Here is a 109379-nt window from a genome sequence, read left to right on the forward strand (position 1 = left end):
CTGCTTTCCAACAGACACTGGGAGATGAAGTCACCTTTCAGCAGGACAATAACCTGGTTCAGTCTGCTTTCCAACAGACACAGGGAAATGAATTCACCTTTCAGCAGGACAATAACCTGGTTCAGTCTGCTTTCCAACAGACACAGGGAAATGAATTCACCTTTCAGCAAGACAATAACCTGGTTCAGTCTGCTTTCCAACAGACACAGGGAGATGAATTCACCTTTCAGCAAGACAATAACCTGGTTCAGTCTGCTTTCCAACAGACACAGGGAAATGAATTCACCTTTCAGCAGGACAATAACCTGGTTCAGTCTGCTTTCCAACAGACACAGGGAGATGAATTCACCTTTCAGCAAGACAATAACCTGGTTCAGTCTGCTTTCCAACAGACACAGGGAAATGAATTCACCTTTCAGCAGGACAATAACCTGGTTCAGTCTGCTTTCCAACAGACACAGGGAAATGAATTCACCTTTCAGCAGGACAATAACCTGGTTCAGTCTGCTTTCCAACAGACACAGGGAGATGAATTCACCTTTCAGCAGGACAATAACCTGGTTCAGTCTGCTTTCCTTCAGACACTGGGAGATGAATTCACCTTTCAGCAGGACAATAACCTGGTTCAGTCTGCTTTCCAACAGACACTGGGAGATGAATTCACCTTTCAGCAGGACAATAACCTGGTTCAGTCTGCTTTCCAACAGACACTGGGAGATGAATTCACCTTTCAGCAGGACAATAACCTGGTTCAGTCTGCTTTCCAACAGACACTGGGAGATGAATTCACCTTTCAGCAGGACAATAACCTGGTTCAGTCTGCTTTCCAACAGACACTGGGAGATGAATTCACCTTTCAGCAGGACAATAACCTGGTTCAGTCTGCTTTCCAACAGACACAGGGAGATGAATTCACCTTTCAGCAGGACAATAACCTGGTTCAGTCTGCTTTCCAACAGACACAGGGAGATGAATTCACCTTTCAGCAGGACAATAACCTGGTTCAGTCTGCTTTCCAACAGACACAGGGAAATGAATTCACCTTTCAGCAGGACAATAACCTGGTTCAGTCTGCTTTCCAACAGACACAGGGAGATGAATTCACCTTTCAGCAGGACAATAACCTGGTTCAGTCTGCTTTCCAACAGACACAGGGAAATGAATTCACCTTTCAGCAGGACAATAACCTGGTTCAGTCTGCTTTCCAACAGACACAGGGAAATGAATTCACCTTTCAGCAAGACAATAACCTGGTTCAGTCTGCTTTCCAACAGACACAGGGAAATGAATTCACCTTTCAGCAGGACAATAACCTGGTTCAGTCTGCTTTCCAACAGACACAGGGAGATGAATTCACCTTTCAGCAGGACAATAACCTGGTTCAGTCTGCTTTCCAACAGACACTGGGAGATGAATTCACCTTTCAGCAGGACAATAACCTAAAACATCAAATCTACACTGGAGTTGCTCAGCAAGAAGACATGCAACGTTCCTGAGTGGCAGAGTTAATATGTATTCATGTTTTTATTTGATTTTTAAAAAACAAATTTGATGTTTCATCCACTTTGACAGAGTATTTTGTGTAGATCGTTGGCCAAAAAAAAATACAATTAAATCCATTTCAATCCCACTTTGTCACACAACAGACTGTGGAACAAGTCAAGGGGTGTGAATACTTTCTGAAGGCCCAGTATATATACACAGACCCAGATGTGTGTTCTGAAGGCCCAGTATATATACACAGACCCAGATGTGTGTTCTGAAGGCTCAGTATATATACACAGACCCAGATGTGTGTTCTGAAGGCCCAGTATATATACACAGACCCAGATGTGTGTTCTGAAGGCCCAGTATATATACACAGACCCAGATGTGTGTTCTGAAGGCTCAGTATATATACACAGACCCAGATGTGTGTTCTGAAGGCCCAGTATATATACACAGACCCAGATGTGTGTTCTGAAGGCCCAGTATATACACAGATCCAGATGTGTGTTCTGAAGGACCAGTATATATACACAGACCCAGATGTGTGTTCTGAAGGCCCAGTATATATACACAGACCCAGATGTGTGTTCTGAAGGCCCAGTATATACACAGACCCAGATGTGTGTTCTGAAGGCCCAGTATATATACACAGACCCAGATGTGTGTTCTGAAGGCCCAGTATATACACAGACCCAGATGTGTGTTCTGAAGGACCAGTATATATACACAGACCCAGATGTGTGTTCTGAAGGCCCAGTATATATACACAGACCCAGATGTGTGTTCTGAAGGCCCAGTATATACACAGACCCAGATGTGTGTTCTGAAGGCCCAGTATATATACACAGACCCAGATGTGTGTTCTGAAGGCCCAGTATATATACACAGACCCAGATGTGTGTTCTGAAGGCCCAGTATATATACACAGACCCAGATGTTTTAATCAAATTCAGCTAAAAAATACATTTAATTCAGGAAATCTATTCTCAAGTATTCCCACAAATAAAAAATGAAAGCTACTGTATGTGATCGTGTTTCAATGTAATCAAGGTATAAAATTATTGTTATTTTCTGGCCCCCCAATGGTGGAACAAACTCCCTCACGACGCCAGGACAGCGGAGTCAATCACCACCTTCCGGAGACACCTGAAACCCCACCTCTTTCAGGAATACCTAGGATAGGATAAAGTAATCCTTCTCACCCCCCCCTTAAAAGATTTAGATGCACTATTGTAAAGTGGCTGTTCCACTGGATGTCTTAAGGTGAACGCACCAATTTGTAAGTCGCTCTGGATAAGAGCGTCTGCTAAATGACTTAAATGTAAATGTAAAATTTTCCAAATACAATGTATTTTTGGGGTCAATTTGCAGTGTACAAATGATTATAATGATGTTCCCGGCCCCATGACTATCTGCTCATCCCACTGCTGAATATCAACAAAAAAATATAAATGCAACAATTTCAAAGATTTTACTGAGTTAGTTCATATGAGGAAATCAGTCCAATTTAAATAAATAATTAGGCCCTAATCTATGGATTTCACATGACTGGGCAGTGGTGCAGCCATAGGTGGGCATAGGGCCCACCCAATTGGGAGCCAGGCCCAGTCAATCAGAATGAGTTTTTCCCCACAAAAGGGCTTTATTACAGACAGAAATAGTCCTCAGTTTCATCAGCTGTCCAGGTGGCTGGTCTCTGACGATCCCACAGTTTCATCAGCTGTCCAGGTGGCTGGTCTCAGACGATCCCACAGTTTCATCAGCTGTCCTGGTGGTTGGTCTCAGACGATCCCACAGTTTCATCAGCTGTCCTGGTGGCTGGTCTCAGACGATCCCGCAGGTGAAGAAGCCGGATATGGAGGTCCTGGGCTGGTGTGGTTACACATGAGGTCGGTTGGACGGACGTACCGCTAAATTCTCTAAAACGACGTTGGAGGTGGCTTATGGTAGAGAAATGAATATTCAATTCTCTGGCAACAGCTCTGGTGTACATTCCTGTAGTCAGCAAGCCAGTTGCACACTCCCTCAAAACTTGAGACATCTGTGGCATTGTGGCATTGTGTTGTGTGACAAAACTGCACATTTTAGAGTGGCCTTTTATTGTCCCCAGCACAAGGTGCACCTGTGTAATGATTGTGCTGTTTAATCAGCTTTGCCATCACCTGTCAGGTGGATGGATCATCTTGGCACAGGATAAATGGGTGCCTCTGGTCAACAGCAACAACAAAATGCTCACTAACTGGGATGTAAACAAATTTGTGCACAAACATTTGAGAGAAAAAAGCTTCTTGTGAGTGGGAAAATTCTGGGATATTTTATTTTAGCTCATGAAACATGGGACCAATACATGTTGCGTTTATATATATTTTTCAGTGTAATGCAATCCTCTTTTGTATGGTAACTATACTGCCATCGTGTGGCAATAAGCAGTGTTGCATTCTGAGTTTAGGCGTTTCCATTGCGTTATCTTGGTGGAAGAGAGGAACAACTCGGCGAAAAACCTCTCTCTCTCCAGCAGGTGGCGTTTTTTCCCCGTTGTTTCAACCATCAAAGCAAGGAGTGTTTGTATGAAGGTCAATGAGTGTCGAATTTAATAAACCAGAAAACATTATGGTTTATTTGCTACGTGACGATAATTTGATCAACTAGAAGTTTTGTAATGCATAAATTGTTACGAGTGTACTGATATACACTCAAAACCGGCAACTTTGAGACGAAAAACACTTTATATTGGAGTTGTCTTGCTGAGAGCATAACATCTCTCTCCATTGAATATAGTTGTTTGACTTCAAGAACCCAAAGATATAAAACGGGGGAGCTAGCCCCGCCGTGCCGCTTTGTGGACAACGACTCCCATTGTCAGGGCGGAGAGACATGTAAATCTTGTCAGTGTATCTATAATATTTGCTGCCCCTCTGACAGCAGGAAGACAGAAATCCGGTCACAGGACTCTTCACGCCACGTCGCCCGGTGCTTTACGTCACTATGAGCGTGGGTTTCAAAGTGCACGGAATAATCCGATGCGCGTCCACGTTCAACCGAGAACCCTCAACCTGGGACCTCATCCATTTTATTTTTATTTAACCTTTATTTAACTAGGCAAGTCAGTTAAGAACAAATGTATATTTCCAATGACGGACTACCTCTGGCCAAAACCCTAATCAATTATGTATATATATATATATATACAATAATCATATTTAATTTACAGCTAAGACCTGAAGCTAGTTCAATTGGACACCTTCTACAGCCGTCAAATTCAACTCTGAACCCCGGAGTTGTTGTTCCACTCTAAATCAGGGACTGATATATATATATATATATATATATTCACGTCATTGTACCTCATTCATAGCTTCTTACCGATATTACTATGGGTTTCTATTTTATAGTTTACAATTGCCCTTTAATATCAATACATAATGTTGCTTTATTTGAACTAAAGACAGCTAGCTACCAAGTGGCTGGGCCAGTTTGAACCCAAAAGTGAACGATGTGTGAGGCGTCAAGTTTCGCTTGCTAACCAACCAACAACGTCAAAGCCAATCTACTATTTAGTCATTTTACCTGAAATATGAAATGGATCATGACTCGATTTAATCTACTTTAAATGCGATTGGTTAGTCAACATGCAACATATCTTGTATACTGTCAATCACTTAGATAAATCATTTGTGTTTAGATTAACAAAATCAGATGAGCTGAGCCTTGCCTGCCCTTTCCCTCTCCATTTTCAGTGACTGTGGTGTGAACTACAAAAGAAATGCTAACCAATACTTCCGGGTCAGTATGATCATCAATGATCGTGCCTAAAGGCTTTGATATGCATGCTATGTGTGAGACTTGTACAGTAGTAGACCTCTGCGAGCTGTACGTGTGAGAGTTGTACAGTAGTAGACCTCTACATGCTGTGTGTGAGAGTTGTACAGTAGTAGACCTCTACATGCTGTGTGTGAGAGTTGTACAGTAGTAGACCTCTGCGAGCTGTACGTGTGAGAGTTGTACAGTAGTAGACCTCTACATGCTGTGTGTGAGAGTTGTACAGTAGTAGACCTCTACATGCTGTGTGTGAGAGTTGTACAGTAGTAGACCTCTGCGAGCTGTACGTGTGAGAGTTGTACAGTAGTAGACCTCTACATGCTGTGTGTGAGAGTTGTACAGTAGTAGACCTCTGCTAGCTGTACGTGTGAGAGTTGTACAGTAGTAGACCTCTACATGCTGTGTGTGAGAGTTGTACAGTAGTAGACCTCTGCGAGCTGTATGTGAGAGTTGTACAGTAGTAGACCTCTGCTAGCTGTATGTGAGAGTTGTACAGTAGTAGACCTCTGCGAGCTGTATGTGAGAGTTGTACAGTAGTAGACCTCTACATGCTGTGTGTGTGAGAGTTGTACAGTAGTAGACCTCTACATGCTGTACGTGTGAGAGTTGTACAGTAGTAGACCTCTGCTAGCTGTACGTGTGAGAGTTGTACAGTAGTAGACCTCTGCATGCTGTGTGTGAGAGTTGTACAGTAGTAGACCTCTACATGCTGTGTGTGAGAGTTGTACAGTAGTAGACCTCTTCAAGCTGTGTGTGAGAGTTGTACAGTAGTAGACCTCTGCTAGCTGTACGTGTGAGAGTTGTACAGTAGTAGACCTCTGCTAGCTGTACGTGTGAGAGTTGTACAGTAGTAGACCTCTGCTAGCTGTACGTGTGAGAGTTGTACAGTAGTAGACCTCTGCTAGCTGTACGTGTGAGAGTTGTACAGTAGTAGACCTCTGCTAGCTGTACGTGTGTGAGTTGTACAGTAGTAGACCTCTACATGCTGTGTGTGAGAGTTGTACAGTAGTAGACCTCTGCGAGCTGTACGTGTGAGAGTTGTACAGTAGTAGACCTCTACATGCTGTGTGTGAGAGTTGTACAGTAGTAGACCTCTGCTAGCTGTACGTGTGAGAGTTGTACAGTAGTAGACCTCTACATGCTGTGTGTGAGAGTTGTACAGTAGTAGACCTCTACATGCTGTGTGTGAGAGTTGTACAGTAGTAGACCTCTACTAGCTGTATGTGTGTGAGCATTTCTGTCTCTCCCAATACTTCACAATATGTAGACTTCTTCAACTACCGCAAACGTACCCATCTGAAGCCAATATGTGTATGACATGGTGTGAGTTTTACAGTATACCTTGCTACCATAAACTGTAAGTGTGTGATCCTCTCTCTCTCTCTCTCCCAATGTGATTCAAAAGAAAATCTGTTTTTTTTTTTAAATGACTTTGGTATCAGAGTTGCTGACTTCATTAAAAACTGTTGAGTTGATGGATTTTGGTTTGAATCAAATGAACGAAATGAGTCGGAAGATTCACTTTTTTGACTGAATTAGCCGACTGAACGACTGAATGAGTCGACTGGACGACTGAACGACTGAATGAGTCGACTGGACGAGTCGACTGAACAACTGAACGAGTCGACTGGACGACTGAACGAGCTGACTGAACGAGCCGACTTGGACGAGCCAAACTTCCCATCACTAGTACTCTGCTTGTTCTCAACGCAGTTTTTTATTTATTTATTTATTTATATAATATAAGAAAATATAAAAAACATGATATTTATTTAGAAAACAGTACAAGGAGGATGGTGTTCAAATATAGACCTGAACATATTTGGTTTATTCTGTATTCTATTGAAATGCAACAAGACACACAGGAGAACACTTAGAAGGTGGTTTGACATAAATTGTCATTGTTCTCAAGTCTGTCGTTTCACTGTGTGGGCCAACGTCACCTCTCTGCTGGGTGTGAGCTGAGATATACCCCCCACCGTGTCATGTACCACCGCCCACCGGTGAGCTGGACCGCCCCCTATCGTGTCATGTACCACCGCCCACCGGTGAGCTGTACCGCCCCCCACCGTGTCATGTACCACCGCCCACCGGTGAGCTGTACCGCCCCCCACCGTGTCATGTACCACCGCCCACCGGTGAGCTATACCACCGCCCACCGGGAGAAACGCTGTCTACAGAGTGTCCCGACTAGTGGTTTTCAGTGTTGAAAACACAACACCAAGTGGACATCTATCCGGTCAGCTGTTTTGAGAGTCAAACTCGGAATCGTTTAAAAAAAAAGATCACAAGGATATCATCATCAACAAGAGTAGGATTCAACGTAAAACCATAGATAGACACGTTACACAAATTGCTACCTTCTCGTAGCCAGCTTTTATTTAGCACGATTCAGCAAGCTCGTTACAATGGGATCCAGAGCGTCAACGTTACTGAGAGAGGAGGAGATTGAAGAAATTAAAAAAGAGACCGGCTGTAAGTTAAATGGTCCACTTTTACCAATGCCTGTTAACTAGCTGGTCAACGTAGTGCTAACTAACTCGCTAGATAACATTATTGTCTCTACTGTAGTCTGTAGTCAACTAGCAGTTAGATGACAAACTCGCACTTTTTTAGCTAGTTGGATTACTGTTTGTACATTACACCAGTACGTACTAGTTAGCGTGTTGTGGTGAGATGTTATGTGTTTCTCTTGTCCCTTGAAATGAGCTGATCTGTGGACTGAACAGAGACATGTCATTATTATAGTGTGACTTAACACGGTTCTCTATCTGGTGCCTGGGCTGTACTAAACCCCATACATAGGCGTTATTCCAGGAGATCACAGCAAAGAAACAAGCTAACGTTAGCTGCTTTAAATTATGAACACATTTGGTTGATTTAAAAAAAGAGACAAACTATACATTTCCTTCTCAGTTACATTATTTTTGTTGTTGTTGTACTTTAAGCAGGCGCTTTTATCCAGTGTGACTTAGTTCGTGCACCCATCTAGGTGAGACAACCACACGTAGTAAGGACGTTTTTTCCCCTCAAAAGTAGCGCTTAGTAAAGTCAGTGCTATAGTATGCTACATTTATTGTACTCCTTTGTGTTTAAAAGGTTGTAGTATGTTGAGACGTGAGGCATTTAGAAACATAGTCCCAACAATCTTGTCACTTTGTGTTTCTTTGCAGTTTCCCACAGCCAGATCACCCGGCTCTACAGTCGCTTTACCAGCTTGGACAAAGGAGAGAACGGCACGCTCAGGTACAGTACCATCCAACCGCAGCACTGGCATATATACATACGTGTGTGTGTGAAATGCTTTGTGAAACACTCAGTAACTACTGAAATAACCAGGAGGTGGGTATGAGATGTCTGCAAGACATTGGTTCATGATTACCCTTCCTCCCAACATTTGCTTCCCCTGTAACATCATCAGAGCCAACTGGGTAATATGCAGGGAAACTGTCTGCCAACCAGTGAATATCGCTGAGTGACCATTTCCCCTACTTGAAAATGGCAATGCAAGAATATTCTGAGCCCGTGTGGTTTTGAAAATTGGGTGCACATTTTTGAAGTTTGTAGACTCCGTTCTGTGCGCACACAATTCCGTTGGACAAAAGGCTTTCCTCTCGGCTCATATCCTGACGACACCGCCCGTATCACGTGCGCGAGCGTTCCAAAATAAATGTATGCGCAGCTGGTTTGGGTTCCGTGTCGGGCATAACCTACAGTGGTGTATTTTACCACTGGGTAAGAAGTCTAGAACCATATTGTTTTTGTCCTGGGTGTCGGTCTAGTCTGACAACACTGTTTGTAATATCAACAGCAGCAGTTGCTTGAGTCTGTGTGACTGGCCCTCACTACATAGACATCTCCTCCCGTCAGATCTAGTGCACGCGTGACAGCAAACGTTAAACGAGATTAAACGGTATTGACTGTTCTCAATGTTCCCTCCCTCTCGGACCTTCAGAGGAAAAATGGTCCCCTTTTAATCACAGCACTTCTATCTCTCCCAGCCACACATTTTACTCCCATTTTAACCAGTGTCTTTGAAATGTTACTGACTATTAAGCTGGGGGTGTGGGTCAGTTTCAGGTCACTACATGACTGTAAACACTTGAATGTAGGCACACTACTGCCTGTTTACACATAGCCAGTTCTGTGTCCTCTCTCACCGAAGCATCCAGTCTGCATTATGGTATACAGTGGGCCTGGCTAAAGCCAGTGTGGTGAATCCAAGGTCACTTGGGTCCTAATCATTCATCAGTTGACACAACACTACAGCCACGTCCGCTCCCCTGAGTTGAATATCTCACCCGCACACACCACCTTGGCCACGTCCGCTCACCTGAGCTGAATACCTCACCCGCAGACACACACACACCACCTTGGCCACGTCCGCTCACCTGAGCTGAATACCTCACCCGCAGACACACACACACCACCTTGGCCACGTCCGCTCACCTGAGCTGAATACCTCACCCGCAGACACACACACACCACCTTGGCCACGTCCGCTCACCTGAGCTGAATACCTCACCCGCAGACACACACACACCACCTGGCCACGTCCGCTCACCTGAGCTGAATACCTCACCCGCAGACACACACACACCACCTTGGCCACGTCCGCTCACCTGAGCTGAATACCTCACCCGCAGACACACACACACCACCTTGGCCACGTCCGCTCACCTGAGCTGAATACCTCACCCGCAGACACACACACACCACCTTGGCCACGTCCGCTCAACTGAGCTGAATACCTCACCCGCAGACACACACACACCACCTTGGCCACGTCCGCTCACCTGAGCTGAATACCTCACCCGCAGACACACACACACCACCTTGGCCACGTCCGCTCACCTGAGCTGAATACCTCACCCGCAGACACACACACACCACCTTGGCCACGTCCGCTCACCTGAGCTGAATACCTCACCCGCAGACACACACACACCACCTTGGCCACGTCCGCTCACCTGAGCTGAATACCTCACCAGCAGACACACACACACCACCTTGGCCACGTCCGCTCACCTGAGCTGAATACCTCACCCGCAGACACACACACACCACCTTGGCCACGTCCGCTCACCTGAGCTGAATACCTCACCCGCAGACACACACACACCACCTTGGCCACGTCCGCTCACCTGAGCTGAATACCTCACCCGCAGACACACACACACCACCTTGGCCACGTCCGCTCACCCAAGCAGACTCTCAATGTCGATTTGACTGTTCAAGACGCAGCGAGTCAACATTTGGATCATTGTCATATCATCACACTATTCCGTGTCCTGTCAGTGATATCTGCCGATTTATCAGGTAGTGTGATGTGGGGACTAATTTCGCCTCCGAGACCTTTTATAGATCAACATTCCCTTTTGTTGTCACGGTGTTCATCTTAACTGTCCTCACACTGTCTGTCTGGTTTGTGTAGTCGGGAGGATTTCCAACGGATCCCAGAGTTGGCCATCAATCCTCTGGGAGACAGAATCATCAATGCCTTCTTTCCTGAGGGGTGAGTCGTCTCTGTGCCCTTCACTGTTTTCCTCAAGGTTGCACATTGCCGGGAGTCACTCTTACAACAACAACCATTTTTAGTAATACATTAAACATATGTTAAACATTTATTTTGTTGGAACAGGGTTACAAATGAATGGTTTGTGTGTATTTGACAACTATTTAAAAAGTTTAAGAGAAAACGGGCACATTTTAAAGCTAGTTTCTGTACACATGGTGGTTTTGGATCTTTGAAATGGACATGAAAGTTCCGTGTTTTATTGACAACATGACTTAGATCTGCTTCTATCATTACATTCCCAACACGACCAGTGTGTAGGCGACTTACATTTAGCTGTGGCTTACAGTGGTTACTGATCCTCTGGAGTCTAGAGCTAGTCTGGTCCATTATAGCCTGGTCCTAGATCTATTTTGTGCTGTCTTGACCACTGGCCTTTCTAGGGAGTTTTTCCTAGCCACCGTGCTTCTACACCTGCATTGCTTGCTGTTTGGGGTTTTAGGCTGGGTTTCTGAACAGCACTTTGAGATATCAGCTGATGTACGAAGGGCTTTATAAATACATTAGATTTGATTTGTATGGTTATTTTCACCATAGAATTTAGTAAGAAGGCACAAACGGATCTTGAACCAGGCTAGAGCATGACTGGAGAACAGCTGTCCAATCGGGACAGGGGTCTGTTGTCTGCAGTGTGGGCGTATACCATTACACTGTAATTGACTTAGCTGTCAGTGGCATCACACCGACCATGGTTTCGTGTGTTTGTTCAAGGCACTTCTCAACGAATGACCCACGTCTGTCTGTCAGGTTAGACTGAGACGTGCGTGCCAGAATGAACGGCCTGGTAGAAGAGGGTCGCATTGGTCTGAGGTGTAGTGACCTCGAGTCTTAACTTAGTGAAGGACTGTTTTACTGTATGGCTAGGAAGCAAATTATACAGTTTAAGCTTTCACTACCGTACCCTAGAAATGATGCTCAGTCTTATATGTAGGCCTCGGTTATAGCCTACAGATTTGAGTGGTGCTTGACTGGAGTAATTGTTATTTGACTGTGATGCAGGATTATTTGTTGATGGGCGTAAATAACTGTTACTTTCACCCCACTTGGTCGGACAGGGAGGACCAGGTCAACTTCAGGGGCTTCATGAGGACGCTGGCTCACTTCCGTCCCATAGAAGACAACGAGAAGAACAAGGACCCCATTGCCTCCGAGCCGCTCAACAGCAGGAGCAATAAACTGCTCTGTGAGTCAGAGGCTAGGCCCTAGCCTGGTCACACGTGTGTTTGTACTGTCTTGTCAACAAGCCGGCACAAACAGTCCGGGCACATCTAGCTTGGATCCCAGAACACTTGACTATTTCTCTATCACCTTCTTCCACTAGTCTTTATTTAAAAAGAGCTTGACTTTATTTTGATGATGGACGTTAAAATGCTTTTTAAAATGATGACTTAACATTTCAATTCTTCCATCTCTTCTCCAGTTGCTTTCAGGCTGTACGACCTGGACAGAGATGATAAGATCTCCCGTGAGGAGCTGCTACAGGTCAGGATGGGGTCAGGGTTCAAATTACACACTCTTGGTGGCTGCCCAACATTTTTATTTATATGTTTTAAAGTCTGATGTTTTTAGGCGGTAAGTCTCAAGACCTCAACAGCATATTGCAATGGGAGAATCGGGGCGTTACTGTTGTGGAGTATGTATCAGGAGAATAAATACATAGATCTACACTAGCGCTGAAGAACAAGCTCCAAGGGAGAGACTCCCTTTTTCTGCCTTTGCTGAAAACAGAGAGACCTTTGTCTTAGATTTGTTACGCAAGTCATGTTGTAATCTGAGCCTACTGGAGTAAATATAGACACTGCCAAGGAAGAAAGGGCTCTTTTAGTGATCAGAATATTTTATTACTGAACTTCTAGAACATTTCACTTCAAAGGAAGGGGAAGTTGCCATGTACTGAGACAATTGTGTAACTTTCCAACCCCAACTAAATATTTTGGGCTACTTTTTGTGCAACCCTCCTCTTCTGCAATCTCTCCTTGTATTGGCTGGGCAGGTAGTACCCAATGATGTACGACCTGTGTGTCTAGGTAGGTTGTACCCAATGATGTACGACCTGTGTGTCTAGGTAGGTAGTACCCAATGATGTATGACCTGTGTGTCTAGGTAGGTAGTGCCCAATGATGTACGACCTGTGTGTCTAGGTAGGTAGTACCCAATGATGTATGACCTGTGTGTCTAGGTAGGTAGTGCCCAATGATGTATGACCTGTGTGTCTAGGTAGGTAGTGCCCAGTGATGTATGACCTGTGTGTCTAGGTGGGTAGTGCCCAGTGATGTACGACCTGTGTGTCTAGGTGGGTAGTGCCCAGTGATGTATGACCTGTGTGTCTAGGTAGGTAGTGCCCAGTGATGTATGACCTGTGTGTCTAGGTGGGTAGTGCCCAGTGATGTACGACCTGTGTGTCTAGGTGGGTAGTGCCCAGTGATGTATGACCTGTGTGTCTAGGTAGGTAGTGCCCAGTGATGTACGACCTGTGTGTCTAGGTGGGTAGTGCCCAATAATGTACGACCTGTGTGTCTAGGTGGGCAGTGCCCAGTGATGTATGACCTGTGTGTCTAGGTGGGCAGTGCCCAATGAAACCTGTTTGTCGGACTGCTTACCCCCCCCGAAAATTAAATGTTTTTGTTTGTATTGTTTTTACACTTATATTCAGTGTTTATATATACTACATTTAGGTCATCTTGTACTTAACATCTCTGGTGTTAAGACTTAGAAAACTGTACATTTTAGACCCCAAGGAACTTTGTCAACATATTTCAGGTTATATAGAAGTCATCTTGTCTTAACATATGGTTGCTGTGAACATGTACATTTTAGACCCCAAGGAACTTTGTCAACATATTTCAGGTTCGTAGAATGATGGTTGCTGTGAACATGTTTATTCCAGGTTCTTAGAATGATGGTTGCTGTGAACATGTTTATTCCAGGTTCTTAGAATGATGGTTGCTGTGAACATGTTTATTCCAGGTTCTTAGAATGATGGTTGCTGTGAACATGTTTATTCCAGGTTCTTAGAATGATGGTTGCTGTGAACAATGTTTATTCCAGGTTCTTAGAATGATGGTTGGTGTGAACATTTCTGACGAGCAGCTGGGCAGCATCGCTGATAGGACCATCCAGGAGGCCGACCAGAATGGAGACAACTCCATTTCCTTTAATGAGTTCATCAAGGTTGGAAACTTTTATATTTTGTATATTTGGAAACATGAACTATTACCTAACCTAGAATCAGTGTGAATTATACCGTGGCGTTCAGGGCCGTTATCAGCACAGGACCTCCTGTGTAACAAATAGTGAAGATACAATTAGTAACAACAAAAATAATATATATATATATACGTGTATAATTGATTTGACATGAACACACCTAGTCAGGATGTCTTCATCTTTTTTTTGTCAAACAAATCAAAATCAAATATTTTTATTTATTTTTTAAAGTAGGCTGCCTGCACACGTTTGTCCACCTCAAAAGACATCCAGCCACCGAACGAACACGTCACTTGATGAATGGAAAGGGACATCTGTTACAAAACAAGCGAGTGTAATGACATTCAGAGATTGCCATGGGGTCTTTACCTATACTCTTAGAATTACACTGAACAAAAGGGTACACAGTGTTGGTGCCATGTTTCATGAGCTGGGGGGGGGGCTGACTTTTTCCAGACGCACAAAAAAGCTTATCGCAAATGTTGTTCACCAGTGTGTTTACATCCCTGTTCGTGAGTATTTCTCCTTTGCCAAGAAAATCCATCCACCCTGACAGGTGTGGCATATCAAGAAGCTGATTAAACAGCATGATCATTACACAGGTGCACCTTGTGCTGGGGACAATAAAAGGCCCCTTTTGTGCAAATTTGTCACAACACAAATGCCACCGACATCTCACGTTTTGAGGGAGTGTGCAAGTTGCATGCTGACTGCAGGAATGTTCACCAAGAGCTGTTGCCAGACAATGTAATGTTAATTTCTCTACCAAAAGCCGCCAGGGAAACCTGAAAAGGGGCTTCGATATGAGACTCTCCAGGGATGACTAGTGGAGCCACACAGATGATTATTATTTATCCATGATCGAGGGCTGGGGATGTTTGTTTAATTAGGAATATGTTTTTATATTTACCACTAGCAGTACAAATTTGCGTTTTAATCAAAGTTTGACTTTGTTGCATTTAGTGGGACCCATGTCTCATTCAGGGGAGACCCCGGGCCCCCTCTAATTCGCAGTTTGCCTGAAATGTACATTATGTTGTCAATTCTACAGTACTGACTGTGTTGCGTTGAGTCCCCTGTTGGTTTTTAGAGAAGGTGTGTTTGTGAGTTAAACTGAGGTAACGTAGTATAATGTTAATCACTGCAGGTTTTGATGGTCTTGTTAGACCGAGGTAAGGTCTCATGTTGTGCTTAATGGCCCGTGTTGTTGTCGTCCTCAGGTACTGGAGAAGGTGGACGTGGAACAGAAGATGAGCATCCGCTTCCTGCACTGAGACACTAATGGGCTTCCTGACAGGACTGTCTCTGATTGGGCCCCATTCTGACAGGACTGTCTCCGATTGGCTGGACCCTCCACCTTCACAATGCCCGTTGGACCAAGACCCAAGCTATGTCCCAAATGGCACCCTATTCCCTATGTAGTGCACTACTTTTGACCAGTGCCCATAGGGCTCTGTTATGTAGCACTCATTTTGTTTAGGTCAAAAGTAGTGCACTACATAGCAAATAGGATGCCGTTTTGGACGCAGGCTCACACCCATCTCAACACTATGCACTCGCTCTCTCTGACCCCTCCTCCAGTACTATGCTCTCTCTCTCTGACTCCTCCTCCAGTACTATGCTCTCTCTCTCTGACTCTTCCTCCAGTACTATGCTCTCTCTCTCTAACTCTTCCTCCAGTACTATGCTCTCTTTCTCTGACTCTTCCTCCAGTACTATGCTCTCTCTCTGACTCCTCCTCCAGTACTATGCTCTCTCTCTCTCTGACCCCTCCTCCAGTACTATGCTCTTTCTCTGACTCCTCCTCCAGTACTATGCTCTCTCTCTGACCCCTCCTCCAGTACTATGCTCTCTCTCTGACTCCTCCTCCAGTACTATGCTCTCTCTCTGACCCCTCCTCCAGTACTATGCTCTCTCTCTGACCCCTCCTCCAGTACTATGCTCTCTCTCTGACCCCTCCTCCAGTACTATGCTCTCTCTCTCTGACCCCTCCTCCAGTACTATGCTCTCTCTCTCTGACCCCTCCTCCAGTACTATGCTCTCTCTCTGACCCCTCCTCCAGTACTATGCTCTCTCTCTGACTCCTCCTCCAGTACTATTGTCTCTCTCTCTGTCTCTCTGCCTCTGTCTCTGTGTGTCCCCTCCTCCAGTACTATTATCTCTCTCTCTGTCTCTCTGCCTCTGTCTCTCTGACCCCTCCTCCAGTACTATGCTCTCTCTCTGACTCCTCCTCCAGTACTATGCTCTCTCTGACCCCTCCTCCAGTACTATGCTCTCTCTCTCTGACCCCTCCTCCAGTACTATGCTCTTTCTCTGACTCCTCCTCCAGTACTATGCTCTCTCTCTGACCCCTCCTCCAGTACTATGCTCTCTCTCTGACCCCTCCTCCAGTACTATGCTCTCTCTCTGACCCCTCCTCCAGTACTATTGTCTCTCTCTCTGTCTCTCTGTCTCTGCCTCTGTCTCTGTGTGTCCCCTCCTCCAGTACTATGCTCTCTCTCTGACTCCTCCTCCAGTACTATTGTCTCTCTCTCTGTCTCTCTGTCTCTGTGTGTCCCCTCCAGTACTATTGTCTCTCTGACCAAGGATTTGGTAGAACTGATAACGTTGTAGTTGTTATTATTATTTCCGCTCTGTAAACTAAAGGGAATACATGCGTGCCTTGGGATGTTTTATGTTGACTCTACCACGTCTCTCAGAGATGGAGCCTTATTTATTGTTTAGACCGGTCAAGGTTGAACTAGATCTCAATGTTTATTACCAAGGCTCTCACCTTCATGACATAAGACATATAAAACATGTTTAAAACTTGTTTAAAGACGTGTAAAAGACATGTTTGGTGTCGTTCCATGTAAAGTGTAGCTTTATTGTGATGTTAGCCAGGGCAGAAAAGGCCAAATCTATCCTCTTCATTTAAGATAACGTTTTATATTTAAAAGTGTTTCTGCTTGCTTTGTTAGTATGAACATGCAGAGGTAAAAGATATGTCCATTTCTCTTTAAGGTGCGATGTGTTATTGCTAACGAGGAATGATGTGCCTTCATTTCTCCCTGGGCAACGACTTGTTTCCCAAACTCAGCCCCCCCTCCCCCCTCCCCTCTTGGGTGCATGTTTGGGGTTTTTGCCCTAGCTGCACTAGACCAGAGTCCTATTCCCTTCATAGTGCACTACTTTAGACCAGAGCCCTATTCCCTTCATAGTGCACTACTTTAGACCAGAGCCCTATTCCCTTCATAGTGCACTACTATAGACCAGAGCCCTATTCCCTTCATAGTGCACTACTATAGACCAGAGCCCTATTCCCTTCATAGTGCACTACTATAGACCAGAGCCCTATTCCCTTCATAGTGCACTACTATAGACCAGAGCCCTATTCCCTTCATAGTGCACTACTATAGACCAGAGCCCTATTCCCTTCATAGTGCACTACTATAGACCAGAGCCCTATTCCCTTCATAGTGCCCTACTATAGACCAGAGCCCTATTCCCTTCATAGTGCCCTACTATAGACCAGAGCCCTATTGAGTGAATCTTGGCCATTTGGGACTCAGTCTAAGCTTCCTCAGTGTTTGTTAAAGAGGCCACGCTAGTATTGTCGGACACTATTTTGCAACAACCCTTTTTGTTTTTGAGAATTCATCATTTAAAAACACATATATATATATATATTTACCCACTTTAGTGCCGTGGTGTTGGTCTCCCATCCTTCAATATCATCAGGGTCAAATGGGAACTAAGTTATCATGTTATTTTGTTTTTCTTACGGGTCCACCTGCCTAGCTACAGCCAGTCAACCGTTAATGGCCATTTCTCGTATGAGTCCCAACTGACGCACTGTGTCCTATATAGTGCACTACTTTGAACCAGAGCTCTATGGCCCTTGATTAAAAGTAGTGCTCTGTGTAGGCCATTTATAATGAAAAAAAGCCTTATGTATTGGCCCTGGTCAAAAGTATTGCGCTACAGAGAATCGAGTGCCATTTGAGAGGCAGCCCTTGTGACAGTCCTGACCCTAGCTGGGTCTCAGGACCTGCCTCAGACAGTCCTGATCCTAGCTGGTCTCAGGACCTGCCTCAGACAGTCCTGACCCTGGCTGGGTCTCAGGACCTGCCTCAGACAGTCCTGACCCTAGCTGGTCTCATGACCTGCCTCAGACAGTCCTGACCCTAGCCGGTCTCATGACCTGCCTCAGACAGTCCTGACCCTAGCCGGTCTCATGACCTGCCTCAGACAGTCCTGACCCTAATGACCTGCCTCAGACAGTCCTGACCCTAGCTGGGTCTCAGGACCTGCCTCAGACAGTCCTGACCCTAATGACCTGCCTCAGACAGTCCTGACCCTAGCTGGGTCTCAGGACCTGCCTCAGACAGTCCTGACCCTAATGACCTGCCTCAGACAGTCCTGACCCTAGCCGGTCTAATGACTCTAGTCTAGTGTAACACAACCCTCCATGATCAAAATAAGATTTCAGTCATTGTGAATCAACCAAGAGAGACATTGTAACCTAATATATTCAAGATCCATACCACTGTTCCATGTTTTTATTGTTGATTTATCATCAGGTTAGACAGGTACTTTTTGATGGAGAAGTGAAAAAGCATTCTAATTTATGTATTTGAACCAGAAATGCCAAATGTATGACAGTACCAGCGTTCATTTAGCAATATGTGATTGTGTACACAGGATGTTTGGTCAAATTTGAGCATGTTTATAATATACCTGGCGTAATAGTGGAATGACAGTGTTGAGCCTTTAAAAAAAAAAGGTTTTGGTACACCAGCTTCAAACAGCTGTAAAAAAATAAATATTGTTTTGTTATTGAAGAGATATTTCACAGCGATTTCTAGACGGTATAACGATTCCCTACGCTATTCAGTGCTTGTTTTTGCACAAAACTAAAGTTGAGCGAACAGTATAGAATATTAGCAACGTGGATAAGAGAAGGATTTCTATTAGATGACAGCCGGAGACAGAACAACGGATGCCGCTCCGGCGGGAGAAATCAATAGGCCAATATCCACCATCGTTGTGATTGGCTGTGATAAGTAACACTGGTGAAACGCCCCTATTAGCGCCAGCTATATTATGGACATTTTCTGAAAATACTACATTCCTGTGTAGCACTTTTTAGGTTCACCAGATCCTTGATGCTGGACGTAGAGATTATTTATCATCAATTAGTTATATTAATCAATGTGACCAATCAAGCATAACTCAAATGTACGATATATTTATAAAATAATTTATCCTGTGAAATGTTAGAATTGTAAAAAATTATTTGATTGAAATAAAACAGGTGCCATGCTTGCTCAAAGTTTTTTGTCTTGTTACAAATCCAATTGTATTTTAATGGACACATACACTTAGACGGCCTAATAATATTAATCCATGTACGCTATTCGTCTTTTTAGTTTTCGTTGCTCCGAGCAAGGTCTGGGATGTCCAAAACTAGCTATATAGATTTGTTTGTAGTCCTAAAACCCAGAATTAAGTTACCTCAGGTTTGTTCAGCCATCCCTATAGGGAAAATGAATGGGGAAAATAATACGGTTTTGGAATTAATGCCCGGAAATAAGGTCAGAGGTTAACACGGGCTTAGGCGATCTTGTACGTTTTGTTCTGAGATGGCAGCAGTCAGTTAACATGACATTTATGAATTATGAAGCCTTTATATGTGCTTTGTTTTATTACGTTCTTCAAAATTCACAAAGTGACGTTAGCTGATAAAGATTCTCATAGGCTTAAGACATCTGATGCGTTCTGATCTGTGTTTACCACAAATATTATTGTCGGTGTTTATAAAAATAAAAAAAACACGCCATTCATTTTCCTCATGGGCTTTGTCCAGCAAACCATGACGGAGTTAATGCCTACCAAAAGACGGCATTAACGTCACAAAAACATCCCATGTTTCATGAACTAAAAAAAAAAAAAAGATCCCAGAAATGTTCGTTACGCACAAAAAAATATATTTTTTCTCTCATTCTGTGTACGAATCTGTAGACATCCCTGTTAGTATTTCTCCTTCGCCAAGATAATCCATCCACCTGACAGGTGTTGCATAGCAAACAGCTGATTCAATAGCATGATCCTTACACAGGTGCATGCAATTAGCTTGCTGACTGCAGGAATGTCCACCAGATAATTGAATGTTTATTTCTCTACCATTTTAGAGAATTTGGCCTCACAACCGCAGACTACGTGTAACCACGCCAGCCCAGGACCTCCACATCCGGGCTTCTTCACTTGCGGGCTCGTCTGAGACCAGCAACCCAGACAGGTGGTGGGTCTGTATAAACTCAGAGAAGCTCATCTGTGTGCTCGTCGTCCTCACCTCACCGCAGTTCAGTGTCGTAACTGACGACAGTGGGCAAATGCTCACCTTCAATGGCCACTGGCATGCTGAAGAAGTGTGTTCTTCACGGATGAATCCCGGTTTCAACTGTACTGGGCAGATGGCAGACAGCGAGCGGTTTGCTAATGATGTTGTGAAGAGAGTGCCCCATGGTGGTGGTGGGGTTACGGTATGGGGCAGGAATAAGTCACGGACAACGAACACAATTGCATTTTATCGATGTCAATTTGAATGCACAGAGATACCATGACGGGATCCTGAGGCCCATTGCGTGCCATTCCACCACCTCATGTTTCAGCATGATAATGCACATAACCATATTGCAAGGATCTGTACACAATTCCTGGAAGCTGAAAATGGCCCAGTTCTTCCCTGGCCTGCATACTAACCAGACACGTCACCCATTGAGCATGTTTGGGATGCTCTGGATTGACGTGTATGACTGAGTGTTCCAGTTCCTGCTAATATCCAGCAACTTCACACAGCCATTGAAGAGGAGTGGGACAACATTCCACAGGCCACAATCAACAGCCTGATCAACTCTGAGAAGGAGATGTCCGCTGTATGAGGAAAATGGTGGTCACTTCTGATCCACTCCCCTACCTTTTTGTTTTAAGGCACATATGTCAGAGTCAAGGCCCGCGGGCCACATCCGGCCCGCAAGAAGGTTTTTTACGGCCCCTGGGATGATCTTGATTTATTATTAGAACCGGCCCGCAGCAAGCCGGCAGCCCGCAGATCTTTTACACGCACCAATACTACATTTCCCACAATGCAAAGGTGACGCACCGAGCAGTAGGCTGCTTCATTTCAATATTTATTGGCACAGCAGTCGTCAGCATCACAGTAAAATTAACTTTCAGATACCCATCAAAAATGGCAAAACGGAAGGTGGATACTGAGAACCGGGGGTTTCAAACAAGGTGGGAGTCGGAGTATATGTTCACGAAGGTAGCTGGAAAACCTGTGTGTCTTCTGTGTGGAGAAAGTGTGGCGGTACTGAAAGAGTATAATCTGAGACGACATTATGAAACGAAACACGCGGACAAAAACAAGAATATGGACATGGAACAAAGGCTACAAAAGGCAGAGGAATTAAAACGAGGCCTCAAATCTCGACAGGCTCTGTTCAAAAGCCAAATCACAAGGCCAGGCTGCTGTCAAGGCCAGTTTTATTTTGGCAGAAGAGATCGCTAAATCAGCCCGGCCATTTACGGAGGGGATTTCATCAAAAACTGCATGATTAAAGTTTGTGACGAAGTTTGCCCAGAAAAAGGCAACTCTTTTTAAATGTGAGTCTGAGCAGAAACACCATTGCCGAGAGAGTAGACCAGTTGTCCATCAATCTAAAAGAGCAGCTTGTGAAAAAGGGAAAAGATTTTATTGCATATTCCTTGGCTGTGGATGAGAGCACCGACATTTCTGACATTGCCCAGTTGTCAATTTTCCGGAGTGGACTCCAACCTAAGCGTGACAGAGGAGTTTTTGGCTTTACGTCCTATGCATGGCACAACTACGGGGCATGATTTGTATGAAGAGGTGTCAAGATGTGTAAATGAGATGGAGCTGCCTTGGGAAAAACTCGTGGGTTTGACAACCGACGGAGCACCTGCGATGTGTGGACACAGGAGCGGACTGGTGGCGAAGATACGGGAAAAGATGCAAGAGGAAAACGCGACAGGTGAGCTGACAGCTTATCATTGTATCATACACCAGGAAGCGTTGTGCGGTAAAGCCTTGAAAATGGAGCATGTAATGAGCATCAATCACGCGCACAGTTAACTTTATCAGAGCCAAAGGTTTGAATCACCGCCAGTTCAAGGCATTTCTGACGGAGTTAGAAACGGAGCATGGTGATTTGCCTTATCACACAGAGGTGCGATGGCTAAGCCAGGGAAAGGTGCTTCAAAGGAGCTTCGTGAGGAGATTTGTCTGTTCTTGGACAGCAAAGGGAAAGACACAACACAACTCCATGAAATGGCTTTTCTGTGTGACATTACGAGTCATCTGAATGCAATAAACTTGCAGCTGCAGGGTCGGGATCGTGTCATCTCTGATATGTACAGTACAGTGAAGGCATTTAAAACCAAACTGACTCTGTGGGAGACGCAGATGCGGAAAGAAAATTTGAGCCACTTTCCCAGCTGCCAGACCATGAAAGAGAAGCTCTCTACCAGTGGCCGAGCACACAGTTGGCTGATAAAATAGGTATGCTTGCCGCTGACTTTCGACGCCGATTTGCTGACTTTGAAGCACAAAAAAGCAGGTTGGAACTGCTCGGTAACCCATTTGCTGTTGACGTGGAAAGCTCACCACCAAACCTCCAAATGGAGTTGATTGACCTCCAATGCAATGATGCACTGAGGGCAAAATATGCGGCAGTGGGTGCTGCGGAGTTCGCCCGTTTCCTCCCGGCACAATTGCGCATCCAGGCTGCTCAAACGTTGTCTATGTTTGGCAGCACATACCTGTGTGAACAACTGTTTTCTTTGATGAACCTGAACAAAACATCACACAGAAGTCGACTTACTGCTGAACACCTCCACTCAATTCTGAGGATTTCTTCAGCTCAGAGCCCCCGAACATTGATGAACTTGTGGAAAAGATGGGACACCACCAAGTATCACCCTCAACCTCAAACAAGTGAACATTACTGTGCAATCACATATTTAGAGTTTTTACTCAGTTCAAGTTTAAAAGTTAAAATTTAATATTTGTTTTCACTGCATGTTACTTCTCCTTAAACAAAGTGTTGTTTTTGATTAATAGATTTTTGCACTTTATTTTTTTGTATTTCAATCCAATTATATTTTAAAAATATTTCAGTTGAGTGGATGATAGAAAATTGCTATTATTGTTTTTTCTTTGAAGTAAATTTAGCCCACTTTTGCTAAAATAGAAAATATAGTCTACTGATGGTGCCTTGAATACCGGTTTCTTTCATTTAATGTTCATGTTATGGGGATATTTATATAAAGGAAATTTGTCTTTTGTGTCTGTTGAAAATTAAAGATTACTGACAGAGCCATAAGAAAATATTGCTTTATTTATCTGATCATATTGTAATATATTTGTTAGGTTTTCAGTAGGTTCAATTAGGTTCACTAGACTATATGCGTCATTTAAAAAATTTTCAATGAACATTCGAACAGTCCGGCCCTCGTCTTGTAGCTGATTTTTTTATTTGGCCCTCCGTCCATTTGACTTTGACACCCCTGTTTTAAGGTATCTGTGACCAATAGATGCATATCTGTATTCCCAGTCATGTGAAATCCACAGATTAGGGGCCTAATTAATTAATTTCAAATGGACTAATTTCCTTATATGAACTGTGACTTAGTAACATCTTAAATGGTTGCATTTAGATTTTTATTCCGTGTATTTCTCCTTTATACAGTATTTGTAATGCGAGGAAAACGGAGGGGCGGGGTTTAGGATTTGAGTGTCAGTTTTTCCCGGCATCTTCGTAGAAAGCTATGCCAGAGATATTAGAGCAAGGATGAGATTGGAGGAGATTGTTAACGATCTATTTCACTTGCGTTGTGCAATGTAGACATGTTTTCCACGCCAATAAAAGCCTTTGAATTGAATTTATAGGAAGTCCATTAGGCAATGAATGATTGAAATATAACGGGCTACCCAGCAGACTGTCGACCAATCGCGTTCACGTTATCCCGCTGCCCCGCGGTTGTTAAAATACTCGTCACGCAAATCCCTTCCCAAAGTCAAGGTATTAGTCGAAAAACGTGCCTATTTTCCTCGAAAGTACGTAATGTCACCATTCCAGAGCTATACAATATTACAAACACCAAGACTAATTATCTCACATCTTGGAAAATATTTTGTAATGTTGTACTTCTTGTTGACGAAATTTCTGTTAATGTTATGTTTTTGAGCTTTGAAGAAGAGTCCTTGAAGGAGCCAGCTCCTCTGTCCCAGAATGCACCAAGCAGCTCAGTGTCGATTCCCATCTCCTCAAAATTATCTCTGACGATGGGAGAGTTTTTAAAAAATGGCGTCGGACGGTGGAGACCGTGGTGCTTGCAAAAGAATCCACGGGACAACGACCGACGGACAACACCCGGGACATTAGCGTTTACTGATGATTTATGGCGGCTTGGTTGTCTTTCAGTGAGTACTTTTAATGAGTAATGTGGTATTTTAAACGTAGCTATAGGTGGTTGGATGATCGGTGTTTGCGAGATGGGCACTCAGCCCTTTGTTTAACCGTGAACTGTATAGACGCGGCATATCTAGCAGCGAACTAAACTCTATTCAATTGAAGTGAAGGAAGTTTCTGATTAACTTCACCAGACGGCTTTGTGCAATTCAGCTCCGACTACATCGATTCGTCCAAGGTCAATACTTTATTTATTTATTTTTTAAATATAACTTACCGTATGAACTTGTACCTGTTTGACCTCTGTAGTTGCGTGCCTTACTTTGTTGGCTGAAATCCACCCCCCAATAAACGGTAATGAAATACCATATCACGACCACCGACTGACCTACGTGCATAAAGATGGCACAATTCATATGACGTCATTGTTTTAGGGCCCTCCACTGACTCGAAACTATGGTGCGTTACATTTTTTAAAGTGCAAATAAATCAGCACAATTTACACTTACCAAACAATCCAAACACAACAATTTAAAATATTTTTTTACTAAGTTTCAGTTCATATATTTGGAAATCAGGCAATTTAAATGGATTAATTAGGCCCTAATCTATGGATTTCATATGACTGGGAATACAGATATGCATCTTGTTGGTCACAGATACCTTAAAAAAAGGTAGGGCTGTGGATCAGAACCAGTCAGTATCTGGTGTGACCACCATTTGCCTCATGCAGCGCAACACATCTCCTTCGCATAGAGTTGATCAGGCTGTTGATTGTGGCCTGTGGAATGTTGTCCCACTCCTCTTCAATGGCTGTGGGAAGTTGCTGGAAATTGGCAGGAACTGGAACACACTGTTATACATGTCGCTCCAGAGCATCCCAAACATGCTCATTGGGTGACATGTCTGGTGAGTATGCAGGCCATGGAAGAACCGGGACATTTTCAGCTTCTAGGAATTGTGTACAGATCCTTGTGACATGGGGCCGTGCATTATCATGCTGAAACATGAGGTGATGGTGGTGGATGAATGGCACGACAATGGGCCTCAGAATCCCGTCACGGTATCTCTGTGCAATCAAATTGACATTGATAAAATGCAATTGTGTTTGTTGTCCGTGACATAGGCCTGCCCCATACCATAACCCCACCGCCACCATGGGGCACTCTGTTCACAACATTGACATCAGCAAACCTCTCGCCCACATGACTCCATACACGCTGTCTGCCATCTGTCTGGTACAGTTGAAGCCAGGATTCATCCGTGAAGAGCACACTTCTCCAGCATGCCAGTGGCCATCGAAGGTGAGCATTTGCCCACTGAAGTCGGTTACGACGCCGAACTGCAGTCAGGTCAAGACCCTGGTGAGGAACGACGAACACGCAGACTGTTTCTGTAGACATTCTTCGGTTGTGCAAATCCACAGTTTCATTAGCTGTCTGGGTGGCTGGTCTCAGACGATCCCCCAGGTGAAGAAGCCGGATGTTGAGGTCCTGGGTTGGCGTGGTTACACGTGCGGTTGTAAGGACGGTTGGACGTACTGCCAAATTGTCTAAAACGTTTGTTGAGCGGCTTATGGTCGAGAAATGAACATTAAATTTTCTGGCAACAGCTCTGGTGGACATTCCTGTATTCAGCATGACAATTGCACGCTATCTCAAAATGATCATGTCTCAGGTTTAAACAGGTGCACCTTATGCTGAGGACAATAAAAGGCCACTAAAATGTGCAGTTTTGTGACAAAACTGCACATTTTAGTGGCCTTTTTTGTCCCCCCAGCACAAGGTGCACCTGTGTAATTGATCATGCTTTTTCATCAGCTTCTTGATATGCCACACCTGTCAGGTGGATGGATTATCTTGGCGAAGGAGAAATGCTCACTAACAGGGATGTAGACAAATCTGTGTCTATGTACAATTTCTGTGATCTGTTATTTCAGTTCATGAAACACTTTACATGTTGCGTTTTTATATTTTTCTTCAGTATACTTTTTGTTTTTCAAATTGCCAGCGTCCTTGACGCTATAATTGGGATCACGTATGCTCTGCTAATGACCGTACAAAAAAAAAACCGTAAAGGAGAGTCATGTACAGAATGAGGAATTTGTGGCAAGTGCCTGACGGCCGCCATCTTTGACCTCCCACATTTTAGAGCAACTGCATTGAGCAAACAGTCAGTGATTGTATTTGATTAACATGTATTGAAAAGGTATGGATATCTGCAAACAAAGGCATGCGACTACAGAGGACAAACCAAGGTACACGGTGGGCGTTTTTCATAATTATTGACCTTGGGCGAAACGATTTAGTCAGAGCTAAATTCCTCACAAGACTCGTCTCGGTGCCACTCCGTTGGTGAAGTCCATCAAACTACCTTCACTGTGGAGTTTAGTTCGCTACTAGCTAGCAACTCAACATCTGTAGCAATAATTATTGGTTTCCGTTGTATCCCTGCATTACTATGGTCATGTCACGGGTTTCTATATTTGTTTTTCATAATAGATCATTTGGATGACATTTGTGAAAGGTTGTTTATGCAATTATATAGCTAGCTAATTTCCTAGCTATATTTAAAAAAATTGGGTATTGTTTGTTCATCCAGTCTTTCTCTCCAGCTTCTAGACAAGATCTTCTCTGACAGTGCAACATCTGAACATGTACATCGTTTGACAAAGGTCAGTCCTTTTAGCCATCATAATGATATGTAGTTAGCCATCATAATGATATGTAGTTAGCCATCATAATGGTATGTAGCTAGCCATCATAATGGTGTGTAGCTAGCCATCATAATGGTATGTAGCTAGCCATCATAATGGTATGTAGCTAGCCATCATAATGGTATGTAGCTAGCCATCATAATGGTATGTAGCTAGCCATCATACTGTTATGTAGCTAGCATCATAATGGTATGTAGCTAGCATCATAATGGTATGTAGCTAGCCATCATAATGGTATGTAGCTAGCCATCATAATGGTATGTAGCTAGCCATCATAATGTTATGTAGCTAGCCATCATAATGTTATGTAGCTAGCCATCATACTGTTATGTAGCTAGCCATCATAATGGTATGTAGCTAGCCATCATAATGGTATGTAGCTAGTTAATGGTATGTAGCTAGCCATCATAATGTTATGTAGCTAGCCATCATAATGGTATGTAGCTAGCCATCATAATGGTATGTAGCTAGCCATCATAATGGTATGTAGCTAGCCATCATACTGTTATGTAGCTAGCCATCATACTGTTATGTAGCTAGCCATCATAATGTTATGTAGCTAGCCATCATAATGTTATGTAGCTAGCCATCATACTGTTATGTAGCTAGCCATCATACTGTTATGTAGCTAGCATCATAATGTTATGTAGCTAGCCATCATAATGTTATGTAGCTAGCCATCATAATGGTATGTAGCTAGCCATCATAATGGTATGTAGCTAGCCATCATAATGGTATGTAGCTAGCCATCATAATGGTATGTAGCTAGCCATCATAATCATATGTAGCTAGCCATCATAATGGTATGTAGCTAGCCATCATAATGGTATGTAGCTAGCCATCATCATGATGTGTAGCTAGCCATCATAATGGTATGTAGCTAGCCATCATAATGGTATGTAGCTAGCCATCATAATGGTATGTAGCTAGCCATCATAATGGTATGTAGCTAGCCATCATCATGATGTGTAGCTAGCCATCATAATGGTATGTAGCTAGCCATCATAATGGTATGTAGCTAGCCATCATCATGATGTGTAGCTAGCCATCATAATGGTATGTAGCTAGCCATCATAATGGTGTGTAGCTAGCCATCATCATGTTGTGTAGCTAGCCATCATCATGTTGTGTAGCTAGCCATCATGTTGTGTAGCTAGCCATCATAATGGTGTGTAGCTAGCCATCATAATGGTGTGTAGCTAGCCATCATAATGGTGTGTAGCTAGCCATCATCATGATGTGTAGCTAGCCATCATAATGGTATGTAGCTAGCCATCATAATGGTATGTAGCTAGCCATCATCATGATGTGTAGCTAGCCATCATAATGGTATGTAGCTAGCCATCATCATGGTATGTAGCTAGCCATCATCATGGTATGTAGCTAGCCATCATCATGGTATGTAGCTAGCCATCATCATGGTATGTAGCTAGCCATCATCATGGTATGTAGCTAGCCATCATCATGTTGTGTAGCTAGCCATCATCCTGTTGTGTAGCTAGCTTTGTGCTTTTTCATTGCACTATTCTCACATTTCTCAAATCCCAAAACAGATGCAAACTAAATGAGTGCCAGACTGCCAGGTGTGGGGGAACTGTCCTGCGGACAACAGGTCTCCCATGCCAGAGTGCCAGGTGTGGGGGAACTGTCCTGCGGACAACAGGTCTCCCGTGTGAGACAAGTCTGGATTTAGGCCACCATCACCCAACTGTCAAGCTCCACAGCTGTTGAAACCAGAGATGGATCAAAGTCTGTGTCATCAATGGATCAAGATATCAACCTCTGCCACTCTTCACTAAAGAGGACCGCTTCGGGGATGTGTGGGTTACAGGAGAGACTGGCTACCACATATACAGCCCCAGGCCGGGTCTGTCTCTCTCTCCTCACCTAGCTGTCTGTCTCCTCTCTCCTCACCTAGCTGTCTCTCTCCTCACCTAGCTGTCAGTCTCCTCTCTCCTCACCTAGCTGTCAGTCTCCTCTCTCCTCACCTAGCTGTCTCTCTCCTCTCTCCTCATAGCTAATAATGATAACTGTAGATCAGGGCCCGTATCTACAAAGCGTCTCAAAGTAGGAGGGCTGATCTAGCATCAGTTTGATCATGATTCATAATGTATAGACAGATCCTGGATCAGATTGTATAGACAGATCCTAGATCAGAATGAATCAGATTGTATAGACCGGTCCTAGATCAGAATGAATCAGATTGTATAGACAGGTCCTAGATCAGAATGAATCAGATTGTATAGACAGGTCCTAGATCAGAATGAATCAGATTGTATAGACAGGTCCTAGATCAGCATTCTTACTCTCCACCACTCCTTGTAGTTTGAGCCTATTTCTTTCATAACTAGGGGTCAAACGGGAATTGTGTCGTCTTACCGCCCAATTTGACCTCTACTCTTCTGTTGTCTGAACCAAGGCAATTCACCATTTTTTATAATCAATTTATCTAGGTATAGATCTAGATGTACTGGGATCAGTGGTTTGTTGTTTTTCCTGAATGCCCTTATCCCCAACCTTTTACAAATATAGTAAAACTTTCAGTAGACATTGTAGCAAGGATCTGGTGTAGACCCCTGTAATCTCGCACGCCAGACATTACAGCCTCACAGTAAAGTTTTGTCTTTGAAGTATTATGCAATATTCTGAGACACTCATCTGGCTCTGTGAGATTAGATTAGCAGCCACGTGATTGGTTGAAAGCTGGAAATATCTCTCTACCTCATTGACATGTTTGGCACCATGACAGTTGGTGCTTTTCGACATGATGAAAACGCCGTAGAGGCCAACAGAACACTAGTCCCGGTCCTACAGAGGTTAATGAATTACATGCCTTCCTTTAAACTTCACGTCATATAAAATACGTACCATTAAAACCTACTGTACCAAAATTCACAGGACACAATTCATACTTCGCCCTGCTCCTCCCCTTTTTCCCAGAATGATTTCGATAACCTTGTCAACAGGGTGTATGACTGGTATGAACCAAATCAGGGTAGATGTAGTTAGTTAGGGCCAGTCACTGTGTGCTGTGCCCCAGATATCCTTTTGTTGTTTTTCTGACCTGTTTTGGTTGTAACATTTGATCCACCTTCCTTCCGGGATCTGTGCAATATGCTATCTCATAACCTGTCTTGTCTATCTAATATGTAATATTGTATGAACAAGTGACAAGTTGTTTTGAAAACAACAAAATCACCAACGTCTTCCATTTTTAAGAAATATTGTACTCTTCATATGCATTAGCTTTATATAGAGGGATTGTGGTGCCCAATATTATAACTAGACACACATGAAAAGTAGCTAGTGATGCTTGCTTACTAAAAGAGAATTGTAGAGAAATCGATTTCTAAAAACAGACGGAACAAGTTCGGCTACTAAGTGGGAGATTTGAATTGAAAATATCTATTCAGATTGAGAAAATGTATAACATCCTATTCTAAACCGTTTTCTATAGAATGAACACTTAAAGAATCAGACATGAAGCATGTTAGTCATTGACCAATAAAATAAATCGGTAATATCAGTATACTGTAATATACCCGTAGAATGATACCTCAGTCTGGAATGCAAACTGTTTTTGTTCAGAATATATTTAGTAAAAAAAAATAAAGCAAGCCATAACATGTATTTGATTAGACATTTTCTAGAAGCAATAACAATTATGCATGATTTGTATTTTTATCTATTATAATCGGTTTTTTAAAGGAATTTTTAGGATATTATTAGCTATAATCAACCTTTTGTTTAGAGGGAAGAGTATTGAATATACTCCTGCTTTAGAATCTAGTATGTTCTAAGGAAGAACCACTCAGCTGGACATAAAATACCACACAGAAACAAAGGGCGGCAGGGTAGCCTAGTGGTTAGAGTGTAGAGGCGGCAGGGCAGCCTAGTGGTTAGAGTGTAGAGGCATAGGGGCGCCTAGTGGTTAGAGTGTAGAGGTGACAGGGTAGCCTAGTGGTTAGAGTGTAGTGGCGCCTAGTGGTTAGTGTAGAGGCGGCAGGGTAGCCTAGTGGTTAGAGTGTAGTGGCATAGGGGCGCCTAGTGGTTAGTGTAGAGGCGGCAGGGTAGCCTAGTGGTTAGAGCGTTGGACTAGTAACCAAAAGGTTGCAAGATCAAATCCCTGAGCTGACAAGGTAAAAAAAAATCTGTCGTTCTGCCCCTGAACAAGGCAGTTAACCCACTGTTCCTAGACCAGTTAACCCACTGTTCCTATGCCAGTTAACCCACTGCTCCTAGACCAGTTAACCCACTGTTCCTAGACCAGTTAACCCACTGTTCCTAGACCAGTTAACCCACTGTTCCCCGGCTAGGCCGTCATTGAAAATAATCTTAACTGACTTGCCTAGTTAAATAAAAAAAACTGAAAGGCTGCATTTTGGATTGGCAAAAACAAGTGTGTATTCTTGGGGAAACTCTATTCAGGCTTGTCCTAAACTACATTTTTTTTTGGGGGGGGGGTGTTCTGGTCAAAAGTATACAGAATCGGGTCCCGTTTGGGACAGAGCATCAGATTAATGCGTTCTGTAAGAACCATTGATTTTTAGGTTGCCTATTTTAATGCCTCTTGTTTTTTCCCCTCTGTTACTTTGTTCCACCATTGTTGTCCAGATCAAACTATCATGTATTACATGTCTATTATGCATCTTTCCTAATAACTGAAAGCAAATAGATGCCTCAAGGAGAACACTGGAAAGCATGTTATTGCTACCATCCCTCCTGTCTCGAATACTGTGTTTCAAAACTATTTGTAATGTGGCAAATGGTCCAGATCACAGAAAGATTATGCATGATTTAAGTAAAAGTCATTTGTATTGCATGCAATAATAAACGTTTCATTTGTGTTGCTCAATAGAACCATGATACTGATAATGTTTGCTATTAGTACATTGACGTATCTTTGCATCAACAGGGATCGTTGTTGACATTTACAGGGAACCCATTGTAATGTTCTGATCAAAATGACTTTTGATGTACAATGTTGACCATAGCCTGAACACCCAGTCAGGTTGTACTATCATTTCACACCATGGAGTGGAATGATGGCACAAAGACTGTATTGATCAACTCGTAAACCAACAGAATGAGCGTACTGTGGTTTAACTATGCAGTCCAGAGGCCCTGGACATGCTGAAACCAGTCTCTTGTCTTGTATCAACTGAATTAATCTACAATAAATAGCAACATGGTGCCAATAAACTTAGTTGTTGCCTCCTCTTCATATCTTTTAATAGACTCATCATTCCGGAGTCCAATCTTCTACCAATGTCTGAACTCTTCTATGGACAGATTAAGGTCAGAACTCATTGAATAGACAGTGACCTCAAATCATTTCTGAATGGTTTTGCCTGCTACATAAGTTCTGTTATACTCACAGACATGATTCAAACAGTAAGAAACTTCAGAGTGTTTTCTATCCAAATCTACTAATAATATGTATATCTTATATTCTTGGCGTGAGTAGCAGGAAGTTGAAATTGGGCACGCTATTTATCCAAAAGTGAAAATGTTGCCCCTCATCCCAAAGGTACAAAAAGAATGATATGCCCATCAATCCCTGGGCAAGAGATGTGTACAGACACTGAGAAAACTAATTACAGTGCAAGGTTTTACAAAGATGCAACATGGTCAATAGAAGTATGCAAATTTAAAGATGTTTTAATACCTGAACACACAGTGCCATGTCTCATCTATGTGGAGCTTCACATTATCAATGTTAACTAAAAGTATTTCCATTTAGCATAAACTGAGGCCAACACATTGAACAGTATAATACGAGGTAGCTACTTTTCAACATCTCAAGGAGGGAACTCCCATTTTCACTCTACATTTTCCAATTTTGGTGGAACACCACACAGGAATGTCCTCTATTTAGTCCAAATTATTCTGAACTTTTTTTTTTTTTTTTTTGCGTAACAAAAGGAGTGGCATGATGGCACAAACAGACTGGTACCCAGGCTACAAAAAGGCCCTTTAAAAACATGGAACTAGAGAATAAAGTGCAGTTGACGGAGGATTGTCAAACAGAACAGGCTCTTCCGTGTTCATTAGGCACAGAAACGGAAGAAAATAATTGAAAAACGCCAATTTTCTGTTTTTAAAACGTTTTGCTATAACGTGCCCTTATGAACACGACCCAGGTAGGATCAGCTTGACTACTGGACAGAGGAGGTCCCTTCATTCATGCGGGTGTCATCCATCACTGCTGACACATTGCTAAGGTGACTTTCCGTTTCCTGGATCAGTTGTCTCAGCTGACAGGAAGAACAGACGAGACAGGGTTGGGTTGGGGGGGGGTTCAGCAGGAAGAACAGACGAGACAGGGTTGGGGGTCAGCAGGAAGAACAGACGAGACAGGGTTGGGGGGGGGGGGGGGGGGTCAGCAGGAAGAACAGACGAGACAGGGTTGGGGGTCAGCAGGAAGAACAGACGAGACAGGGTTGGGGGGTCAGCAGGAAGAACAGACGAGACAGGGTTGGGGGGGGTCAGCAGGAAGAACAGACGAGACAGGGTTGGGGGGGGTCAGCAGGAAGAACAGACGAGACAGGGTTGGGGGGGGGGGGGTCAATTTAAATAGCAGGCAGTCAATTCAGGAAGTGATTTGAATTTTCAGTTTATTTCCTGAAATTGACTCGTCTTCAATTCAAATGAACCTTCCAAACCCTGAAGAACACCATTCACTGGAACAGTATCAGTTCAATGTAACATTCATGGCTAGAGACTAAACATGGTTTGACTACTATGGTGGAAATAGATGACGGGTGTCAACATGCAGGGTAAAAATAAAAAAGTAAAAATTCTTCTTACCTCACTTAAACGTTCTCCTAATGGTGCTACACTAAAGTCGAGTGTCGAGGCTTTCACCATTTGGCCAGTGCTGAAAATATAACTAGGGGGAAGGAAGAAATAGATTTCTCTCATGAATGGATATGATTATGTACGGAAGGTAAAAACAACAATGACAAAAAAGAAAAGGCAACTGTTTACTACTTACCAATACATCTGGTCTTTCTTGAGGAGAAAGAGGTTGCGCAGAGCAGACAGGTGCTCTGGTGTGGAGTAGAGAATTACACCTACGAGGCAGAGACAGCCGGCGCATTGGAGAGTGTTGTACACACTACACAAGGGGGAAAAAAGGGCTGACACACCGAATATACGAAACATTAAGAACACTACTCTTTCCATTACATAAGACTGACCAGGTGAATCCAGGTGAAAGCTATGATTCCTTACTGATGTCACCTGTTAAATCCACTTCAATCAGTGTAGATGAAGGGGAGGAGACATGTAGATGAAGGGGAGGAGACATGTAGATGAAGGGGAGGAGACATGTAGATGAAGGGGAGGAGACATGTAGATGAAGGGGAGGAGACATGTAGATGAAGGGGAGGAGACATGTAGATGAAGGGGAGGAGACATGTAGATGAAGGGGAGGAGACAGGTGGTTATAGAATGATTTTTAAGCCTTGAGAGAATTGAGACGTGTGTCTGTGTGTCATCCAGAAAGTCAACGGGATATATATAGTAGGTGCCAGGGCGCACCGGTTTGTGTCAAGAACTGCAATGCTGCTGTGTTTTTTTTTTAACCCTCAACAGTTTCCTGTGTGTATCAAGAATGGTCCGCCACCCAAAGGACATCCAGCCAACTTGACACAACTGTGGGAAGCAATGGAGTCAACAAGGACCAGCGTCCCTGTGGAACGCTTTCGACACCTTGAAGAGTCCATGCCCCGACGAACTGAGGCTGTTCTGAGGGGGCGCAAATCAATATTAGGAAGGTGTTCCTAATGTTTGGTATTCTCAGTTGTATAACTAGTAAAAAAAAAAAGAAGGCACATTGATCATACCATGCACTGAACAGACCATCCAGGCTCCACTCACGTTCACTATTGATGATCACATCTTGGGTTACCTCTGAAAAGAGATGACATCATTACAAAGCTGTATTCCATGTGCATCCCATCCCTTTATGCGTACTGCCTATGCCAAGAGGTCAGGTCCTTAACGGTGTAACAGTATTCCTTCTGTCCCTCTCCTTGTCCCTACCTGGGCTCGAACCAGGGACCCTCTGCACACATCAACAACTGACCCCACTACGAAGCATCCATTACCTATCGCTCCACAAAAAAATGCGTTCCTTGCTGAGCAAGGAAAACAACTACTTCAAGGTCTCAGAGCAAGTGACATCACCGATTTAATTGGCCATTGAGAGGCTTTGAGGCCACCAGTCGGACATACTGGCTCTGCCCAGTAGGAGCAATCCTCCATAGAAATGAATGGAATTCTACAGTATTTCAATTAAGTGTTTGAATGACAAAATGACATGTATTTAAGTATTTTTGCTGAGATTTTTTTTTGTCCCAGCGGATACAGGACTAGTAAAGGACCATTAAATTACTTTAATTTAAAAAATAAATCACTAATCAGATTTTTCTGGGGGTGCTGCAGTACTACCCTCATCACCTCAACTTCCTGCAGCTATGTTTCTATACACCGAATGTTCTAACGTTGCTATGGGAACAGCCAAACAATGGAAGTGATGATTCCAATTCCTCTTTATTTCCTATGGAAAACTTGCCACAGTACATTATTTGTACAATCCTCGACTTTGGCGATGTCATTTACAAAATAGCCTCCAATACCCTACTCAACTAATTGGATGCAGTCTATCACAGTGCAAACCGTTTTGTCACCAAAGCCCCATCTACTACCCACCATTGCGAACGGGAAAGCTCTCGTTGGCTGGCCCTCGCTTCATACTCGTCGCCAAACCCACTGGCTCCATGTCATCTACAAGACCCTGCTAGGTAAAGTCCCCCCTTATCTCAGCTCGCTGGTCACCATAGCATCTCCCACCTGTAGCACACGGTCCAGCAGGTATATCTCTCTAGTCACCCCCAAAACCAATTCTTTCTTTGGCCGCCTCTCCTTCCAGTTCTCTGCTGCCAATGACTGGAACGAACTACAAAAATCTCTGAAACACTTATCTCCCTCACTAGCTTTAAGCACCAACTGTCAGAGCATCCTACAGATTACTGCACCTGTACATAGCCCACCTATAATTTAGCCCAAACAACTTCCTCTTTCCCAACTGTATTTAATTAATTAATTTATTTTGCTCCTTTGCACCCCATTATTTTTATTTCTACTTTGCACATTCTTCCATTGCAAAACTACCATTCCAGTGTTTTACTTGCTATATTGTATTTACTTTGCCACCATGGCCTTTTTTGCCTTTACCTCCCTTATCTCACCTCATTTGCTCACATCGTATATAGACTTGTTTATACTGTATTATTGACTGTATGTTTGTTTTACTCCATGTGTAACTCTGTGTCGTTGTATCTGTCGAACTGCTTTGCTTTATCTTGGCCAGGGTCGCAATTGTAAATGAGAACTTGTTCTCAACTGGCCACCTGGTTAAATAAAGGTGAAATAATAAAATATATTTTTTAAAAAAGGAGTCCATTTCTAAGCAAACCAGAATAATGTATTAATATCATTCAAGTTAGCTAACGTCACCATCCCAGAGGTGTTCGATGGGGTTGAGGTCAGGCCTCTGTGCAGGCCTGTCGAGTTCTTCTACACCGATCTCAACAAACCAATTCTGTATGGACATCGCTTTGTGCACGGGGGCATTGTCATGCTGAAACAGGAAAAGGCCTTCCCCTGTTGTCACAAAGTTGGAAGCACAGAATGGTCTAGAATGTCATTGTATGCTGTAGCATTAAGATTTCCCTTCACTGGAACTAAGGGGCCTGAACAAGACCATTATTACATTGGGACAGGTAAAGTTCTCCTGGCATCCGCCAAACCCAGATTAATACGTCGGACTGCCAGATGGTGAACCGTGATTCATCACTCCAGAGAGAGAGTTTCCACTGCTCCAGAGTCCAATGGTGGTGAGCTTTACACCACTCCAGCCGACACTTGGTGATCTTAGGCTTGTGTGCGGCTGCTCGGCCATGGAAACCCATTTTATGAAGCTCCCGACGAAACAGTTCTTGTGCTGACTTTACTTCCAGAGGCAGTTTGGAACTTGGTAGTGAGTGTTGCAACCCGAGGACAGACGATGGAGATTGTATGGCTGTGTGCTCAATGTTATACACCTGTCAGCAACGGGTGTGGCTGAAATAACCTAATCCACTCAATTGAAGGAGTGTCCACATACTGCTGTATATATAGTGTAGGTTGTGATATGGCTTTATTTATTTTTGGCTTCCCCCACACACTGACTACTGGTTGTGTCCGAGTTAATAGGCCTAGGTTTGTAGACAGGAAAATCATTATACTGTTCTGCCTGTGGCTATGGAACCCTGACCTGTTCACCGGACATGCTACCTGGGGGGGGGGGGGGGGGGGCATGGTCAGGGAGGTGACCAAGAACGCGATGGTCACGCCGACAGAGCTCCAGAGGTCCTCTGTGGAGATGGGAGAACCTTCCAGAAGGACAACCATCTCTGCAGCACTCCATCAAATCAGGCCTTTATGGTAGATTGGCCAGATGGCCACTTGGAGTTTGCCAAAAGGCACCTAAAGGACTCTCAGACCATGAGAAACAAGATTCTCTGGTCTGATGAAACCAAGATTGAACTCTTTGGCCTGAATGCCAAGCGTCACGTCTGGAGGAAACCTGGCACCAACCCTACAGTGAAACATGGTGGTTTCAGCATTATGTTGTGGAGATGTTTTTCAGTGGCAGGGACTGGGAGACTAGTCAGGATCGAGGCAAAGATGAAGAGAACAAAGTACAGAGAGATCCTTGATAAAAACCTGCTCCACAGTGCTCAGGACCTAAGACTTGACAAAGGTTCACCTTACAACAGGACAATGACCCTAAGCACACAGCCAAGACAACACAGGAGTGGCTTCAGGCTTCAAGTTTCTGAATGTCCTTGAGTGGCCCAGCCAGAGCCCTGACTTGAACATGATCAAACATCTCTGGAGAGACCTGAAAATAGCTGTGCAGCGACGTTCCCCATACAACCTGACAGAACTTGAAAGGATCTGCAGAGAAGAATGGGAGAAACTCCCCAAATACAGGTGTGCCAAGCTTGTAGCGTCATACCCAAGAAGACTCAAGGCTGTAATCACTGCCAAAGGTGCTTCAACAAAGTACTGAGTAAAGGCTCTGAATAGTTATGCAAATGGAATATTAGTTTTGTCATTAGCTTTATCTTGGCCAGGGTCGCAATTGTAAATGAGAACTTGTTCTCAACTTGCCTACCTGGTTAAATAAAGGTGAAATAAATCAAATAAAAATATGGGATATTGTGATGTCATTATGGGGTATTGTGATGTCATCATGGGGTATTGTGGTGTCATTATGGGGTATTGTGATGTCATCATGGGGTATTGTGATGTCATTATGGGGTATTGTGATGTCATTATGGGATATTGATGAGGAGAAAAAAATGTAAAGAAAAAGTGGAAAGGGTCTGAATACTTTCCAAATGCATCGTATTCTCGACAGTTTAGAAGGTCCAGAAAGGTACATTAGCAGGCCACTCATGATTTATTTAGTCAGGATGCAGCCCAGTGTTATGATAGGCCTATTGGAAAATATGGGCTTCTCCTTTCGAACTCTCCCGCCTGAAGTAAGTGTCCAACAAGCTCTTGTAGTCTTGCTTTTCCTGGGCCTCTACATTTAAAAAGGAATAATCGTTGCAGCGTGTAGGTTCAGGTGCGTAATTTCACAACAGATCGAAGACTGACAGGCTGGAGATGTTGCCTGTAGCCTATGTGAGAAGCGTATGCATTATAGCCCATAATTCACAGTCCCTGGGTAGCAGCTCGGAAATATACCCTAGTTTCAGTTTTTTTTTTTTAGGGACAACAAATGTATCCTACCCTAGGCTACAACAACACAATGTAATGATGAATGTGATTGTTGTCAAGTGAGTACAAAACGCTTGTCTAGGCTGTAGCTCGCAGTGAATAGCCGAAGTGATTTGAATAATCTCTCAAAAGCATGGCGTTTTTGAATGCATATTCATTTCGAAATAAAGACATGTAGCCCGCCTGATTGAGCAACCATTTGCATCAGTTTTATGGGCCTTTCCACTGCAGTTTAGCCTACAGGGTTCTGGCACATTAGCAGGCCAGTAATCATAGTGGATTTTTTTTCAGGATGTATCCGTTAACAGACATGTTAATGTAGGGTTTTCTAGTGGCTCCATATGAATTATGATCCATAGTTTCCGCGTTTGGCTTCCGTGTTTTCAAAGCCTTCGAGGAAAAATAATGTATATATATTTTATAAATATATATTTTCCACCGGTGAAGAAGTGCCAAGATGGAGGACGTGGCTTCAACACAGCGCCCTCTATTCGTCATCTAGTGTATATATATAAATTCATTGGTCACGATTTCTTGTTAGAAAAAAAAAACATTGAACACCTAATTAGCTAGTTAGATCCAATGAAGTAACTTACCAAGACAAATGAGAGAGTTGACCGATGTTGCTTCTCCACAGATCCCTCGGGAATCAGCCCATACGGTGTTGCATCGTCCACAATGAAAAGTCACTGGATTCTCGACGATGGCTTGGTTCACTGACTCATTCTCCAGTTTTTGGTCATCTGTGTCGCAGGACTGAAATGACTCAAAGTCATACATTTTTACAAATATTATATTTTTTCAAAATGCCACGTTGTTCAACTTCAGTGATAACCCCTTGTGTTACTTTCAAGTGTCTTTCTGTGATAGTTTCCCCCCACGTGGTTTTATCGCCATCTAGCGGAGAACCATGGCGCCAAATAGTATCATTTTTAATTGGTCGAAAGGTACTTCCGTATACACCTGCCAGCCAATCAAATGGCCTATACTCCAGTTTTTTGAAACTTGCATATGTTGACCATAAGGCGCGACAAAATACATAGTTGATTGTGTTTGTGTGTAACGTTACTCGTTCAATTTAACTGGAGCTGATTCATTGAACGTGTTTCAGTGACACGTGTTTCAGTGTTTTGTTTTTCGCTAAAACGAGAATAAAAATGGACTTGGATTCCATGAAGTATTCCGAATTGCGCAGTCTTGCAAAGGAGGTTGGTCTCAAATCCTCCAAACTGAAGGTAAATCGCAAACATTTATAGTATTATTTCATTGGGTTGTTTGTTTGTGTTGTGAGTGGTTAGTTACAATAGCTAGTTAACGTTAACCAACTAGCTATTATCCATCTCGTTTGTTACGCAGTGTACCTTGCTAACTGTTCAATCTGTGTCTACTGCACAGGCTGATAAGCTTCTGAAGGCGCTCAGGGAGTATTTCCAACAACAACCGCAGGAAGATGTTGCAGTGGACGTAAGTTCTGGCTTTTAATTTCCCTCCCACTTCTGCTCAAATGATAACGCTTCCCAGATACTACAATGATCTTCTATATATATATATATATTTGGATTTATATATATATATTTAAACTCTCTTTGTTTCTTTAATGTCTGCAGATCTGTTTTGCATTGTACATCTAATTATAGCTAGTAATAACAGACTCCTGATGGTCGCGTTTTTAGCAGGGAGGTGAGACTGGTGTTGATGCACAGGATAACGCGGTTAACAGCAACTCAACTCAGGATGAAAACAATTCAGCACTGGTTGATGAGCTGTCACCAAAACCTCCAGCTCAGGAGTTTGTGACCAAACGTCGTGGTAGAGGGCAACCGAAAATGAGGAAGGAGCCTGAAGATGAGGAGGCAGAATGTGAACCTGCCAAAGCGCCGCTCACCCCGGCTGAGGTATGGGACCACTATGTAAAAATGTATCTCTCTTGTAAGTCGCTTTGGATAAATACTTCTGTTCAATGACTAAAATGTAAGAGGTGTGAGAAGTGTTTCTCACACTGAAATACTGCTGTGCATGTATATCTCTGACAACCCAAAAAAATGGATTTTTGCTTTATATTTTTATTGAGGAATAGCAAGCTAAATGTTTTCAATATAGGTGACTGAATCCATCATCGCCAAAGGGAGTTCCAAGAGAAGGAGAGTGTCTGCTGCTAAGGATTCTGGGGTGGCTGTGCCTGAACCTGAACACAAAGTTGCAGCAGTGATGTCCGGTTAGTCTGGAGGACTCTAAAGGCCATGATGATTTGTGTAAAAGTCGTAGGGTGTGTCGCTGGCCTATTGTTCATGAAATAGGTGACTACGACGTGAGCATCATCTCTGGTTATAACATTCTATGATTGGTCATGTTCTCATATGGCTTTACACACAGGAGTGGGACAGAAGGTGGTGAAGCCAGTAGGAAAGATCCCTCGCCACGAGGGGCTCCTGAAGAGGACTAAGTCTATGTTGAAGCCTACTACACCAAGTTAGTGTCGTCCCAATCATATTAGCTGTAGCTACACGATCTTAATAACATGCTCAAACTCTCTGCTCTGTTATAGAGAGAGAAGAAGAAGAAGAAGAAATATATACTGATAACCACTTTCTATTGTAGACTTCAGAAAGCTCCACGAGGCCCATTTCAAGAAGATGGAGTCCATTGACTCGTACGTGGACAGGAAGACCAAGAAAATGGATTCGTTCAGGAATTCAGTGAATGAATTGAAGGTAATGAATTGTATATAATGTTATAACAGAGATCGTTGGGATCTGGCCACTGTGTGGTTTTCCTTAAATAATAAGTCCAGGCAACATTGTTTTATTGTAGTCATCAATTTATAAATTTTTGCAAGTAGTTAACTATATACACATTTTATTCTTCAGGTTCTTTAAGACTCTTTTGACACCAACTGAAGGAAAAACTCAAACTGAAAGTAGACTGTTTGGTTTCCATAGTTGTTAAGTGAAATTACTACCACCAATTAAACCTGTTTCCAACTGTAAAACCAGATGGCTATTTTGAGCGGGATGATTCCCAAATCCAATGTGTTGCTTGGTGTGGTCAATGTACTGTTGTTTTTTGCAGAGCTCAACCTCGAGCCGTGTCTCCCTGTTCAGCCCTGCATCCCAGAAACCAGCTACCGATAGACGTAGACTTACCCAGGTTTCAGCCAGCAAACCAGCTCCTGACAAACGTAGAATCTCGGCCAGAAAACCCCCCCAGAAGGACACTGTTGTCCCATTCAGACCCACAGTCTTGTCCACACGCCGAATCAACGTTCGGTGAGACACTCAAAACGTTATTTTGTCTGAGTAAGCTGAAGCTTCTAGGTGTCTGTTGATTTACCACTTCTGATATAACATTCACATTAAACAAGATGTGCAGTCATGAGTTGCTAACTGGCTTCGTTCAGGTGACCACTACGTATTGGCATTTCTTGGGACGGATTTAGCCAGTTTGTGGAATGAAACTTGTAAATGGGTGACAGGTCGCCTAGTGGTTAGAATATTGGGCCAGTAACCAAAAGGTTACTAGATCGAATCCCTGACCTGACAAGGTAAAAATCTGTCGTTCTACTCCTGAACAAGGCAGTTAACCCACTGTTCCGAGGCCAGTTAACCCACTGTTCCTAGACCAGTTAACCCACTGTTCCTAGGCCAGTTAACCCACTGTTCCTAGACCAGTTAACCCACTGTTCCTAGACCAGTTAACCCACTGTTCCGAGGCCAGTTAACCCACTGTTCCGAGGCCAGTTAACCCACTGTTCCGAGGCCAGTTAACCCACTGTTCCGAGGCCAGTTAACCCACTGTTCCTAGACCAGTTAACCCACTGTTCCGAGGCCAGTTAACCCACTGTTCCTAGACCAGTTAACCCACTGTTCCTAGACCAGTTAACCCACTGTTCCTAGACCAGTTAACCCACTGTTCCTAGACCAGTTAACCCACTGTTCCGAGGCCATCATTGTAAATAAGATTGTTTTTTCTTAAACTGACTTGCCTGGTTAAATAAATAGTCAGTCCAACGGGTTGATTTGTGTACAGGTTCTCTCAAGCTACTCAGGATAATGAGCACAAGAAGACGATGGTGAAGACGCCAGCACGCGTGGCACCCCGCGTGGACCTCCTCACTCCTGGGAAAGAGACTACGTTTAGAGGGAAATCTGAAGTCAACAAGACCTTTGTTCTCTCCAGCGCTAAGACACCAGGTAACCTATACTGAACAAAAATATAAACACAACATGGAAAGTGTTGGTCCCGTGTTTCAAAAGCTCATCTCTCTCACGTTTGTTCACATCCCTGTTAATGAGCATTTCTCCTTTGCCAAGAGGATCCATCCACCTGACAGGTGTGGCATATCAAGAAGCTGATTAAACAGCATGACAATTACACAGGTGCACCTTGTGCTGGCGGACATTAAAAGGCCATTCTAAAATTAGCAGTTTTGTCACACAACACAATGCCACAGATGTCTCAAGTTGACGGAGCGTACAATTGGCTTGCTGTCTGCAGGAATGTCCACCAGAGCTGTTGCCAGAGAATTGAATGTTCATTTCTCTACCATAAGCCACCCCCATTGTTTTAGAGAATTTGGCAGTATGTCTAAAACATTTTTTTTTAAACGCAGACCATGTGTAACCATGCTAGCCTATGACCTTCACATCCGGTTTCTTCACCTGCTGGATCGTCTGAGACCAGCCATCTAGACAGCTTTATTACTGCATTTCTGTCTGTAATAAAGCCCTTTAGTGGGGGAAAAACTAATTCTCATTGGCTGGGCCTGGCTTCCCAGGAACTCATTCTCATTGGCTGGGCCTGGCTTCCCAGGAACTCATTCTCATTGGCTGGGCCTGGCTTCCCAGGCCCACCCATGGCTGTGCTTCTGCCAAGTCATGTGAAATCTATAGATTGGTGCCTTATTTATTTAAATTGACTGATTTCCTTATAAGAACTGTATCTCAGTAAAATCTTGAAATTGTTGTATGTTGCATTTTATAGTTTTGTTCAATATACATCCTGCTAAATCTAATTGAAGTAGTCTTGTTATTTTCTGTGCATGAATGGATCCCTTACTGGCTTCTGTTTTGGTTTATTTTATTCAGCGTTTGTGTTTAATGCAAACACCAGTGTTCTTTCTAACTGTCCCGAAACCAACAAGAAGGCCAACTTTGATCTGAAGGCCAGTCTCTCTAAGAATCTCACCTATAAGCCTCATAAGGGTAAGAGATGTATGTCAGCATTCAGATTCTGACTGTATACCAGTGCATTTCAGCACGAACCTGGTTGTAGGCTAACAAAAACATTTATTTTACTGGTCATCGTTTCTGGTCTGCCTGTATATAGGAAAGCTGAAGCCATTCATGGTGGCCCAAGAGAACACGGTGGACCAGTCCGTTCCCTCCCACCAGAAGAACTACAAACAGCATTCAGTTCAGACAAGGTCAGTATCCGGAAACAACTGGTTAAAAGTAGAGGGGGAATTGTATTGAATTCCTGGCTCTTTCTCAATTCACCTTTCCTTGATTCCTCTAAACATATTGGAGAGTAATGTCAGAGAAGGGACTTTTTCCATCCACAAGATGGTGCTGACAGACATAGAGGCTCTGCTGCTAGCTCCTAAGCAACTTTACAGTATTTATTTATTTTTTTCTGTGTTATTTCTTACATTATTATCCTAGAACCTTTTTGTTATTGCATACAACCGGAAATAACTTTTGGATATCAGAGCGGCAGTAACTCACCAACATTATGACCAGAAATACGACTTTCACGAATTGGATCCTTTGTCCGTACCCCCCTTGGCGATTTTACTTATCTCAGAGGCTGCTCCATGACACCTCCGACGGAGAAGAGGTATTCGCAGTGGACTTCTAGTCCGACTCAGGAGGCGTGCACATCATCTACCACTTCCGAGTATATTACTCGCTGATGTTCAGTCCCTGTTCAATAAAATAGACAAGCTCAGGGCGAGGATCTCCTTCCAGAGAGCCATCAGGGACTGTAACATACTCTGTTTCGCGGAATTATGGCTAACCGGATATACTGTCCCCCGGTGCATACAGCCAGCTGGGTTCTCAGTACATCGGGCAGACAGGAATAAAGAACTCTCCGGGAAGACGGGCGGGGTTGTATGTTTCATGATTAACTGCTCATGGTGTGATTGTGATAACGCACAGAAACTCAAGTCCTTTTGTTCACCCAACCTAGAATACCTCACAATCAAATGTTTACCTTGTTACCTCCCAAGAGAATTCCTCTTTGGTTATAGTCACAGCCGTGTATATTCCCCCTCAAGGAACTACACTGGGCTTTGTGTGCAAACTGGACACCACACATCCTGAGGCCACATTTATTGTATCTGAGGATTTTTAACAAGGCAAATCTGAGGAAAATGCTACCCGAAGTTATATCAACACATTGCCTGTAGTACTCGCGCTTCAAAAAAAAAACTGCTTTGAGAGACCAGTCAAGGATCATATCACCTCCACCTTACCGGCCACCCTAGACCCACTTCAATTTGAATACCGCCCCAATAGATCCACAGACGATGCAATTGCCTTCGCACTGCACATTGCCCTATCCCATCTGGACAAGAGGAATACCTCTGCTGTTCATTGACTATAACTCAACCTACAACACCATACTATCCTCCTAGCTCATCATTAAGCTTGGGGCCCTGGGTCTGAACCCCGCCCTGTGCAACTGGGTCCTGTACTTCCTGGCGGGCCACCCCCAGGTAGGAGACACCACCTCCACTACGTTGATCCTCAACACAGGGGCCCCAAAAGGATGTGTGCTCAGCCCTCTCCTGTGCTCCTTGTTCACCCATGACTGCGTGGCCATGCACGCCTCCAACTCAACAATCAAGTTTGCAGACGACACTACAGTGGTAGGCCTGATTACCAAAAATGATGAGACAGCAGACGGAGGTGGTGAGGGCCCTGGCAGAGTGGTGCTTGGAAAATAACCTGTCCCTCAAAACATCAACAAAATTAAGGAGCTGATCGTGGCCTTCAGGAAAAGGCAGAGGGCGCACGCCCCCATCCACATTGATGGGACCGCAGTGGAGAAGGTGAAAAGCTTCAAGTTCCTCGGAGTACACATGACTAACAATCTGAAATGGTTCCCCCACACAGACAGTGGTGAAAAAGGGGCAACAGAGCCTTTTCAACCTTGGGAGGCTGAAGCAATTTGGCTTGGCACCTAAAACCCTCGCAAACTTTTAGATGCACAATTGAACGCGTCCTGTCGGCCTGTATCAACACGGCAACTGCACTGCCGGCAACAGCAGGGGCTCTCCAGCAGGTGGTGCGGTCTGCACAAAGCATCACCGGGGGCAAACTACCTGCCCTCCAGGACACCTACAGCACCCGATGTCACAGGAAGGCCAAAGAAATCATCAGGGACAACAGCCACTGCCTGTTCACCCCGCTATCATCCAGAAGGTGAGGTCAGTACAGGTGCATCAAAGCTGGGACCGAGAGACTGAAACATCTATCTCAAGGCTGTTAGCCATCACTAATAATGTTTACATACTGCTTTACTCATCTCATATGTATATACTGTATTCTATTCTACTGTATTTTAGTCAATGCCACTCCGACATTGCTCATCGTGATATTTATATATTTATTCCCTTCGTTCACTTTTAGATGTGTGTGTGTGTGTGTGTGTATTGTTGTGAATTTGTAGATATTACTGCGCTGTTGGAGCTAGAAACACAAGCATTTCGCTACATCACAATAACATCTGCGGGGGTGGAAATTACACCATAATTTTTTTTTTTTTACCTTTTATTTAACTAGGCAAGTCAGTTAAAATCTACAGGATTGGTGGGCCCCCCTTGCGACGGTTGAGCTAAAAGTAGGCTAATGCGATTAGCATGAGGTCGTAAGTAACAACAACAACAAAAAATCCCTGGACATAGGTCTATCTGATATTGGCAGAAAAGCTTAAATTCTTGCTATTAATTCTTGCTATTCTTGCTATTGTTTGAGGAGATTGCACAGTTGTGAACTTGAAGTTATTAATAAACCAATTAGGCAGTCTTGGCATACAATTTTGAACAGAAATGCAATGGTTCTAAATAGCGCCTGGGTTGGAATAATACGTGATGGCCTTTGTCTTGCATTTAAAAAGACGATGGTACAAAAACACTTTTTTTGTATTGTCTTTTACCATATCTAATGTTATATTCTCCTACATTAATTTCACGTTTCCACAAACTTCAAAGTGTATCCTTTCAAATGGTTTCAAGAACATGCATATCCTTGCTTCAGGTCCTGAGCTCCAGGCAGTTAGATTTGGGGGTTGTCATTTTAGGAGGGGGAAGAAAAAAAAAAGGGTACTTTATTCCTTAAGTTATTGTACAGAACAAAACGTAGTTCAGAACAAATTCTTATTTACATTGACTGCCTTGGAACAGTGGGTTAACTGCCTACCCGTCATTGTAAATAGTTGTATGTGACCAATAAAATTTGATTTGAAAAGGAGATGAGGAATCAAGGGAAAAACTAATTGAGAGAGCCTCCTGTTTTGAAACTTGTTTTCTCTCAGAACGATTGGCTGTATAACCTGTTGTTGATTTCCGTGTTGCTTTTATTCTAGGGAGGAAAGGAGGACAAAACAGACTGAAGACAGGAAGCAGAAGAAAGAGAAGGTGCTTGGAGCCAGACGAGGCCTCGTCTTGACCTGATTACTCTACACGTACTTTTGCTCTTGTGAAGTTTAAACTCTTGTCATTTCAGACCTGCTGATTGATTCCTATTTCACTTGACCATTTTCCTCTACTTTGACTTTCAGTTCCAACCTGTTTTTGATTGTTCGATTTTTAGATTCACTTATAACAACGTTTAATAAATGTTTTTATTAACTTTAGTATGGTACAAATAATGTTTCATATTTTGTATACCTGTGTCGTTTTGTAGACATTTACATTACATTTTGAGTCCTTCACGCTTCGAACACGCCGACAGTGTCCTTGGTTACTAGCCCCCTTGCGCAAAATGGTACGCAGCATCTGATTATGTATGCGACAAAAGGTCAACAGTCTCCTTCTGCTACCATTTCTGTCGAGCCGTCTACAGCATACAGTTTGACAAATCCAACGTACGCACCACACCCAACGCAATGCTGCAAGACAAACTCCGCCTTTTCAATGGAAAGGAAATCAATGTAATTGTGGTGTACCAAAATGCAATGCCACTGTTGGTGTGATCGAAGCGTATGCAGATGGTCTTATCCGGAGCAACTTATTCCCCTCTTCTCTGTGCTGGCTCCTCCCCCTATGGGAATCCTTAACCCACAACCCTGACGTTGTAAGCGCCATGCTATACAACTGAGCTACACGGGACATTAGTCCTAAATATTTTGTACAGTTTGGTCATATTTGTTATTCATGTGAATTGTATTTTTTTTATACCATTTTGAACTTAGCTGATGTAAAGGCAATGTAAAATACCAGTAGTAAAAAATGTTTTTTCTCAAAGTAACATTTCTTGTTTTTATTGAGGACTTGGATGGGATGATGCTTGTATACCTCGTATGCAGACTCCTGTGTGTGCACAGTCGTTAGATGGCTGTGAAATCAATCTCCAGTTGAAAGGGACCCATCGGCCGTTATCACTCAGGGTGATTCCAATGGTGTTGACTTAAGAACAGAAAATAAGGCATTAGAATCGAGGTAGCATTAGAATCGAGTTAGCATTAGAATCGAGTTAGCATTAGAATCGAGGTAGCATTAGAATCGAGTTAGCATTAGAATCGAGGTAGCATTAGAATCGAGTTAGCATTAGAATCGAGTTAGCATTAGAATCGAGGTAGCATTAGAATCGAGGTAGCATTAGAATCGAGTTAGCATTAGAATCGAGGTAGCATTAGAATCGAGGTAGCATTAGAATCGAGTTAGCATTAGAATCGAGGTAGCATTAGAATCGAGGTAACATTAGAGTCGAGTTAGCATTAGAATCGTTTGGTCTGTTTACTTGTATGCTTATCAATAAGCATATTTGAAACAGAATTTTAGTTAGCATAACATACAATGTAGTATCGTAAGAAAATCCGTCGAACCAGAGGGGATTTTGATCATCTTGTATCCTACCGTGACTAGAGGAAGCATTTTTTTTTAGAATGGAATTTGTAAAAGAGTAATCAGATGTTCGTCTTGGACCCAAACAGTTCTGGAGCATATTAACTTTCACAAGATCACACAGTGATATTGGAAATGAGTCGAGCAAGTAGTTTGCGTTGTCCCAGATCTGTTTTGTGCTGTCGTGGAAACCTATTTGGCGTTGGCATGACAGCACAAACAGACTGGTAGCCAGGTTAATATGTAGCTTTGTGCTGTCGTGGAAACCTATTTGGCGTTGGCATGACAGCACAAACAGACTGGTAGCCAGGTTAATATGTAGCTTTGTGCTGTCGTGGAAACCTATTTGGCGTTGGCATGACAGCACAAACAGACTGGTAGCCAGGTTAATATGTAGCTTTGTGCTGTCGTGGAAACCTATTTGGCGTTGGCAGACTGGTATTGTATATCTAATAAAGTGAAAGAAGTATCATACAAACTCATTCATAGAATCTACCTTGTAAACACTTTTTATTATTTTTTTATACACAGATTCTAAATAAATAAATAAAAATGTGCATTTTGTGGTTGTGACCCAGAGACTCTTGACCATTTATTTTGGGACTGTTCTTATGTCATAAAATATTGGAGTGAGTTAGAATATTTTATTTTAAAATAAACTACAATTAATTGTTTGATATGTTTAATTTAGATCCAAATGATATATACCCTGATTTAACTTGAATGTTTAATTTGTTTTTATTTTTTATGGATTATTTATCCATAAAATAAGTGGGCGGAGAACAAGCCCCACTTCATATTGTTTAAGAGAATTTAAATATTATTTTGAAATTATCAATAAATGTAAAAACAAAAAAGCAATACCATAAAACTTTTTGACAGATTGAAAATCTCAATATTTGTTAGGTTTATGTACTATTGTTTGTATATTTCTGCTTTTGCATTTGTTTTAAAGTTCATAATAATAATAAACAATATACTAGATGGATTTATGTTTCTAGAACCGTACCGCAATTAAGAATCGATTCACGTTTAGATGGAGTATTTGGCTGTTTTGGCCTCCAGAGCCAATTCACCTTTAAACAGAACATGTAAGGTCCTTGGACTATAAAGGCTCCTTTTAGTCCATTATTGGGCTAAGCCAATAATAATAATAATAATAGCAGGGCATTCTGATTCATAGCCACAACGACAAGCTATTTGATGAAGTGAATCACAGAATGTACACTATCAATAAATAAACTAGTTTTGACATAGCAGGAAATCTCAATGTAGTTACTTAACGTTAATCAATGACCAACGTTACACGGTGAATGATGACTTTAGCTAAACCAGCTAAAAAAAAAATCTATTTGTATCTGTCTCTTGAATTGATTTAAAACTGGCCTTTGGTAGATAGCATTGTGTTCATCACTCACGGAGTAGAATACATATGATAACATTTGTATATATATATTTTTCACCTTCATTTAACTAGGTTGGCTAGTTGAGAACAAGTTCTCATTTGCAACTGTGACCTGGCCAAGATAAAGCAAAGCAATTTGACACATACAACAAACACAGAGTTACACATGGAATAAACAAAACATACAATCAATTATACAGTACAACAAAAGAAAACAAAAAGTCTATATACAGTGAGTGCAAATGAGGTGAGATAAGGGAGTTAAGGCAATAAATAGGCCATGGTGGCGAATTAATTACAATATAGCAATTAAACACTGGAATGGTAGATGTGCAGAAGATGAATGTGCAAGTAGAGATACTGGGGTGTAAAGGAGCAAGATAAATAAATACATAAATACAGTATGGGGATGAGGTAGTTGGATGGACTATTTACAGATGAGCCAAGCACAGGTGCAGTGATCAGTGAGCTCTAACAGACTTATACATGTATAATCATTAAATAAATAACATCTAGTTCCCATATCCAAGGTTTTGTGGTCCGTGTAGATTTTAACGTTGTCCCTGAAAACACACCGCTGCTATTTTCAGTTCCACTTGGTTTTTGTTTGTTTGTTTGTTTGTTGTTTGCGCATGCTCAGTGGTACTGGAGCGCCTTTGTGTGTGTATGTGTGTGCGCGCGCGTGTGTGTGTCTCAGGACCAGTTCAGGGTCTGTCGGTGCTAAATTTACTTAGCTATACCCGCCGTTTCTCTCGTCTTCAACAACACACGGAGGTAGCCGAGCTCCTCCACTAGCTAAATCATGGTGAATGTAAAGAAACGGAAAGGTCGAGTCGTTATCGACTCTGACTCTGAAGACAGCGCTAGTGATGATAATTTAGATCAGGTGAGTTTTGCACCTTGTCTGGATTGTTAATTTGTTTTCCTGCTACTTAGCATGCAGTGATGTGTTTTGACAACTGGATAAGGACAGTGTGAGGGTTAGCATGTTAGCATGCTGTGTCTTGAGTTTGGAGGAAAACACCGCGCCGTAAAGGCCTGAAGTTTTTACAGGCGTTATTTCAATCCCAGTATAATATCACGTGGAAACATTCATCTAAACGCATTTTTAATCATTTAGTCATGAAATAAATACACTGACCTGCGGATTTATAACATTTCTATATCATGCAAGACGTAATGGGCGCTGCTAAAGTTATATATTTTGGTGTTGATCAAAACAGTTAGCTAGTTAGCTAGTTAGCTTAACCATAAGCTAAAGTTAGCTTCGGAGGAATGTGTTCAAAGATAACATGTTACTTACTTTTACACACCATGTTGTGCTATTAAAAACATGCTAGTCGTAGATTTAACATCACGTAACTTGCCGCAGTGAAGTTGCTAACTAGCTAGTTACCTTTGCTAGCTTGGCGTTAAGTCGTAATACTAGTTAGTTAGCAGCTAATTAATATCATAATGCTGCTGTAGGTAGTTAACATGTCGGGCCTGTTGGTTAACATCAACAAACATAGCTACTATTAAATAAAATTGACACACACTGCAACAGAGAGATGTATTAGTCAGTGATGTCTCATTTAGTTATTTACACAGCACCATATCGAAATAGAATAAGTTAAGTTGCACAACTATAAAATGAAAGACGACAACAATAGTGAGTGAGTGACAAACTATGACTCACTGACTACTACAGTACCTTAATGTTTTCTAACATGCTGAAACCACTGTAAATATGCTGTAAAGGTGATTGTCAGTCAACTGAAATGTTACTTTTACACATCCGCTGTCCCCTTTTATTTTTTGAACCTTTATTTAACCAGGCAAGTCAGTTAAGAACAAATTCTTATTTTCAATGACGGCCTAGGAACAGTGGGTTAACTGCCTGTTCAGGGGCAGAACGACAGATTTGTACCTTGTCAGCTCGGGGATTCGAACTTGCAACCTTTCGGTTACTAGTCCAATGCTCTAACCACTAGGCTACCTGCTGGTTACTAGTCCAACGCTCTAACCACTAGTCTACCTGCTGGTTACTAGTCCAACGCTCTAACCACTAGTCTCCCTGCTGGTTACTAGTCCAACGCTCTAACCACTAGTCTACCTGCTGGTTACTAGTCCAACGCTCTAACCACTAGTCTACCTGCTGGTTACTAATCCAACGCTCTAACCACTAGTCTACCTGCTGGTTACTAGTCCAACGCTCTAACCACTAGTCTACCTGCTGGTTACTAGTCCAACGCTCTAACCACTAGTCTACCTGCTGGTTACTAGTCCAACGCTCTAACCACTAGTCTCCCTGCTGGTTACTAGTCCAACGCTCTAACCACTAGTCTCCCTGCTGGTTACTAGTCCAACGCTCTAACCACTAGTCTACCTGCTGGTTACTAGTCCAACGCTCTAACCACTAGTCTACCTGCTGGTTACTAGTCCAACGCTCTAACCACTAGTCTCCCTGCTGGTTACTAGTCCAACGCTCTAACCACTAGTCTCCCTGCTGGTTACTAGTCCAACGCTCTAACCACTAGTCTACCTGCCGGTTACTAGTCCAACGCTCTAACCACTAGGCTACCTGCCGGTTACTAGTCCAACGCTCTAACCACTAGTCTCCCTGCTGGTTACTAGTCCAACTCTCTAACCACTAGGCTACCTGCTGGTTACTAGTCCAACGCTCTAACCACTAGTCTACCTGCTGGTTACTAGTCCAACGCTCTAACCACTAGTCTACCTGCTGGTTACTAGTCCAACGCTCTAACCACTAGGCTACCTGCTGGTTACTAGTCCAACGCTCTAACCACTAGTCTACCTGCTGGTTACTAGTCCAACGCTCTAACCACTAGTCTACCTGCTGGTTACTAGTCCAACGCTCTAACCACTAGGCTACCTGCTGGTTACTAGTCCAACGCTCTAACCACTAGTCTACCTGCTGGTTACTAGTCCAACGCTCTAACCACTAGTCTACCTGCTGGTTACTAGTCCAACGCTCTAACCACTAGGCTACCTGCTGGTTACTAGTCCAACGCTCTAACCACTAGGCTACCTGCTGGTTACTAGTCCAACGCTCTAACCACTAGGCTACCTGCTGGTTACTAGTCCAACGCTCTAACCACTAGTCTACCTGCTGGTTACTAGTCCAACGCTCTAACCACTAGTCTACCTGCTGGTTACTAGTCCAACGCTCTAACCACTAGTCTACCTGCTGGTTACTAGTCCAACGCTCTAACCACTAGTCTACCTGCTGGTTACTAGTCCAACGCTCTAACCACTAGGCTACCTGCTGGTTACTAGTCCAACGCTCTAACCACTAGTCTACCTGCTGGTTACTAGTCCAACGCTCTAACCACTAGTCTACCTGCTGGTTACTAGTCCAACGCTCTAACCACTAGTCTACCTGCTGGTTACTAGTCCAACGCTCTAACCACTAGGCTACCTGCTGGTTACTAGTCCAACGCTCTAACCACTAGTCTACCTGCTGGTTACTAGTCCAACGCTCTAACCACTAGTCTACCTGCTGGTTACTAGTCCAACGCTCTAACCACTAGTCTACCTGCCGGTTACTAGTCCAACGCTCTAACCACTAGTCTACCTGCCGGTTACTAGTCCAACGCTCTAACCACTAGTCTCCCTGCTGGTTACTAGTCCAACTCTCTAACCACTAGGCTACCTGCTGGTTACTAGTCCAACGCTCTAACCACTAGTCTACCTGCTGGTTACTAGTCCAACGCTCTAACCACTAGTCTACCTGCTGGTTACTAGTCCAACGCTCTAACCACTAGGCTACCTGCTGGTTACTAGTCCAACGCTCTAACCACTAGTCTACCTGCTGGTTACTAGTCCAACGCTCTAACCACTAGTCTACCTGCTGGTTACTAGTCCAACGCTCTAACCACTAGGCTACCTGCTGGTTACTAGTCCAACGCTCTAACCACTAGTCTCCCTGCTGGTTACTAGTCCAACTCTCTAACCACTAGGCTACCTGCTGGTTACTAGTCCAACGCTCTAACCACTAGTCTACCTGCTGGTTACTAGTCCAACGCTCTAACCACTAGTCTACCTGCTGGTTACTAGTCCAACGCTCTAACCACTAGGCTACCTGCTGGTTACTAGTCCAACGCTCTAACCACTAGTCTACCTGCTGGTTACTAGTCCAACGCTCTAACCACTAGTCTACCTGCTGGTTACTAGTCCAACGCTCTAACCACTAGGCTACCTGCTGGTTACTAGTCCAACGCTCTAACCACTAGTCTACCTGCTGGTTACTAGTCCAACGCTCTAACCACTAGTCTACCTGCTGGTTACTAGTCCAACGCTCTAACCACTAGGCTACCTGCTGGTTACTAGTCCAACGCTCTAACCACTAGGCTACCTGCTGGTTACTAGTCCAACGCTCTAACCACTAGGCTACCTGCTGGTTACTAGTCCAACGCTCTAACCACTAGTCTACCTGCTGGTTACTAGTCCAACGCTCTAACCACTAGTCTACCTGCTGGTTACTAGTCCAACGCTCTAACCACTAGTCTACCTGCTGGTTACTAGTCCAACGCTCTAACCACTAGTCTACCTGCTGGTTACTAGTCCAACGCTCTAACCACTAGGCTACCTGCTGGTTACTAGTCCAACGCTCTAACCACTAGTCTACCTGCTGGTTACTAGTCCAACGCTCTAACCACTAGTCTACCTGCTGGTTACTAATCCAACGCTCTAACCACTAGTCTCCCTGCTGGTTACTAGTCCAACGCTCTAACCCCTGAGCAAACCATGCAGCATTCATCCTGTAAAAATCTGTTCATATTAACTATAGATCTATGTTGTTACAAGATGTCAGTTCCTCCACCATTGTGCCTTTTTTTTGGTATTCAGAATATCGAATAATATCTATTATCGTTACATAATATGTGCTCCTCAACTTTGACCTCTGTTTCCCCATCACTGTAAGTTCACTCACACGTGCTTTAAACTCACCTTGGTTTTCTCTCTCTCACTCTGTGGCCCCCAGGAGCTCCTGTCTCTGGCCACCAAGAGGAAGAGGGTGGACTCCGATGACCAGCAGGACGACCAGCAGGATGACCAGCCAGTCAGCAAGCCTGCAGCCTCATCAGACTCCGAGACATCAGACAGTGATGATGAAGTATGTCACAGTAACGTCCTCACTCCGTATTGTTTGATCTTCTTAGGGCTGTTTTCCCAGACTAAGAAGCATGCCCAATGTAGGGTCACCTTTGAAATAACTTCTTAATCCCAGACTAGGCTTAATCTGTGTACAGGACATCAGCCCTTACGGTAGTGGCATGAAAGAGACACTGTATTTGTTAACACACTTTCATACCGTCCTTTTGATGCTTCACATGATAATGTTCTGTTTTCAGTTTTTTTTTTGTGTGTGTTGTTTTCACGTAGTGGACCGCCGGTGGTCCTAAAGTCAAGAAGAAGGTCAAGCCAGGGAAACCGACGGCAACCGAGAAGAAGAAAGAGGCAGCGAAGAAGAAGGCACATAAAGTTGCGTCGTCCGGGAGTTCTGGGGGAGACAGTTCAGCTGACAGCTCCGCCCCCGAGGAGGGTACGTTTTGCAGCCCGATTCTACACCCTTTCTTACGACGTGTGAACTTGCATAAGCCCTCTCGTGGATTTAATAGTGGAAACTCCCTCCAGCAGGGCGGCAGGGTAGCCTAGTGGTTGGAGCGTTGGGCCAAAAGGTTGCTAGTTCGAATCACCGAGCTGACGACAAGGTAAAAATCTGTCGTTTTGCCCCTGAACAAGGCACTTAACCCACTGTTCCTAGGCCGTCATTGTAAATAAGAATTTGTTCGTAACGGACTTGCCTGGTTAAATAACGGTTAATAAATAAATAAACATGCTTACAACAATCACATTTTTTTTTACGTCCATGGTGTGGAGTGTGCAAGTCCACACTTCAGGAAGTAACCCAAGAGAGTGGCAGCTGTCAGTGGTTCCACTAACAACAGTAAGTTCTCTGAAGGTCCGGGCTCATTCTGGAATCCTCTGTCCTTGGCTCCTTCTCAAAACATATTGGAGAGGATGATCCGAGGGGAGGGATCTTCCATCTTCTCCTACAATATGGTTGAGAAGGAGGTGAGGAGATAGGATGCAAGGAATCATATAAAGATGAATTGAGACAGACCCCACGAGAGTGGTTAATTGCTGCTTTTGGTTAATGTGACCAACAATTGTTTTGACTCTTGTATCGAAAGGTGCCTTAACACAGACAAAATATGTTGCTATAGAGACGGCCCTGTATCGGCGTGGCCGTAGAGACGGCCCTGTATCGGCGTGGCCGTAGAGACGGCCCTGTATCGGCGTGGCCGTAGAGACGGCCCTGTATCGGCGTGGCCGTAGAGACGGCCCTGTATCGGCGTGGCCGTAGAGACGGCCCTGTATCGGCGTGGCCGTAGAGACGGCCCTGTATCGGCGTGGCCGTAGAGACGGCCCTGTATCGGCGTGGCCGTAGAGACGGCCCTGTATCGGCGTGGCCGTAGAGACGGCCCTGTATCGGCGTGGCCGTAGAGACGGCCCTGTATCGGCGTGGCCGTAGAGACGGCCCTGTATCGGCGTGGCCGTAGAGACGGCCCTGTATCGGCGTGGAGACGGCTCTGTATCGTGGAGGCGGCCCCGTATCGGCGTGGAGGCGGCCCCGTATCGTCATATAGATGCAGTCTAAAACACGATCTCCTTTATGCCGTCTCTCTCCACAACAATGCTAACGCCATATATTGTTCTCCTCCACCAGGGGAGGTGTCTGACTCAGAGAGCAACAGCTCTGCCTCCAGCTCAGACTCCTCGTCGGAGGACGATGTCTTCAGGGACGGCTACGGAGAGGACCTGATGGGAGACGAGGAGGACAGGGCTCGGCTGGAGCAGATGACCGAGAAGGAGAGGGAGCAGGAGCTCTTCAACAGGATAGAGAAGAGAGAGGTGCTCAAGAGGAGGTAAGAATAGGATCAGCAGGAGGGTCGTTACTGTCTGGAGCCATCAGAGTACAGAGCCAGGGGGTGTGTTCACCAGGAGAGTTGTTACTGTCTCTCTGGAGCCATCAGAGTACAGAGCCAGGGGGTGTGTTCACCAGGAGAGTTGTTACTGTCTCTCTGGAGCCATCAGAGTACAGAGCCAGGGGGTGTGTTCACCAGGAGAGTTGTTACTGTCTCTCTGTAGCCATCAGAGTACAGAGCCAGGGGGTGTGTTCACCAGGAGAGTTGTTACTGTCTCTCTGTAGCCATCAGAGTACAGAGCCAGGGGGTGTGTTCACCAGGAGAGTTGTTACTGTCTGTCTGGAGCCATCAGAGTACAGAGCCAGGGGGTGTGTTCACCAGGAGAGTTGTTACTGTCTCTCTGGAGCCATCAGAGTACAGAGACTTGTTGGCTTGTGAATATTATTCTAGTTATTTTGTTCATATAAAGAATCTCCAAGAAAAGGTAATGAATAGCACACCCAAGATATAGAGTTGTACATCCCTGTGGCTGTTATACTTGATCAGTAGACCAGTTGATTTTGTTCAACTGTTTTTAGGTGATTGAAATGAATATCCTGGGATTATTACTATGTAACTCATCATGGAACACCTTTCGCCTGACCCTGTCAATCTTTCTGTACAGATTTGAAATTAAAAAGAAGCTGAAAACAGCGAAGAAGAAGGAGAAAGAGGAAAAGAAAAAGAACCACGAGGAAGAACAGAAGAAGAAGAGGGAGAGATCGTCCAGCGGTCATCATGAAGACAGAACCCATCAGGATCAGCAAGTGGTGAGTTCATCCTCTGATCCCAAACCTCGTCTTAGAAACAACGCGCCACTTTGTGTTTTCCGTTGTCCTAAACCGGTACGTTGTGCCTGCGTTCTCCTGTAGGTTATGTCCCACAACAAGGAGAGGAGAACTAAACGGGATGAGAAGCTGGATAAAAAGTCTCAGGCCATGGAGGAACTGAAAGCGGAGAGAGAGAAAAAGAAAACGAGGACAGGTCTGTTGGCTGTGTAGTGTTTGTCCTCGTATTTCCATTGTCGTGAAGCGATACATGTAGTCAATAGATTGCATTTATGCACTGGGTCAACGGGAGGAAGTGAAACAGGGAGGTGTTATCTATATTTCTCCAATAAGAAACATTACTGACCTTTGATCTCTGTTGGGAGAACAGAATACGTGTTTGTGAAATGTACTTGAAATCAAGTTTGATTTGTCAACAAAACACCAATGGATTTGGACAGCGGAGCTCCTGGCGAAACGGGAGCCCCTGAAAACCAGCGAGGTTTACTCGGACGACGAAGAGGAGGAAGAGGAGGAGGACGACGACAAATCATCCGCGAAGAGCGATCGCAGTTCACACTCTTCATCTTATTCCGAAGACGAAGAGTGAGTATCTTTCTATCTATCCTCTGCAGATAATGATAGACATGAGGGTTTAATTGATAGTACTACTGTGTGTCAGCTGTAGATCGATAGATAATGGTTTAATTGATAGTGCTACTGTGTGTCAGCTGTAGAGCGATAGATAATGGTTTAATTGATAGTGCTACCGCGTGTCAGCTGTAGATGGACAGATAATGGTTGAATTGATAGACAGATAATGGTTGAATTGATAGTACTACTGTGTGTCAGCTGTATATCGACAGATAATGGTTTAATTGATAGTGCTACTGTGTGTCAGCTGTAGAGCGATAGATAATGGTTTAATTGATAGTGCTACTGTGTCAGCTGTAGATTGACAGATAATGGTTGAATTGATAGTACTACTGTGTGTCAGCTGTAGATTGACAGATAATGGTTTAATTGATAGCACTACTGTGTGTCAGCTGTAGATAGACAGATAATGGTTGAATTGATAGCACTACTGTGTGTCAGCTGTAGATCGACAGATAATGGTTTAATTGATAGTGCTACTGTGTGTCAGCTGTAGATTGACAGATAATGGTTTAATTGATAGCACTACCGCGTGTCAGCTGTAGATGGACAGATAATGGTTGAATTGATAGACAGATAATGGTTGAATTGATAGTACTACTGTGTGTCAGCTGTATATCGACAGATAATGGTTTAATTGATAGTACTACTGTGTGTCAGCTGTAGATCGATAGATAATGGTTGAATTGATAGTGCTACTGTGTGTCAGCTGTAGATGGACAGATAATGGTTGAATTGATAGACAGATAATGGTTGAATTGATAGTACTACTGTGTGTCAGCTGTATATCGACAGATAATGGTTTAATTGATAGTACTACTGTGTGTCAGCTGTAGATCGATAGATAATGGTTTAATTGATAGTGCTACTGTGTGTCAGCTGTAGATCGACAGATAATGGTTGAATTGATAGCACTACTGTGTGTCAGCTGTAGATCGACAGATAATGGTTTAATTGATAGTGCTACTGTGTGTCAGCTGTAGATTGACAGATAATGGTTTAATTGATAGCACTACCGCGTGTCAGCTGTAGATGGACAGATAATGGTTGAATTGATAGACAGATAATGGTTGAATTGATAGTACTACTGTGTGTCAGCTGTATATCGACAGATAATGGTTTAATTGATAGTACTACTGTGTGCCAGCTGTAGATCGATAGATAATGGTTTAATTGATAGACAGATAATGGTTGAATTGATAGTACTACGGTGTGTCAGCTGTAGATCGACAGATAATGGTTGAATTGATAGTACTACTGTGTGTCAGCTGTAGATTGACAGATAATGGTTTAATTGATAGACAGATAATGATTTAATTGACAGTACTACTGTGTCTCAGCTGTAGATAGACAGGTAATGGTTTAATTGATAGACAGATAATGGTTTAATTGATAGTACTACTGTGTCTCAGCTGTAGATAGACAGGTAATGGTTTAATTGATAGACAATGATTTAATTGACAGTACTACTGTGTCTCAGCTGTAGATAGACAGGTAATGGTTTAATTGATAGACAGATAATGGTTTAATTGATAGTACTACTGTGTCTCAGCTGTAGATAGTAGTTCAGTGTCAGGTAACGTTTTGATCATAGCTCTATATGACAGTTGGTTCCATTCGGTCTTGTAAGTTGTTTTTCTTGAGTTAAGAAAACACTTTTTAAATTATAATTTTTTTACCAACAATTGAACACCTCTCTGCATGACCAACGTTTCCGTTTCCTGTCTTGTGGCGTTCCAGGAAAGAGGAGACGCCACCAAAGTCGCAACCCGTGTCGCTACCAGACGAACTGAACCGCGTCCGTCTGTCCCGCCACAAACTGGAGCGCTGGTGTCACATGCCGTTCTTCCAGAAGACCGTCAGCGGCTGCTTCGTACGGATCGGCATCGGGAACAGTAGTAGCAAACCAGTTTACAGGGTAACCAGATGCGTTTTATTGGGGCAGTTTCCTGGACCCAGATTAAGATTTTATTTTATTTGATAAAAAATGGTGAATCTCCATTGAAAGTGACTAGGCTTTACTCCGTCTGAGGGAAACCAGCCTGAATCCGTATTCCTATTTAACTTTGGAGATTGTTCCTTGGCAATGTTGCAAGATTGTTCCTTGGCAATGTTGCAAGATTGTTCCTTGGCAATGTTGCAAGATTGTTCCTTGGCAATGTTGCAAGATTGTTCCTTGGCAATGTTGCAAGATTGTTCCTTGGCAATGTTGCAAGATTGTTCCTTGGCAATGTTGCAAGATTGTTCCTTGGCAATGTTGCAAGATTGTTCCTTGGCAATGTTGCAAGATTGTTCCTTGGCAATGTTGCAAGATTGTTCCTTGGCAATGTTGCAAGATTGTTCCTTGGCAATGTTGCAAGATTGTTCCTTGGCAAAATCTTTTTCTATATGTTTCATTAGAAGGTTCAGTTAGCTCTGTTGAATAATGAGTATTTGTTGTAATTCCCTGTGATCAGGTGGCTGAAATAGTTGATGTGGTAGAGACTGCTAAAGTGTACCAGTTGGGAACGACCCGGACCAACAAAGGACTACAGTTACGGTAAAACTACTCAGCTCTTACCTGCTACTACTCCGTGTCTCTCCTCCTCTCTCTGTTTCTCTCCTCCTCTCTCTTTCTCTCCTCCTCTCTCTGTTTCTCTCCTCCTCTCTCTTTCTCTCCTCCTCTCTCTGTTTTCTCCTCCTCTCTCTGTTTCTCTCCTCCTCTCTCTCTTTCTCTCCTCTCTCTCTTTCTCTCCTCCTCTCTCTTTCTCTCCTCTCTCTCTCTTTCTCTCCTCCTCTCTCTTTCTCTCCTCCTCTCTCTTTCTCTCTCTCCTTTTCTCTTTCTCCTCCTCCTCTCTCTTTCTCCTCTCTCTGTTTCTCTCCTCCTCTCTCTGTTTCTCTCCTCCTCTCTCTGTTTCTCTCCTCCTCTCTCTGTTTCTCTCCTCCTCTTTCTCTCCTCCTCCTCTTTCTCTCCTCCTCTTTCTCTCCTCCTCTCTCTCTCCTCCTCTGTCCGTTTCTCTCCTCCTCTGTCCGTTTCTCTCCTCCTCTGTCCGTTTCTCTCCTCTGTCCGTTTCTCTCCTCCTCTGTCCGTTTCTCTCCTCCTCTCTCTTTCTCTCCTCCTCTCTCTTTCTCTCCTCCTCTCTCTTTCTCTCCTCCTCTCTCTGTTTCTCTCCTCCTCTCTCTGTTTCTCTCCTCCTCTCTCTGTTTCTCTCCTCCTCTCTCTGTTTCTCTCCTCCTCTGTCCGTGTCTCTCCTCCTCTGTTTCTCTCCTCCTCTGTCCGTGTCTCTCCTCCTCTGTCCGTTCTCTCCTCCTCTGTTTCTCTCCTCCTCTGTCCGTGTCTCTCCTCCTCTGTCCGTTCTCTCCTCCTCTGTCCGTGTCTCTCCTCCTCTGTCCGTGTCTCTCCTCCTCTGTCCGTGTCTCTCCTCCTCTGTCCGTGTCTCTCCTCCTCTGTCCTCCTCCTCTCTGTCCGTTCTCTCCTCCTCTGTCCGTGTCTCTCCTCCTCTGTCCGTGTCTCTCCTCCTCTGTCCGTGTCTCTCCTCCTCTGTCCGTGTCTCTCCTCCTCTGTCCGTGTCTCTCCTCCTCTGTCCGTGTCTCTCCTCCTCTGTCCGTGTCTCTCCTCCTCTGTCCGTGTCTCTCCTCTCTCTTGTCTGTTTCTCTCCTCCTGTTTCTGTCTGTTTCTCTCCTCTCTCTTGTCTGTTTCTCTCCTCCTGTTTCTGTCTGTTTCTCTCCTCTGTCTGTTTCTCTGTACCGACTAAATGTTTCTCTGTGCTCTGTCCCATATTTCTCCTTTAGGCATGGTGGTGACACCCGAGTCTTCAGACTGGAGTTTGTGTCCAATCAGGAGTTCACAGAAAACGAGTTCATGAAGTGGAAAGAGGCGGTGAGTTGACTGGAGGAGCATGCTGATTGGATGGTTGACTTGAGGAAGTGGCAGGAGGAGAATGCTGATTGGATGTAGACTTGAGGAAGTGCCAGTGGGAGCGTGCTGATTGGATGAGCCATAGTTGCTTTAACCTCTTGCTTCTACCTGAGACGCTTGCGTCCCAACTAGAGCTCTGGAAATGCAAATGCGCTACGCTAAATGCTAATAGTATTAGTTAAAACTCAAACGTTCATTAAAATACACACGCAGGGTATCGAATTAAAGCTACACTCGTTGTGAATCCAGGCAACAAGTCAGATTTTTAAAATGCTTTTCGGCGAAAGCATGAGAAGCTATTATCTGATAGCATGCACCAATACACTACAACACAAAAGCCACGCAGGGGACGTAAACAAAATAATTAGCATTTCGGCGTTACACAAACCGCACAATAAAATAGAAAACAGTCATTACCTTTCACCATCTTCTTTGTTGGCACTCCTAGATGTCCCATAAACACTATTGGGTCTTTATTTAGATTAAATCGGTCCATATAAAGCCAAGATATCGTTATATGTAGACTGTGTGATAAACGAAAAAAACAGCGTTTTCAAAACGTAACGTCATTTTTTTAAATTCAAAAAGTCGACGATAAACTTTCACAAAACACTTCGAAATATGTTTGTAATGCAACTTTAGGTATTAGTAAACGTTAATAAGCGATAAAATTCATCAGGAGGCGATGTAAAGATCATTAGCTGTCCGTCTGGAAAAATGTCCGGCTAGAAACTCAACGAAAATATCCGGTCCTAGACCTGAAGAAATACGGTGCCCTGCATGTGTTTGACCAAGAAAAAACTCGAAGGGAAATGACAAGACTCTAGACACCGTGTGGAAGCTGTAGGTACTGCAACCTCAGTCAATTAATTGTGGTTCACCTTTATCAATGGGTTCAAGTAGCGCATGGATATATTTTCCCATTTTCAGTGATCAGTTTTTCCTGTGCTTTTCGATGTAAATGCCGTTCTGGTAAAGCCACAGCAGTGATTTAACCAGTTTTATAAACGTCTGAGTGTTTTCTATCCACACAGACTAAGCAAATGCATATACTATATTCCTGGCATGAGTAGCAGGGCGCTGAAATGTTGCGCGATTTTTAACAGAATGTTCAAAAAAGTAGAGGGTAGAAGCAACAGGTTAACTCTACCACCTGGTAGATGGCAAGACTTCAAACGACAGACCAGTTGAATAACGAGAGTGAATGTTGTTGATAGTTAGATGGCTGGTTAGATGCCTGGTTAGATGGCTGGTTAGGTGGCTGGTTAGGTGGCTGGTTAGGTGGCTGGTTAGGTGGCTGGTTAGGTGGCTGGTTAGGTGGCTGGTTAGGTGGCTGGTTAGATGCCTAATTAGATGGCTATTTAGTTGGCTGGTTAGTTGGCTGGTTAGGTGGCTGGTTAGATGCCTAATTAGGTGGCTGGTTAGGTGGCTGGTTAGGTGGCTGGTTAGATGGCTAGTTATGCCTAATTAGATGGCTGGTTAGATGGCTGGTTATGTGGCTGCTTAGATGCCTAATTAGTTGGCTAGTTAGTTGGTTGGTTAGGTGGCTGGTTAGATGGCTAATTAGGTGGCTGGTTAGGTGGCTGGCTAGTTAGATGGCTGGATAGATGGCTAGTTAGATGGCTAGTTAGATGGCTGGATGGCTAGTTAGATGGCTGGATGGCTAGTTAGATGGCTGGATGGCTAGTTAGATGGCTGGATGGCTAGTTAGATGGCTGGATGGCTAGTTAGATGGCTGGATGGCTAGTTAGATGGCTGGATGGCTAGTTGGATGGCTGGATGGCTAGTTAGATGGCTGGATGGCTAGTTAGATGGCTGGATGGCTAGTTGGATGGCTGGATGGCTAGTTAGATGGCTGGATGGCTAGGTAGCCTCACGGGTTATGTCAGGATTCCGTCAGCCTGTCGTAGAGCAGGTGGAGTATTGAAGGTGTTTGATATGTCTCCTCTCTGTCTACAGATGATCGTAGCCAGTATGCAGGTTCCTACTCTAGATGAGGTCAATAAGAAGGAGCAGGCCATCAAAGAGGCTTGTAACTACAAATTCAACGACAAAGACATCGAGGACGTAAGTAGTACTACATGACCAAAAGTATGTGGACACCTGCTCGTTCAACGTCTCATTCCAAAAATCATGGGCATTAATATGGAGTTGGGCCCCCCTTTACTGCTATAACAGCCTCCATTCTTCTGGGAAGGCTTTCCACTAGGGGGGCTTGCCTCCATTCAGCCACAGGCATTAGTGAGGTCGGGCACTGATGTTGGGGCAATGAGGCAAATTCATCCCAAAAGTTGTTCGATAGGGTTGAGGTCAGGGCTCTGTGCAAGCCAACTTGCAAGCAAGTTCTTCCACACCGATGTCCACAAACCATTTCTGTATGGACCTCGCTTTTGAAAACGGGGGCATTGCCATGCTGAAACAGGAAAAGGCTTTCCCCAAACTGTTGCCACAAAGTTGGAAGCACAGAATGGTCTAGAATGTCATTGTATGCTGTAGTGTTAAGATTTCCCTTCACTGGAACTAAGGGGCCCGAACCATGAAAAACAGCCCCAGACCATTATTCCTCCTCCACCAAACTTTACAGTTGGCACTGTGCATTGGGGTAGGTAGCGTTCTCCTAGCCAAACCCAGATTTGTCCATCAGACTGCCAGAATTTGAAGTGTGATTCATCACTCCAGAGAACGCGTTTCCACTGCTCCAGAGTCCAATGGTGGCGAGCTTTACACCCCTCCAGCTGACGCTTGGCATTGCGCATGGTGATCTTAGGCTTGTGTGCGGCAGTGTTCCATTATCAAAGGGACCAGTGATTCTATGTATATAGGGCAGCAGCCTCTAAGGTGCAGGGTTGAGTAACCGGGTGGTAGCTGGCTAGTGATGCCTATTTAACAATCTGATAGCCTTGAGATAGATGTTTTTTTTCCCCCCATTCTCTCGGTCCCTGCTTTGATGCACCTGTACTGACCTCGTCTTCTGGGTGATAGCGGTCTGAACAGGCAGTGGCTCGGGTGGTTGATGCCCTTTGATCTTTTTGGCCTTCCTGTGACATCGGGTGCTGTAGGTGTCCTGGAGGGCAGGCAGTGTTCCCCCGGTGATTGCGTTGTGCAGATCACACCACCCTCTGGAGAGCCCTGCAGTTGCGGGCGGTGCAGTTGCCGTACCAGCATGTGATACAGCCCGACAGGACGCTCTCAATTGAGCATCTGTAAAAGTTTGTGAGGGTCTTAGGTGACAAGTCAAATTTCTTCAGCCTCCTGAGGTTGAAGAGGCGCAACACCACACTGTCTGTGTGGGTGGTCTGTGATGTTTATGCCGAGGAACTTAAAACGTTTCACCTTCTCTACTGCGATCCCATTGGTGTGGTTAGGGAGGTGCTTCCTCTGCTGTCTCCCGAAGTCCACGATCAGCTCCTTTGTTTTGTTGACGTTGAGGGAGAGGTTGTTTTCCTGGCACCTCTCTGCCAGGGCGTCACCTCCTCTCCGCCAGGCCCTCACCTCCTCTCCGCCAGGGCCTCACCTCCTCTCCGCCAGGGGCCTCACCTCCTCTCCGCCAGGGGCCTCACCTCCTCTCCGCCAGGGGCCTCACTTCCTCCCTGTAGGCTCCTCCCCTCACCACACTTAGAAATCCTCACTTAGAAGTCTAAGATGTGTCAAATAATATTCTATCCAGCTCAGGGCTCCAGCTATGATCAAACTCGTTGGTTACAGCAGAGACGTTCTGTCCCCTCCTGGACCGAGATCCATGCTGCCTAAATTGTTTTGTGAAAACTTTTTTTTTTTTTTTTAAATATCATAATTTAATTTACAAATGTTATTTTTTGGGTAATCCGGTAATTTTTTAAATGTTTTATTTTTACCTTTATTTAACTAGGCAAGTCAGTTAAGAACAAATTCTTATTTTCAATGACGGCCTACTGGGGAATAGTGGGTTAACTGCCTGTTCAGGGGGCAGAACGACAGATTTGTACCTCGTCAGCTCGGTCATTCGAACTTGCAACCTTTCGGTTACTAGTCCAACGCTCTAACCACTAGGCTACCCTGCCGCCCCATAATACCATATGCCCCGGTATGGTACAGAAACTACATGATGGAATAACGATCTGGAGACTGCCCAACCCTTAGTGTATAATGTTGAATTTCAACCCAGATGTGATTTAGTTGTTGATTTTGTCTATTCACAGATTGTAAAAGAGAAAGACAGGTTCCGAAAGGCCCCTTCCAACTACGCCATGAAGAAAACATCACTACTCAAAGATAAGGTAGAATAACACACGTTTCTTAACCCAGGAAGTTTGTTTTTCATTAGCTGTGTACTACTGTGTACTTTTTATAGTTGTGTGTACTACTGATGTGTGTACTACTTTGATGTGTGTACTACTGTGTACTTGTTTATAGTTGTGTATGCTACTGCTGTGTACTACTACTGCTGTGTGTACTACTTTGATGTGTGTACTACTGTGTACTTGTTTATACTTGTGTATGCTACTGTGTGTACTACTACTGCGTGTACTGCTGTGTACTACTATGTGCTGTGTGTACTGCTGTGTGTACTGCTGTGTGCTGCTGTGTGTGCTGCTGTGTGTGCTGCTATGTGTGTGTGCACTGCTGTGTGTACTACTGTGTGTACTGCTGTGTGTACTGCTGTGTGTACTGCTGTGTGTACTACTACTGCTGTGTACTACTGCGTGTACTGCTGTGTACTACTATGTGCTGTGTACTACTATGTGCTGTATGTACTGCTGTGTGTACTGCTGTGTACTACTGTGTACTGCTATTTACTGTGTGTGGTCCTCCCCTTCCTCCTCTGAGGAGCCCCCACTGGTATATACACACGTTATAATGTGTGTTCTCACCTCCAGGCCATGGCAGAGGAGAGTGGAGAAGGAGACCGAGCCAAAGAGATCCAGGACCAGCTGAATGAGTTGGAGGAGAGGGCCGAGCATCTGGACAGACAGAGGACCAAAAACATCTCTGCCATCAGGTGAGACCATCGCCTGTCTCCCCCCTTCGCCCGTCTCCCCCCTTCGCCCGTCTCCCCCCCTTCGCCCGTCTCCCCCCTTCGCCCGTCTCCCCCTTTCGCCCGTCTCCCCCTTTCGCCCGTCTCCCCCTTTCGCCCGTCTCCCCCTTCGCCCGTCTCCCCCTTCGCCCGTCTCCCCCTTCGCCCGTCTCCCCCCTTCGCCCGTCTCCCCCCTTCGCCCGTCTCCCCCCTTCGCCTGTCTCCCCTGGCAGTAGTGAGTCATTTAGCAGACTCTTATCCAGAGACTTACAGTAGTGAGTCATTTAGCAGACTCTCTTATCCAGAGAGACTTACAGTAGTGAGTCATTTAGCAGACTCTCTTATCCAGAGCGACTGGCAGTAGTGAGTCATTTAGCAGACTCTTATCCAGAGCGACTGGCAGTAGTGAGTCATTTAGCAGACTCTCTTATCCAGAGAGACTTACAGTAGTGAGTCATTTAGCAGACTCTCTTATCCAGAGCGACTGGCAGTAGTGAGTCATTTAGCAGACTCTCTTATCCAGAGAGACTTACAGTAGTGAGTCATTTAGCAGACTCTCTTATCCAGAGAGACTTACAGTAGTGAGTCATTTAGCAGACTCTCTTATCCAGAGAGACTTACAGTAGTGAGTCATTTAGCAGACTCTCTTATCCAGAGAGACTTACAGTAGTGAGTCATTTAGCAGACTCTCTTATCCAGAGACTTACAGTAGTGAGTCATTTAGCAGACTCTCTTATCCAGAGAGACTTACAGTAGTGAGTCATTCAGCAGACTCTCTTATCCAGAGAAACTGACAGTAGTGAGTCATTTAGCAGACTCTTATCCAGAGCGGCTGGCAGTAGTGAGTCATTTAGCCGACTCTTATCCAGAATAGGTGCACCGTGGGAAACAAACCCACAACCCTGCCGTCCTTAGAATCAATTTCAAAAGACAAAAAAAAAATACAGATGTAGTTTTTTTGGGGGGGTGGGGTGTCGGTTTTTTGGGGGGTGGGGTGTCGGTTTTTTGGGGGGTGGGGTGTCGGTAACTGTTGCCAGTCACTGACAGGCACTCAAGTAGCCCGTGTCAGCAAACATGTTGTACATAGTCGAGTGGGCCAGCAATCTAAAGATATTGCTCAAATGACCGACCGTGGGCCCCAATTAATTTTGTTAGTCGCTCTCACTCAGATAACATATGGAAAACCATTTCTCTCCGCCCATGGCAAAATGTGTAGAATTGCATGAAATTAAATTAATTATAACATTTTAAAATATTCTCTCCATCCCATGACAAAATGTGGATGATTGCAGGATATTGAAAATTGAGCTTTGGGCCCCCAAAAGGCTAGTGTGTGGGTATGGATGTGGGTACGTAGACCAGCGAACCTTGCAGCCCCCCCCCCCCCCCCCAATTGATAAGTTCAGATCAAAGTTGCCCATATCTGCGCTGCCAACTGTTGCTGTCTCTCTCTTTCTTGCGCTCACCCTCTCTATATCTCTTTTTGCATCCCTCGGTCTATCTCTCTGTTTATATAACCCTCTCTGCCTGTCCGTCTGTTTTCTCCAGCTACATCAACCAGAGGAATCGGAGCTGGAACATCGTGGAGTCTGAGAAAGCCCTAGTGGTAAGTATCCGTACTACAGCTGTAGTGTCTTAATTTGATCACTGTTACGCAGCAGGAAATTCAAAATGAGCCTTGTGATTCACTGAACTTGCAGTTCTCTTTCTTGTCATTAGATCTGAACTACTGTAGCCTATCATAACTCATTTCTCGTAAAAAAAAAAAAAAAAGTGATTTATTTTTTATATATATTTTTTTTAATCCTATTTCTGTCAGGCTGAGGGCCAGAATGCCAAGCTGCAGATGGACCCGTTTACTAGACGGCAGTGCAAACCAACCATGGTGTCTAACGTAAGTCTCAGATCCTCTCTCTCAATTCAACTCAAAGGGCTTTATTGGCATGGGAAACATGTTTACATTGCCAGAGCAAGTCAAATAGATAACGAACAGTAAGCATTACACTCAACAAAAGTTACAAAAGAATAGAGACATTTTCAAATGTTATATAATTGTCTCTGTACCGTTTTGTAACTATGTGCAAATAGTTAAAGTACAAAAGGGAATATAAATAAACATAAATATGAGTTGTATTTACAATGGTGTTTGTTCTTCACTGGTTGCCCTTTTCTTGTGGCAACAGGTCACACATCTTGCTGCTGTGATGCACACTGTGGTATTTCACCCAGTAGATATGGGAGTTTATCAAAATTGGATTTGTTATCGAATTCTTTGTGGATCTGTGTAATCTGAGGGAAATATGTGTCTCTAATATGGTCATACATTGGGCAGGAGGTTAGGAAGTGCAGCTCAGTTTCCACCTCATTTTGTGGGCAGTGAGCACATAGCTTGTCTTCTCTTGAGAGCCATGTCTGTCTACGGCGGCCTTTCTCAATAGCAAGGCTATGCTCACTGAGTCTGTACATAGTCAAAGCTTTCCTTCAGTTTGGGTGAGTCACAGTGGTCAGGTATTCTGCCACTATCTACTCTCTGTTTAGGGCCAAATAGCATTCCAGTTTGCTCTGTTTTTGGTAAATTCTTTCCAAAATGTCAAGTAATTATCTTTTTGTTTTCTCATGATTTGGTTGGGTCTAATTGTGCTGCTGTCCTGGGGCTCTGTGGGGTGTGTTTGTGTTTGTGAACAGAGCCCCAGGACCAGCTTGCTTAGGGGACTCTTCTCCAGGTTCATCTCTCTGTAGGTGATGGCTTTGTTAATGCAACGTTTGGGAATCGCTTCATTTTAGGTGGTTGTAGAATTTAGCGGGTATCGGCCTAGTTTTGCGCTGCATGCATTATTTGGTGTTTTACGTTGTACGCAGAGGATATTTTTGAAGAATTCTGCGTGCGGAGTCTCAACTTCCTGTTTGTCCCTTTTTGCGATTTCTTGGTTGGTGAGCCCAGACATCACAACCATGAAGGGCAATGGGCTCTAAATTCAGCAACAAAAAAAGAAACGTCCCTTTTTCAGGACCCTGTCTTTTCGAAGATAATCTGTAAAAATCCAAATAACTTCACAGATCTTCATTGTAAAGGGTTTAAACACTGTTTCCCTGCTTGTTCAATGAACCATAAACAATTAATGAACATGCACCTGTGGAACGGTCGTTAAGACACTAACAGCTTACAGACGGAAGGCAATTAAGGTCACAGTTATTGAAACTAAAGAGGCCTTTCTACTGACTCAAAACACCAAAATAAAGATGCCCAGGGTCCCTGCTCATCTGCGTGAACGTGCCTTAGGCATGCTGCAAAGAGGCATGAGGGCTGCAGATGTGGCCAGGGCAATAAATTGCAATGTCCGTACTGTGAGACGCCTACAACAGCGCTACAGGGAGACAGGGCGGACAGCTGATCATCCTCCCAGTGCCAGACCACATGTAACAACACCTGCACAGGATCGATACATCTGAACATCATACCTGCAGGACAGGTAGAGGATGGCAACAACAACTGCCCGGGTTACACCAGGAACACACAACACCTCCATCAATGCTCAGACTGTCTGCAATAGGCTGAGATAGGCTGGACTTAGGGCTTGTAGGCCTGTTGTAAGGCAGGTCCTCACCAGACATCACCGGCAACAACGTCGCCTATGGGCACAATCCCACCGTCGCTGGACCAGACAGGACTGGCAAAAAGTGCTCTTCACTGACGAGTCACAGTTTTGTCTCACCAGGGGTGATGGTCGGATTCGCGTTTATCGTCAAAGGAATGAGCATTACACCGAGGCCTGTTCTCTGGAGCGGGATCGATTTGGAGGTGGAGGGTCCGTCATGGTCTGGGGCGGTGTGTCACAGCATCATCGGACTGAGCTTGTTGTCATCGCAGGCAATCTCAACAGCATGATCATTACACAGGTGCACCTTGTGCTGTGGACAATAAAAGGACACTCCTAAAATGTGCAGTTCTGTCACACAACTCAATCACACAGATGTCTCAAATTTTGAGGTAGCGTGCAATTGGCTTGCTGACTGCAGGAATGTCCACCAGAGCTGTTGCCAGAGAATTGCATGTTCATTTCTCTACCATAAGCCGCTCAACCAACGTCATTTTAGAGAATTTGGCAGTTGCCAGAGAATTTAACGTTAAAAATAAAAACATTGCAGCTTGCAGGTAGAAAATATCCTGATTCTTTTAATTTAATTTTTTAAATCCTATAAATCACATTGGCCTATTAACTTGTGTTCCACCCAAAGCTTTTAATTTTTAAAAATGGAATTAGGGAAGTCGGTTAAGAACAAATTCTTACTTACATTGACGGCCAAACCTGGACGACTCTGGGCCAATTGTGTGTAGCCCTATGGGCCGGTTGTGATACAGCCTGGAATCGAACCAGGGCCTGTAGTGACGCCTCTAGCACTGAGATGCAGTGCCTTAGACCGCTGCGCCACTCGTGAGCTTAAAGCATCAGCCTAGCTCCATTTATATAGTTATACATTTAAAAGGGGAGGGGAGGGGGGGGGGGGGGGGTAGCCGACCTCAGCAGTAAGGGCTACAAAGTCAGTCCCAGAGCCAGGGTGAGGGTTTGAATGCTGAGATGATCAAGTATCCTGGAGCAACTTTAAGCGTTTTCTACACGTATTAAAATTCTGAATAACTTGCCTGTCTGCGGTATTGACGTTTTGTGTTTGTGTTCTCACAGGCCAGAGACCCTTCAGTCCATGCAGCTATCCTCCAACACCTCAATGAGAAGTACGGAGAAGGGTCAGGCAAAGAGATGGACTTGGAGTTTGAGATGGGCAGGGGAGCAGGACAGGCTGCTCTGAAAGTCATCGACCCTACAAAGAACACCAGCGACCTATCAGAGGACCTTTTTAAAGTCCACGACTTTGACGTCAAGATTGACCTACAGGTTCCCAACGCAGGTGAGACGGACAGTTTCAAATGTCTACGTAACATGCACAAAGTGGTGAGTTCGATCCCTGCCTCCGGGAGGGTAGTTCAATGTGCACTAACAATACTGTTAGACATGTCTTATGTATGTTTCCCCTGGGTACAGATCAGGGTTCCCTCCCTAGGTACAGATCAGGGTTTCCCCCCCCCCCCCCTAGGTACAGATCAGGGTTTTCTCCCTAGGTACAGATCAGGTTTTTCCCCCTAGGTACAGATCAGGGTTCCCCCCTAGGTACAGATCAGGGTTTCTCCCCCCCAGGTACAGATCAGGGTTTCCCCCTAGGTACAGATCAGGGTTTTCCCCCTAGGTACAGATCAGGTTTTCCCCCTAGGTACAGATCAGGTTTCCCCCTAGGTACAGATCAGGGTTTTAACCCCTAGGTACAGATCAGGGTTTTAACCCCTAGGTACAGATCAGGGTTTTAACCCCTAGGTACAGATCAGGGTTTTAACCCCTAGGTACAGATCAGGGTTTTAACCCCTAGGTACAGATCAGGGTTTTAACCCCTAGGTACAGATCAGGGTTTTAACCCCTAGGTACAGATCAGGGTTTTTAACCCCTAGGTACAGATCAGGGTTTGCCCCCTAGGTACAGATCAGGGTTTGCCCCCTAGGTACAGATCAGGGTTTGCCCCCCTAGGTACAGATCAGGGTTTGCCCCCTAGGTACAGATCAGGGTTTGCCCCCTCCCCCCTAGGTACAGATCAGGGTTCCCCCTAGGTACAGATCAGGGTTTTAACCCCTGGGTACAGATCAGGGTCCCCCCCTAGGTACAGATCAGGGTTTCTGTTAGACATGGCACATGTATGTTTTCCCCCAGGTACAGATCAGGGTTTTCCCTTAGGTACAGATCAGGGTTTTCCCCTAGGTACAGATCAGGGTTTTTCCCCCCTAGGTAGAGATCAGGGTTTTTCCCTCCTAGGTACAGATCAGGGTTTTTTCCCCCTAGGTACAGATCAGGTTTTTTTCCCCCCTAGGTACAGATCAGGGTTTTCCCCCTAGGTACAGATCAGGGTTTTCCCCCTAGGTACAGATCAGGGTTTTCCCCCCTAGGTACAGATCAGGGTTTTCCCCCCCTAGGTACAGATCAGGGTTCCCCTAGGTACAGATCAGGGTCCCCCTAGGTACAGATCAGGGTTTCTGTTAGACATGGCACATGTATGTCTTCCCCTAGGTACAGATCAGGGTTTTGCCCCCCTAGGTACAGATCAGGGTTTTCCCCTAGGTACAGATCAGGGTTTCCCCTAGGTACAGATCAGGGTTTTCCCCTAGGTACAGATCAGGTTTTCCCCTAGGTACAGATCAGGGTTTTCCCCTAGGTACAGATCAGGGTTTTCCCCTAGGTACAGATCAGGGTTTTCCCCTAGGTACAGATCAGGTTTTCCCCTAGGTACAGATCAGGGTTTTCCCCCTAGGTACAGATCAGGGTTTTCCCCTAGGTACAGATCAGGGAGGTACAGATCAGGTCTCCCCCCTAGGTACAGATCAGGGTTCCCCCTAGGTACAGATCAGGTTCCCCCCCTAGGTACAGATCAGGGTTTTAACCCCTGGGTACAGATCAGGGTTTCTGTTAGACATGGCACATGTATGTCCCCCCCTAGGTACAGATCAGGGTTTGCCCCCTAGGTACAGATCAGGGTTCCCCCCCTAGGTACAGATCAGGGTTTCTGTTAGACATGGCACATGTATGTCCCCCCCTAGGTACAGATCAGCCCCCTAGGTACAGATCAGCCCCCCTAGGTACAGATCAGCCCCCCTAGGTACAGAGCAGGGTTTTCCCCACCTAGGTACAGAGCAGGGTTCTCCCCCCCTAGGTACAGAGCAGGGTTTTCCCCTAGGTACAGAGCAAGGTTCCCCCTAGGTACAGATCAGGTCCCCCCCTAGGTACAGATCAGGTTCCCCCTAGGTACAGATCAGGGTTTTTGTTCCCCCTAGGTACAGATCAGGTTTTCCCCTAGGTACAGATCAGGTTTTTCCCCCTAGGTACAGATCAGGGTTTTAACCCCTAGGTACAGATCAGGGTTTGCCCCCCCTAGGTACAGATCAGGGTTTGCCCCCCTAGGTACAGATCAGGGTTATCCCCCCCTAGGTACAGATCAGGGTTATCCCCCCTAGGTACAGATCAGGTTACCCCCCTAGGTACAGATCAGGGTTATCCCCCCTAGGTACAGATCAGGGTTCCCCCTAGGTACAGATCAGGGTTCCCCCCTAGGTACAGATCAGGTTCCCCCTAGGTACAGATCAGGGTTCCCCCTAGGTACAGATCAGGGTTCCCCCTAGGTACAGATCAGGTTCCCCCTAGGTACAGATCAGGTTCCCCCTAGGTACAGATCAGGTTCCCCCTAGGTACAGATCAGGTTCCCCCTAGGTACAGATCAGGGTTTGGTTCCCCCTAGGTACAGATCAGGGTTTGCCCCCCTAGGTACAGATCAGGGTTTTCCCCCTAGGTACAGATCAGGGTCCCCCTAGGTACAGATCAGGGTTTTAACCCCTGGGTACAGATAAGGGTTTTAACCCCCTAGGTACAGATCAGGGTGTCCCCCTAGGTACAGATCAGGGTCCCCCTCCTAGGTACAGATCAGGGTTTTAACCCCTGGGTACAGATCAGGGTTTCCCCCTAGGTACAGATCAGGGTCCCCCCCTAGGTACAGATCAGGGTTCCCCCTAGGTACAGATCAGGTTTTAACCCCTGGGTACAGATCAGGGTCCCCCCTAGGTACAGATCAGGGTTTCTGTTAGACATGGCACATGTATGTTTCCCCAGGTACAGATCAGGGATTTCCCCAGGTACAGATCAGGTTTCCCCCAGGTACAGATCAGGTTTTTCCCCTAGGTAGAGATCAGGGTTTTTCCTCCTAGGTACAGATCAGGTTTTTTCCCCTAGGTACAGATCAGGTTTTTTCCCCTAGGTACAGATCAGGTTTTTTCCCCTAGGTACAGATCAGGGTTTTCCCCCTAGGTACAGATCAGGTTTTCCCCCTAGGTACAGATCAGGGTTTCCCCTAGGTACAGATCAGGGTCCTCCCCCTAGGTACAGATCAGGGTTTCTGTTAGACATGGCACATGTATGTCTTCCCCTAGGTACAGATCAGGGTTTCCCCCAGGTACAGATCAGGGTTTCCCCCAGGTACAGATCAGGGTTTGCCCCCCTAGGTACAGATCAGGGTTTGCCCCCCTAGGTACAGATCAGGTTTCCCCCTAGGTACAGATCAGGTTTTCCCCTAGGTACAGATCAGGGTTTTCCCCCTAGGTACAGATCAGGGTCCCCCCTAGGTACAGATCAGGGTTTCTGTTAGACATGGCACATGTATGTCTTCCCCCCTAGGTACAGATCAGGGTTTTGCCCCCCCCTAGGTACAGATCAGGGTTTTCCCCTAGGTACAGATCAGGGTTTTCCCCCTAGGTACAGATCAGGTTTTCCCCTAGGTACAGATCAGGTTTTAGGTACAGATCAGGGTTTTCCCCTAGGTACAGATCAGGTTTTCCCCTAGGTACAGATCAGGGCCCCCCTAGGTACAGATCAGGGTTTTAACCCCTGGGTACAGATAAGGGTTTTAACCCCTGGATACAGATCAGGGTTCCCCCCTAGGTACAGATCAGGTTTTCCCCTAGGTACAGATCAGGGTTTTCCCCAGGTACAGATCAGGTTTTCCCCTAGGTACAGATCAGGTTTTCCCCTAGGTACAGATCAGGTTTTCCCCTAGGTACAGATCAGGTTTCCCCCAGGTACAGATCAGGGTTTTAACCCCCTGGGTACAGATAAGGGTTTTAACCCCCTGGGTACAGATAAGGGTTTTAACCCCCTGGATACAGATCAGGGTTTTAACCCCCTGGGTACAGATCAGGGTTTCTGTTAGACATGGCACATGTATGTCCCCCCTAGGTACAGATCAGGGTTTTCCCCTAGGTACAGATCAGGTTTTTCCCCCTAGGTACAGATCAGGTTTTTCCTCCTAGGTACAGATCAGGTTTTTCCTCCTAGGTACAGATCAGGTTTTTCCTCCTAGGTACAGATCAGGTTTTTTCCCCTAGGTACAGATCAGGTTTTTTCCCCTAGGTACAGATCAGGTTTTTTCCCCTAGGTACAGATCAGGTTTTTCCCCCTAGGTACAGATCAGGGTTTTTCCCCCTAGGTACAGATCAGGGTTTTTCCCCCCTAGGTACAGATCAGGGTTTTTTTCCCCCTAGGTACAGATCAGGGTTTTTTTCCCCCTAGGTACAGATCAGGGTTTTTCCCCCCCTAGGTACAGATCAGGGTTTTAACCCCCTAGGTACAGATCAGGGTTTTAACCCCCTAGGTACAGATCAGGGTTTTAACCCCCTAGGTACAGATCAGAGGTCAGAACCAGTTCGTTCCGCAGGATAATTTTTGTTCAAACTGGCATGGCCACACCGCAAATAAACTTTATCTACCGGTCTGGTTAACAAGTCCTGTAATTTTTAGGGATACTCACTGAGGGCGGGGCTGATAAGGCAGGGTGTCACGGAACCAACCCGGTTGATTCTGAGAATTCAGCACAGTTATGTCCATTGAGATGAATTTGAGATTTCTTCGTAAAGGGTCCACAGCATGTTTCTACTGTACAGAACACGGTTCAACAGTCCCTAGGATGAAATGCAAAGCCTAGTAGGTTCTAAAGATGCCTTGAGTAAAATACATACACTCCATGTTACTGCAAATACACATTATAACCCCTTTGTATAAATAAAGGACACATTAAATGTTTTTTTTTATTTTTTATTTCACTGTATGCTTCCAAGTTATAACATGTCATGAGTCCTTATATATATATATCACTGCTGCAATTGCTGTTACTTTACCTTCTTCTTAAAAGGAATTACATAGCCTAACACATAGGTCAGCGTCTAGGGGAACCTACACCTGTAACAACAGATGTGTCAGACTAATGTTGTTCCTCTGGTGTGTTTCAGAAGCCAAGTCTCTGTCAGTGAGCGCCAACACCCTGGCAGTGAAGGACGGTGCTCCACGTAGGTCTCTCAACCTGGAGGACTACAAGAAGAGGAGGGGCTTGATCTAAAGAACTACAGGAAGTAGATGAGGGGCTTCAACGACTGATCAAATGGCCTAAAACCTCAGTCAGTCAGAACCACCTGCATGTTGGTTGGCCATTCACCCCAGGGCACCAGTGTGTGTTTGAGGGAAGAGAGAGAGAGAGAGAGAGAGTGTGTGTGTGTGAGAGATGTGTGACCGTATGCTTGAGTGTGTGTGTGAGAGGCTGTCCATCTTAAAACGATAGGAAATAATAATTAAGAGAAGACAATTTTTTTTTTTTCTTTCTTTTTTTTCCCCCTCGAAGGTTTTCTCTTAAAGACAGTTGTTCAACTTTACTTTTTTTTTTCTCGTTATTATGTGGTAAAAATTGTACTTGGAATTGTGTTATTTTTCTTTTGTAATTTCTAAGTTTTTATAAATAAATCTAACGTTGGTTCTCCCTCATACGGATCTGAAGTTCACTCTTTTGGTGTCCAGTTCTTTTGCAAGGGCATAGTGGTTGTGGATTCTTACCTTGGCCAACTCTGTCTTGTAAGACTTAGATTGACGTGATTTGAAGTTATTGGGACTGTCAACATTTATTGGGGTACAATCTTAATTCCCCCCCCCTGTTTCAGACACGGACTGTATTTTCTTCGTACATGATTGAGGTTTTCCCCTGACCTAAGAGGTTGAGGGCAGTACCACGTTCTCCAGCTGCCCCGTTCTCTTTCTCAGACAGCAGGGCCGGCTCGTTATCTGCCTGGCTACTGGACAGCACTTTGTAAAGTCTACAAAAAGAAACATAAAAAATGATTTAAATATGAATTGACATGGATCACAGAGAGAATAGTTTATTTTCTTTTTGGTACCCTTAACTCTCTCTTTTCCCGGAGCAGATTCTAAGTGTTATCGATCCTTAAACAGTTCCTGTGTTGATGTGGCATGCCATGTAAATAATTCCCATTTGCAGTGCGGCAGAATAAAGAGAGACACTGTTTCGTAACATCCGTGTTCTCTTTTGTGTTTTGTCTTTCTCTCCCCATTACCAGTGGTTGAGATACCTTTGGGTGTTGGCACTAATCCCCATGAGTGATTTATTATTTTATTTCATTTATTTATTTATTTTTACAGATAACTATCCTATGATTCACAAAAGGTTCTGTCGAGTTTATTTTGTGCATATTGTAGGGTCTCTCAAATTACTGCAGTCAAGCCATTCACGCTTCAGACCCTTCCTGAATTTGGGTGCACGAATACACAACACCTGACAATATCACATGTTTTCTGGAAACTAAAACAGGTACTCATGTAATAGATAGGGACATCACTAGTTACCACAGTCACAAAGTCAAACCCTGCCTAAATTATACAATCTTAAATTAGGAACAAAAAAGCTCATTTTTATTTTCCTACATTTTTACGATATAGCCATTTTGACTTTGCCTGTGCTATCTAATGGAAACCCACAGATGGAGAAGATGACTTACATTGTGAAACTGTTTTCTTTAAATTATTTGTAACAGTGCACACTGAGGAAGAAATATTTTTTCCTTATCAAACATTTCTCTGAAATCACAGGTAGAGTGAGGCTCCAGTAGCTTACCAGGGGTGCTGCTTTAATTTTTATTTTATTTAACTAGGCAAGTCAGTTAAGAACAAATTCTTATTTACAATGACGGCCTACCCCGGCAAAACCTGGACAACGCTGGGCCAATTGTGCAATGCCCTATGGGACTCCCAACCACGGCCGGATGTGATACAGCCTGGTTTTGAACCAGGGACTGTAGTGATGCCGCTTGCACTGAGGAGCAGTGCCTTAGACTGCTGCGCCACTCAGGAGCCCTAATATCAAAGTGGTCAACAATTTCTCTCCAGAAATATGTTCAAAACCAATTACTTGTTATAACTAGGCCAAGATAGACCATGGCCTGTCGTTACCAATGGGAGCAAATGAATCATAGTGGGCAGACCCAAGTACGAGTTATCGATATCCTATTGGTGGGTTCTATCATTTATTTGCATATTTCAGTTAGGGAACGCCCACACTGAAGTGCTCGTGTGCAATAACTCAATTCGCCCTTGTACTCCATCTAAACAACAAACACATTTTAAACTTTGGAAAATGGTCAAGTCTACCAACTTAGCCCTCTATTAACATATTTTAGTTTTGGGAACACAAAACGGTAAAAAGATCAAATGTTTCATGATGAGAAATTTTTCTGAATATCGGCCAAATTCCATCTCCCTCCTACTTGGATTCCTCTCATCACCTTGGTGTTGAGTGGAAATGTCAACCGGATACTTCAGATTTATACATTCGGTGAAACATCTGGTTTACTGTTCTATCTGTGTCAAAATCCTGACAGCTGGCTTGTATTTTAATCAGGCATCGAGATAGGCGTTCTGTTTTTGGGGGTCCTTGCGTTAGTTCCTGGTCCACGTATGAGACTGATCCAAACGCTAATATTTACCTAACAAAGAATTACCAGATAATGTGTAAATGTGACACTATAGTCTATCTGTTGATTATTCATCCCGGTCTATAAATTGTCTGGGATATTTATTTATTTATAGTTTTGGACGTCGCTGTTGTTATACGGTAAGTCGACTAGCTAGTTAGCGTTAATGGATGCTAATATGTTAAGATAGTTTGGTTGTCGGACCCTGTGTAATCCACCCCTGCTTTATGCCGAAAGCTGAAAGTTGATATCTCAGTATGTTGTTAAACCTACCCACACAGACCATTTTATACTATTTTGAGGGTTGACTTAGTGATCACCCGGATTTCTAGCTAGCCTTCGAAGATGTTAGCCATAACATCAACAATCTTGCTATCCGTTGGACGGTTGAAGCAATGTCATCATAACATTTTGCATTATCTTTTGGTTTTAGGGGAATGTCTTTTGACATACACATGAGATTTTGTCACAAAAGCTATTGTTATTTCATTTCTGAATCTGACAAACTGATTAATTTGTGTTTCTAGGATGCAGAATGTCTTGGTTGGCTGACCTGGCAGGGAAAGCTGAAGACTTCCTGAATAAAGTGGATGCAGGAGCTGCCAGCCTGACCAAACCCCAAGGCCGCACCTCCTCCTTCTCCTCAGCCTACGATGCTCCTGACTCCACAGAAACCTCTCAGTACAGTAGCACCGGCTACAGCACCAACACATCAGAGACACAGCAACACCCCTATGGGAACTCCACCTCCCACAACGCACCAGGATCTGGTTTCATTACTGCAGCTGCTGGCAACATCAAAAAATCCAAAGGTTCCCTGTTGACTAGCTCAGCCACAGTCTCCACTACCAGCACCCTTCCCCTGGGGACTTCCAACACTGCCTCCTCCAGCTCCATCAAACCCTCCTCCAGCTTTGTGAGGCCCAGTAAGAAGAGTCAGAGTGAGCAAGATGTAGATGATGACCTGTTGTTTGACTTCCTTAACAGCTCAGACCCTCCGGCGGCCAACGAGAGGCGGGAGGTCAGACCAAGAGATCCTCTCAGAGTATCTCCTGAAGGATCAGGCTCCCCACAGCCAGCGCCTCCTGTCTCGGCTGCTGCCCCCATCATGGTCCCTTCAGCCCCTTCCACGCCCCCCTCCCTACGGGGCATGTCACGAACCTCCAGCTACAGCTCTCTGTCCACCAGTACTCACAGTGCCAAAACAGGGGTTCGGAGGATGGCTCTGCCAAAGAAAGTCAAGGTACTGACACTTAAACTGGTAATGTTAATGTCAAGGCACTTACGCGTATTTCTTTTTGTTATTTTATCTCAATGTTTGGTCGACATCATATAAATTCATGAAATAATCAACAGTGTTCTAGTTACAATTGCTAATTTAAATCATCAGCTCAACGTTCCCTCCTTTATATGTATTCTCTCTTTCTCTTTTTTCCAGACACACCTGATGGTTCTGACTCTGGGTTGGCTGTTCCCCAGTCTATCACCTACCTATCAGAGTCTCCGGCCACATACGAGGCCCCTCCCCCAGCCCTGGCCCCGCCCCCTATAGAGGAGCAGCAGAGTCAGATGATGTCCAGTCTGCGTTTGGAGAACCAGCTACTGAGGTCAGAGGTCACCTCCCTCAACCAGGAACTGGCATCCATCATCCAGAGAGCCAAAGACACTCAGGAGGGTGAGAGAGCTGAGAGAGAGAAGACTGAGGAAGAAGACTCATGTCCGGTCCCAAATCTGTTTATGCTGTCTTGCCAACTCCTATGGTCGTTGTCATGCCGATGGATGTTGTCTTGCCAACACAGCACTGACAGATCTGGGACCAGGTTTTGCTCATGTATGTGTAGCAGACCCCTAAATAATGTGGTTTGGTTTATGTCTGTCGTGGGCGTAACTACGGTCATAATCTCTTTCCTACAGAATTGAACCAGGCACGGTTACGCACTGAGAAGTGGAATTCGGACCAGTCTCGCACAGACCGCGCGGTCAGGGAGCTGCGGTCGCAGGTTGATGACCTCACAGAGGCCCTCGGTGCTAAGGACGGGCAGTTGGCCGTACTGAAGGTCAGGCTAGATGAGGCAGACCAGTTACTGAAGTCACGGAGCTCTGCTCTGGAGGAGGCACAGACTGAGAGGTCCCGGTATGTTTACAATCTTTGTTAGATGGATAGGCTTGGAAGAACTAAATCTGTTTGCTTCATTCATTATTAGTAAAAGACAACTACATTTGTCAGAAGTCCAGGTAAATTTAATTAACCAAATCTTTGTGAATGAATAGATCCAGTCAATGAGGCTATCCTACTGCTTCAACATTTACATATTAGTAAAGAATATATAAAAAATAAAGTCTGAGAATAATCCATATGTAACAGTGCTCACATGGGTAAACATGGTGTTGCTCTGTGTGAGGTGCTCTCTGAATAGCTAGTCTGTGTGTAACGGAGGTAAGAACGTGCCGTAAGCTCCACTCCACAGCTAGCTTGAAATGTCGCCAATGAAGTTATTGAATCGGATCCTTTTCTGTAGGACAACTGGTTGGTACGTTGTCAAGGAGGTCCGGTCACGTGTCTTTATGATCAGAGGACCACTGGTCCGAGCTCAGTAACCAAGGGAACCGTTAGCATCACATTGAAGTTGGTTTTGTATAGTACTAGGGAGACGACGACTAACTTTGTACCCCCATCATGTCCAGGATCCTCCAGGACCACACAGAAGGAAGCAGTATGCAGTCCCAGGCCATGACGACCATGCAGGAGAGACTGAGGGAGGCAGACATGGCTCTACGCAGGGAACAGGATGGCTATAGACAGATGCAGGTAGAAAAATATATACACACACACACACACACGGTCCCAACTCTCAAGTACACATTGATATATATATATATATATATACATATATATTTAAATGAATCTTTAATCTGTCAAAGCAAAATGAAGGATGGTGGAACTAGTGGAAACAGGGAACGTTCTTCATGTACATTCAGAAAGTACAGACCCCTAGACTTTTTTCAACATTTTGTTACGTTACAGCCTTATTCCTAATCAATCTACACACAATACCCCATAATATCACATTTACATCAGTATTCAGACCATTTTACTCTGTACTTTGAAGAAGCACCTTTGGCAGAGATTATAGCCTCAAGTCTTCTTGGGTATGACGCTACGTACCCGTGGCGGCAGGTAGCCTAGTGGTTAGAGCCAGTAACCGAAAGGTTTCTAGATTGAATCCCTGAACTGATCAGATAAAAATCGGTCGTTCTGCCCCGGAACAAGGCAGTTTAACCCACTGTTCCCCATAAAGCCGTCATTTTAAATAAGAATTTGTTCTTAACTGACTTGTCTAGTTAAGTAAAAGTTCAATAAACTCTAAAGATATACAGGTTTGGTACACCTGTATTTGGGGAGTTTCTCCCATTCTTCTCTGCAGATTCTCTCAAGCTCTCTGTCAGGTTGGATGGGGAGTGTCGCTGCACAGCTATTTTCAGGACTCTCCAGAGATGTTCAATCGGGTTCAGGTCCGGTCTCTGGCTGGGCGACTCTAGGACATTCGGAGACTTGTCCCGAAGTCTTGGTTGTGTGCTTAGGGTCGTTGCCCTGTTGGAAGGTGAACCTTCGCCCCAGTCTGAGGTCCTGAGTGCTCTGGAGCAGGTTTTCATCAACAATCTCTCTGTACTTTGCTCCATTCATCTTTCCCTCGAACCTGACTAGTCTCCCAGTCCCTGCCTCTGAAAAACATCCCCACAGCATGATGCTGCCACCACCATGCTTCACCGTAGGGATGCTGGGTTGTTTCCTCCATACGTGACACTTGATATTCAGGCCAAATAGTTAAATCTTGGTTTCATCCAAGCGGGCTGTCATGTGCCTTTTACTGAGGAGTGGCTACTCTACCATAAAGGCCTGATTAGTGGAGTGCTGCAGAGATGGTTGTCCTTCTGGAAGATTCTCCCATCTCCACAGAGGAACCCTGGAGCTCTGTCAGAGTGACCACCGGGTACTTGGTCACCTCCCTGACCAAGGCCCTTCTCCTCAGATTGCTCAGTTTGGCCGGGCAGCCAGCTCTAGGAAGAATCAGTGGTTCCAAACTTCTTCCATTTAAGAATGATGGAGGCCACTGTGTTCTTGGTGACCTTCAATGCTGCAGAAATGTTTTGGTACCTTTCCCCAGATCTGTGCCTCGACACAATCCTTAATTTAATAAATATATATTTACATTTATTTGGACTTTTTACTCATTTTTTTCATCCCCAGTTTCGCGGTATCTAATTGGTAGTTAGTCTTGTCTCATCGCTAAAACTCCCGTGCAGACTCTGGAAGGTCGAGAGCCGTACGTCCTCCAAAACACGACCCAACCAAGCCGCACTGCTTCATGACCCAACGCCCGCTTAACCCGGAAGCCAGCCGCACCAACGTGTCGGAGGAAACATCGTTACACCTGGCGACCGTGTCAGCGTACATGCGCCCGGCCCTCCACAGGAGTCACTAGAGTTCGATGGGACAGGGACATCCATGCCGGCCAAACCCTCCCCTAAGCAGGACGACGCTGGGCCAATTGTGCGCCGCCCCATAGGTCTCCCGGCTGCGACAGAGCCTAGACTCTAACCAAGATCTCTAATGGAACAGCTAGCAACCTGCCTCGACACAATCCTTCCACCTCATGGCTTGGTTTTGGCTCTGACATGCACTGTCAACTGTAGGACCATTTATATAGACAGGTGTGTGCCTTTCCAAATCATGTCCAATCAAGTTGTAGAAACATCTTAGAGATGGTCAATGGAAACAGGATGCACCCGAGCGCAATTTCGAGTCTCATAACAAAGTGTCTGAATACTTATGTAAATAATGTATTTCAGTTTTTTATTTTTTTATTTGGAATAAATATGCAAAAAAACAAACATGTTTTGCCTTGTCATTATGGGTTATTGTGATGTCACTATGGGGTATTGTGATGTCACTATGGGGTATTGTGATGTCACTATGGGGTATTGTGATGTCACTATGGGGTATTGTGTGTTTGATTTAGTTTTATTTAATACATTTTAGAATAAGGCTGTAACGAAATGTGTAACAAGTCAAGGGGGTCTGAATACTTTCCCGAAATGCACTGTAAAGTCAATCATAGACTATATAACGTGTCGTCTCCTCGGTACCCACAGAGTGAGTTTGCGGTGCGGCTATCCAAGGTGGAGGCGGAGAGGCAGACGCTAGCGGAGGCGGTGACGGGCGCAGAGAGACGGGCGTCGGATGACAAGCACCGGGTCGAGGACCTCCAACAGCAGATGAGGAGTGCCCGGAACGCAGCCGAGACTGCCAAGCAGGAGTTACAGGACTATAAAAGCAAAGCCTCCCGCATACTACAGGTAAGAGAGAGAGAGATCTTTAAAAACATAATAATAATAATCTGTCACATATGGGAGATTTAGGACACAACTCACTATTTCCTTTCTAATGCTTTTGTTTTGTTGTACCACCCGTATGTCTGTGTCCAGTCCAAAGAGAAGCTGATCAGCAGCCTGAAGGAGGGGTCAGGCTTGGATGGTCTGGAAGGAGGAGGAGCCGGAGTTTTGGAGCTGGAGGAGCTTAGACATGAGAAGGAGCTGCAGAGAGACGAGATCCAGAAACTACAGGGACAGATGCAGACTCTCCGTGCTGAGATACAGGTGAGAAGGGACTGGAGATGGTTTCAATGATATATATATCCCTCCCTCTGGCCGACCCTCTCTCTGGCCGACCCTCTCTCTGGCCGACCCTCTCTCTGGCCGACCCTCCCTCTGGCCGACCCTCCCTCTGGCCGACCCTCCCTCTGGCCGACCCTCTCTCGGCAGACACCCCTTAGCACACATACAAAGCAACTTACAGTACAATGTGAGTGCATACAATTCTTCAGTATGTTGATGTGATTCCTGCAGTATCCCTGCGGGACTTGAACTCCTCACCTTGCCGTTGCATGGCACCAACTGAGCCACATAGGACATGCTTACTTCAAGACAACCTTGGTAGCTGGATTACCTGGCTGTAAGAGTGAGATGTTGTGACCTTTCTTCTCCCAGGACTTGGAGGTAGCAGCCCTGACTGAGGCAGAGACGTGGAGAGAGCAGCAGCTGGAGAACCAGGAGCAACAGGCCCGACAGACCAGAGCCAAGCAGGAAGTGGAGGCCGAGGTGGAGCGCTACAAACAGGTAGCAGAATATATCTTATTATACCACGGGCGTTGTTGAATACTCCTTTCTGATTGGCTTGAAGGGCATTCTAGAGCATGCGTTATTTCTCTGTAATGTACACTATAATTCAATGGCTCTGAAGGTCATTGTTGTGTGTTTTATGTTTGAGCTGCTTTTGAAAGCAAAAAGTCAGTTTTTTTCAAAACATTATTGGCGTTGTTGAAAAATAGAATTTCATAATAGTAAGCTAGGACTGACGCTTTTCGTACGGGAGTTGCCGCGATGAGACAAGATTGTAACTACCAATTAGATAGCGTGAAACTGGGGTAAAAGTTTTTTTTATTTTTTTATTCAAAGAATGCTGTTCATTGACTACAGTTCAGCATTCAACACTGTTGTTCCATCCAAGCTCGACACTGAGCCCAGGGTCTGGACACCACCCAATTGCAAATGGATTCTGGTCTCACTGACGGGCAGACCACAAACTGTGAGGTTTGTCAACAACACCTCCTCCACACTGACTCTTAACACAGGAGTCCCCCAGGGGTGTGTCCTCGGTCCTCTGCTGTACTCCCTGTTCACCCACAACTGTGTGACTTTGCACGACACCTACTCCATCATCAAGTCTGCTGACGACACCACGGTTGTAGGCCTGATAACCAACAACAATGAGACGGCCTTTAGGGACGAGGTCAGTGAACTGGCATTGTGGTGTCATGACAACAACCTCTCCATCAGTGTCAGCAAAACAAAGGAGTTTGATTGTTGACTTCAGCAAGCAGAGGAAACATGCCCCGACTCACATCAATGGGATCACGAGTTTTAAGTTCCTCTGTGTCCACAATCACCAAGGACTTGACATCGACCAACAACTCCACCACTCTTGTCAAGAGGGCGCAACAGCATCTCTACTTCCTGAGGCGGCTGAATAAATTTGGCATGTCACCCCAGATCCTCACCAAATACTACCGCTGCACCATCGAGTGCGTCCTGACCAGTCGCATCACAGCCTGGTAAGGGAATTACTCCATAAGCGACAGCAAGGCCTTCCAGCAGGTGGTGAAGATGGCTCGGTACATCACTGGGACCGTGGCCCTCCAGCAGGTAGTGAAGACGGCCCAGTACATCACTGGGACCGTGGCCCTCCAGCAGGTAGTGAAGACGGCCCAGTACATCACTGGGACCGTGGCCCTCCAGAGGGTGGAGAAGACGGACCAGTACATCACTGGGACCGTGGCCCTCCAGTGGGTGGTGAAGACGGACCAGTACATCACTGGGACCGTGGCCCTCCAGAGGGTGGTGAAGACGGACCAGTACATCACTGGGACCGTGGCCCTCCAGAGGGTGGTGAAGATGGCTCAGTACATCACTGGGACCGTGGCCCTCCAGCGGGTGGTGTAGATGGCCCAGTACATCACTGGGACCGTGGCCCTCCAGTGGGTGGTGAAGACGGACCAGTACATCACTGGGACCGTGCTCCCACCCATCCAGGACTTCAACTCAAAATGGTGTCTGAGGAAGCATCATCAAGGACCCCGCACACCGCAGCCACGATCTGTTCTCTCCCTTAGCGTTGGGAAGACTGTATCAGAGCATGAGGTCTGATACCAACAGGCTCAGAGACAGTTTCTATCTACAAACCATCAGACTGTATCAGAGCAGGAGGTCTGATACCAACAGGTTCAGAGACAGTTTCTATCTACAAACCATCAGACTGTATCAGAGCAGGAGGTCTGATACCAACAGGCTCAGAGACAGTTTCTATCTACAAACCATCAGACTGTATCAGAGCAGGAGGTCTGATACCAACAGGCTCAGAGACAGTTTCTATCTACAAACCATCAGACTGTATCAGAGCAGGAGGTCTGATACCAACAGGTTCAGAGACAGTTTCTATCTACAAACCATCAGACTGTATCAGAGCAGTAGGTCTGATACCAACAGGCTCAGAGACAGTTTCTATCTACAAACCATCAGGCTGCTGAACACTTGAACTGGACTGACCACCTACTCTGATTCTCCGCACACATGCACTCACTCACATATACACAGACATACACACAGTACGTGGACACACCCCTTTTTCAGCCACACCCCCATTGCTGACTGGTGTATAAAATCGAGCCCAGCAATCTCATTGGCAGTGGTGTAAAGCTCGCCGCTATTGGACTCCGGAGCAGTGGAAACACATTTTCTGTAGTGATGAATCACACTTCAACATCTGGCAGTATGACTGACAAATCTGGGTTTGGCTGATGCCAGGAGAACGCTACCTGCCCCAAATACATAGTGCCAACTGTAACGTTTGGTGGAGGAGGAATAATGGTCTGGGGCTGCTTTTCACGGTTCGGGCCCCTTAGTTCCAGTGAAGGGCAACCTTAATGCTACAGCATACAATGACATTCTAGACGATTCTGTGCTTCCGGCTTTGTGGCAACAGCCCTTTCCTGTTTCAGCATGACAATGCACAAAGCAAGGTCCCATTCAAAAATGGTTTGTCGAGATCGGTGTGGAAGAACTTGACTAGCCTGCACAGACCCCTGACCTTGACTCCATCGAACACCTTTGGGATGAATTGGAACGCTGACTGCGAGCCAGCCCTAATTGCCCAACATCAGTACCCGACCTCACTAATGCTCTTGTGGCTGAATGGAAGCAAGTCCCCGCAGAAATGTTCCAACATCTAGTGGAAAGCCTTCCCAGAAGAGTGGAGGCTGTTATAGCAGCAATGTTCCTACTTCTAGTGGAAAGCCTTCCCAGAAGAGTGGAGGCTGTTATAGCAGCAATGTTCCTACATCTAGTGGAAAGCCTTCCCAGAAGAGTGGAGGCTGTTATAGCAGAAATGTTCCAACATCTAGTGGAAAGCCTTCCCAGAAGAGTGGAGGCTGTTATAGCAGCAAAAGGGGGGACCGACTCCATATTAATGCCGAAGATTTTGGCATGATATGTTCGACGAGCAGGTGTCCACATACATGTGTCATGTGTTGTACGTTCATGCTACACGCATCACAACTGTTGCTACCCGACTCTTATTATACTGCTCAATTTATACACTGCCCCCCCTTCCCCAATACACCTGTAAATATTATACATGGTGCCTTCCTGTGTTATACTGATGCTAAAATGTGTATTCTATTTTTTTGTATTCTTATTTTTTCTTATTGTTGCATAGTCGAAGTAACCTGCAAGTAAGCATTTCATTGGACGACGTGTACCCAAGCATATCCAAAGCAATCCTACTAATACAACTTTGGACCTTGGGTCCTATTCATTTGAGGTGTGCAACGGAAGAAAAAAACCATGATGAAACGTTTTGCGATGTAAAACGTGCGTTTCTTATTCTGACCACATGTCCAGATAGTCCCTGCCTGTTTCTTTCTCTATATCTGAGGGGAAATGTTCTGTGTGTAATGTAGGAGCTACAGTATGTCGAGGAGGAAAACCACCGTGCCAAGACAACACTGCAGAGTCGCATCAAGGATCGGGAAGATGAGATCCAGAAACTCAGAAACCAGGTATATAGACAGTTGAAGTCTGAAGTTTACGTACACTTAGGTCGGAGTCGTTAACATTCATTTTTCAACCGCTCCACAAATGTCTTGTTAACGAACTGTAGTTTTGGCAAGTCTGTTAGGACATCTACTTTGTGCAGGACACAAGTCTGTTAGGACATCTACTTTGTGCATGACACAAGTCTGTTAGGACATCTACTTTGTGCATGACACAAGTCTGTTAGGACATCTACTTTGTGCAGGACACAAGTCTGTTAGGATATCTACTTTGTGCATGACACAAGTCTGTTAGGACATCTACTTTGTGCAGGACACAAGTCTGTTAGGACATCTACTTTGTGCATGACACAAGTCTGTTAGGACATCTACTTTGTAGACATGACACAAGTCTGTTAGGACATCTACTTTGTGCAGGACACAAGTCTGTTAGGACATCTACTTTGTGCATGACACAAGTCTGTTAGAACATCTACTTTGTGCATGACACAAGTCTGTTAGGACATCTACTTTGTAGACATGACACAAGTCTGTTAGGACATCTACTTTGTGCATGACACAAGTCTGTTAGGACATCTACTTTGTGCAGGACACAAGTCTGTTAGGACATCTACTTTGTGCAGGACACAAGTCTGTTAGGACATCTACTTTGTGCAGGACACAAGTCTGTTAGGACATCTACTTTGTGCATGACACAAGTCTGTTAGGACATCTACTTTGTGCATGACACAAGTCATTTATACAACAATTGTTTACAAGTCTTCAACTGGCTGCTTCATTAAATTGTACCTGCAAAACACCAGTCTCAACATCAACAGCGAAGAGGAGACTCCGGGATGCTGGCCTTCTAGGCAGAGTTCCTCTGTCCAGTCTCAACGTCAACAGTGAAGAGGCGACTCCGGGATGCTGGCCTTCTAGGCAGAGTTGCAAAGAAAAAGACTCAGACTGGCCAATAAAAAGAAAAGATTAAGATGGGAAAAAGAACACAGACACTGGACAGAGGAACTCTGCCTAGAAGGCCAGCATCCCGGAGTCGCCTCTTCACTGTTGACGTTGAGACTGGTGTTTTGCGGGGTACTATTTAACGAAGCTGCCAGTTGAGGACTTGTGAGGCGTCTGTTTCTCAAACTAGACACTCTAATGTACTTGTCCTCTTGCTCAGTTGTGCACCGGGGCCTCCCACTCCTCTTTTTGTATTCTGGTAAAAAAAAAAAAATCTATCCGTTTCCAGCTACAATAGTCATGTACAACATTAACAATGTCCACACAGTATTTCTGACCAATTTGATGTTATTTTAATGGACAAAAAAAAAAGTGCTTTTCTTTAAAACAATGACGTTTCTAAATGACCCCAAACTTTTGAATGGAAGTGTATGTCAAAGTTCACATAATAATATATATATCTTGTGCAGTGAAATGCTTATAGTCCTAGCTCCTAACAATGCAGTAGAATGTCAAAAAAAGGGCACATTTTTTTAGGATAATAATTTTAGGACTATAAGCATTTAACTGCACGACATATAACATCTGCTTAGCTGTAAGTGACCATGTAACATTTCCCTGTCCCCACCCCCCCCTCCCTAGCTGACCAATAAGGCTCTGAGCAGCAGTAGCCAGGTGGAGCTAGAGAGCAGGTTACATCAGCTGACGGAGACTCTGATCCAGAAACAGACCATGTTGGAGTCCCTGGGAACAGAGAAGAGCTCACTGGTCTTCCAGCTAGAGAGGCTGGAGACCCAGCTGAAGAGCGTCCAGGGGGGAGGAGGGCAGTCCGGGGGGCCGGCCATTAACATGAGCAGCATGGAGAGCCCAGGTGAGGCTGGGCTATATACATTTTAGTACACTATTTTTGACCAGCCCAGGTGAGGCTGGGGCTGTTTACAAAAGAAAAATAGCACCCTATATACATTTTAGTACACTATTTTTGACCAGCTCAGGTGAGACTGATGTCATGTGGACGGATATGACTAGGTAGCCTGGTTGTCATGTGGACGGATATGATTAGGTAGTCTGGTTGTCATGTGGACGGATATGATTAGGTAGCCTGGTTGTCATGTGGACGGATATGACTAGGTAGCCTGGTTGTCATGTGGACGGATATGACTAGGTAGCCTGGTTGTCATGTGGATGGATATGATTAGGTAGCCTGGTTGTCATGTGGACGGATATGACTAGGTAGCCTGGTTGTCATGTGGACGGATATGACTAGGTAGCCTGGTTGTCATGTGGACGGATATGACTAGGTAGCCTGGTTGTCATGTGGACGGATATGATTAGGTAGCCTGGTTGTCATGTGGACGGATATGACTAGGTAGCCTGGTTGTCATGTGGACGGATATGACTAGGTAGCCTGGTTGTCATGTGGACGGATATGACTAGGTAGCCTGGTTGTCATGTGGACGGATATGATTAGGTAGCCTGGTTGTCATGGTTGCCTGGTTGTCATGTGGACGGATATGATTAGGTAGCCTGGTTGTAATGGTTGCCTGGTTGTCATGTGGACGGATATGATTAGGTAGCCTGGTTGTCATGGTTGCCTGGTTGTCATGTGGACGGATATGATTAGGTAGCCTGGTTGCCTGGTTGTCTTGTGGACGGATATGATTAGGTAGCCTGGTTGTCATGGTTGCCTGGTTGTCATGTGGACGGATATGATTAGGTAGCCTGGTTGTCATGGTTGCCTGGTTGTCATGTGGACGGATATGATTAGGTAGCCTGGTTGTCATGTGGACGGATATGATTAGGTAGTCTGGTTGTCATGTGGACGGATATGATTAGGTAGCCTGGTTGTCATGTGGACGGATATGACTAGGTAGCCTGGTTGTCATGGTTGCCTGGTTGTCATGTGGACGGATATGATTAGGTAGCCTGGTTGTCATGTGGACGGATATGATTAGGTAGCCTGGTTGTCATGGTTGCCTGGTTGTCATGTGGACGGATATGATTAGGTAGCCTGGTTGTCATGGTTGCCTGGTTGTCATGTGGACGGATATGATTAGGTAGCCTGGTTGTCATGGTTGCCTGGTTGTCATGTGGACGGATATGATTAGGTAGCCTGGTTGTCATGGTTGCCTGGTTGTCATGTGGACGGATATGATTAGGTAGCCTGGTTGTCATGTGGACGGATATGATTAGGTAGTCTGGTTGTCATGTGGACGGATATGATTAGGTAGCCTGGTTGTCATGTGGACGGATATGACTAGGTAGCCTGGTTGCCTGGTTGTCATGTGGACGGATATGATTAGGTAGCCTGGTTGTCATGTGGACGGATATGATTAGGTAGCCTGGTTGTCATGGTTGCCTGGTTGTCATGTGGACGGATATGATTAGGTAGCCTGGTTGTCATGGTTGCCTGGTTGTCATGTGGACGGATATGATTAGGTAGCCTGGTTGTCATGGTTGCCTGGTTGTCATGTGGACGGATATGATTAGGTAGCCTGGTTGTCATGGTTGCCTGGTTGTCATGTGGACGGATATGATTAGGTAGCCTGGTTGTCATGGTTGCCTGGTTGTCATGTGGACGGATATGATTAGGTAGCCTGGTTGTCATGTGGACGGATATGATTAGGTAGCCTGGTTGTCATGTGGACGGATATGATTAGGTAGCCTGGTTGTCATGGTTGCCTGGTTGTCATGTGGACGGATATGATTAGGTAGCCTGGTTGTCATGGTTGCCTGGTTGTCATGTGGACGGATATGATTAGGTAGCCTGGTTGTCATGGTTGCCTGGTTGTCATGTGGATGGATATGATTAGGTAGCCTGGTTGTCATGTGGACAGATATGATTAGGTAGCCTGGTTGTCATGTGGACGGATATGATTAGGTAGCCTGGTTGTCATGGTTGCCTGGTTGTCATGTGGACGGATATGATTAGGTAGCCTGGTTGTCATGTGGACGGATATGATTAGGTAGCCTGGTTGTCATGTGGACGGATATGATTAGGTAGCCTGGTTGTCATGTGGACGGATATGATTAGGTAGCCTGGTTGTCATGTGGACGGATATGATTAGGTAGCCTGGTTGTCATGTGGACGGATATGATTAGGTAGCCTGGTTGTCATGGTTGCCTGGTTGTCATGTGGACGGATATGATTAGGTAGCCTGGTTGTCATGGTTGCCTGGTTGTCATGTGGACGGATATGATTAGGTAGCCTGGTTGTCCCAGATATGTTAATAATAATAATATAATTATAATGTGTTTGCCCATCTCCTTTAGATATTGGTCCAGGCTCAGGGCTAGTTCGGGGTGGGGAATTATTATTTTGGGGAAAAAACAAACTCCAGGCTACTCTTGATTGTCTAAAACTAGATAAAGTATGTAGAAATTATAATGGACTTTTAATATAATATTAAAATATATTTTTTAAATAACTCCCCTTTTGCTGGCCTGCAAACTGTTTTTGACGAACAAATCGGTCTGAAAATGAATCTGTGCTGCCCTCTGCTGAGTTCTCAAATCCGGGTGTTGCCCTCGAGCCAAGATGTGTTCCAACCCCTGGACCAGTTGGTTAAAGTGGTCCTTTTCTTGACGCTCAGATAACTTTATTTGATAGATCGTCGTTGCAAGTAAATAAATACATTGATTTGGGAAGCATTTTTTTTGTGTATTTGATGAAGAAGCACTCAGCTCAAGCTCTTAAATTGATTTTTTTGTGTATTTGATGAAGAAGCACTCAGCTCAAGCTCTTAAATTGATTTTTTTTTATTTCTAGATGATTTGATTGATTTTTTTGTCTTCAGATGACCACTCAAATGTTTTGGTGTATGTAAAGCATTTCCCACACTGAGAGCAGAGGTAGGGTCTCTCCGGTGGGAACTCTCTTGCACTTACTGAGCGTGAAGGAATGAAGGAAGCTCTTTCCACACTCTGTAGAAGAGAAGGCTATTTCTTCTCTTGTGGATCACCTGGCGGCTTGTAAGATCACTGGTGTTCGGCAAATGTCTTCCCACATTCAATGCAGAGTGATAAGGACGTTCTCATGTGTGCCATGCCTGGTGAAAACTCTTCCCACACTCAATGCAGAGTGATAAGGACGTTCTCATGTGTGCCATGCCTGGTGAAAACTCTTCCCACACTCAATGCAGAGTGATAAGGACGTTCTCATGTGTGCCATGCCTGGTGAAAACTCTTCCCACACTCAATGCAGAGTGATAAGGACGTTCTCATGTGTGCCATGCCTGGTGAAAACTCTTCCCACATTCAATGCAGAGTGATAAGGACGTTCTCATGTGTGCCATGCCTGGTGAAAACTCTTCCCACACTCAATGCAGAGTGATAAGGACGTTCTCATGTGTGCCATGCCTGGTGAAAACTCTTCCCACACTCAATGCAGAGTGATAAGGACGTTCTCATGTGTGCCATGCCTGGTGAAAACTCTTCCCACATTCAATGCAGAGTGATAAGGACGTTCTCATGTGTGCCATGCCTGGTGAAAACTCTTCCCACATTCAATGCAGAGTGATAAGGACGTTCTCATGTGTGCCATGCCTGGTGAAAACTCTTCCCACACTCAATGCAGAGTGATAAGGACGTTCTCATGTGTGCCATGCCTGGTGAAAACTCTTCCCACACTCAATGCAGAGTGATAAGGACGTTCTCATGTGTGCCATGCCTGGTGAAAACTCTTCCCACACTCAATGCAGAGTGATAAGGACGTTCTCATGTGTGCCATGCCTGGTGAAAACTCTTCCCACACTCAATGCAGAGTGATAAGGACGTTCTCATGTGTGCCATGCCTGGTGAAAACTCTTCCCACATTCATCACAGGTGTATGGTCTTTAACCCAGTGTGGATCATCATGTGTTTATTATCAAGCTCATCTTTTCGACGAAAGATGTACCACATTGTTGGCAACAGTGGGGGTTTTCCTCCCGTGTGGATTAACTTGTGCCTACTGAGAGAGATTGTGTGTGTGTGTGTGTGTACGACAAACTCTTTTCTTTTTTTTTTTACACACACTGTACAAGGGGAAGGATCGTTCTCCTGTGTGGATCCACACTGGTGCTTTATACGATCTGCAGAGTGTGAAAACATACTCTCCACATTCAGTGCAGTGGTAGTGGTTTTCTCTTCCTTTGGATTTTCTAACCTTGTGTGGGTTAGGAACCTGTTTTGTTCACATCATTTCCATGTGTTTTGTGTGGGTTAGGAACCTGTTTTGTTCACATCATTTCCATGTGTTTTGTGTGGGTTAGGAACCTGTTTTGTTCACATCATTTCCATGTGTTTTGTGTGGGTTAGGAACCTGTTTTGTTCATATCATTTCCATGTGTTTTGTGTGGGTTAGGAACCTGTTTTGTTCATCATTTCCATGTGTTTTGTGTGGGTTAGGAACCTGTTTTGTTCACATCATTTCCATGTGTTTTGGTGGGTTAGGAACCTGTTTTGTTCACATCATTTCCATGTGTTTTGGTGGGTTAGGAACCTGTTTTGTTCACATCATTTCCATGTGTTTTGTGTGGGTTAGGAACCTGTTTTGTTCACATCATTTCCATGTGTTTTGGTGGGTTAGGAACCTGTTTTGTTCACATCATTTCCATGTGTTTTGTGTGGGTTAGGAACCTGTTTTGTTCACATCATTTCCATGTGTTTTGTGTGGGTTAGGAACCTGTTTTGTTCACATCATTTCCATGTGTTTTGGTGGGTTAGGAACCTGATTTGTTCACATCATTTCCATGTGTTTTGGTGGGTTAGGAACCTGTTTTGTTCACATCATTTCCATGTGTTTTGTGTGGGTTAGGAACCTGTTTTGTTCACATCATTTCCATGTGTTTTGGTGGGTTAGGAACCTGTTTTGTTCACATCATTTCCATGTGTTTTGGTGGGTTAGGAACCTGTTTTGTTCACATCATTTCCATGTGTTTTGGTGGGTTAGGAACCTGTTTTGTTCACATCATTTCCATGTGTTTTGGTGGGTTAGGAACCTGTTTTGTTCACATCATTTCCATGTGTTTTGGTGGGTTAGGAACCTGTTTTGTTCAGATCTGTGCCTTTAGGATGTCCTTTTATCTGACATCGTGGTGCATTTGTACTTTAGAGACAAACTCGGATCCTTCTCTCTTCCTCAAACTCACTTAACAACAAGACATCAGCCTGTTTCATTTCGATGTTCAGATTCCTGTATCATCCCTTTTTGATTCTCAGTCTATATTTAAAAATTACTCAAAGTTTTCAGCCGGGTGACTTTTCAAACCCACTTCTGTTGCTTCAGTTTTGATGTGAAAATGTGTCTAAGGCCTGGGAGTAATACTTATGTGTTGACAACATGTGACCAGGCTTCTTCTTCACTTCCTGTCTGGAAAAAGCCTGTTAGTCAGCGGCTGGTCCAAAATCAGGCTCACTTTTCACAAAAACAGGAAGCGGGGAGGAAAGGCTGGTTCTGGGGAACAAATCACAGCTCACCTCACAGCTAGATCCTATATGAAAGCACATACAGTGTTATTCCAGGTGGAATTGACTAAACATGGCTATGACATTTAATACTTAATTTGACAACCGACAACATCATCTAGTTCTTTTCTGCAGAAGCTTTTGAGACATCTGCATAAAATCATAACTGGGAAATATTTCATCAAAGAAATCTGTAGATTTAAAAAAAATAATAATAATAATAATAATTGCTGTGTTTGTTTGCTCACTGCTCAGAATACCAACTTCAATATCAATTTGAGTCTTCACAATGTTTTTTCAGAGATTGAACAAACAAGATTACATTAAACATGACAACCAGCAGAACTAAACAAAACGGATTCACTTTCAGTTCTCTACTCTCCTACGATGTTTAATTACAGGGGGGGACAGCAAGATTAGGAGGGGACAGCAAGATTAGGAGGGGACAGCAAGATTAGGGGGGGACAGCAAGATTAGGAGGGGACAGCAAGATTAGGGGGAGACAGCAAGATTAGGAGGGGACAGCAAGATTAGGGGGGAACAGCAAGATTAGGGGGGAACAGCAAGATTAGGGGGACAGCAAGATTAGGGGGGACAGCAAGATTAGGGGAAACAGCAAGATTAGGAGGAACAGATCTCCCTTGTTCCTAAATAGAGAAGCCTTCTCCCTTGTTCCTAAATAGAGAAGCCTTCTCCCTTGTTTCTAAAATAGAGACGTCTTCTCCCTCGTTTCTAAAATAGAGACGTCTTCTCCCTCGTTTCTAAAATAGAGACGTCTTCTCCCTCGTTTCTAAATATAGCACTAATTTGCTCCAGTGGTAGTGTGACTTTTTAATCTCACAATTCCACTGATTTTATTGTTCGTGGCTGGTGATTTTATCCAGTTCTAGAGAATGTATTTGCAGGGCACAGAGTAAATTATTTATTTTTTTAAGGAGATTTGAGCAGATTTTGGGGAAGCTGAGATGTTACTAGTAAAAGATGTGCGATTTGTTTATGTTTTCACCATTAACCTCTTGGATGGCAGGACTAAAAAGGCCTTTTATGTTAACGTCACACAGGGACACGACAGAGGAATGCACCAATCCTGTTCAACGACCACGACAGTCCAGGAGTGTATGGACAGGTACGCAAGGCAGCCAGCACCATCGACCGGTTCAGGTGAGCTATTATACCAGAGGGTTGGCCTTATCATAACATACTTTTTATACCAGAGGGTTGGCCTTTATCATAACATACTTTTTATACCAGAGGGTTGGCCTTATCATAACATACTTTTTATACCAGAGGGTTGGCCTTTATCATAACATACTTTTTATACCAGAGGGTTGGCCTTATCATAACATACTTTTTATACCAGAGGGTTGGCCTTATCATAACATACTTTTTATACCAGAGGGTTGGCCTTTATCATAACATACTTTTATACCAGAGGGTTGGCCTTATCATAACATACTTTTTTATACCAGAGGGTTGGCCTTTATCATAACATACTTTTTTATACCAGAGGGTTGGCCTTTATCATAACATACTTTTTATACCAGAGGGTTGGCCTTATCATAACATACTTTTTATACCAGAGGGTTGGCCTTATCATAACATACTTTTTATACCAGAGGGTTGGCCTTATCATAACATACTTTTTATACCAGAGGGTTGGCCTTTATCATAACATACTTTTTATACCAGAGGGTTGGCCTTTATCATAACATACTTTTTATACCAGAGGGTTGGCCTTATCATAACATACTTTTTATACCAGAGGGTTGGCCTTATCATAACATACTTTTTATACCAGAGGGTTGGCCTTTATCATAACATACTTTTTATACCAGAGGGTTGGCCTTTATCATAACATACTTATTATACCAGAGGGTTGGCCTTTATCATAACATACTTTTTATACCAGAGGGTTGGCCTTTATCATAACATACTTTTTATACCAGAGGGTTGGCCTTTATCATAACATACTTTTTATACCAGAGGGTTGGCCTTTATCATAACATACTTTTTATACCAGAGGGTTGGCCTTTATCATAACATACTTTTTATACCAGAGGGTTGGCCTTATCATAACATACTTTTTATACCAGAGGGTTGGCCTTATCATAACATACTTTTTTTGTGGTTTTTAAAAGGAGTGTGATTTTTAAAAAATATATATTTTTATATTACGGGCCAGACGGGACAGAAATGGGGGTGGAGGGGCCAGACGGGACAGAAATGGGGGTGGAGGGGCCAGACGGGACAGAAATGGGGGTGGACGGGCCAGACGGGACAGAAATGGGGGTGGAGGGGACAGAAACGGGGGTGGAGGGGCCAGACGGGACAGAAATGGGGGTGGAGGGGCCAGACGGGACAGAAATGGGGGTGGAGGGGCCAGACGGGACAGAAACGGGGTGGAGGGGCCAGACGGGACAGAAACGGGGGTGGAGGGGCCAGACGGGACAGAAACGGGGTGGAGGGGCCAGACGGGACGGGAAACGGGGGGTGGAGGGGCCAGACGGGATGGGAAACGGGGTGGAGGGGCCAGACGGGACAGAAACGGGGTGGACGGGCCAGACGGGACAGAAACGGGGTGGAGGGGCCAGACGGGACAGAAACGGGGTGGGTGGACGGGACAGAAACGGGGTGGAGGGGCCAGACGGGACAGAAACGGGGGTGGAGGGGCCAGACGGGACAGAAACGGGGGTGGACGGGACAGAAACGGGGGTGGAGGGGCCAGACGGGACAGAAACAGAAACGGGGGGTGGAGGGGACAGAAACGGGGGTGGAGGGGCCAGACGGGACAGAAACGGGGTGGACGGGCCAGACACGGGGGTGGAGGGGCCAGACGGGACAGAAATGGGGGTGGAGGGGCCAGACACGGGGGTGGAGGGGCCAGACGGGACAGAAACGGGGTGGAGGGGCCAGACAGGACAGAAACGGGGTGGAGGGGCCAGACAGGATGGGAAACGGGGGGAGGGGCCAGACATGGGAAACGGGGGGTGGAGGGGCCAGACAGGATGGGAAACGGGGTGGAGGGGCCAGACAGGATGGGAAACGGGGTGGAGGGGCCAGACAGGATGGGAAACGGGGGTGGGCGGGCCAGACAGGATGGGAAACGGGGGTGGGCGGGCCAGACAGGATGGGAAACGGGGGTGGGCGGGCCAGACAGGATGGGAAACGGGGGTGGGCGGGCCAGACAGGAAGGAAACTGGGATAGACGGGCCAATCAGCCACAAGACCTTCAAGGCTCTTACTTTAGTTTCAGGAATGTTACCATACAACTCTACCTGCAAGTTAAGTTTTAGGAATTGTTTGTTATTGTTAAAAAACATGAGGTGTTTTTGTGTGTTTTTTTAAGAGAATTGAATTCTCGTTCTGTACGTTGTGATGCTTAATTCAGATTTTATAGGCACGAATGTTTACCATTCAACCACACGAGTGTCGCACATTTATATCTCACCTCGACAATAATCTGAAAATCTTGTCCTTCCAGCATCCGGTTAGGAATCTTCCTGAGACGCTACCCCACGGCTCGGGTCTTTGTTATACTGTATATGGTGAGGGTCTTTGTTATACTGTATATGGTGAGGGTCTTTGTTATACTGTATATGGTGAGGGTCTTTGTTATACTGTATATGGTGAGGGTCTTTGTTATACTGTATATGGTGAGGGTCTTTGGCTCTAATGCTATTTGTGTATTTTTTTTGTATCACAAACTTTAAAAAAATTTTGCAACTACTATAATTACTATACATGTAACGCTAACCAAAATACACTGCTCAAAAAAATAAAGGGAACACTAAAATAACACATCCTAGATCTGAATGAAATATTCTTATTAAATACTTTTTTCTTTACATAGTTGAATGTGCCGACAACAAAATCACACAAACATTATCAATGGAAATCAAATGTATCAACCCATGGAGGTCTGGATTTGGAGTCACACTCAAAATTAAAGTGGAAAACCACACTACAGGCTGATCCAACTTTGATGTAATGTCCTTAAAACAAGTCAAAATGAGGCTCAGTAGTGTGTGTGGCCTCCACGTGCCTGTATGACCTCCCTACAACGCCTGGGCATGCTTCTGATGAGGTGGCGGATGGTCTCCTGAGGGATCTCCTCCCAGACCTGGACTAAAGCATCCGCCAACTCCTGGACAGTCTGTGGTGCAACGTGGTGTTGGTGGATGGAGCGAGACATGATGTCCCAGATGTGCTCAATTGGATTCAGGTCTGGGGAACGGGCGGTCCATAGCATCAACGCCTTCCTCTTGCAGGAACTGCTGACACAGTCCAGCCACATGAGGTCTAGCATTGTCTTGCATTAGAAGGAACCCAGGGCCAACTGCACCAGCATATGGTCTCACAAGGGGTCTGAGGATCTCATCTCGGTACCTACCCCACACCATGACTGACCCACCGCCAAACCGGTCATGCTGGATGGATGTTGCAGGCAGCAGAATGTTCTCCACGGCGTCTCCAGACTGTCACGTCTGTCATGTCTGTCATGTGCTCAGTGTGAACCTTGTGACGGCCCTGAATTTTTCTGAACCGTCTCAGTGCAGCTCCTTCCAATAGGGCACTTTCCCTTTAATTCCCAATTAAATAGCCAGCATCAGCTGCGCGAAAGTGGGGTTGTGATGGAGACGTGACTGAGGATGTGTTCAACCCTCAGTTCCGAAGCTTCTCTATTCCGTTGTTTTGTTGCCGTTAAACGTGTTTTGTAGCCTAATAGAGTTTACCCAGGATCGGATCCACTCTTTGCGTCCCTGGACTACACCTCTCCGTTCTTCGTGGCCTTTCTGCGGGAGATCTATTGGCGGATTGGATTGTCTGACTGACCGACTGACTACCACCTTTTTGTATACGGTATTTCATTTGTTTTGATGTGATGTATACTGTGATTTATGTAGTTAGTTGTAGTTGAGGACTTATTAAGAGTTGATACGCTTTAAAGTTCTGTGGTAAACTTATTGTTCTATTGATGGTATGATTAATACTGGGTTTACGCTACACGGGAATGAACGGACAAACATTGCGTGACAGAAGTCACTTGAGTTCCCTGAACTCTACCCGGGCAGGACTCTTTTTAGGCCCGAGGTACAGGACATTTCTGGAGGAACCAGACCTCATTGTGTTATATGTGTGCGTAATCCTTGTTGTTGTTAATACAACCCACGCAAAAGAATAGTTGTTTTGGAAGTTCTTTCCAATGTTTTAAGGGTTTATGAAAAGTTTATTTCCATCCTGACTTTTACATGAGTCCTTTGTATTGGTGTAGACTTGACGGACCAGATGGGACTCATTCCCACCCAAACTAAAAGGAGAAACCAATGTTTTCTCTGGTAGGCACAACCTACCTGGCACCCCTATAAATAATAACCTCAAGTCAAAACCGTTACAACCTGCTTTCATCTGTGAAGAGCACAGGGCGCCAATTGTCCTGCACGGTGTTGGGCTGTAAGCACAACCCCCACCTGTGGACGTCGGGCCCTCATACCACACTCATGGAGTCAGTTTCTGACTGTTTGAGCAGACAAATGCACATTTGTGGCCTGCTGGAGGTCATTTTGCAGGGCTCTGGCAGTGCTCCTCCTTGCACAAAGGTGGAGGTAGTGGTCCTGCTGCTGGGTTGTTGCCCTCCTACGGCCTCCTCCACGTCTCCTGATGTACTGACCTGTCTCCTGGTAGCGCTTCCATGCTCTGGACACTACGCTGACAGACACAGCAAACCTTCTTGCCACAGCTCGCATTGATGTGCCATCCTGGATGAGCTGCACTACCTGAGCCACTTGTGTGGGTTGTAGACTCCGTCTCATGCTACCACTAGAGTGAAAGCACCGCCAGCATTCAAAAGTGACCTAAACATCAGCCAGGAAGCATAGGAACTGAGAAGTGGTCTGTGGTCCCCACCTGCAGAACCACTCCTTTATTGGTGTCTTGCTAATTGCCTATAATTTCCACCTGTTGTCTATTCCATTTGCACAACAGCATGTGAAATTTAAGGTCAATCAGTGTTGCTTCCTAAGTGGACAGTTTGATTTCACAGAAGTGTGATTGACTTGGAGTTACATTGTTTTGTTTTAAGTGTTCCCTTTATTTTTTTTTTGAGCAGTGTATAAGTTCAAATTCTCGATTCCCTTTTTAACTGAATGAAACCAGTACAAACCTCTTGCTGTTTCAAAATAAATGTGTCACAATGATCTTTTTAAAGCCCAGTTTGTTTTTTTTGTGTTTTTTTTTTTTTTTTTCAGGCACTACTGCACCTATGGGTCATGATTGTTCTGTTGACCTATTCTCCAGAGATACACGAGATCCACGACCATCCTGCAGGGACATAGAACTCAAGGCCTGAACGATGTCATGATAGAGCTTTATATGTATATATATATATATATATATATATATGTTGTTGTGATCTGGGGTAAGGTGAAGATGCGTTCTCTTTGTCATCAAAGACTAGCCTGGTGCCAGATCTGTTTTGTGCTGTTCAGACCTGCCTACCATGCACACAACTTTAGGTCAAAAGTATGGAGGGGGAGGGGGGGGGGGGGGGCTTTAAAATAACACACATAGGCTTTTTAAATCGGCGAATTGTGGCTTTTCACTCAACCGTCAGAAGTTGGAGCTGAGCTAATCAGAGGAGTTAAAATCTCTATCTCTCAGTTACAGCCGGTAACCCTAAAGTCACAGTACTCTCTCTCAGCTACAGCCGGTAACCCTAAAGTCACAGTACTCTCTCTCAGTTACAGCCGGTAACCCTAAAGTCACAGTACTCTCTCTCAGCTACAGCCGGTAACCCTAAAGTCACAGTACTCTCTCTCAGCTACAGCCGGTAACCCTAAAGTCACAGTACTCTCTCTCAGTTACAGCCGGTAACCCTAAAGTCACAGTACTCTCTCTCAGTTACAGCCGGTAACCCTAAAGTCACAGTACTCTCTCTCAGTTACAGCCGGTAACCCTAAAGTCACAGTACTCTCTCTCAGCTACAGCCGGTAACCCTAAAGTCACAGTACTCTCTCTCAGCTACAGCCGGTAACCCTAAAGTCACAGAACCATTTCTCAGGCTGGATGGCAGGTCTCCGCCACGTCCGTTGATACCGCTGATGTGTTGGGGGGGGGAAGAGAACGAATTGTTTTGCTTAATTAATACATTTTCCAAAATTGTGTGTTTAGTCAAGCACATAAGCACTATTATTTTGTAGTTAGCTCCTTGGTTAAGGCGTCATTACGACGAACGTAAGTTAGCTACAACATTTATTAAACGAACCGAGAACATTTTCTTGACTGCACGCGTTTTTGCTCTCCGTAACACGAGAGTGTTGACGAGCGAAGGGGGGGGAAATGTGCGCGTCGTTGCGCGGATAGGAAACGGTCATGGCAGAGAGAGCTCCTCCACCCGGTACCGTCCTTCACAGAAAGTTATGTTTGGACGTTTTAACGATTACTAGGCCAATGTTAATGGATCAGTTTTTTGATCTGTCCTCTTTGATTATAGCTAGATGTCAACAGCTGCCAATGCTGTGGTCAATCAGTTCACCAATGACAACGAGGCATGTTGAATTAATGGTAGTCTGGTAGTCAGACCGGATGGATTAAGATCAGGGATAGAGATCTGGAAACCAGTTGAGATAGAGCTACCTCAACTGAATTAGAGCTACCTGTTTCATGTTCCATATAGCTGACAGTAAGCTAGACCTAATACATTGCATCCAGTAATTGAATTATTCAGAATTCTCCCCATAACAAAATGAAAACGGCAGTTTACACTTTCATTAGACTCTATCCACGTAAAGACATCTATTAATTAGAATTTCCCCTAAATTGAACCTAGAAAAAAATGTGAACGTGTCATTGAGACCACCTCAATTTGATTTAGGATCAAACACAAGAACTACATTTGATATAATATAAGACTAGGTTTCAAGAAATGGCAGTTTTAAAGCTTTGTTTTTTTATTTTTTTTATGTTAAATATCGTTAATGGGGTCTGTGGTGGCGCGCTTAAGTGATACTTCAAGGTTGGCAGGTCTGTGTTTTGCCAGCGCCGTTCTCCGTTGGCATGACAACGACCATAGGAGTTGGCTAGAAAGCACACCTAGATCTGAGACCAAAGGCTAGTTGGCAGTAGGGATGGAGCAAGCTACTGATTTAATGACTCGATAGGCACAGAACTGACATCTACTCTATGGGACACGGACTGACTTAGGATCACTTTTCCCTGTTATCCACCTCCTAAGGGTTGCACAATTCTTGTAACTTTACCCAAAATTTCAAGGTTTTCCAGACATTCTCTCTGGCGGTTTCCTGGAATCAGGAGGGGGGGGGATCCACTAACTGGAATCCTCCAACTTGGATTTCTGGGAATTTTGGAGAAAGTTACTAGTATTGTGCAACTCTCCCCTGTCTCCCCCCGTCCCCTGTCTCCCCCGTCCACTGTCTCCCCCCCACTGTCCCCTGTCCCCCCTGTCTCCCCCGTCTCCCCCCGTCCCCTGAACCCCCCTGTCCCCCGTCTCCCCCGTCCCCTGTCTCCCCCTGTCCCCCGTCCCCTGTCTCCCCCCCCTGAACCCCCGTCCCCCGTTCCCTGAACCCCCCGTTCCCCCGTCTCCCCCATCCCCCTGTCTCCCCCCGTCCCCGTCTCCCCCATCCCCCGTCCCCGTCTCCCCCATCCCCCCTGTCTCCCCGTCCCCTGTCTCCCGCCGTCCCCTGTCTCCCCCGTCCCCACGTCCTACCTACAGATCCACAGGTCAGTCACAGTAGAACGGTGTTTTTTAGCTGTTATTACGCAGTCGGATGTTGGTGCAGTGATGCCGGCATATTCATTACAGTTCTATTCATTTCTCCTGATCCCCTTCTCCTGTATGATGTAACCCTCCCCGTCTTAAATCTGTTCCTTTCTATGGCGGAAATAAATGTTTCCATCCACAGTCTTCACGTGAGTAAAATCATACCTAGAAAAAAGATTATATAAAAATATTATATATATATATATATATTATATATAATGCTGGTATGGAAACCGGAATATTTCGGTACAGTAGTATAAATGCCGACAGATAATTAACATGGTGGATTCTTTTTGTGTCTGTAAAATGTATTATGCGAGAAATGGAGGTGGAAACGATGTGTGTGTGTGTGTGTGTGTGTGTGGTCCTTCCACGACGACTTGGAAAACCATGCAGTTTTATTAGGCTACAGATGAAATAGGTTATGATGAATTTCACAGGGTGGTGGAGAAGTGTACGGTGATCTTGATGCTCCTTTCCAATAAATATCGAGGGTCTTATTCTGGTGATATGATGATCGATGCTTGGCTGCCGTTTTGACAAATAAACATTTGCATATTTTCTTTTTATGAGGATTCTAGAATATTCACATGAAAATCTGTCTCTCCAATTGGATGGAAAACTTAGCTACTGAGGATTATTTAAATGTGAAAATGATTATTTTAATAAACATCAAACCTGAAGATAAAAACACTGTTTTTGTTTAATTTGTCTGTGAATGCATACATTATTTGCTTCAGTCCATTCTTGCCTGACAGGAAGTTGACATGCTATAAATGAATTATAGCAGATTCTTCCTTGGAAACTATCGTAGGACAACATACCCTGAACAACCAAAGGTTTGGCCTGGCCAAAAACTCATCTACCTGACCCTACATGCACTACATGACCAAAAGTATGTGGACACCTGCTCGTCGAACATCTCAATCCAAAATCATGGGCATCAATATGGAGTTGGTCCTCCCTTCGCTGCTATAACAGCCTCCACTCTTCTGGGAAGGCGTTCCACTAGATGTTGGAACATTTCTGCGGGGACTTGCTTCCCATACAGCACAAGCACATTAGTTAGGTTGGGCACTGATGTTGGAACGATTAGGCCTGGCTCACAGTCGGCGTTCCAATTCATCCCAAAGGTGTTCGTTGGGGTCAGGGCTCTGTGCAGGCCAGTCAAGTTCTTCCACACCGATTTCGAGAAACCCATTTATTTTTGGACCTCTCGCTTTGTGCACGGGGGTCTTGCCATGCTGAAACAGGGAAGGGCCATCCCCAAACTGTTGCCACAAAGTTGGAAGCACAGTATTGTCTAGAATGTCATTGTATGCTGTAGTGTTAAGATTTCTTCAGGCAAAGCATCAATACAGGACTAAGATTGAATCCTTCTGCTCTGACGCTAGTCAGATGTGGGAGGGCTTGCAAAGTGTTACGGACTACAAAGGGGAGCTACAAGACGTGAGCTGCCCAGTGACACGAGCCAACCAGAAGAGCTAAATTACTTCTATGCACGCTTCAAGGCAAGCAACACTGAGCATGCATTAGAGCACCAGCTGTTCCGGACAACTGTGTGATCACGCTCTCCGTAGCCAATGTGAGTAAGACCTTTTAAACAGGTCAACATTCACAAGGCCAGACGGATTACCAGGACGTGTACTCGAAGCATGCGCTGACCAACTGGCAAGTGTCTTCACTGACATTTTCAACCTGAGTCTGTAATGCCTACATGTTTCAAGCAGACCACCATAGTCCCTGTGCCCAAGAACGCCAAGGTAACCTGCCTAAATGACTACCGACCCGTAAGCACTCACGTATGTAGCCATGGAGGGTTTTGAAAGGCTGGTCATGGCTCATAACACCAGTGGAGGCTCCTCAGAGGAGGAAATGGCGGACCATCCTCCTCAGTGATTTTCATAAAAATAAAAATGGTCAAACATTTAAAAAGTTGTTAGTTTTTAGAGAAAACTATACTAAATATATTCACGTCACCAAATAATTGATTAAAACACACAATTTTGCAATGAAGGTACTCTGTAGGGTAGCACCATGATGTAGCCGGAGAACAGCTAGCTTCCGTCCTCCTCTGAGTACATTGACTTCAATACAAAACCTAGGAGGCTCATGGTTCTCACTTACACAGTAATTATGACGACATCCTCCAACCTACCAACCTAGTTCTTGCAGCATGAACTGAAATGTTGTCTACCCAATCAAAGGATCAGAGAATGAATTTAGTACTGAAAGCATAAGCTACAGCTAGCTAGCTAGCTAGCACTGCAGTGCATAAAATGTGGTGAGTATTTGACTCAAAGAAAGAGAGACAATATTTGAACAGTTTTGAACAAATAATTTCTTCCAAAATGGAGGAGAGAGAAACATGTTCAGTTTCATTGTAAGCAAATACCAGCTAGCTAAGTTTAGCCTATTCAGCATCCCTCTGTTTGCAAGGCACTTACAGGGGGTAGTCGGTACGACCCAGTACATCACTGAGGACAAGCTTCCTACCATCCAGAACCTCTATACCAGGCGGTGTCAGAGGAAGGCCCTAAAAATGGTCAAAGACTCCAGCCACCCAAGTCATAGACTATTCTCTTTGCTACCACACAGCAAGCGGTACCGGAGCACCACGTCTAGGTCCAAGAGGCTCCTTAAAAGCTTCTACCCCCAAGCCATAAGACCGCTGAAACAAGACTCAGTCTGAAACAGTTAATCAAATGGCTACCAATGCTACCTGTCCTCTGCTGCTATTATCTGTACATAGTTTGATTTGATTTGAACAAAAAGGTCATATGAACTTGCCAAAAAGGTCATAGGAACTTGCCAAAAAGGTCATATGCCAAAAAGGTCATATGAACTTGCCAAAAAGGTCATATGAACTTGCCAAAAAGGTCATAGGAACTTATTGTGGGCGTTGACTTTTGACTGGAATCTATCTATGTATGAAATATGAAATCTACATTATGGAGAAAAGCGCATTATAATTTCCATGACAGCGTTTAATAACAGTGTGGAAAGCATCGCGTTCTTGGAAGAGGGTATCGGATCAAATAGGCAGCTGGAAGGCATGAAGCCAAGACGGGGGATGGTGGTTGGAAGAGCGCGCTTGTTTGAAATGGAAAAGCGTTGCGGTAGTGTCCCTTGAGAAAGAAGAACATCAAGACGAAGCAGCTGTTTTATAAGTGGGATGCACTGTTGAGCTCTACATCCCGAGGGGTTCCTGCTGATTGGAGGTTGTGACAGCCAGTTAAATGGCCCGTCCCTTGAGAAGGCAAGAACAAGATGTATG

General features: G+C 44.7%; 5 protein-coding genes and 1 long non-coding RNA gene across 8 annotated transcripts; 5 read left to right on the forward strand and 1 right to left on the reverse strand.

Moving 5' to 3' along the window:
* The first annotated feature begins 6051 nt into the window (after positions 1 to 6051).
* Positions 6052 to 19403, forward strand: LOC115118529 (calcineurin-like EF-hand protein 1). The gene is made up of 7 exons (XM_029647168.2): positions 6052 to 7782; positions 8481 to 8553; positions 10742 to 10822; positions 11938 to 12065; positions 12303 to 12364; positions 13931 to 14053; positions 15310 to 19403. Exons 1-7 carry the CDS (start codon positions 7716 to 7718, stop codon positions 15361 to 15363), a joined length of 588 nt encoding a protein of 195 aa, XP_029503028.1. The 5' UTR covers positions 6052 to 7715; the 3' UTR covers positions 15364 to 19403.
* oip5 (opa interacting protein 5) lies at positions 13825 to 40020 on the reverse strand. Of its 2 annotated transcripts, none has more exons than XM_029647170.2 (5): positions 39718 to 40020; positions 35131 to 35197; positions 34278 to 34400; positions 34091 to 34172; positions 13825 to 14161 (listed from the first exon to the last, which is right to left on the reverse strand). In XM_029647170.2, the coding sequence occupies exons 1-5, from the start codon at positions 39899 to 39901 to the stop codon at positions 14147 to 14149; spliced, it is 471 nt and encodes a 156-aa protein (XP_029503030.1). In that variant the 5' UTR covers positions 39902 to 40020; the 3' UTR covers positions 13825 to 14146. The 2 variants fall into 2 exon arrangements, with proteins under 2 accessions (XP_029503030.1, XP_029503029.1); XM_029647169.2 differs by lacking the exon at positions 13825 to 14161 and adding an exon at positions 32926 to 33537 and having other exon boundaries at positions 39718 to 40018.
* On the forward strand, positions 24422 to 32486 carry LOC115118531 (uncharacterized). The gene is made up of 3 exons (XR_003861858.2): positions 24422 to 24575; positions 27179 to 27238; positions 28834 to 32486. It is a non-coding gene; the product is annotated as an uncharacterized LOC115118531 (long non-coding RNA).
* Positions 40021 to 40118: 98 nt separating the features above from the next.
* On the forward strand, positions 40119 to 48590 carry LOC115118528 (nucleolar and spindle-associated protein 1). Of its 2 annotated transcripts, none has more exons than XM_029647167.2 (11): positions 40119 to 40356; positions 40517 to 40585; positions 40798 to 41016; positions 41222 to 41336; positions 41495 to 41590; positions 41720 to 41832; positions 42191 to 42387; positions 43148 to 43311; positions 44206 to 44322; positions 44447 to 44543; positions 47711 to 48590. In XM_029647167.2, exons 1-11 carry the CDS (start codon positions 40279 to 40281, stop codon positions 47796 to 47798), a joined length of 1353 nt encoding a protein of 450 aa, XP_029503027.2. In that variant the 5' UTR covers positions 40119 to 40278; the 3' UTR covers positions 47799 to 48590. The 2 variants fall into 2 exon arrangements, with proteins under 2 accessions (XP_029503027.2, XP_029503026.2); XM_029647166.2 differs by having other exon boundaries at positions 40120 to 40356; positions 40795 to 41016.
* Positions 48591 to 51269: 2679 nt separating this feature from the next.
* Positions 51270 to 78813, forward strand: LOC115118532 (RNA polymerase-associated protein RTF1 homolog). Its single transcript, XM_065025927.1, has 17 exons — positions 51270 to 51481; positions 55583 to 55714; positions 55984 to 56143; positions 57332 to 57530; positions 58195 to 58339; positions 58442 to 58553; positions 58798 to 58942; positions 60731 to 60908; positions 61447 to 61529; positions 62762 to 62849; positions 64848 to 64955; positions 67067 to 67144; positions 67745 to 67866; positions 69430 to 69487; positions 69701 to 69775; positions 72564 to 72786; positions 77747 to 78813. Exons 1-17 carry the CDS (start codon positions 51398 to 51400, stop codon positions 77851 to 77853), a joined length of 2097 nt encoding a protein of 698 aa, XP_064881999.1. The 5' UTR covers positions 51270 to 51397; the 3' UTR covers positions 77854 to 78813.
* A 1374-nt stretch (positions 78814 to 80187) lies between these two features.
* On the forward strand, positions 80188 to 105759 carry golga5 (golgin A5). The gene is given in 14 exon segments (XM_065025928.1): positions 80188 to 80409; positions 80797 to 81476; positions 81479 to 81512; positions 81708 to 81944; positions 82184 to 82403; positions 82955 to 83078; positions 85424 to 85627; positions 85757 to 85927; positions 86318 to 86446; positions 89845 to 89943; positions 91522 to 91750; positions 98388 to 98487; positions 100808 to 100871; positions 103572 to 105759. Coding segments are annotated over 13 exon segments (2370 nt in total). The 5' UTR covers positions 80188 to 80409; positions 80797 to 80804; the 3' UTR covers positions 103659 to 105759.
* Positions 105760 to 109379: the final 3620 nt, after the last annotated feature.

The sequence above is a fragment of the Oncorhynchus nerka genome, linkage group LG12, assembly GCF_034236695.1.
Source record: "Oncorhynchus nerka isolate Pitt River linkage group LG12, Oner_Uvic_2.0, whole genome shotgun sequence".
NCBI classification, from domain to species: Eukaryota; Metazoa; Chordata; class Actinopteri; order Salmoniformes; family Salmonidae; genus Oncorhynchus; species Oncorhynchus nerka.

Excerpts from the sequence above, each read along its gene's own strand:
- LOC115118529 (XM_029647168.2), top strand. The coding sequence starts at position 7,716 with ATGGGATCCAGAGCGTCAACGTTACTGAGAGAGGAGGAGATTGAAGAA. Across the intron at positions 7,783-8,480 it reads AATTAAAAAAGAGACCGGCT|TTTCCCACAGCCAGATCACC; the intron begins GTAAGTTAAATG and ends GTTTCTTTGCAG. Across the intron at positions 14,054-15,309 it reads CCTTTAATGAGTTCATCAAG|GTACTGGAGAAGGTGGACGT; the intron begins GTTGGAAACTTT and ends TGTCGTCCTCAG.
- oip5 (XM_029647169.2), bottom strand. The coding sequence starts at position 39,901 with ATGTATGACTTTGAGTCATTTCAGTCCTGCGACACAGATGACCAAAAA. Across the intron at positions 34,173-34,277 it reads AAGAAAGACCAGATGTATTG|TTATATTTTCAGCACTGGCC; the intron begins GTAAGTAGTAAA and ends CCTTCCCCCTAG. Across the intron at positions 33,538-34,090 it reads TAGGAGAACGTTTAAGTGAG|CTGAGACAACTGATCCAGGA; the intron begins GTAAGAAGAATT and ends TCTTCCTGTCAG.
- LOC115118532 (XM_065025927.1), top strand. The coding sequence starts at position 51,398 with ATGGTGAATGTAAAGAAACGGAAAGGTCGAGTCGTTATCGACTCTGAC. Across the intron at positions 67,145-67,744 it reads CATCACTACTCAAAGATAAG|GCCATGGCAGAGGAGAGTGG; the intron begins GTAGAATAACAC and ends TCTCACCTCCAG. Across the intron at positions 72,787-77,746 it reads CCTACAGGTTCCCAACGCAG|AAGCCAAGTCTCTGTCAGTG; the intron begins GTGAGACGGACA and ends GGTGTGTTTCAG.
- LOC115118528 (XM_029647166.2), top strand. The coding sequence starts at position 40,279 with ATGGACTTGGATTCCATGAAGTATTCCGAATTGCGCAGTCTTGCAAAG. Across the intron at positions 40,357-40,516 it reads TCAAATCCTCCAAACTGAAG|GCTGATAAGCTTCTGAAGGC; the intron begins GTAAATCGCAAA and ends TCTACTGCACAG. Across the intron at positions 41,591-41,719 it reads GTTGAAGCCTACTACACCAA|ACTTCAGAAAGCTCCACGAG; the intron begins GTTAGTGTCGTC and ends TTTCTATTGTAG.